Source organism: Oncorhynchus mykiss, chromosome 2 (genome assembly GCF_057628025.1).
Source record: "Oncorhynchus mykiss isolate SJ-2025 chromosome 2, ASM5762802v1, whole genome shotgun sequence".
Lineage (NCBI taxonomy): Eukaryota > Metazoa > Chordata > Actinopteri > Salmoniformes > Salmonidae > Oncorhynchus > Oncorhynchus mykiss.
Window position 1 is genome coordinate 103,624,882 of NC_143023.1, and position 144,179 is coordinate 103,769,060.

Here is a 144,179-nt window from a genome sequence, read left to right on the forward strand (position 1 = left end):
AAAGGTATTGTCTAAGTGAGTTACAGAGATAGAATATGAATGTCATCTGTTACTCCAGACAAAGAGGGTTCCATTGGAGAACTCTATTATAAATCATAATCTGGGTCAGGTGGGCATCATTTAAAAGTTTACTATATTGCCAATATACCCAGCTAAGTTATAAAACATGATATTACAGTGTTAGGCTTTCACAATGCAATTCAGAGAAACAGATGGTAATTCTTATGCGCATAGAAAGCAGTCATGAGGCTTTAAGGCAAATGTTCTTTCACAATAAACAACCATTCTGTCCAGGATAACCCAGGGTATGACGTCATGTCATCTTGTAGCTGTACGTCTAACATAGTGATCATAAACGTTGACACTGAATATGGCAGTTTTTATCCCCAAGCCATATGACTCCTGAACAGGTAACCCGGACTATTTGCATTGTGTCTTTTACGCTGCTGCTTACTCTCTGTTTATCATATATGCATAGTGACTTTAGCTATACATTCATGTACATACTACCTCAATTATCCAGACTAACGGGTGCCCCCGCACATTGGCTACCCGGACTATCTGCATTGTGTCCCACCATCAACCACACGCCAACCCCTTTTACGCTAATGCTACTCTCTGTTTATCATATATGCATAGTCACTTTAACCATATCTACATGTACATACTACTTCAATCAGCCTGACTAACAGGTGTCTGTCTGTATGTAGCCTCACTGCTGTTATAATCTCGCTACTGTATATAGCCTGTCTTTTTACTGTTGTTTTATTTCTTTACCTACCTATTGTTCACCTAATACCTAATACCTTTTTTGCACTATTGGTTAGAGCCTGTAAGTAAGCATGTCACTGTAAGCTCTACACCTGTTGTATTCGGCATTTCACTGTAAGCTCTACTACACCTGTTGTATTCGGCATTTCACTATAAGCTCTACTACACCTGTTGTATTCGGCATTTCACTATAAGCTCTACACCTGTTGTATTCGGCATTTCACTATAAGCTCTACTACACCTGTTGTATTCGGCATTTCACTATAAGCTCTACACCTGTTGTATTCGGCATTTCACTGTAAGCTCTACTACACCTGTTGTATTCGGCATTTCACTATAAGCTCTACTACACCTGTTATATTCGGCATTTCACTATAAGCTCTACTACACCTGTTGTATTCGGCATTTCACTGTAAGGTCTACTACACCTGTTGTATTCGGCATTTCACTATAAGCTCTACTACACCTGTTGTATTCGGCATTTCACTGTAAGGTCTACTACACCTGTTGTATTCGGCATTTCACTGTAAGCTCTACTACACCTGTTGTATTCGGCATTTCACTATAAGCTCTACTACACCTGTTGTATTCGGCATTTCACTATAAGCTCTACTACACCTGTTGTATTCGGCACACGTGACAAATAAACTTTGATTTTATTTGACATGAGTTTTATGATATGATTCACGGGTGTTTGGCTTGCTTGTATGAAAGCGGTATTTATTGTAATCCTTAACATCTCATCTTTAAAAATACATAGAGTCATCTTAATTGACAGAATTTTCCTTACTCAGACAACAAAATATTTGCAAAAGTTGCCTGATTAGACCGGCTGTCAGTCAAAGCCCGTACAGAGCAGAGCCAGAGATCTGACGTCATGTTTTGCATGTTACTGTACAGCCACTATGTTCCAATTTATTATTAATCTATTAGTGCCCGAATCTACCATTGTCAAACCGTATACGGGCACGAGTGTAAAGGGCTACACTAATGAGGAAATATATGTAATTATTGAACAAATCTGTGAGTTTGCTTTCTTTACTATATTTTGCCATATCTAGTTCATTTATATTTAATTTATATTACGCTACTGTCCATGATGTGGGCAGCATATTTCTCATAATAATGGCAGGAACAGAGCAAATAGAATGGCATCCAACACATGGAAACCATGGAAACCAATGTGTTTGATGTATTTGATTCCATTCCACCAATTCTGCCCCAGTTCTTACCACCAGCCCGTCCTCCATCATCCTCCTGCGATGGACAGTACGTGTAACTACATTACAAACTGACGTTTTGACTGCATGGAATTGGGGAGATTTACACATCCCTTTGACCTCAGATTGGTGATGTTGGTAGAAGAGCTTACAGTTAGCATGATGACACAATATTAGTTGCTTTAAACATATCGATATCTTTGGTTTTGTACTGTTGATTTTGTCAGGGGTTGCAGCTATTATTTTCATTCTCAAACGGCAAGGATCATTTCTGGGAGGTCTTTCTATAAGAGTTGCTGACCGCACACCAACACATGGATTTGAGAGTCAAACTGTCAACGAGTACGATTTTTGCAACAATCCAAATTGCAGCTGGCTGTCTTCTACAACTTGCACTCTAACCAGTAATATAAATATTATTCCCAGATTCTGTGCGTTTTTATAGTAAGGTTAGTTTGAACAGGACGTGTTCAAGAGGAGGCTGGTGGGAGGAGCTGTAGGAGGACGGGCTCATTGTAATGCCTGGAATTGAAACGGTATCAAACACAGTGAACTCAGTTCCATTGATTCCATTCCAGCCGTTACAATGAGCCCGCCCTCCTATAGTTCCTCCCACCAGCCTCCTCTGAACCCCTTATTCTATTGAATGCAATGTGATATCAATATGAGTGATTGATAAATAAGTGTTGCGTTTCTCTTTCCGTTTTGACTATGCATCACTCCAATGGAGCTGACTGTCCTCTACATGTTGTCCTCTAACCAGTAATACATATCTCCAGTTGCCATGGTTTTTTGGTTAGTTTCAACAGTGTACAACCTTGATTTCCCCCCTAATCAATATGAGTGATGACTTGCCACTTGTCAAAAGAAGTGTTTTTGGTGTGTGTGCAGTTTAAAAGGTGTTATTTTAAAATATAACAGTAATATGATTACTATTGTTTCACATGTATCGGTAGGCATAACATTTTCTATTTAGGTTTTCAATATATCACTAACTGTTTCTGCATATTGGTTATTGATTTGGACATGTTAAAACTGTGTTTTGACATTGGGACTATTTATCCAAATTGTCTTGTCAACAGGAAGCAGCAACAGCATCATTTTCAACTTAAGTTAACATTTAAAAGGAATATAAATTGAACTTTACAAAATGTATTTCCAATGGTATTGTACTTAATGAGGTAATAAGTGATGAATGAGTCCCAAAACGTGCTGCGGGTGATTGATGTAGATGATACAGCAGAATACTGCTGATACTGCTTAGGGCAATACTACAATACTCTGACTCCTGGAAAATAATGCAAGCCTTTTCGATTTTATTATTTTCTGTGAATCTTTGAACATTTTCCAGACAAATCTGTAAGAGCGTGTGTGTAGGTGGCAGGGAAGTCATGCGCAGGAGAATCCAACTTGGTATAAATGGAGTCATTTAATAAACTATACAAAACTCCATAACCAGAAGTACAAAATAAATAACAGTGGGTACAAGGACCCGTCGCGCACCAACACATTATACACCAACATACAATAAAACAATCTCCAACAAAGACATGAGGGGAAGCAGAGGGTTAAATACACAACATGTAATGAATGGGATTGGAACCAGGTGTGAAGGAAGACAAGACAAAACGAATGGAAAATGAAACATAGATCAGTGATGGCTAGAAGGTCGGTGACGTCGACCTCCGAACACTGCCCAAACAAGGAGAGGGACCGACTTCAGAGGAAGTCGTGACAAAGTCGCTATTGATAAAGTGCAGAATATGTCCAAACTGATGTGTAAAGGTACATAACTTTCTATAAGAATGAGTGAGGCCACTGTCCAATATGATGTACAATACCAAGGATTCTTTGGGCTACTTTCAGATTGACACTTTATTAATTTATGAAGACATAGTATTTATTCCTTTATGAAGACATAGTTGTCACGTTCTGACCCTAGTTATTGTGTTAATTGTTTGTTTTAGTTGGTCAGGACGTGAGTTGGGTGGGCATCCTATGTTTTGTGTGTCTAGGTTGTTTTTCTGTTTTCGGCCTAGTATGGTTCTCAATCAGAGGCAGGTGTCATTAGTTGTCTCTGATTGAGAATCATACTTAGGTAGCCTGGGTTTCACTGTTTGTTTGTGGGTGATTGTTTCCGTGTCTGTGTTTTACACCACACGGTACTGTTTTCGGCTTTCGTTATTCACGTTACGTTTATTGTTTTGTATGGAGTGTTCAGTTTATGTGTTTAATAAACAACCATGGACACTTACCGCGCCGCATATTGGTCCTCCGATCCTTCTCGCCTCTCCTCTTCAGACGAAGAGGAGGAAAACCCTTACAATAGTATTTATTCCTTTATGAAGACATAGTATTTATTCCTTTATGAAGACATAGTATTTATTCCTTTATGAAGACATAGTATTTATTCCTTTATGAAGACATAGTATTTATTCCTTTATGAAGACATAGTATTTATTCCTTTATGAATACATAGTATTTATTCCTTTATGAAGACATAGTATTTATTCCTTTATGAAGACATAGTATTTATTCCTTTATGAAGACATAGTATTTATTCCTTTATGAAGACATAGTATTTATTCCTTTATGAAGACATAGTATTTATTCCTTTATGAAGACATAGCATTTTTTTCTTTATGAAGGGAATAAGGTTCTAATTGTAGTGCACTATGTAGGGAATAAGGTTCTATTTGGGACGTAGACCTCATCCACTCCTGTACGATGACCGGTATTCCACCTCAGAACATTCCTTTTCCTGGTCTTGACGGACGATGACCTGTATTCCACCTCAGAACATTCCTTTTCCTGGTCTTGACGGACGATGACCTGTATTCCACCTCAGAACATTCCTTTTCCTGGTCTTGACGGACGGTGACCTGTATTCCACCTCAGAACATTCCTTTTCCTGGTCTTGACGGACGATGACCTGTATTCCACCTCAGAACATTCCTTTTCCTGGTCTTGACGGACGATGACCTGTATTCCACCTCAGAACATTCCTTTTCATGGTCTTGACGGACGGTGACCTGTATTCCACCTCAGAACATTCCTTTTCCTGGTCTTGACGGACGGTGACCTGTATTCCACCTCAGAACATTCCTTTTCCTGGTCTTGACGGACTGTGACCTGTATTCCACCTCAGAACATTCCTTTTCCTGGTCTTGACGGACGGTGACCTGTATTCCACCTCAGAACATTCCTTTTCCTGGTCTTGACGGACGGTGACCTGTATTCCACCTCAGAACATTCCTTTTCCTGGTCTTGACGGACGGTGACCTGTATTCCACCTCAGAACATTCCTTTTCCTGGTCTTGACGGACGGTGACCTGTATTCCACCTCAGAACATTCCTTTTCCTGGTCTTGACGGACGGTGACCTGTATTCCACCTCAGAACATTCCTTTTCCTGGTCTTGACGGACGGTGACCTGTATTCCACCTCAGAACATTCCTTTTCCTGGTCTTGACGGACGGTGACCTGTATTCCACCTCAGAACATTCCTTTTCCTGGTCTTGACGGAAGGTGACCTGTATTCCACCTCAGAACATTCCTTTTCCTGGTCTTGACGGACGGTGACCTGTATTCCACCTCAGAACATTCCTTTTCCTGGTCTTGACGGACGGTGACCTGTATTCCACCTCAGAACATTCCTTTTCCTGGTCTTGACGGACGGTGACCTGTATTCCACCTCAGAACATTCCTTTTCCTGGTCTTGACGGACGGTGACCTGTATTCCACCTCAGAACATTCCTTTTCCTGGTCTTGACGGACGGTGACCTGTATTCCACCTCAGAACATTCCTTTTCCTGGTCTTGACGGATGGTGACCTGTATTCCACCTCAGAACATTCCTTTTCCTGGTCTTGACGGACGGTCCTTTGAACAGCACGTTTCTCTGATTGTGTTCTCTGCTTTATTGAAATGTGACTTTCTCCTCACATACCATGGGAGGGCTTTTCAAATACCATGGGAGGGCTTTTCACATACCATGGGAGGGCTTTACACATACCATGGGAGGGCTTTACAAATACCATGGGAGGGCTTTTCACATACCATGGGAGGGCTTTACACATACCATGGGAGTGCTTTTTACATACTATGGGAGGGCTTTTCACATAACATGGGAGGGCTTTTCACATACCATGGGAGGGCTTTTCACATACCATCGGAGGGCTTTTCACATACAGCTCCTGGGTAAGCGTTTAAATCACAGCTCCTGCGTAACCGGTTGAATCACAGCTCCTGGGTAACCAGTTAAATCACAGCTCCTGGGTAACCGGTTGAATCACAGCTCCTGGGTAACCGTTTAAATCACAGCTCCTGCGTAACCGGTTGAATCACAGCTCCTGGGTAACCGGTTGAATCACAGCTCCTGGGTAACCGGTTGAATCACAGCTCCTGGGTAACCGGTTGAATCACAGCTCCTGGGTAACCGTTTAAATCACAGCTCCTGGGTAACCGGTTGAATCACAGCTCCTGGGTAACCGGTTGAATCACAGCTCCTGGGTAACCGGTTGAATCACAGCTCCTGGGTAACCGGTTGAATCACAGCTCCTGGGTAACCGGTTAAATCACAGCTCCTGGGTAACCGGTTAAATCACAGCTCCTGGGTAGTGTCTTGGCTTCTAATTACTTCATTGCACCTTTAGTTACCCTTTTAAGTCCCATACACCACCCCATATTCAGGGCTCTGGTCTAAAGTAGTGCACTATATAGGGAATATGGTTCTATAGGGCTCTGGTCTAAAGTAGTGCACTATATAGGGAATAGGGTTCTATAGGGCTCTGGTCTAAAGTAGTGTACTCTATATAGGGAATAGGGTTCTATAGGGCTCTGGTCTAAAATAGTGTACTCTATATAGGGAATAGGGTTCTATAGGGCTCTGGTCTAAAGTAGTGTACTCTATATAGGGAATAAGGTTCTATAGGGCTCTGGTCTAAATTAGTGTACTATATATAGGGAATAGGGTTCTATAGGGCTCTGGTCTAAAGTAGTGTACTCTAAATAGGGAATAAGATTCTATAGGGCTCTGGTCTAAAGTAGTGTACTCTATATAGGGAATAGGGTTCTATAGGGCTCTGGTCTAAAGTAGTGTACTCTATATAGGGAATAGGGTTCTATAGGGCTCTGGTCTAAAGTACTGCACTATATAGGGAATAGGGTTCTATAGGGCTCTGGTCTAAAGCAGTGTACTCTATATAGGGAATAGGGTTCTATAGGGCTCTGGTCTAAAGTAGTGTACTCTATATAGGGAATAGGGTTCTATAGGGCTCTGGTCTAAAGTAGTGTACTCAATATAGGGAATAGGGTTCTATAGGGCTCTGGTCTAAATTAGTGTACTCTATATAGGGAATAGGGTTCTATAGGGCTCTGGTCAAAAGTGGTGTACTCTATATAGGGAATAGGGTTCTATAGGGGCACTGGTCTAAAGTAGTGTACTCTATATAGGGAATAGGGTTCTATAGGGCTCTGGTCTAAAGTAGTGTACTCTATATAGGGAATAGGGTTCTATAGGGCTCTGGTCTAAATTAGTGTACTATATAGGGAATAGGGTTCTATAGGGCTCTGTTCAAAAGTAGTGTACTCTATATAGGGTTCTATAGGGCTCTGGTCTAAAGTAGTGTACTATATAGGGAATAGGGTTCTATAGGGCTCTGGTCAAAAGTAGTGTACTATATATAGGGAATAGGGTTCTATAGGGCTCTGGTCTAAAGTAGTGTACTATATAGTGAATAGGGTTCTATAGGGCTCTGGTCAAAAGTAGTGTACTATATATAGGGAATAGGGTTCTATAGGGCTCTGGTCTAAAGTAGTGTACTATATAGGGAATAGGGTTCTATAGGGCTCTGGTCTAAAGTAGTGTACACTATATAGGGAATAGGGTTCTATAGGGCTCTGGTCTAAAGTAGTGTATTATATAGGGAATAGGGTTCTATAAGGCTCTGGTCAAAAGTAGTGTACTCTATATAGTGTTCTATAGGGCTCTGGTCTAAAGTAGTGTACTATATAGGGAATAGGGTTCTATAGGGCTCTGGTCTAAAGTAGTGTACTCTATATAGGGAATAGAGTTCTATAGGGCTCTGGTCTAAAGTAGTGTACTATATAGGGAATAGGGTTCTATAGGGCTCTGGTCTAAAGTAGTGTACTATATAGGGAATAGGGTTCTATAGGGCTCTGGTCTAAAGTAGTGTACTATATAGGGAATAGGGTTCTATAGGGCTCTGGTCTAAAGTAAAGTACTATATAGGGTATATGGTTCTATAGGGGTCTGGTCTAAAGTAGTGTACTCTATATAGGGAACAGGGTTCTATATGGCTCTGGTCTAAAGTAGTGCACTATATAGGGAATAGGGTTCTATAGGGGTCTGGTTTAAAGTAGTGTACTATATAGGGAATAGGGTTCTATAGGGCTCTGGTCTAAAGTAGTGTACTCTATATAGGGAATAGGGTTCTATAGGGCTCTGGTCTAAAGTAGTGCACTATATAGGGAATAGGGTTCTATAGGGCTCTGGTTAAAAGTAGTGTACTATATACAAGCACATTGAGGTGCTTAATTGTTACTCAGAAGTGTTTTGAGATAAAAACGGCTGCATTGGACCTTTAACGTTGAGCTCATTCTTGTTCTATTGTTTAACTCCGCCTATAGACCCTTTAACCCCGCCTATAGGCTAGATCACAGACCTTCCCTCCCTTGTCTTGTCTGTCGCTTATTGGTTGAATCCTTTCCCTCCGACCCCAGCGGACTTCGAGCAGTTAACAGCACAGATGATGAAAACATATCGGCATACTACAATGTATATACGGCATACAAGGCAATGTAGATCGCGTTCAGGATTCCAATCATTTAACCTGACATTTGAGTGAATGACATCATTTGGTCTGGTAAATCCTCGCCGTGCAATCGGAAGCAGCATGTTTCGAATAGTTTATCTGACTTCTGAGTGTTTCATGGATTCTTTGCGGGAATTTTGTTCAGTAGTCTACTCAGAATAAAGAGGTAAGTTGACGTTTTGTAACTGAAGTTTATTTATTAGTCTGACCGACTTTGCACCGCTAATGATTATTTGAAGATGATTGATCATGTCAATCACGATATTAGAATGTGGATTTATTTTCACAGGTCACGATTGCTTAGAGAATATTTTGTTGAACTTCAGTGACCCATTGGTGCACGCAGCCACGTGAAAAGTAACGCTGATACTTTGTATCGATGGATGCAATCATGAAACTGTCGCAACAACTGCCGCGTTCAAAATAACTGGGAACTCGGAAAACTCCGAATTCAGTTTTTTCAAGACATGAGAAATTGCAAAAAATGAACTCCCACTGGGAAAATTCGTTTTGTACGGTCATCCAACTCGGAATTCCAAGATGGGAACTCGGCATCTTTCTGTGGCTCTGACTTTCCGAACAGAAGATCACTAACGTTAGGATTTTTCCAGCGGTCTTGGAAGCGCCAAACGCCCACTAGAGCACGTTTTGCAATGGCCTGGTTCCCGGGTGGATGGAGATTTCACTTCATGACCAATGGAATGGTCTAAATAATTTTATTCGCCCATCCGGCGCACCGGGCCATGCAAAACTGATCCGCCCATTGTAGCGCGTTGAATCACCTAGCCAGACACTGTGTTCACATGCTAGTTGGAACAACTACAATTGGTTGTAGTTATACACCCGCTGCGTTCAACCAGTTAGCAAGTCAGATACAAAAAATTAAGCAAACATTTGTTACTCAATTGCATTGATATAAATGTATTTCAAGTCCATCTCAGAAAGGCATACTAGTTTCAGATTCCCCGAGCCCTGACACAGTAGGCTTACCCCATTGCCACAATGGTGTTAAAGTTTTCCTGAAAATGTATGGGGGCTCCGAGTCTAATAATGGGCTACAGGAGCCTAACGTTCTTCCTTCTAGTCTAAGGATCTTACATGTTCTAGTTAAAAGAGAATTGGCTCTGGAAACCAAAACAGCTAAATACTCCATCTAAACATGAATCGATTCTCAAATGTGGTGTGGTTTTAGAAACATAACTTCCTCTACTTTCATATCACATCAAAATAATGTCACGAATGCAAAATACATTTACTGCTCACAGTTTTAACAGTTGTAGCCGACAGTATTTGTTCAGTGACAACAGGTTTGGGGTGTCTGTCTCCCCTTTACACACAGGTGTTCAGAGACGCAGATGGCTAATTAGCACAGGTAGTCAGTTCTGTCTTCCGTAAACAAGCGCTGTAAAATGGAAATATGCCCGTGTGGGAACGTTAACCCTATAAAGGTCTGTATCAATGTAACTTTTTTAATGTAGTTTGTATTATTTCTTGCTGTTATGAAAGATAATGTCCGTATGCTTTCAAAACCACAAACTCTGTCTGTTAATGTTTAGGCGGAGCGTCGCGGCTCTTAACAAAACTCCCCTGTACAGAAGACTCCTTCATCCAAACACTCTGTAATGGAATGGAACTCATGATCACGGGCTAGGGAGCTTCAGGATGGCTGCATCAGTTGGTTGAATCTTATAAACCTGTGCATGGTTTTACATAGTGACATTTGCATACTTTCCCTAAGAGGCTATTCATGCAAACAGCTATTAGACTATTCTGTGTCAAAGGTAGCCTACGTATTTGCAAATGCATCAACTTAATTTGCTTTAGAAAGTTGAGCTTCTTTGCAAACCTTTCTTTGTTGCAGCAGGAGGTATGACAATGACATGTCAGAGGCTAGACATGTAAATTCACTATCTAGACTCCATTGGCACGTCTAGCATATACAGTATGTATGTGTGTGTATATATACATATGTACAGTACCAGTCAAAAGTTTGGACACCTACTCATTCAAGGGTTTTCCTTTATTTTTACTATTATCTACATTGTAGAGTAGTGAAGAGTCAAAACTATGAAATAATATACAGTTGAAGTCGGAAGTTTACATACACTTAGGTTGGAGTCATTAAAACTCGTTTTTCAACCACTCCACAAATGTATTGTTAACAGACTATAGTTTTGGCAAGTCGGTTAGGACATCTACTTTGTTCATGACACAAGTCATTTTTCCAACAATTGTTTACAAACAGATTATTTCACTTAGAATTCACTGTATCACAATTCCAGTGGGTCAGAAGTTTACATACACTAAGTTGACTGTGCCTCTTAAACAGCTTGAAAAATTCCAGAAAATGACATCATGGCTTTAGAAGCTTCTGATAGGCTAATAAATAATTCTAAAACATTTAAATTCTTTAAAAAAGTGGTGATCCTAACCGACCTAAAACAGGGATTGTTTACTAGGATTAAATGTCAGGAGTTGTGAAAAACTGAGTTTAAATGTATTTGGCTAAGGTGTATGTAAACTTCTGACTTCAACTGTATATATTAGTCATGAATCAATTGGACATTTTTAATAAGAAAGGAAGATGTTCCTAACCAAATACAGTTTGTTTTGTTTCCTCAGATCTATAAACTGAAGGTAGAAGCCTAAGTGTTATTGTTTATTAGTTTACTCCAATTGGGGGAAGGGTTGTTGGGAGGGTTGTTGGGGAATTTTTTACCCCAAAAATATATGGGGGATTGGAAATGATGCAGACAGTTACATTGTTGCTTCCATCAATCTTTCCTCAATATTAAGCTGATCCACCCCTTAAAATATATATAAAACGATTAACAGCAGAGGGTCCACATCCAATGGACAGCAGTGGAGAAGGTGGAAAGTTAGGTGTACACATCACAGACAAACTGAAATTGTCCACTCACAAAGACTGTGTGGTGAAGAATGCGCAACGGGCACCTCTTCAACCTCAGGAGGCTGAAGAAATTTGGCTTGTCACCCAAAACCCTCACAAACATTTACAGGTGCACAATCGGGCTGTATCACAGCCTGGTACGGCAACTGTACCGCCCTCAACCACAAGGCTCTCCAGAGTGTGGTGTGGTCTGCACAACGCATCACTGGGGGCAAACTACCTGCCCTCCATGACACCTACAGCACCTGATGTCACAGGAAGGCCAAAAAGATCATCAAGGACATCGACCACCAGTGCCACTGCCTGTTCACACTGCTACCATCCAGAAGGATATATATATAAGTAATCATGTATTAATTTGTAGTAATTTGTTAAACAAATCAAAATATATTTTAGATTCTTCAAATTAGCCACCCTGTACCTTGATGACAGCTTTGCACACTCTTGGCATTCTCTCAACCATCTTCACCTGGAATGCTTTTCCAACAGCATTGAAGGAATTCCCACATGCTGAGCACTTGTTGGCTGCTTTTCGTTCACTCTGCGGTCCAAGAACTCACCCCAAACCATCTCAATTGGTTTGATGCCGGGTGATTGTGGAGGCCAGGTCATCTGACGCAGCACTCCATCACTCTCCTTCTTGGTCAAGTAGCCCTTACACAGCCTGGAGGTGTATTGATCATTGTCCTGTTGAAAAACAAATGATATTTCCAGTAAGCGCAAACCAGATGGGATGGCGTATTGCTGCAGAATGCTGTGGTAGCCATGCTGGTTGTGTGCCTTGAATTCGAAATCAATCACAATGTCACCAGCAAAGCACCCCCACACCATCACACAACCTCCTCCATGCTTCACGGTTGGAATCACACATGTTGAGATCATCCATTCACCTACCCTGTGTCTCACAAAGACACAGTGGTTGGAACCAAAAATCTCACATTTGTCCATTACTTGTGTTTCTTGGCCCAAGCAAGTCTCTTATTCTTATTGGTGTCCTTTAGTAGTGGTTTCTTTGCAGTAATCTGACCATGAACGCCTGATTCATGCAGTCTCCTCTGAACAGCTGATGTTGATGTGTCTGTTACTTGAACTCTGAAGCATTTATTTGGGCTGCAATTTCTGAAGCTGGTAACTCTAATGAACTTATCCTCTGCAGCAGAGGTAACTCTGGGTCTTCCTTTCCATGAGAGGCAGTTTCATCATCGCGCTTGATTTTCTAAAAGTAATAATGGACTATTGTTTCTCTTTGCTTATTTGAGCTTTTCTTGCCATAATATGGACTTGGTCTTTTAGCAAACAATATTCTGTATATCACCCCTACCTTGTCACAACACAACTGATTGGCTCAAACGCATTAAGAAGGAAAGAAATTCCACAAATTAACTTTAACATCTACTTGATCCGTGTGTCCCCCCCTCTAACTGCACTGTCCAATTTACAGTGAAAGAATACCATGCTATTGTTTGAGGAGAGTGCACAGTTATGAACTTTAAATGTATTAATAAACCAATTAGGCACATTTGGGCAGTCTTGATACAACATTTTGAAGAGATGTGCAATGGTTGATTGGATCAGTTTAAAACTTTGCACATACACTGCTGCCATCTTGTGGCCAAAACCTAAATTGTGCCTGGGCTGGCATAATTCATTATGTCCTTTCTCTTGCATTTCAAAGATGGTACAAAAAACCTCATGTTTTTTCTTTGTATTATCTTTTTCTCCTACATTAATTTCACATTTCCACAAACTTCAGTGTTTCCTTTTTCAAATGGTATCAAGAATATGCAAATCCTTGTGTCAGGTCCTGAGATATATATATACCTAGCCAGACACTGTGTTCACATGCTAGTTGGAACAACGAAACTCAGACATTTCTTAAGGTGACTACCTCATGAAGCTGGTTGAGATGATGACATCTTTTCGCACTCTTGGCATTAAGGCAAAGGGTGGCTACTTTTTTTTTTTATTTATTTTTTTATTTTACCTTTATTTAACCAGGTAGGCTAGTTGAGAACAAGTTCTCATTTACAATTGCGACCTGGCCAAGATAAAGCATAGCAGTGTGAACAGACAACACAGAGTTACACATGGAGTAAACAATTAACAAGTAAATAACACAGTAGAGAAAAAAATGAAAAAATAGTCTGTGTGTGCAAAAGGCATGAGGAGGTAGGCAAATAATTACAATTATGCAGATTAACACTGGAGTGATAAATGATCAGATGGTCATGTACAGGTAGAGATACTGGTGTGCAAAAGAGCAGAAAAGTAAATAAATAAAAACAGTATGGGGATGAGGTTAGGTAAATTGGGTGGGCTATTTACCGATGGACTATGTACAGCTGCAGCGATCGGTTAGCTGCTCAGATAGCAGATGTTTGAAGTTGGCGAGGGAGATAAAAGTCTCCAACTTCAATGATTTTTGCAATTCGTTCCAGTCACAGGCAGCAGAGAACTGTAAAGAAAGGCGGCCAAATGAGGTGTTGGCTTTAGAAGAATCTCAAATATAAAATATATTTAGATTTCTTTAACTTTTTGTTGTTGTTGCTTACTACATGATTCCTTATGTTTTGTTTCGTAGTTTGGACGTCTTCGCTATTAATCTAAATAAAGAAAAACCCTGGAATGAGTAGATGTGTCCAAACTTTTGACTGGTAGTGTGTGTGTTTTGTATGTATCCACACACTGAGTATAACAAACATCAGGAACACCTTCCTAATATTGAGTTGCACCCCCTTTTGCCCTCGGAACAGCCTCAATTGCCGGGGCATGGATTCTACAAGGTGTCAAACATTCCACAGGTATGCTGGCCCATGTTGACTCTGATGCGTCACAGTTGTGTTAAGTTGGCTGAATGTCCTTTGGGTGGTGGACCATTCTTGATACACACGGGAAAACTTTTGAGTGTAAAAAACCCAGCAGCGTTGCAGTTTTTGCATCTACTACCAGGGGTGGTCAAAGGCATTTAAATATTTTGTCTTGCCCATTCACCCTCTGAATGGCACACATACACAATCTATGTCTCAAGGCTGAAGAATCCTTCTTTAACCCGTCTCTTCCCCTTCATCTACACTGATTTGAAGCCGACTCCAGACGTGGGTGGGGTGGGGCCGACTCCAGGCGTGTGTGGGTTGGGGCCGACTCCAGGCGTGTGTGGGTTGGGGCCGACTCCAGGGGTGCGTGGGGTGGGGTGGGGTGGGGCCGACTCCAGGGGTGCGTGGGGTGGGGCCGACTCCAGGCGTGGGTGAGGTGGGTTGGGGCCGACTCCAGGCGTGGGTGGGGTGGGTTGGGGCCGACTCCAGGCGTGGGTGGGTTTGGGCCGACTCCAGGCGTGGGTGGGGTGGGGTGGGGCCGACTCCAGTGGTGCGTGGGGTGGGGCCGACTCCAGTGGTGCGTGGGGTGGGGCCGACTCCAGTGGTGGGTTGGGGCCGACTCCAGTGGTGGGTTGGGGCCGACTCCAGTGGTGCGTGGGGTGGGGCCGACTCCAGGGGTGGGTGGGGTGGGTTGGGGCCGACTCCAGGCGTGGGTGGGGTGGGTTGGGGCCGACTCCAGGCGTGGGTGGGGTGGGTTGGGGCCGACTCCAGGCGTGGTTGGGGTGGGTTGGGGCCGACTCCAGGCGTGGTTGGGGTGGGTTGGGGCCGACTCCAGGCGTGGTTGGGGTGGGTTGGGGCCGACTCCAGGCGTGGTTGGGGTGGGTTGGGGCCGACTCCAGGGGTGCGTGGGGTGGGTTGGGGCCGACTCCAGGGGTGCGTGGGGTGGGGCCGACTCCAGGGGTGCGTGGGGTGGGGTGGGGCCGACTCCAGGGGTGGGTGGGGTGGGGTGGGGTGGGGCCGACTCCAGTGGTGCGTGGGGTGGGGCCGACTCCAGGGGTGGGTGGGGTGGGGCCGACTCCAGGGGTGGGTGGGTTGGGTTGGGTTGGGGCCGACTCCAGTGGTGCGTGGGGTGGGGCCGACTCCAGGGGTGGGTGGGTTGGGTTGGGGCCGACTCCAGGGGTGGGTTGGGGCCGACTCCATGGGGTGGATTGGGGCCGACTCTAGGGGTGAAAAAGCTGTGTGACTCAGAGTTGGCGTTTGTGTCACCAGGCTTTTTGTTTCAGGGGAAAATATGTCCTCTGGTCACTCAATATATAATTAGTCATAATGATGGGTAGCAACATTGTTTATATAGCTCTGGTCATGTCTAGTTTATCTAGACTCTATTCATTCCATGGTAGCTAGATATAATAGCTAAAGGGCTAACCAAGAAAACATCCAAAAAGGACTAATTTGAGGCAAACAGGAGACACTTTACTTCTGACGCTAAGGCTTTATTCCATTGTCTAAATATTCTATTATTGTGACTAATGACACTACGGTGCATTCGGAAAGTATTCAGACCCCTTCCATTTTTCCACGTTTTGTTACATTACTGCATTTTTCTAAAATTGATTAAATTAGTTGTTTTCTACACACAATACCCCATATTGGCAAAGTGAAAACAGGTGTTTGCAAATAAAATCCAATAAAAAAGAAACATACCTTATTTCCGTAATTATTCAGACCCTTTGCTATGAGACTCGAAATTGAGCTCAGGTGCATCCTGTTTCCATTGATCATCAATTGATTGGACATGATTTTGGGAAAGGCACACGTCTGTCTATATAAAGGTCTCACATTTGACGGAATTTTCCTTAGAGCTCTGAGACAGGATTGTGTCGAGGCACAGATCTGGGGAAGGGTACCAACAAGTGTCTGCCACATTGAAGGTCCTCAAGAACACAGTGGCCGCCCTCATTCTTAAATGGAAGAAGTTTGGATCCACCAACACTTTTCCTAGAGCTGGCCGCCCAGCCAAACTGAACAATTGGGGGAGCAGGGCCTTGGTCAGGGAAGTGACCAAGAACCCGATGGTCACACTGACAGAGCTCCAGAGTTCCTCTGTGGAGATGGGAGAACCTTCCAGCAGGACAAACATCTCTGCAGCACTCCACCAATCAGGCCTTTATGGTAGAGAGGCCAGACGGAAGCCACTCCTCAGTAAAAGCCATTTGACAGCCCGCTTGGAGTTTGCCAAAAGCATCTAAAGGACCCTCAGACTATCCCTACGGTGAAGCATAGTGGTGGCAGCATCACACTGTGGGGATGTTTTTCAGCGGCAGAGACTGGCAGACCAGTCAGGATCGAGGCAAAGATGAACGGAGCAAAGTACAGAGAGATCCTTGATGAAAACCTGCTCCAGAGCGCTCAGGACCTCAGACTGGGGCGAAGGTTCACCTTCCAAAAGGACAACGACCCTAAACACACAGCCAAGACAATGCAGGAGTGGCTTCAGGACAAGTCTCTGAATGTCCTTGAGTGGCCCAGCCAGAGCCCAGACTTGAACCCAATCAAACATCGCTGGAGAGACCTGAAAATAGCTGTGCATCGACGCTCCTCATCCAACCTGACTTGAGAGGATCTGCAGAGAAGAATGGGAGAAACTCTCCAAATACAGGTGTGCCGAGCTTGTAGCGTCATACACAAGAAGACTCGAGGCTGTAATCGCTGCCAAAGGTGCTTTAATAAAGTACTGAGTAAACTGTCTGAATACTTATGTAAATGTTATTTTTCAGATTTTTATCATGCAGTATTGTGTGTAGATTGAGGGACAAATAACAATTGAATCAATTTTAGAATAAGGCTGTAATAATCTGGAAAAATTCAAAGGCTCTGGATACTTTCCGAATGCACTGCGTGTGCATATATATATAAAAGTATGTGAACACCCCTTCATATTATTGGATTCGGCTATTTCAGCCACACCCGTTGCTGGCAGGTGTATAAAATCGAGCGCACCGCCATGCAATCTCCATAGACAAACATTGGCAGTAGAATGACCTTTCCAACAAGTCAGTTCATCAAATTTCTGCCTTGCTAGAGCTGCCCCAGTCAACTGTAAGTACTATTATTGTGAACTGGAAACATCTAGGAGCAACAACGGCCCAGCCATGAAGTGGTAGGTCACACAAGCTCACAGAATGGGACCGCTGAAGCGCGTAACGTGTAAAAATCATCTGTCCTTGGTTGCAACACCCAGGAGAAAGCTACCTGCCCGAATGCAGTGCCAACTGTAAAGTTTGGTGGAGGAGGAATAATAGATTGGGGCTGTTTTTCATGGTTCGGGCCCCTTAGTTCCAGTGAAGGGAAATCCTAACACTACAGCATACCATGCCATTCAAGATGATTCTGTGCTTCTAACATTGTTGCAACAGTTTGGGGAAGACCCTTTCCTAGTTCAACATGACAATGCCCCGTGCACCAAGCAAGGTCCATACAGAAATAGTTTGTCGATAGTTGTGGAAGAACTTGACTGGCCTGCACAGAGCCCTGACCTCAACCCCATCAAACACCTTTGGGATGAATTGGAACGCAGACTGCGAGCCAGACCTAATCACCATAAATCAGTGCGTGACCTCACTAATTATCTAACATCAAGTGGAAAGCCTTCCCAGAAGTGTGGAGGCTGTTTTATAGCGGCAAAGGGGAAACAACTCAATATTAATGCCGATGATTTTGGAATGAGATGTTTGACGAGCAAGTGTCCACATACTTTTGGTCGTGTAGTGTATGTAACCTCACAATGTACTGTGGATAATAGACTTACTGCTTTCCTTGGTATCGGTCAATCAATGTGCCCGTTTTCCTCCTGCGTTGTTTCACTGATAATGTAATGTTGTATTGAAGAGAATGTAATGTTGTTGTGTGACAGCAGAATGTTGTATTGAAGAGAATGTAATGTTGTGTTGTGTGACAGCAGAATGTTGTATTGAAGAGAATGTAATGTTGTGTTGTGTGACAGCAGAATGTTGTATTGAAGAGAATGTAATGTTGTGTTGTGTGACAGCAGAATGTTGTATTGAAGAGAATGTAGTGTTGTGTGACAGCAGAATGTTGTATTGAAGAGAATGTAGTGTTGTGTGACAGCAGAATGTTGTATTGAAGAGAATGTAATGTTGTGTGACAGCAGAATGTTGTATTGAAGAGAATGTAATGTTGTGTCGTGTGACAGCAGAATGTTGTATTGAAGAGAATGTAATGTTGTGTCGTGTGACAGCAGAATGTTGTATTGAAGAGAATGTAATGTTGTGTTGTGTGACAGCAGAATGTTGTATTGAAGAGAATGTAATGTCGTGTGACAGCAGAATGTTGTATTGAAGAGAATGTAATGTTGTGTTGTGTGACAGCAGAATGTTGTATTGAAGAGAATGTAATGTTGTGTTGTGTGACAGCAGAATGTTGTATTGAAGAGAATGTAATGTTGTGTGACAGCAGAATGTTGTATTGAAGAGAATGTAATGTGTCGTGTGACAGCAGAATGTTGTATTGAAGAGAATGTAATGTTGTGTGACAGCAGAATGTTGTATTGAAGAGAATAATGTGTCGTGTGACAGCAGAATGTTGTATTGAAGAGAATGTAATGTGTCGTGTGACAGTAGAATGTTGTATTGAAGAGAATGTAATGTTGTGTGACAGTAGAATGTTGTATTGAAGAGAATGTAATGTGTCGTGTGACAGCAGAATGTTGTATTGAAGAGAATGTAATGTGTCGTGTGACAGCAGAATGTTGTATTGAAGAGAATGTAATGTTGTGTGACAGTAGAATGTTGTATTGAAGAGAATGTAATGTTGTGTGACAGCAGAATGTTGTATTGAAGAGAATGTAATGTTGTGTGACAGCAGAATGTTGTATTGAAGAGAATGTAATGTTGTGTTGTGTGACAGCAGAATGTTGTATTGAAGAGAATGTAATGTTGTGTGACAGCAGAATGTTGTATTGAAGAGAATGTAATGTTGTGTGACAGCAGAATGTTGTATTGAAGAGAATGTAATGTTGTGTGACAGCAGAATGTTGTGTGACAGCAGAATGTTGTATTGAAGAGAATGTAATGTTGTGTTGTGTGACAGCAGAATGTTGTATTGAAGAGAATGTAGTGTTGTGTGACAGCAGAATGTTGTGTGACAGCAGAATGTTGTATTGAAGAGAATGTAATGTTGTGTTGTGTGACAGCAGAATGTTGTGTGACAGCAGAATGTTGTATTGAAGAGAATGTAATGTTGTGTGACAGCAGAATGTTGTATTGAAGAGAATGTAATGTTGTGTTGTGTGACAGCAGAATGTTGTGTGACAGCAGAATGTTGTATTGAAGAGAATGTAATGTTGTGTGACAGCAGAATGTTGTATTGAAGAGAATGTAATGTTGTGTCGTGTGACAGCAGAATGTTGTATTGAAGAGAATGTAATGTTGTGTTGTGTGACAGCAGAATGTTGTATTGAAGAGAATGTAATGTTGTGTTGTGTGACAGCAGAATGTTGTATTGAAGAGAATGTAATGTGTCGTGTGACAGCAGAATGTTGTATTGAAGAGAATGTAGTGTTGTGTGACAGCAGAATGTTGTATTGAAGAGAATGTAATGTTGTGTTGTGTGACAGCAGAATGTTGTATTGAAGAGAATGTAATGTTGTGTGACAGCAGAATGTTGTATTGAAGAGAATGTAGTGTTGTGTTGTGTGACAGCAGAATGTTGTATTGAAGAGAATGTAATGTTGTGTGACAGCAGAATGTTGTATTGAAGAGAATGTTGTGTTGTGTGACAGCAGAATGTTGTATTGAAGAGAATGTAATGTTGTGTGACAGCAGAATGTTGTATTGAAGAGAATGTAATGTTGTGTGACAGCAGAATGTTGTATTGAAGAGAATGTTGTGTTGTGTGACAGCAGAATGTTGTATTGAAGAGAATGTTGTGTTGTGTGACAGCAGAATGTTGTATTGAAGAGAATGTAATGTGTCGTGTGACAGCAGAATGTTGTATTGAAGAGAATGTAATGTTGTGTTGTGTGACAGCAGAATGTTGTATTGAAGAGAATGTAATGTTGTGTGACAGCAGAATGTTATATTGAAGAGAATGTAATGTTGTGTTGTGTGACAGCAGAATGTTGTATTGAAGAGAATGTAATGTTGTGTGACAGCAGAATGTTGTATTGAAGAGAATGTTGTGTTGTGTGATGGCATAATGTTGTATTGAAGAGAATGTTGTGTTGTGTGACAGCAGAATGTTGTATTGAAGAGAATGTAATGTTGTGTTGTGTGACAGCAGAATGTTGTATTGAAGAGAATGTAATGTTGTGTTGTGTGACAGCAGAATGTTGTATTGAAGAGAATGTAATGTCGTGTTGTGTGACAGCAGAATGTTGTATTGAAGAGAATGTAATGTTGTGTGACAGCAGAATGTTGTATTGAAGAGAATGTAATGTTGTGTTGTGTGACAGCAGAATATTGTATTGAAGAGAATGTTGTGTTGTGTGACAGCAGAATGTTGTATTGAAGAGAATGTAATGTTGTGTTGTGTGACAGCAGAATGTTGTATTGAAGAGAATGTAATGTTGTGTTGTGTGACAGCAGAATGTTGTATTGAAGAGAATGTAATGTTGTGTTGTGTGACAGCAGAATGTTGTATTGAAGAGAATGTAATGTTGTGTTGTGTGACAGCAGAATGTTGTATTGAAGAGAATGTTGTGTTGTGTGACAGCAGAATGTTGTATTGAAGAGAATGTTGTGTTGTGTGACAGCAGAATGTTGTATTGAAGAGAATGTAATGTTGTGTGACAGCAGAATGTTGTATTGAAGAGAATGTAATGTTGTGTTGTGTGACAGCAGAATGTTGTATTGAAGAGAATGTAATGTTGTGTGACAGCAGAATGTTGTATTGAAGAGAATGTACTGTTGTGTTGTGTGACAGCAGAATGTTGTATTGAAGAGAATGTAATGTTGTGTTGTGTGACAGCAGAATGTTGTATTGAAGAGAATGTAATGTTGTGTGACAGCAGAATGTTGTATTGAAGAGAATGTAATGTTGTGTTGTGTGACAGCAGAATGTTGTATTGAAGAGAATGTAATGTTGTGTGACAGCAGAATGTTGTATTGAAGAGAATGTAATGTTGTGTTGTGTGACAGCAGAATGTTGTATTGAAGAGAATGTAGTGTTGTGTGACAGCAGAATGTTGTATTGAAGAGAATGTAATGTTGTGTTGTGTGACAGCAGAATGTTGTATTGAAGAGAATGTAATGTTGTGTTGTGTGACAGCAGAATGTTGTATTGAAGAGAATGTAATGTTGTGTGACAGCAGAATGTTGTATTGAAGAGAATGTAATGTTGTGTTGTGTGACAGCAGAATATTGTATTGAAGAGAATGTTGTGTTGTGTGACAGCAGAATGTTGTATTGAAGAGAATGTAATGTTGTGTTGTGTGACAGCAGAATGTTGTATTGAAGAGAATGTAATGTTGTGTTGTGTGACAGCAGAATGTTGTATTGAAGAGAATGTAATGTGTCGTGTGACAGCAGAATGTTGTATTGAAGAGAATGTAGTGTTGTGTGACAGCAGAATGTTGTATTGAAGAGAATGTAATGTTGTGTTGTGTGACAGCAGAATGTTGTATTGAAGAGAATGTAATGTTGTGTGACAGCAGAATGTTGTATTGAAGAGAATGTAGTGTTGTGTTGTGTGACAGCAGAATGTTGTATTGAAGAGAATGTAATGTTGTGTGACAGCAGAATGTTGTATTGAAGAGAATGTTGTGTTGTGTGACAGCAGAATGTTGTATTGAAGAGAATGTAATGTTGTGTGACAGCAGAATGTTGTATTGAAGAGAATGTAATGTTGTGTGACAGCAGAATGTTGTATTGAAGAGAATGTTGTGTTGTGTGACAGCAGAATGTTGTATTGAAGAGAATGTTGTGTTGTGTGACAGCAGAATGTTGTATTGAAGAGAATGTAATGTGTCGTGTGACAGCAGAATGTTGTATTGAAGAGAATGTAATGTTGTGTTGTGTGACAGCAGAATGTTGTATTGAAGAGAATGTAATGTTGTGTGACAGCAGAATGTTATATTGAAGAGAATGTAATGTTGTGTTGTGTGACAGCAGAATGTTGTATTGAAGAGAATGTAATGTTGTGTGACAGCAGAATGTTGTATTGAAGAGAATGTTGTGTTGTGTGATGGCATAATGTTGTATTGAAGAGAATGTTGTGTTGTGTGACAGCAGAATGTTGTATTGAAGAGAATGTAATGTTGTGTTGTGTGACAGCAGAATGTTGTATTGAAGAGAATGTAATGTTGTGTTGTGTGACAGCAGAATGTTGTATTGAAGAGAATGTAATGTCGTGTTGTGTGACAGCAGAATGTTGTATTGAAGAGAATGTAATGTTGTGTGACAGCAGAATGTTGTATTGAAGAGAATGTAATGTTGTGTTGTGTGACAGCAGAATATTGTATTGAAGAGAATGTTGTGTTGTGTGACAGCAGAATGTTGTATTGAAGAGAATGTAATGTTGTGTTGTGTGACAGCAGAATGTTGTATTGAAGAGAATGTAATGTTGTGTTGTGTGACAGCAGAATGTTGTATTGAAGAGAATGTAATGTTGTGTTGTGTGACAGCAGAATGTTGTATTGAAGAGAATGTAATGTTGTGTTGTGTGACAGCAGAATGTTGTATTGAAGAGAATGTTGTGTTGTGTGACAGCAGAATGTTGTATTGAAGAGAATGTTGTGTTGTGTGACAGCAGAATGTTGTATTGAAGAGAATGTAATGTTGTGTGACAGCAGAATGTTGTATTGAAGAGAATGTAATGTTGTGTTGTGTGACAGCAGAATGTTGTATTGAAGAGAATGTAATGTTGTGTGACAGCAGAATGTTGTATTGAAGAGAATGTACTGTTGTGTTGTGTGACAGCAGAATGTTGTATTGAAGAGAATGTAATGTTGTGTTGTGTGACAGCAGAATGTTGTATTGAAGAGAATGTAATGTTGTGTGACAGCAGAATGTTGTATTGAAGAGAATGTAATGTTGTGTTGTGTGACAGCAGAATGTTGTATTGAAGAGAATGTAATGTTGTGTGACAGCAGAATGTTGTATTGAAGAGAATGTAATGTTGTGTTGTGTGACAGCAGAATGTTGTATTGAAGAGAATGTAGTGTTGTGTGACAGCAGAATGTTGTATTGAAGAGAATGTAGTGTTGTGTGACAGCAGAATGTTGTATTGAAGAGAATGTAATGTTGTGTTGTGTGACAGCAGAATGTTGTATTGAAGAGAATGTAATGTTGTGTTGTGTGACAGCAGAATGTTGTATTGAAGAGAATGTAATGTTGTGTTGTGTGACAGCAGAATGTTGTATTGAAGAGAATGTAATGTTGTGTGACAGCAGAATGTTGTATTGAAGAGAATGTAATGTTGTGTTGTGTGACAGCAGAATGTTGTATTGAAGAGAATGTAATGTTGTGTGACAGCAGAATGTTGTATTGAAGAGAATGTAATGTTGTGTTGTGTGACAGCAGAATGTTGTATTGAAGAGAATGTAATGTTGTGTGACAGCAGAATGTTGTATTGAAGAGAATGTAGTGTTGTGTTGTGTGACAGCAGAATGTTGTATTGAAGAGAATGTAATGTTGTGTTGTGTGACAGCAGAATATTGTGTGACAGCAGAACGTTGTATGACAGCAGACACAGTGAACTCTAAGGTCCACCCCTGAACTCACTGCAGGAAGGATAATTATTAATTGGTCACGCTGGTCAGACTGACCTCGTACCAGAACCTGCTTTTCTACATGTCAATAAGTAATATGTCATGAATCATAAGCCAACATCCCTCTTCAGTTGTGTGTGTGTGTGTGTGTGTGTGTGTGTGTGTGTGTACACCTCTGCTCTATCCTCCTGACGTGTGGCTAGGTAACCACCAGTCCCTCCTACCTGAGGTGTTGGAGAGATGAGACTGTAGAGCGCCTCGGCGTGGGCTGTAGAGCGCGTGGTATGTAGAGCGCCTCGGCGTGGGCTGTAGAGCGCCTCGGCGTGGGCTGTAGAGCGCCTCGGCGTGGGCTGTAGAGCGCCTCGGCGTGGGCTGTAGAGCGCCTCGGCGAGGGCTGTAGAGCGGGTGGTATGTAGAGCGCCTCGGCGTGGGCTGTAGAGCGCTTCGGCTTGGGCTGTAGAGCGCCTCGGCGTGGGCTGTAGAGCGGGTGGTATGTAGAGCGCCTCGGCGTGGGCTGTAGAGCGCCTCGGCGTGGGCTGTAGAGCGCCTCGGCCTGGGCTGTAGAGCGCCTCGGCGTGGGCTGTAGAGCGCCTCGGCGTGGGCTGTAGAGCGCGTGGGCTGTAGAGCGCCTCGGCGTGGGCTGTAGAGCGCGTGGTATGTAGAGCGCCTCGGCGTGGTATGTAGAGCGCCTCGACGTGGGCTGTAGAGCGGGTGGGCTGTAGAGCGCCTCGGCGTGGGCTGTAGAGCGCCTAGGCTTGGGTTGTAGAGCGCCTCGGCGTGGGCTGTAGAGCGCCTCGGCGTGGGCTGTAGAGCGCGTGGTATGTAGAGCGCCTCGGCGTGGTATGTAGAGCGCCTCGACGTGGGCTGTAGAGCGGGTGGGCTGTAGAGCGCCTCGGCGTGGGCTGTAGAGCGCCTAGGCTTGGGCTGTAGAGCGCCTCGGCGTGGGCTGTAGAGCGCCTCGGCGTGGGCTGTAGAGCGCCTCGCCGTGGGCTGTAGAGCGCCTCGGCCTGGGCTGTAGAGCGCCTCGGCGTGGGCTGTAGAGCGCGTGGTATGTAGAGCGCCTCGGCGTGGGCTGTAGAGCGCCATGGCGTGGGCTGTAGAGCGGGTGGGCTGTAGAGCGCCTCGGCTTGGGCTGTAGAGCGCCTCGGCTTGGGCTGTAGAGCGCCTCGGCTTGGGCTTGTAGAGCGCCTCGGCGTGGGCTGTAGAATGCCTCCGCGTGGGCTGTAGAATACCCCTGTGCGCTAGATGAGGCGACCTGTCTACGTCTGTGGTTAGGTTGTGGCCCACATGAGTTAAATGTAGGTGACTGTTTACTTCACCATGATGAAGTGATCCTCTGCAAAGAGGATGATAAATCATCTCAGTATTACTGACAAAGCATCGGTGGTGTTTCCTTGAGAAGGTTTGAAATACATTCTTCAGTTTACTCCCCCTCAATATGTTCTGAAGTTACAGTTCTGTGGTGAAGGGGGATTTAATCACGTTTGTGTGAAGCAGAGATGAGAGGGCAGAACACATGTGGAGTCTCCATTCCAACCTCACCACAGTAAATGGCATGAGTCATACGTGTTGCCTATTGCCTTATATAGCAAAACACAAGACAGGAATGGGCTGGAGACTTACAGCACTGTTTGGAGATGTAGAAGGTGGTACTTTAAACAGAGGCTGCTTTAAACTACTGTACTTTACTTCTTGTCCAGCTATTTTGGAACAAATGCTATTTTATCGTGATCTGTTTTTTTTCTTCCTCACAAGCTCCCAAGGCCTTGTGATGTTGTACTTGTCTTCTCTCTGAACAGGAAGAGGTGGATGCTTGTATTTTCAACAGATGTACTTATTCTTGTTTTGGTATTTGACTGTGAGTTGAGATGTTTTGTTGTTGCTCGTAAGTGAACAGAGGTAGCCTGGTTCCTAGTCTGTTTGTGATAATATTCCACTCCTGTTTGACATATGACAAGGAGTGTAATATTAGCACAAAACAGGTCTGGATTTCAGGCTAGATCAGAAGAACTAAAACGTTGAACTTTTGACTTGAGTGACCTAATGTCTGAGACCTCTTTTTAACAGAAACACTCTATATTATTGTGTTTTTTGCTTGTATTTGAAAGACATGAACATTGATATTCATCATATTTGTAACCATAGAGTTGATCAAATGGGGACAGAGGAGCTAGTAACTCACTAGAACTTCAACTTTTGAAATCATTTGAACCGAACGACCTCATATCTGTTAAGCACTTTGAACAGCATTTGTAGTGAGAAATGTGATGTATAAACATCTATTCTCTCCTGTGTCTCAGATCCTGGTCTATTATCGGACCACCACAGAGTCAACACATGATGAGCAACAGCAGTAAACGAGTCCAGCCAAGCTTCACTGTCGCCCCGGTGGTCCAGAGCAAGATGCCCCGGCTGGAAGGGTCCATCATTGGTAGTGTGGCGTCTACAGAGGCAGGAGGGCTCTCTAAACCAGCCAGCCTGGCTCACTACCCCTCTGCCCCCCACCACACACCCCAGACCCAGGCTCTGCAGAACAGGCCCTACTTCACCTATGACCTCGGGGGTCACGACCTCTCTGACCCTGACCTCCGACCTTCCTGGAGCCCCTCTGAGGGGTTGCTGCTGAACAGGAGGAATGTGGGGGTTTCCCCTCAGAGCGTGGAGGAGGGGTCGTTACGAAACCACATAGTTTACAGCAGGGCAGAGACTTTTTCTACTGAGAGTAGTAGTGTTAGTGGTAGTAACTCTGTCTCTGCTACTGCTCAGGACACTCCAGCTAAGCAGGGTTTTACCTACTACACCAGGAGCCCAGGTGGGCTGAGGAGTCCCACCAGCGGGCCTGGGACCATCGCTATGCCCATTGCTGTGAGGAAACAGCCCCCTGTTGGAGGAGTTAGCCTCTCCCCTCAGTCTGAGAACTCTGTCTGTCTGAGTCTGGCTGTTCCCAAACCGCTCTACGGACACCCCTCCCCCTGCTGTTCTGAGCTGGGCTGTACTGTAGGACAGAGGCACAGTCTGGAGCAGAGGGGGGGAGTACACAGGATCCATCCCCATCTTAATGTGTATGAGGGGTGGATGTATAGTCCTAGCTCCCACCACCACCCCAGGGCTCTGCAGCCGGAGCACGGTGTTGAGACAGAGAGACTATCAGACAGACTGCCTCTAAAAGATGGCAAGGACCACCAACACCACCCCAATGGAATCCCCAACAGAGCAGCATCGGCACAAAGATTTCCTGTCTTCATGGAACCAACCTACAGCATTGGTTACCCATGTGCCCCGGCCCGTGCCGTACGAAGCCCCTCCTCATTTACATGTGACCCCCTCTCTTCACAGTTAGGCGCCTCCCCCTATGGGGCTGATCAATGCCAACGTTTACAAATCCCTTCTAAACGTCCAACCTATCACAGCTTGGTCTCTTCCCACCCCTCCTGCTCTTCCTCTCACCCCTCCTGCTCTTCCTCTCACCCCTCCTGCTCTTCCTCTCACCCCTCCTGCTCTTCCTCTCACCCCTCCTGCTCTTCCTCTCACCCCTCCTCCCATCCCTCTCACCCCTCCTACCATCCCTCCCATCCCTCTCATCCCTCCTGCCATCCCTCCCATCCCTCTCCTCCCTCTCACCCCTTCCACCCTACAACATACAAACCCATGACCCCTTTGCACCATGGCGTTCCGGTAACATCACAAGTTTATCAGGGCCGCTCTTCTCCCAATGTGGCCAAATACAGCCAGCTCCCAGTCACACAGCCCATTTTTTACTACCATCCTCAGGCAAATGTGGAGGGAGAGAGTGAGAGTTGTGGAGCAGGTTTTAAAGATGCAGGAGGAGGAATGCACAGAGACAGAGACTGGGAGGATGTTATGGTCTCTAAAGGTTCTAAAAGACCCCTACCTCCCAGTCCCACCCAGACAGGACCCCACCTAGCTTCTCATCTTCCCAGCACAGCAACCCCCACCCACTACCATGTCACCCAGTCTATGTACAGTACTGATGTCCCCATGTCTAGCCACATGGCTCCTAGTAGCCACCCATACCTCAGGAGTTTTGACCAGCCCTCCTATCATCAATTGTACAGGATGCCCCTGAATGCAGCAGGTCAGATGAGAGCCCCTGCTATAGCCCCAGAGAGACCCTGTGCCTCTCCATCTCCCCCCAGCAGCCTACAGCGGACTGAGAGACCCCTGGACTACTCCCTGCCTCAGTACAGATCTCCAGTCACCTCTCCTCAGGTCTCCTCCCCCAGGAGACACCACCTATCTCGGGGACACTCTGACTCCACACTCCCTGGAGCCCCACTGACTGTCTCCACCACACTGTCACGGGCTGACTATGGCCATCACAACCACCCAGCCAACCACCACCACCACCACAGCAACAACCATGCTACTACAGCCATGTGTACAACTGCTGTAAACTATGGCAACCACAACCACCACACAACTACAGCCAACCAGAACAACCACCAACACACAACTACACGTAACCATCACAACGCCACGTGTCGGGGAATGACTGGTTCTACTGTAGTGAGGCTTCGAGACAGTCCTGTCCCTCAGTCTAATGTGCATGGAGACATGATCACTACTGGTACAGAAATGCTGAAGAGATGGGTCTCGGACTCAGACCGACCCATCAACATAGACTCTCCCTCACCAAAACACACACAGGACAATGGGGATGACGTCATTGATGTGGAACTATATCAGAAACGACAGAAGATGAAGACGAACGGAGAGGGAGATATAGCAGAGGGAGATATAGCAGAGGGAGATCATGCAGAGGGAGATCATGCAGAGGGAGATCATGCAGAGGGAGATCATGCAGAGGGAGATCATGCAGAGGGAGATATAGCAGAGGGAGGGAGAGCAGAGGGAGATATAGCAGAGGGAGGGAGAGCAGAGGTGAACGGAGAGGGAGGCGGACTCGATAGCTGTCTGTCTCCCTCTCCTCCCATGCCAGTCATCAACAATGTTTTCAGCCTGGCTCCATACAAGGCTTACCTAGAGGCTGCTGGCATGCTGTCTCTACCTGTTAGAGGATCTCAGAGAACTGACCGCCATCCTTCTGGACACTGTGTGCTCAAACCTGAGACCCAATCAGACCCTCACAGACGTCATCAACACAGACAGGAAACAGGCCCTACATCTGACCCACACAGGCCTGAGAGAGACCCTGAACGAGAGGAAGGGAAGCCTGTATCAATCAATCACAGGATTGGTAACAATGTAGTCCGACCAGCCTCAGAACAGCAGAGGCCTGTAGTCCAGCAGAGGATTCTGGGTATTGTAGTCAGATCAGACACTACACAGAAGACACCCGTAGTGCCTGTTTTCAGTGAACCACCGCAGGAACCAGAGAGGGAGGTGGAAGTGAAGCCCGCCGATTTGCAGATTAAAGTGGTTAAGGAAGAGGAGGAGGAACCACAGCAAGAACCAGAGAGGGAGGTGGAAGTGAAGACTGATGACGACATGCAGACTAAAGTGGTTATTAAGGAAGAGGAAGAGGAAGAGATGGAGGTGGCAGCAGCAACAACAGAGCCGGGTGTGTTTGTACATGATCTCACCGTGGGTGTTATTAAGAAATGTGAATCTGATCAACTGGACAGTAAATTGTCAATAGCGTCAGATAAATATATTTCTATTATGTCGGCTACAGATAGACGTGTGATGGAGGGATCTTTTACTTACAACGAGCACCACCATCAGTCCCAAACTCAGCACCACCATCAGTCCCAAACTCAGCACCACCATCAGTCCCAAACTCAGCACCACCAGCCCCTGTCCAACCACCATCCATCCCAGCCCCTGTCCAACCACCATCCATCCCAGTCCAACCACCATCCATCCCATCCCCTGTCCAACCACCATCCATCCCAGCCCCAGTCCAACCACCATCCATCCCAGCCCCTGTCCAACCACCATCCATCCCAGTCCAACCACCATCCATCCCAGCCCCTGTCCAACCACTATCCACCCAATCCGCCGCAGCCCCACCTACGTCCCAAATCAACAACTCCACCCCAACCCCTCTCAATAAGGCATAGGATAGTTGGCGCGTTCACCCATAACGTGCACCACCCTCCCCAGGCCCATCAGAAGCCCTATGACCAGACTGCTACACCACACCCTAAATCATCCAGCTCTCCCCAATCCACCAACCCAGCCACCACCAAACTGAACCTTCAAAACATCCCTCCTCAATGTCTCAAACTATCCACTTATAAGATCGTCCTGCCAGATAACATGCTCCGGGCTGTTGCTCCCCCTCCCTGCTCTACAGAGGTCCCACAGTCACCCACTGACCCTACAGCTGTAGCCAAATCCAGCCGCAGCCCTCATGCCCTTTCAGACAGCAACAACAGCTCCCGACCAGCCAGACAGCACTTCCTAGAGCTGCACCTCTTACTTTGTAACCTGGTTTCCAGCTGTGTGTCCCACACCCCACCCACAGAGCTCCAAACCTGGCTGTCCCAGCTGGACATCTCCCTTACCTCCACCACCATTTCCCCACCCAAGGCCCAGAAGGTGACCTCTCTGCTGGGTTCTGAGGCCAGGGAGGTGTGGCTGAGGGGACCAGAGACCCAGGCTGCCCTCCAGAATGTGCTCCAGAGACTGGGGCAGTATGTAGCCCAGAAGCAGTGTCCCTTCCCCCATGTGATGAGGGCAGGCGCGGTGTTTGTTCCCATGCTGGTGGTCAAGGAGCTGCTCTTCCCTCAGGTCCAGGGGGTCTACATCGACCAGGTTCTCCAGGTACAGTTGTGACGTACTGGATCTCGATCTAATCTTAAATCAATACATTTTAGCACCACATATAATACATAACGTCACTCATTTCATTACACATGACAGGTCACTCATTTCATCATACACGTGACAGGTCACTCATTTCATTATACACGTGACAGGTCACTCATTTCATTACACGTGACAGGTCACTCATTTCATTATACACGTGACAGGTCACTCATTTCATTACACGTGACAGGTCACTCATTTCATTACACGTGACAGGTCACTCATTTCATTATACACGTGAGCTGGTCACTCATTTCATTACACATGACAGGTCACTCATTTCATTATACACGTGACAGGTCACTCATTTCATTATACACGTGACAGGTCACTCATTTCATTATACACGTGACAGGTCACTCATTTCATTACACGTGACAGGTCACTCATTTCATTACACGTGACAGGTCACTCATTTCATTATACACGTGACAGGTCACTCATTTCATTACACGTGACAGGTCACTCATTTCATTATACACGTGACAGGTCACTCATTTCATTATACACGTGACAGGTCACTCATTTCATTATACACGTGACAGGTCACTCATTTCATTATACACGTGACAGGTCACTCATTTCATTATACACGTGACAGGTCACTCATTTCATTATACACGTGACAGGTCACTCATTTCATTATACACGTGGCAGGTCACTCATTTCATTATACACGTGGCAGGTCACTCATTTCATTATACACGTGGCAGGTCACTCATTTCATTATACACGTGACAGGTCACTCATTTCATTATACACGTGACAGGTCACTCATTTCATTATACACGTGACAGGTCACTCATTTCATTATACACGTGACAGGTCACTCATTTCATTATACACGTGACAGGTCACTCATTTCATTACACGTGACAGGTCACTCATTTCATTACACGTGACAGGTCACTCATTTCATTACACGTGACAGGTCACTCATTTCATTACACGTGACAGGTCACTCATTTCATTACACGTGACAGGTCACTCATTTCATTACACGTGACAGGTCACTCATTTCATTACACGTGACAGGTCACTCATTTCATTATACTGTACACGTGACAGGTCACTCATTTCATTATACTGTACACGTGACAGGTCACTCATTTCATTATACTGTACACGTGACAGGTCACTCATTTCATTACACGTGACAGGTCACTCATTTCATTACACGTGAGCAGGTCACTCATTTCATTACACGTGACAGGTCACTCATTTCATTACACGTGACAGGTCACTCATTTCATTATACACGTGACAGGTCACTCATTTCATTATACACGTGACAGGTCACTCATTTCATTACACGTGACAGGTCACTCATTTCATTACACGTGACAGGTCACTCATTTCATTATACACGTGACAGGTCACTCATTTCATTACACGTGACAGGTCACTCATTTCATTATACACGTGACAGGTCACTCATTTCATTATACACGTGACAGGTCACTCATTTCATTATACACGTGACAGGTCACTCATTTCATTATACACGTGACAGGTCACTCATTTCATTATACACGTGACAGGTCACTCATTTCATTATACACGTGACAGGTCACTCATTTCATTATACACGTGGCAGGTCACTCATTTCATTATACACGTGGCAGGTCACTCATTTCATTATACACGTGGCAGGTCACTCATTTCATTATACACGTGACAGGTCACTCATTTCATTATACACGTGACAGGTCACTCATTTCATTATACACGTGACAGGTCACTCATTTCATTATACACGTGACAGGTCACTCATTTCATTATACACGTGACAGGTCACTCATTTCATTACACGTGACAGGTCACTCATTTCATTACACGTGACAGGTCACTCATTTCATTACACGTGACAGGTCACTCATTTCATTACACGTGACAGGTCACTCATTTCATTACACGTGACAGGTCACTCATTTCATTACACGTGACAGGTCACTCATTTCATTACACGTGACAGGTCACTCATTTCATTATACTGTACACGTGACAGGTCACTCATTTCATTATACTGTACACGTGACAGGTCACTCATTTCATTATACTGTACACGTGACAGGTCACTCATTTCATTACACGTGACAGGTCACTCATTTCATTACACGTGAGCAGGTCACTCATTTCATTACACGTGACAGGTCACTCATTTCATTACACGTGACAGGTCACTCATTCCATTGCAGTGCATTCGGAAAGTATTCAGACCCCTAGACTTTTTCCACGTTACGTTACGTTTTTTTCCTCATCAATCTACACACAATACCCCATAATGACATCACAATACCCCATAATGACAACACAATACCCCATAATGACAACACAATACCCCATAATGACAAAGCAAAAACAGGTTTAGATATTTTTGCAAATGTATAAAAAAATATAAAACTGAAATATACCATTTACATAGTACTGAGTAAATGGTCTGAATACTTTTGTTGAAGTACCTTTGACAGCGATTACAGCCTCATGTTTTCTTGGGTATGACGCTACAAGCTTGGCACACCTGTATTTGAGGAGTTTCTCCCATTCTTCTCTGCAGATCCTCTCAAGCTCTGTCAGGTTGGATGGGGAGCGTCACTACACAGCTATTTTCAGGTCTCTCCAGCGATGTTTGATCATGTTCAAGTCCGGGCTCTGGCTGTGCCACTCAAGGACATTTAGAGACTTGTCCCGAAACCACTCCTGTGTTGTCTTGGCTGTGTGCTTAGGGTCCTATTAGTCTGGGGGGCGAAGATTCACCTTCCCGAGCTCCTGAGCGCTCTGGAGCAGGTTTTCATAAGGATCTCTCTGTACTTTGCTCTGTTCCTCTTTCCCTCGATCCTGACTAGTCTCCCAGTCCCTACTGCTGAAAAACATTCCCACAACATGATGCCACCATGCTTCACCGTAGGGATGGTGCCTGGTTTCCTCCAGATGTGATGCTTGGCATTCAGGCCAAAGAGTTCAATCTTGATTTCATCAGACCAGAGAATCTTGTTTTGCATCATCTGAAAGTCCTTTAGGTACTTTTTAGCAAACTGATCCGCTTTTTACTGAGGAGTGGATTCAGTCTAGCCACTCTACCATAAGGTCTGATTGGTGGAGTGCTGCAGAGATTGTTGTCCTGCTGGAAGGTTATCCCATCTCCACAGAGGAACTCTGGAGCTCTGTCAGAGTGACCATCGGGTTCTTGGTCATCTCCATGACCAAGGCTCTATTCCCCCAATTGTTCAGTTTGGCTGGGCGGCCAGCTCTAGGAAGAGTCTTGGTGGTTCTAAACTTCTTCCATTTAAGAAAGAGGGAGGCCACTGTGTTCTTGGGGACCTTCAATGCTGCAGACATTTTTTGGTACCCTTCCCCCAATCTGTGCCTCGACACAATCCTGTCTCTGAACTCTACGGACAGTTCCTTCCTCATGGCTTGGTTTTTGTTCTGACATGCACTGTCGACTGTAGGACCTTATATAGACAGGTGTGTGCCTTTCCAAATCATGTCCAATCAATTCAATTTACCACAGGTGGACTCCAATCAAGTTGGAGAACTCAATTCTGAGTCTCATAGCAAAGGGTCTGAATACTTATGTAATTAAGGTATTTCTGTTATTTTTTTTATACATTTGCAGAAATATATAAAAACCTGTTTTCGATTTGTCATTTTGGGGTATTGTGTGTAGATCGATTACATTTTTTAAATTTTCTTTACCCATTATAGAATAAGCCCATAACGTAACAAAATGTGGAAAAAGTCAAGGGTCTGAATACTTTTTGAATGCACTGTATACAAAAGTATGTGGACACCCCTTCAAATTATTGTATTCTGCTATTTTAGCCACACCCATTGCTGAAGTGCGTAGCACATAAAACTCGTCTGTCCTCGGTTGCCAGACTCACTACCAAAACTGCCTCTGGAAGCAACGTCAGAACTGTTTGTCTGGTGCTTAATGAAATGGGTTTTCATGGCTGAGCAGCCGCACACAAGCCTAAGATCACCATGCGCAATGCCAAGCGTTGGCTGGAGTGGTGTAAAGCTCACCACCATTAGACTCTGGAGCAGTGAAAACGCATTCTCTGGAGTGATGAATCACGCTTCACCATCTGGCAGTCCGACTGACGAATCTGGGTTTGGCGGATGCCAGGAGAATGCTGCCTGCCCGAATGCGTAGTTCCAATTTGACTGGCCTGCACAGAGCCCTGACCTTAACCCCATTGAACACCTTTGCGATGAATTGGAACGCTTACTGCGAGCCAGGCCTAATCTCTCAACATCAGTGCCCGACCTCACTAATGTTCTTGTGGCTGTAAGGAAGCAAGTCCCCGCTGCAATGTTCCAACATCTAGTGGAAAGCCTTCCCAGAAAAGTGGAGGCTGTTATAGCAGCAATGTTCCAACATCTAGTGGAAAGCCTTCCCAGAAGAGTGGAGTCTGTTATAGCAGCAATGTTCCAACATCTAGTGGAAAGCCTTCCCAGAAGAGTGGAGGCTGTTATAGCAGCAATGTTCCTACATCTAGTGGAAAGCCTTCCCAGAAGAGTGGAGGCTGTTATAGCAGCAATGTTCCAACATCTAGTGGAAAGCCTTCCCAGAAGAGTGGAGGCTGTTATAGCAGCAATGTTCCTACATCTAGTGGAAAGCCTTCCCAGAAGAGTGGAGTCTGTTATAACAGCAATGTTCCTACATCTAGTGGAAAGCCTTCCCAGAAGAGTGGAGGCTGTTATAGCAGCAATGTTCCAACATCTAGTGGAAAGCCTTCCCAGAAGAGTGGAGTCTGTTATAACAGCAATGTTCCTACATCTAGTGGAAAGCCTTCCCAGAAGAGTGGAGGCTGTTATAGCAGCCATGTTCCAACATCTAGTGGAAAGCCTTCCCAGAAGAGTGGCTGTTATAGCAGCAATGTTCCAACATCTAGTGGAAAGCCTTCCCAGAAGAGTGGAGGCTGTTATAGCAGCGAAGGGGGGAGAAACTCAAAATGAATGCCCATGATTTTGGAATGAGATGTTGGATGAGCAGTTGTCCACATACTTTTGGTCATGTTGTGTATCACATTTCATTTGCTGTTTGTGTCTGATGAATTACCCATGTCAAGTCTCTGCTTTTTCTGTACGTAAAGCACATTTCTGTCAAGACTACAAAGTAGCCTGGGTACCAGTTTGTTTTGTGCTAACATTCCACTCCATCTACTTGTTGGCATATGACACATAGTATGAGGAGTGGAATGTTAGCACAAAACAGTTCTGTATTTCAGGCTTACAATAAAGTTGATCTAATGTAATGACAGGAGCACAAGGTGGAGTTGAGACCTACCACCCTGTCTGAGGAGAGACACCTGGTGACGCTGCAGAAACGACCGTGTTCCTCCAAGCTCCGCAGGCTCCTGTCACTCAAACACCTGCCTAACATCTACCCTGACGTTCTCAACCTCTACTATCACAGCTGTGTCTGCAAGAGCCTGGGTGAGTTAGCCGTTAGCCTGCTAGCCTGGCCCTTGATAGAGCCTGGGTGAGTTAGCCGTTAGCCTGGCCCCTGAAAAAGCCTGGGTGAGTTAGCCCTTAGCCTGCTAGCCTGGCCCTTGATAGAGCCTGGGTGAGTTAGCTGTTAGCCAGGCCCCAGAGGGTTAGATCACAGTTGGTCAGAGAGGTATACTACAAAGCAGGATCAATGAGTTAGCTAACTTTGATAAATAAACGGAAATAGCTGTTGAGTGTCTGGTTCATTTAGAAAGCTAAACTTCTATCTGTGTTTGGTTGTTGAGCCCATTTTAAGATTATCAACAACAACAAAAATGTGTTATTTCAGAATATTTAGATAAGTTAGCTGGCTAATTCATTGAATCTAATTTGTAGTATACCACTCGGATGCTTGTATCGCAATCACTGGTGTACATACACATTAGTAAAGATACATTTTCTAGATAGTGGAAATCTAATTTACTTATCATTGACATTGGCCATATCCTTGACATCCGTCACAATGTCGGCCAGTCATTCATTTATTTATTTTGGTTCCCATTAGCTGTTAGAATCAGCTTTTCCTGGGGTCATGCCAAGCAATATTGTTATGTTTAGACCATAATGGACTGTCTCTTTAGCAGAAAACTGCACTGTTGGCTCTTATTTTTCTGATAACAAAAGTATAAATAATTTCAAATTCTGTATAATAAGCAAACTGACTGCACACTGTAACGTTACTGCATGATTGTAGCTGGTTTACTAACCCATTAGTTCTATTAGCTATGTTGACTAGGACGTTACTTTAGCTAATACGGGGACAACGATCTAGGCTGTGTGTAGCGGTTTGGCTTGGAAAGATTTTTTTTGCCTGGTCACATACCGCTGATGTGTTGCTCATTTGAAGTCCACAGACAAAGGGAAAAGGTGAGAGGAGGAGAGTGCATAGAGGTTAGAATGAATACAACATGGCTGCTATGAAAGTGAACTGTGTTTTATGCGTGATCAGGGGTGTATTCATTCCGCCAATTCTGTTGAAAATTTTTTTTTTCAACCATCAGTCAATCAAATGTATTTATAAAGCCCCTCTTACATCAGCTGATGTCACAAAGTGCTGTACAGAAACCCAGCCTAAAACCCCAAACAGCAAGCAATGCAGGTGTAGAGGCACGGTGGCTAGGAAAAACTCCCTAGAAAGGCCAAAACCTAGGAAGAAACCTAGAGAGGAACCAGGCTATGAGGGGTGGCCAGTCCTCTTCTGGCTGTGCCGGGTGGAGATTATAACAGAACATGGCCAAGATGTTCATAAATGACCAGCAGGGTCAAAAACATTATAATCACAGTAGTTGTCGAGGGTGCAACAGGTCAGCACCTCAGGAGTAAATGTCAGTTGGCTTTTCATAGCCGATCATTGAGAGTATCTCTACCACTCCTGCTGTCTCTAGAGAGTTGAAAACAGCAGGTCTGGGACAGGTAGCACATCCGGTGAACAGGTCAGGGTTCCATAGTCGCAGGCAGAACAGTTGAAACTGGAGCAGCAGCACAGCCAGGTGGACTGGGGACAGCAAGGAGTCATCAGGCCAGGTAGTCCTGAGGCATGGTCCTAGGGCTCAGGTCCTCCAAGAGAGAGGGAGAGAGAGAAAGAGAGAGAGCATATAAACGGAAGTAAATGAAACGGGGATAAAAACACCAGAATTTGTCCAATAGAAACTCTCGTTTGAAACTGTTGGATTAATGGTTACACCCTAGATAAGTTAGATGCAGGCAAGAGTGTGCAATGTGGTATTGTGTAATTTTCTGTCATCTCAAATTTTTCTCTCGACATTGTAAACTTTCATTCATAGGCTAGGTTGTTGCAACCTCATGATGGGTACAGGAAAAATAGCCTATTTTTGGGTGAATGGAATATGAATGAGAGTCATCCAATATGCTGTAATAGAAATAAGGCCATCTTCATGAAAAAGAAAATCATCCTCCCTCATCATAAACTGCACGTGTGTGTGTGTGTGTGTGTGCGAGTGTGTGTGTGTGTGTGTGCGAGTGTGTGTGTCTCTCCATTGTGGCCGGACTGACGGCTGCCTGGCGTTTCAGTTTGGAATCTGGGTGAAAGCAGAAGCAAATGTCTTACATTGAGTATTACTGAGAGGCTGAACAGAAACAGTCACATGCCTGCTATCTGTGTGAACTGGAGATGTTGCATGGGGACCTGGATAAAATGGGGACCTTGAAGGGGACCTGGATAAAATGGGGACCTTGATAAAATGGGGACCTGGATAAAATGGGGACCTTGAAGGGGACCTGGATAAAATGGGGACCTTGAAGGGGACCTGGGTAAAATGGGGACCTGGATAAAATGGGGACCTGGATAAAATGGGGACCTGGGATAAAATGGGGACCTGGATAAAATGGGGACCTGGGATAAAATGGGGACCTGGGATAAAATGGGGACCTGGGTAAAATGGGGACCTGGGTAAAATGGGGACCTGGATAAAATGGGGACCTTGAAAGGGACCTGGATAAAATGGGGACCTTGAAAGGGACCTGGATAAAATGGGGACCTTGAAGGGGACCTGGATAAAATGGGGACCTTGAAGGGGACCTGGATAAAATAGGGACCTGGATAAAATGGGGACCTGGATAAAATGGGGACCTTGAAGGGGAACTGGATGCAATGAAAGTAATCACAAAAGTAAAAACAATATGGGCCAGTTTCCCAGGTCTGTTTTTTAAATGGGCCAGTTTCCCAGGTCTGGTTTTTATATGGGCCAGTTTCCCAGGTCTGGTTTTTATATGGTCTGGTTTTTATATGGGCCAGTTTCCCAGGTCTGGTTTTTATATGGGCCAGTTTCCCAGGTCTGGTTTTTATATGGGCCAGTTTCCCAGGTCTGGTTTTTATATGGGCCAGTTTCCCAGGTCTGGTTGGTGGTGTTCTGGAGATTCCCCAGACATAGGAAGCTTACTTAGCCTGGACTGAAAAGTTGTTTCAATGGAGTTGAGACTCCTCTGTTATTCATTTGGTCTCCTTTTTGTTATTGGCACACACACTGAGCTTTGTTGTTTTTATTACCCTTTACTCACTTAATTACTTTCCTATTGTCGAGAGGTGAACCTGCAAGTAAACATTTCATTGCACTGTGTGCTCAACATGCTGTATATCATGTGTATATGCCAAATAAGCAACCGTGAACCCCCCCCCAACCCTAACCCCCTCACACACTGTCATGTTTGGTGATGAAAAAGTATGTGTTTGCAGAGGAAGGTACTGTGTGTTCAGTATGTCTCCAGTAATCAGTCTGTGATTGATCGAAATCACTGATGATGTCATGTCTGTTTTTGTCACACAAACCCTTCTTTTAACCAGATCCAGGTTGGTTTAGAAAATAACATTTGGATTTAGCGAGGGACTGGATCTGGTTAAATCGTATGATCCTATTGGCTTGTTTGATTTGGGAGTCCATTCATTACTAAACCCAGAATGGCAGTATTAAATGCAGAAAGAATGCCAACAACTTCAAGGCTTGCATGGTGTTAAATGTGTGCTGTTGCTACAGTATTATATTTCCCATTTCCCATATATAGGGCCCTACTGTTGACCAGGGTCCATATATAGGGCCCTACTGTTGACCAGGGTCCATATATAGGGCCCTACTGTTGACCAGGGTCCATATATAGGGCCCTACTGTTGACCAGGGTAGGGTCCATATATAGGGCCCTACTGTTGACCAGGGTCCATATATAGGGCCCTACTGTTGACCAGGGTCCATATATAGGGCCCTACTGTTGACCAGGGTTGGGTCAATTTTTAGGGCTCTACTGTTGACCAGGGTAGGGTCCATATATAGGGCCCTACTGTTGACCAGAGTCCATATATAGGGCCCTACTGTTGACCAGGGTCCATATATAGGGCCCTACTGTTGACCAGGGTCCATATATAGGGCCCTACTGTTGACCAGGGTCCATATATAGGGCTCTACTGTTGACCAGGGTCATATAGAATAGGGGGCCATTTCAGATGCTTCCTGGGTTTTTTTTTACCATCCCATAATACTAGTGCTTCACTCCCAGCAGGTCACCGTGGTAACAGGCTGGTTCTGGAAATCCCCCTCTACTGCGCTGTTATTTCCTTCCTTTAACAATGAGAGCTGAGTCTGTACTGAGTCGGTCCTCTATATGCATAGTCACACTACTGTACTGAGTTGTTCCTCCGTATGCATAGTCACACTACTGTACTGAGTTGTATAGTCCCGCCACTGTACTGAGTTGTTCCTCTATATGCATAGTCACACTACTGTACTGAGTTGTTCCTCTATATGCATAGTCACACTACTGTACTGAGTCGTTCCTCTATATGCATAGTCACACTACTGTACCGAGTTGTTCCTCTATATGCATAGTCACACTACTGTACTGAGTCGTTCCTCTATATGCATAGTCACACTACTGCACTGAGTCGGATAGTCACGCTACTGCACTGAGTCGGATAGTCACGCTACTGCACTGAGTCGGATAGTCACGCTACTGCACTGAGTCGTATAGTCACGCTACTGCACTGAGTCGTATAGTCACGCTACTGCACTGAGTCGTATAGTCACGCTACTGCACTGAGTCGTATAGTCGGGGCAAATCATATTTTCACTTGCATTGATCTCAATGGGAGACTGAACTTTCATGGAAGTTAGGATTCACTCCTTCATTCTTTATAAAATGTTTAGTAGGCAAAAACGGTTCTCAGGTTTTATAAATGTGATTTCAGGTTCTTGAATATAATTTCTAGTAATGGGAGAGATACTACTATAATTGTATTAATAAGCATGTTTTCCATTCCCTCTCCATTTTCGAACTGTTAACATTTTAATTTCATTTCAAATCCATTCCATTTATTGTTTTGCAGAGTCGCCGTCACCTGATGCTCCCCAAAAGACAGCCCAGGTATCTGCTGCTTTCTGCTCTGTTACCCCTCCGTTTACTACATCACTGGCTACGTTTCCATGCACACTAACAATCTGATATTAAACTGATTTATGGCAGTAGGCCGAGTACGACATTAGTCACCTTTTCTCTGCTTATCTTCAATCGGCATACGACGATGCTAAAAAAGTTTTTTTCAATCTTTTATTTATTTAAACAGGAAGGGCTCATTGAGATACAGACAAACAACATGAAAAACTACAAGTAATCTAGTAAAAACCGTAGAATTCACAAGAGTATAACAAAAACATTGACAGGTCAGGAAATCAGTCTCAAGATCATTCATCAGTGATTTAAAAACACCAATCGGGACAAGTTCTTCCAGTTTAAAAGTATTTTGTAAGGTGTTCCAAGACGATGGCGCAGAGGACATAAAAGCCCTTTTACCAAATTCAGTTCGGACATTTGGAACAGTTAGCAGGATAAAGTCCAGCGAACGAAGAGTATCCACCACATTTCTGAACAATACAAATGCCCAAATAAAAAGGTAGTAAACCCAAAATGGCTTTGTAAATAAAAGTATACCAGTGACTGAGCTTACAAGTGACTAGAGAAGGCCAGCCAACCCTGGTATACAAAGTGCAGTGGTGCGTAAGGGTTTTGCAGTTTAAAATAAGTCTCAAAGTGCCACGGTAAAGGGTGTTAATTGATCTCAAACACTGAGCATTCAAATAATGATGCAATTTTTAGGACATGTAAACAGCTTCATCAGAGTTACAGTGGCGTGTTTGATCTGAGCATGTGCCAGCAGAGCCTCCCCCTCACTAGTTCTAACCAACTCAAGTTGGTAGAGTGGTCTGGTTGGTGGTGGAGTGGTCTGGTTGGTGGTGGAGTGGTCTGGTTGGTGGTGGAGTGGTCTGGTTGGTGGTGGAGTGGTCTGGTTGGTGGTGGAGTGGTCTGGTTGGTGGTGGAGTGGTCTGGTTGGTGGTGGAGTGGTCTGGTTGGTGGTGGAGTGGTCTGGTTGGTGGTGGAGTGGTCTGGTTGGTGTTTGATCTGAGCATGTGCCAGCAGAGCCTCCCCCTCACTAGTTCTAACCACACAACTCAAGTTGTAGAGTGGTCTGGTTGGTGTTTGATCTGAGCATGTGCCAGCAGAGCCTCCCCCTCACTAGTTTTTTCTGCATGTATCATAGTCCTATCATGTAGCCTGATTTCAGATGTCGTGTTAACAAGATTATTAGGGAACCGTTCTTCTTGCAACGCATGTAAACGTTTACAAACTATATCAATCTGACTTCACAATAATCATATTGTTGTGTGCATGTAACAATACTCGCAAACAATCCAGTATCACACTAGTTCTAACCACACAACTCAAGTTGAAATGTCAACTAACTCTACCTATGATTATTGAACTAATAACCCTTAGAGTTAATAACACTGTGATAACTGCTGTTAATATTCGACCGTATTAACAACATGACTACCTTCTTCCTGTACATGCATCTTTATGTGCATTTTATATCATCATGGTGTGGCTGGTGACACTTCTGCTTCTTGAAAGTCCAATATCTTGAAAACTTGACTGCTGACATGCAAAACATTTCTAATGAAAACAATGGATTTTTCCCTTCTGTAGGATTACTCATAGAACAGCTAGCCTGGTCCCAGATCGTGTTTTGCATGACCATGGGAGTTGGCTTTTACAGCCCAAACAGATCTGGGATCAGGGTATAGAACAGCACCATGTGATACAGTGCAACTAAAACTCAGACGTTTGTTGTAAGGAAGGAAGTGGTGGACCATTTAGGGACCTGTATTCTGTCCTCTTGGTTAGTGACTGGATGGAGGAGTTAAACGTGTCCATAATCAAGCTACCCCCCTCTCTCTCCTTTTCACATCTTTCTTTTGTCTGTTTCATTTCAAATGTCAATTTTGCCTTTTTATTTTTAACCAAATCTCCCCCCCAATTTTTTTTTTTTTTTTTATAATTTTAAATTCACCTTTCACCCTTTCATCTCAAACCTCCATTTGTCCCCTACAGAAATGTGTTGGAAAAAACAACACTGACATCATATCACTAGCATCTCTAACTTTTTTTTTATGAAGTAGATTTTAAACTTGATATTTATTTGGTAAAGTTTGGTTAAAAACACACACTAGTCTTTGACATTACCTCAACAGTTGTGACTGATTTAATCTTTTGACCTCTGTCAACATAACTGATTTCACTAACTGAATCATCTAATCTAGCCAGATAGTTGGTTATTTCCTGTTCTCTGCTGAGTGCTGACTTTGTTAGTGTTCACATGTGGGTCACATGGGAACTTGACTTCTATCTGACCCTTTTCTTCCTGTATTAGCAAAAAATAAATATTCAGACCTGGGTTCAAATACTTCCACTAGGCTGGATTGTGCTTTGCCTTGCACAAAGGAACCAATGGAAGTTACAATTTACTAACCCTGCCCAAATGGAACTGTAGGCAGGCTAAAGCAAACGCAAAGTATTTGAAAGATGTTGAAACCCAGGTGTGTTGGTTTATTCATGTTGATCTTCTGTAGCAGCAGACTGTGTTGTCATGTAGCCTGTATACTGCAGCACTTTTAGTATTCTCACCTTTCACTCGGAGGCTGAGGTCAACACTGTTCAGTCATTGGGTGCCTGCCAAATGAGTCCTGGTCAAAAGTAGTCCACTATTTCAGGAATAGGGTGCCATTTGGGACTCATTGTTTTCTGATTTTAATAGATGAACACTGTTTTAGTCTGTCAGCTAAATATGAATTGGGTGGAGGGGCCTGGTTGGTGGTGTGGTGGAGGGGCCTGGTGGAGGGGCCTGGTTGGTGGAGTGGTCTGGTTGGCGGTGTGGTGGAGTGGTCTGGTTGGCGGTGAGGTGGAGTGGTCTGGTGGGCGGTGTGGTGGGCGGTGTGGTGGAGTGGTCTGGTTGGCGGTGAGGTGGAGTGGTCTGGTGGGCGGTGTGGTAGAGTGGTCTGGTTAGCGATGTGGTGGAGTGTGGTCTGGTGGAGTGGTCTGGTGGGCGGTGAGGTGGAGTGGTCTGGTCTGGTTGGCGGTGAGGTGGAGTGGTCTGGTTGGCGATGTGGTGGAGTGTGGTCTGGTGGAGTGGTCTGGTGGGCGGTGTGGTGGAGTGGTCTGGTGGGCGGTGTGGTGGAGTGGTCTGGTTGGCGGTGAGGTGGAGTGGTCTGGTGGGCGGTGTGGTGGGCGGTGAGGTGGAGTGGTCTGGTTGGCGGTGAGGTGGAGTGGTCTGGTGGGCGGTGTGGTAGAGTGGTCTGGTTAGCGATGTGGTGGAGTGTGGTCTGGTGGAGTGGTCTGGTGGGCGGTGAGGTGGAGTGGTCTGGTTGGCGGTGAGGTGGAGTGGTCTGGTTGGCGATGTGGTGGAGTGTGGTCTGGTGGAGTGGTCTGGTGGGCGGTGTGGTGGAGTGGTCTGGTGGGCGGAGTGGTCTGGTGGGCGGTGTGGTGGAGTGGTCTGGTGGGCGGTGTGGTGGAGTGGTCTGGTGGGCGGTGTGGTAGAGTGGTCTGGTTGGCGATGTGGTGGAGTGTGGTCTGGTGGAGTGGTCTGGTGGGCGGTGTGGTAGAGTGGTCTGGTTGGCGATGTGGTGGAGTGTGGTCTGGTGGAGTGGTCTGGTGGGCGGTGTGGTGGAGTGGTCTGGTGGGCGGTGTGGTGGAGTGGTCTGGTTGGCGGTCTGGTGGAGTGGTCTGGTTGGTGGAGTGGTCTGGTTGGCGGTGTGGTGGAGTGGTCTGGTGGAGTGGTCTGGTTGGCGGTGTGGTGGAGTGGTCTCGTGGGGTGGTCTGGTTGGCGGTGTGGTGGAGTGGTCTGGTTGGCGGTATGGTGGAGTGGTCTCGTGGTCTGGTTGGCAGTGTGGTGGAGTGGTCTGGTTGGCGGTGTGGTGGAGTGGTCTGGTTGGCGGTGGGATGGAGTGGTCTGGTTGGCGGTGTGGTGGAGTGGTCTGGTTGGTGGAGTGGTCTGGTTGGTGGAGTGGTCTAGTTGGCGGTGTGGTGGAGTGGTCTGGTTGGTGGAGTGGTCTGGTTGGCGGTGTGGTGGAGTGGCCTGGTTGATGGAGTGGTCTGGTTGGCGATGTGGTGGAGTGTGGTCTGGTGGAGTGGTCTGGTGGGCGGTGTGGTGGAGTGGTCTGGTGGGCGGTGTGGTGGAGTGGTCTGGTTGGCGGTGAGGTGGAGTGGTCTGGTGGGCGGTGTGGTGGGCGGTGAGGTGGAGTGGTCTGGTTGGCGGTGAGGTGGAGTGGTCTGGTGGGCGGTGTGGTAGAGTGGTCTGGTTAGCGATGTGGTGGAGTGTGGTCTGGTGGAGTGGTCTGGTGGGCGGTGAGGTGGAGTGGTCTGGTTGGCGGTGAGGTGGAGTGGTCTGGTTGGCGATGTGGTGGAGTGTGGTCTGGTGGAGTGGTCTGGTGGGCGGTGTGGTGGAGTGGTCTGGTGGGCGGAGTGGTCTGGTGGGCGGTGTGGTGGAGTGGTCTGGTGGGCGGTGTGGTGGAGTGGTCTGGTGGGCGGTGTGGTAGAGTGGTCTGGTTGGCGATGTGGTGGAGTGTGGTCTGGTGGAGTGGTCTGGTGGGCGGTGTGGTGGAGTGGTCTGGTTGGCGATGTGGTGGAGTGTGGTCTGGTGGTGTGGTCTGGTGGGCGGTGTGGTAGAGTGGTCTGGTTGGCGATGTGGTGGAGTGTGGTCTGGTGGAGTGGTCTGGTGGGCGGTGTGGTAGAGTGGTCTGGTTGGCGATGTGGTGGAGTGTGGTCTGGTGGAGTGGTCTGGTGGGCGGTGTGGTGGAGTGGTCTGGTGGGCGGTGTGGTGGAGTGGTCTGGTTGGCGGTCTGGTGGAGTGGTCTGGTTGGTGGAGTGGTCTGGTTGGCGGTGTGGTGGAGTGGTCTGGTGGAGTGGTCTGGTTGGCGGTGTGGTGGAGTGGTCTCGTGGGGTGGTCTGGTTGGCGGTGTGGTGGAGTGGCCTGGTTGGCGGTGTGGTGGAGTGGCCTGGTTGGCGGTGTGGTGGAGTGGCCTGGTTGGCGGTGTGGTGGAGTGGTCTGTTTGGCAGTGTGGTGGAGTGGTCTGGTGGAGCGGTCTGGTGGAGTGGTCTGGTTAGCGGTTTGGTGGAGTGGTCTGGTTGGTGGAGTGGTCTGGTTGGCGTTGTGGTGAAGTGGTCTGGTGGAGTGGTCTGGTTGGCGGTGTGGTGGAGTGGCCTGGTTGATGGAGTGGTCTGGTTGGCGGTGTGGTGGAGTGGTCTGGTTGGCGGTGTGGTGGAGTGGCCTGGTTGGCGGTGTGGTGGAGTGGCCTGGTTGGCGGTGTGGTGGAGTGGCCTGGTTGGCGGTGTGGTGGAGTGGCCTGGTTGGCGGTGTGGTGGAGTGGTCTGGTTGGCAGTGTGGTGGAGTGGTCTGGTGGAGCGGTCTGGTCTGGTTGGCGGTCTGGTGGAGTGGTCTGGTTGGTGGTGTGGTGGAGTGGTCTGGTGGAGTGGTCTGGTTGGCGGTATGGTGGAGTGGTCTCGTGGGGTGGTCTGGTTGGCGGTGTGGTGGAGTGGTCTGGTTGGCGGTATGGTGTAGTGGTCTCGTGGTCTGGTTGGCGGTGTGGTGGAGTGGTCTGGTTGGCGGTGTGGTGGAGTGGGCTTGTTTGGCGGTGTGGTCGAGTGGTCTGGTTGGCGGTGTGGTGGAGTGGTCTGGTTGGCGGTGTGGTGGAGTGGTCTGGTTGGCGGTGTGGTGGAGTGGTCTGGTTGGTGGAGTGGTCTGGTTGGTGGAGTGGTCTAGTTGGCGGTGTGGTGGAGTGGAGTGGTCTGGTTGGCGGTGTGGTGGAGTGGCCTGGTTGATGGAGTGGTCTGGTTGGCGGTGTGGTGGACTGGTCTGGTTGGCGGTGTGGTGGAGTGGCCTGGTTGGCGGTGTGGTGGAGTGGCCTGGTTGGCGGTGTGGTGGAGTGGCCTGGTTGGCGGTGTGGTGGAGTGGCCTGGTTGGCGGTGTGGTGGAGTGGTCTGGTTGGCGGTGTGGTGGAGTGGCCTGGTTGGCGGTCTGGTGGAGTGGTCTGGTGGAGTAGTCTGGTTGGTGGTGTGGTCTGGTGGAGGAGCCTGGTGGAGTGGTGTGGTGGAGCGGTCTGGTTGGCAGTGTGGTGGAGTGGTCTGGTGGAGCGGTCTGGTGGAGTGGTCTGGTTAGCGGTTTGGTGGAGTGGTCTGGTGGGCGGTCTGGTGGAGTGGTCTGGTTGGCGGTGTGGTCTGGAGGAGTGGTGTGGTGGAGTGGTCTGGTGAGCGGTCTGGTGGAGTGGTCTGGTGAGCGGTCTGGTGGAGTGGTCTGGTGGAGTGGTCTGGTGGAGTGGTGTGGTGGGGTGGTCTGGTGGAGTGGAGTGGTCTGGTTGGCGGTGTGGTCTGGTTGGCGGTGTGGTCTGGTGGAGTGGTCTGGTTGGCGGCCTGGTGGAGCGGCCTGGTGGAGCGGCCTGGAGGAGCGGTGTGGTTGGCGGTCTGGTGGAGTGGTCTGGTTGGCGGTGTGGTGGAGTGGTCTGGTGGAGGGAACTAGTGGAGTGGTCTGTCTGGTTGGCGGTGTGGTGGAGTGGTCTGGTTGGCGGTGTGGTGGAGTGGTCTGGTTGGCGGTGTGGTGGAGTGGTCTGGTTGGCGGTGTGGTGGAGTGGTCTGGTTGGTGGAGTGGCCTGGTTGGCGGTGTGGTGGAGTGGCCTGGTTGGCGGTGTGGTGGAGTGGTCTGGTTGGCGGTGTGGTGGAGTGGTCTGGTTGGCGGTGTGGTGGAGTGGCCTGGTTGGCGGTGTGGTGGAGTGGCCTGGTTGGCGGTGTGGTGGAGTGGTCTGGTTGGCGGTGTGGTGGAGTGGCCTGGTTGGCGGTCTGGTGGAGTGGTCTGGTGGAGTAGTCTGGTTGGTGGTGTGGTCTGGTGGAGGAGCCTGGTGGAGTGGTGTGGTGGAGCGGTCTGGTTGGCAGTGTGGTGGAGTGGTCTGGTGGAGCGGTCTGGTGGAGTGGTCTGGTTAGCGGTTTGGTGGAGTGGTCTGGTGGGCGGTCTGGTGGAGTGGTCTGGTTGGCGGTGTGGTCTGGAGGAGTGGTGTGGTGGAGTGGTCTGGTGAGCGGTCTGGTGGAGTGGTCTGGTGAGCGGTCTGGTGGAGTGGTCTGGTGGAGTGGTCTGGTGGAGTGGTGTGGTGGGGTGGTCTGGTGGAGTGGAGTGGTCTGGTTGGCGGTGTGGTCTGGTTGGCGGTGTGGTCTGGTGGAGTGGTCTGGTTGGCGGCCTGGTGGAGCGGCCTGGTGGAGCGGCCTGGAGGAGCGGTGTGGTTGGCGGTCTGGTGGAGTGGTCTGGTTGGCGGTGTGGTGGAGTGGTCTGGTGGAGGGAACTAGTGGAGTGGTCTGTCTGGTTGGCGGTGTGGTGGAGTGGTCTGGTTGGCGGTGTGGTGGAGTGGTCTGGTTGGCGGTGTGGTGGAGTGGTCTGGTTGGCGGTGTGGTGGAGTGGTCTGGTTGGTGGAGTGGCCTGGTTGGCGGTGTGGTGGAGTGGCCTGGTTGGCGGTGTGGTGGAGTGGTCTGGTTGGCGGTGTGGTGGAGTGGTCTGGTTGGCGGTGTGGTGGAGTGGTCTGGTGGAGTGGTCTGGTTGGTGGAGTGGTCTGGTGGAGGGAACTAGTGGAGTGGTCTGGTTGGTGGTGTGGTGGAGTGGTCTGGTTGGCGGTGTGGTGGAGTGGTCTGGTTGGCAGTGTGGTGGAGTGGTCTGGTTGGCAGTGTGGTGGAGTGGTCTGGTTGGTGGTGTGGTGTGGTGGAGTGGTCTGGTTGGTGGTGTGGTGTGGTGGAGCGGTGTGTTTGGCGGTCTGGTGGAGTGGTCTGGTTGGCGGTGTGGTGGAGTGGTCTGGTGGAGGGAACTAGTGGAGTGGTCTGGTTGGTGGTGTGGTGGAGTGGTCTGGTTGGTGGTGTGGTGTGGTGGAGTGGTCTGGTTGGCGGTGTGGTGGAGTGGTCTGGTGGGGAGGGAAGTAGTGGAGTGGTCTGGTTGGTGGTGTGGTGTGGTGGAGTGGTCTGGTTGGCAGTGTGGTGGAGTGGTCTGGTTGGCAGTGTGGTGGAGTGGTCTGGTTGGTGGTGTGGTGGAGTGGTCTGGTTGGCGGTGTGGTGGAGTGGTCTGGTTGGCGGTGTGGTGGAGTGGTCTGGTTGAGTGGTCTTGTTGGCAGTGTGGTGGAGTGGTCTGGTTGGCGGTGTGGTGGAGTGGTCTGGTTGGCGGTGTGGTGGAGTGGTCTGGTTTGCAGTGTGGTGGAGTGGTCTGGTTGGCAGTGTGGTGGAGTGGTCTGGTTGGTGGTGTGGTGTGGTGGAGTGGTCTGGTTGGTGGTGTGGTGTGGTGGAGTGGTCTGGTTGGTGGAGTGGACTGGTGGAGTGGTCTGGTTGGTGGTGTGGTGTGGTGGAGTGGTCAGGTTGGTGGAGTGGACTGGTGGAGTGGACTGGTCTGGTGGAGTTGTATGGTTGGCGGTGTGGTGGAGTGGTCTGGTTGGAGTGGTCTGGTGGAGGGGCCTGGTGGAGGGAACTAGTGGAGTGGTCTGGTTGGCGGAATGGCCTGGTGGAGTGGTCTGGTTGGCGGAGTGGTGTGGTGGAGTGGTCTGGCGGAGTGGTCTGGCAGAGTGGTCTGGTGGAGTGGTCTGGTTGGCGGATTGGTGGAGTTGTCTGGTTGGCGGTGTGGTGGAGTTGTCTGGTTGGCGGTGTGGTGGAGTGGTCTGGTTGGCGGTGTGGTGGAGTGGTCTGGTTGGCGGTGTGGTGGAGTGGTCTGGTTGGCGGTGTGGTGGTGTGGTCTGGTTGGCGGTGTGGTGGTGTGGTCTGGTTGGCGGTGTGGTGGAGTGGTCTGGTTGGCGGGGCCAGGTGGAGTGGTCTGGTGAAGTGATCTGGTTGACGGTGTGGTGGAGTGGTCTGGTTGGTGGAGTGGTCTGGTTGGCGGGGCTTGGTGGATTGGTCTGGTTGGTGGGGTCTGGTGGAGTGGTCTGGTTGGCGGTGGATTGGTCTGGTTGGTGGAGTGGTCTGGTTGGCGGTGTGGTGGAGTGGTCTGCTTGGTGGTGTGGTGAAGGGGCCTGGTGGAGTGGTCTGGTTGGTGGAGTGGTCTGGTTGGCGGTGTGGTAGAGTGGTCTGGTTGGTGGAGTGGTCTGGTGGAGTGGTCTGGTGGAGTGGTCTGGTGGAGTGGTCTGGTGGAGTGGTCTAGTGAAGTGGTCTGGTTGGTGGTGGAGTGGTTTGGTTGGTGGTGGAGTGGTTTGGTTGGTGGTGGAGTGGTTTGGTTGGTGGTGGAGTGGTTTGGTTGGTGGTGGAGTGGTTTGGTTGGTGGTGGAGTGGTCTGGTTGGTGGTGGAGTGGTCTGGTTGGTGGTGGAGGGGCCTGGTTGGTTGTCTGGTTGGTGGTGGAGGGGTCTGGTTGGTGGTGGAGTGGTCTGGTTGGTGGTGGAGTGCAGTTATCTCGTCAGTTGCAGTTCTGTGTCTAGTCACTGTGGCAGTTTTGACTGGACGTGGGACTTTGTCTGCTCTCCTTCTCCTTTCTCCAGGGAAATGTTCAACTTTTATTTACTTCGTCTTTCTGTCATCCCCGTTAACGTCTTTCTGTCCTCGCGTTAACGTCTTTCACTCTTTTCTTCTTCATATCTCTTGATTATTTTTGGTGAACTGCAATCAAAGAACAATGTGATTTATCCTCCTGTCATTTCAAGTTGACACATTAGGCTAATGTAAAGACATTCTAACGGCCATGTTGCCTGTGTTTCAGGTGTAGAGCCATGTGACACGGCCAGGACACCAGAAGGAATGCTGTGTTCAGAGGATCGTTGGAATAGCTCTGCCAGTGGGCTATGTTCACTGGCCACCAACCGCTGTGACATTGGAACACAGACCACCACCTCACCACAACACCTGGAGGAATGTATCAGTCTGTCTCCATCTCAGACCCCGAGCTGCAGAGCCACAGCTAGCCTCTCCTCTCATAGACCGAGAGAGGACCCGAAGAGAGGATCATCATCATCCTCACACTTTAAGATGCACAAGAGGAAAGAGGGGAAAGGCAAGAAGAAGAAGAAGAAGAGCTTCCCCAAACCTCTGTTTGTAGGGACGAGGGTTCGCACGGTGTTGGAGGGTGGTGGGAACACAGAGCAGGGTGGAGACTGGAGCATTCTAAAGAACACTGTTAATCAGGAGGAGGAGGAAAGGAATGGCCGGCTGGTGTGGAGCAGTGACAATGCAGGCAGTGACTCTGACAGGAGGGATGGAAAGAGTGATGGAGAGAAAAGGGGAAAGGGGGATGGAGAGCGGAATGGAGGCAATAAGCTGGAGGAAGAGGAGGAGCCACCAGCCACACCCCTGCTGGAGGAGGAGGAGGAGGAGTCTAACTCCTGGACGTGCCCTTTGACCTCAGACGAGCTGTCTTCGTCTCCTAGCAACAGGGATCGAGCCTCCACACTATTGTCCGTGCCGTCCTACAAGACCCCATCCTCAGGTTCAGCCTGGTCCCAGGGCCTCAGGACGAAGAGCCAGTCAGGGATGATCCTCAAGTTGAGGAAGGTGTTGTTTCCTGAGGGACGTAAAGGACAACAGACGCGATACCAGGCTGTCTCTGTCTCAGACACTGAACTGCGCCGACACAGTCAGCCTCCTCTCTCAGACAGCCAGCCTCTCCTCTCAGAGACAGAGGATGGGGAGTCCAGGAGAAAGAGGGACAGGGAGGGGGACAGAGGAGAGGCCAGGGAAAGAACCAGGGATGGATGTCTTTCCAGGAGGATGTCCTCCAAGCTCCCCCAGCGAGGGCTGCATTTCGGGGGCTTCTCTTCTACCCTGCGCCACCTCACCACCTTCTCATCCTTCAGCCGACTGCCCTCCTCTCTGTCCTCCTCCCTGCGCCGCTCCGTCATGAAGATCAAGTACTGCCCCTTCTTGTCTGCCTGCCACAGCTCTGACCACCGTCGGCGCCGCTGGATCCTTCGCTCCGCCGTGCAGCGCGCCCGCTCCGTCATGAAGATCTACTACCCAGACCTGGTGGGGAGACGGATACAACACCTCTACGAGGAGGGGGACGGGACGGAGGTGTGGTACAGGGGTCTGGTGGTGCAGGTACATGAGCCACACCCTAACCCCCTGAAGACTGTGTTCCAGGTGAAATATGACTCTGAACCAGAGTGGCAGTACTACTTGGAGCTGCTCATAGACTATAAGAAGGGTTGGCTAAAAATAGAGGACTGAGACAGGACTGAAGGCTAACTGGGCGTTTTGTCTTGTTTGGTTTTTGAAGAATGGCTGGCTTGAAGAAGAGTGAATCCTGGTGAAACACAATTTTTCCTGTGTGTGTGTGTGTGTTTTCACTGGTTTGTGTGTTTTGACTGTGTTGTTTTTCAACAGTTTGATATGTGTATCGGTGCTTTTCTCTGGGCCACTTTGTTTTTGCATCGCCTGGTGCCCCGGGTGGGTGGAGATTTCACTTTAGGACCAATGGAATGGTCTACAATATGCAACTTCCACCCCACCCTGTTCACCGGACGACGCAAAACAAACTCGTCCAATGATCCTCAAGTTGGTCTTTGCTAGTTTGTTGTTAAACTGTCAGCTGCCGGCTGCCTCCCAAAGGAATGCTGTTGGACAGGATGGAGATTATTTTTTACTTAAGACAGACCGATTGGTTAAACTGTGCTCCTTGCAACATGGAAACATAAATCTACCACCCATTATGTTAAATTGTTTGTATTTATTCATCCTATCAGTTAACTGTAATTGTCTCCGGTTCACAAAATAATATTGTTAGACAAGATTTAGGCAGTTTTAATGAATCTTTCCTCCGGAAAAATGTCTAACAGTCTTAATTTATGTTAAGCTAGTAAGGCCATCACAGATGGCATCTCAAATGGCACCCTATTCCTTATATAGTGCACTAATTTAGACCCAAACGGCACCCTATTCCCTATATAGTGCACTATTTTAGACCCAAATGGCACCCTATTCCCTATATAGTGCACTAATTTAGACCCAAATGGCACCCTATTCCCTATATAGTGCACTAATTTAGACCCAAATGGCACCCTATTCCCTATATAGTGCACTATTTTGGACCCAAATGGCACCCTATTCCCTATATAGTGCACTGTTTTAGACCCAAATGGCACCCTATTACAAACAAAAAACTACATTAAGTTTTAAAAGGCGTTGGTCTAAATCCAAAAAAGAAAGGAAGTTGACATGAGCACCACCATGCCTAACCCCGTACCTAACACCATCCCTAACCCCGTACCTAACACCACCCCTAACCCCGTACCTAACCCCGTACCTAACCCCGTACCTATCCCCCCTACCTAACACCACCCCTAACCCCTAACCCCGTACCTAACACCATCCCTAACCCCTAACCCCGTACCTATCCCCCGTACCTATCCCCCGTACCTAACACCATCCCTAACCCCGTACCTAACACCATCCCTAACACCATCCCTAACCCCGTACCTAACACCATGCCTAACCCCGTACCTAACACCATCCCTAACACCATCCCTAACCCCGTACCTAACACCATGCCTAACCCCGTACCTAACACCATCCCTAACCCCGTACCTAACACCATCCCTAACCCCGTACCTAACACCATGCCTAACCCCGTACCTAACACCATCCCTAACCCCGTACCTAACACCATGCCTAACACCATCCCTAACCCCGTACCTAACACCATCCCTAACCCCTAACCTATCCCCCGTACCTATCCCCCGTACCTAACACCATCCTTAACCCCGTACCTAACACCATCCCTAACCCCGTACCTATCCCCCCTACCTAACACCATTCCTAACCTCGTACCTATCCCCCGTACCTATCCCCCCTACCTAACACCATCCCTAACCCCTAACCCCGTACCTATCCCCCCTACCTAACACCATCCCTAACCCCTAACCCCGTACCTATCCCCCGTACCTATCCCCCCTACCTAACACCATCCCTAACCTCGTACCTATCCCCCCTACCTAACACCATCCCTAACCCCTAACCCCGTACCTATCCCCCCTACCTAACACCATCCCTAACCCCGTACCTATCCCCCCTACCTAACACCATCCCTGACCCCTAACCCCGTACCTATCCCCCCTACCTAACACCATCCCTAACCCCTAACCCCGTACCTATCCCCGTACCTATCCCCCCCTACCTAACACCATCCCTAACCCCGTACCTATCCCCCGCTACCTAACACCACCCCTAACCCCGTACCTATCCCCGTACCTATCCCCCCTACCTAACACCATCCCTAACCCCGTACCTTTCCCCCCTACCTAACACCATCCCTAAACCCGTACCTATCCCCCCTACCTAACACCATCCCTAACCCCGTACCTATCCCCCGTAACTATCCCCCCTACCTAACACCACCCCTAACCCCGTACCTAACACCACCCCTAACCCCATACCTAACACCACCCCTAACCCCGTACCTAACACCACCCCTAACCCCGTACCTATCCACCCTACCTATCACCATCCCTAACCCCGTACCTATCCCCCCTACCTAACACCACCCCTAACCCCGTACCTAACACCACCCCTAACCCCGTACCTAACACCACCCCTAACCCTGTACCTAACACCACCCCTAACCCCGTACCTATCCCCCCCTACCTAACACCGTACCTATCCCCCCTACCTAACACCATCCCTAACCCCCTACCTATCCCCCCCTATCCCCCGTACCTAACACCATCCCTAACCCCGTACCTAACACCATCCCTAACCCCCTACCTAACACCATCCCTAACCCCCTACCTAACACCATCCCTATCCCCCTACCCCCGTACCTATCCCCCCTACCTAACACCATCCCTAACCCCGTACCTAACCCCGTACCTAACCCCGTACCTAACACCATCCCTAACACCATCCCTAACCCCCTACCTAATGTAACATTATAACTTTAAACCGCCCCCTCGCCCATACCCGGGTGCGAACCAGGGACCCTCTGCACACATCAACAACAGTCACCCACAAAGCATCATTACCCATCACTCCACAAAAGCCGCGGCCCTTGCAGAGCAAGGGGAACCACTACTTCAAGGTCTCAAAGTAAGTGACGTCACCGATTGAAACGCTGTTTAGCGCGCACCACCGCTAACTAGCTAGCCGTTTCACATCCGTTACACTAACACCATCCCTAACCCCGTACCTAACACCACCCCTAACCCCGTACCTATCCCCCGTCCCCACCATGCCTATTCCCCCACCATGCCTATTCCCCCACCATGCCTATTCCCCCACCATGCCTATTCCCCCACCATGCCTATTCCCCCACCATGCCTATTCCCCCACCATGCCTATTCCCCCACCATGCCTATTTCCCCACCATGCCTATTCCCCCACCATGCCTATTCCCCCACCATGCCTATTTCCCCCACCATGCCTATTCCCCCACCATGCCTATTCCCCCAACATGCCTATTCCCCCACCATGCCTATTCCCCCAACATGCCTATTCCCCCACCATGCCTATTCCTCCACCATGCCTATTTCCCCAACATGCCTATTCCCCCACCATGCCTATTCCCCCACCATGCCTATTCCCCCACCATGCTCTACCAGGGTTTCCAGCACCCAGCTTTGACCTACTACTGGAGCTATGTTGGTATTGTACTTCAGACTATGTGTAGGCAGGTTGCTAGGGATTCAAACCTTCTCAAACAGCCTCATTCATACTGTTAGAGGGGCTTCCGCAATAATGTGATTTGTACCACATACAAGGTAAAGTATTGGGTTCTTCACACACCACAGTAAGACATCATCCCATTACGAAAACTTTTCAAGGTGTTTTATTAAATGAAATCCAGCTTTGCTTTTATATTTACAAGACCATCAGACTTGATGTTTTGTCTTGTAGTAATGTGTTTGGCTGCCTGTATTTTAGGAAAACATGAATCATAAGATCCTTTGTTGGTCAGTACGTACCAACATAACAGCAGGTGGGGGTGGGTTGGGACACAGCAGCTCCGAGCCCGTCTGCATTCATGATTTCTATAACTGGTAGCCAACCGGTGAAATATTGAATTAAACTCAGAACCACTTGTGTTTCAAACATGGTCCTGTTTTATCAATTGCTGTGCTGATCAATGGACAGTTATTGACTTCCTGTCAAAATAATGTGTAGCTTAAAGTTAAGTTTGTACATGTACTGACATGTTTTTTTTTGCAATGAAGATGTTGACGTACCAATATTACACATTTACAAATGATTTATTTACATAATTTTAATAGCAGGACACTGTACAATCTATTATTCCTCTAAAGAGTATGAATCCAGCTGTTTGAGAAGGTTTGAATCCTAAGCAACCTGCCTACACATAGTTTGAAGAACAATACCAACATCATACTTTCGGAATGCACGGTATAGTTTAAAACCCCTTGACTTTTTCCACATGTAGGTATGTTACAGCCTTATTCTAAAATGGATTCAATAAAACATGTTCCTCATCAATCTACACACAATAAATACCCTGTAAACCAGTCAGGATTGAGGGGGAGATGAATGGAGCAAAGTACAGAGAGCTCCTTGATGAAAACCTGCTCCAAAGCGCTCAGGACCTCAAACTGGGGGCGAAGGTTCACCTTCCAACAGCACAACGACCCTAAGCACACAGCCAAGACAATGCAGGAGTGGCTTCGGGACAAGTCTCTGAATGTCCTTGAGTGGCACAGCCAGATTACGGATTCTCTGGAGAGACCTGAAAATAGCTGTACAGTGACGCTCCACATCCAACCTGACAAGAGATTGGGAGAAACTCCCCAAATACAGATGTGTCAAGCTTGTAGCATCATACCCAAGAAGACTCAAGGCTGTAATTGCAGCCAAAGGTGCTTCAACAAAGTTCTGAGTAAAGGGTCTGAATACTTATGTAAATGTGATTTTTTTTTTTCTTTGCAAACATTTCTCAAAACCTGTTTTTGCTTTGTCATTATAGGGTATTGTGTGTAGATTGAGGAATACAAATAATTTAATCAATTTTAGAATAAGGTTGTAACAAAATGTGGAAAAAGTCAAGGGGTCTGAATACTTCCCGAATTCACTTTATATACAAAAGTACGTGGACACCCCTTCAAATTAGTGGATCTGGCTATTTCAGCCACATCAGTTGCTGACAGGTGTATAAAATCGAGCACACCGCCATGCAATCTCCATAGACAAACATTGGCAGTATAATGGCCTTACTGGAGAGATCCGTGACTCCGTGACAATGCCCCTGTGCACCAAACGAAGTTCATACAGAAATGTTTTGTCGAGATCGGTGTGGAAGAACTTGACTGGCCTGCACAGTCAACCCCATCGAACACCTTTGGGATGAATTGAAAAGCTGAACACGAGCCAGGCCTACTCGCCCAACATTAGTACCCGACCTCACTAATGCTCTTGTGGCTGAATGGAAGCAAGTCACCGCAGCAATAATCCAACATCTAGTGGAAAGCCTTCCCAGAAGAGTGGAGGCTGTTATAGCAGCAATGTTCCTACATCTAGTGGAAAGCCTTCCCAGAAGAGTGGGGGCTGTTATAGCAGCAATGTTCCTACATCTAGTGGAAAGCCTTCCCAGAAGAGTGGGGGCTGTTATAGCAGCAATGTTCCTACATCTAGTGGAAAGCCTTCCCAGAAGAGTGGGGGCTGTTATAGCAGCAATGTTCCTACATCTAGTGGAAAGCCTTCCCAGAAGAGTGGAGGCTGTTATAGCAGCAATGTTCCTACATCTAGTGGAAAGCCTTCCCAGAAGAATGGAGGCTGTTATAGCAGCAAAGGGAGGACCAACTCCATATGAATGAGTTTGGAATGAGATGTAGTGTAGCTAACCTAACATTACCTAAAAATGAAACGAAAGCAATCCAATGTTATTTGTTGCCTAGACTTTACTGCAAATGAGAAAGAACAATACACTAACATTGCAGTTAGCCATGATAGTCTTTATAATAGAACGCTTGTGACCACATAAATATTGCATTTGGGGAAAAAAACATCTTAAAGTAGAAATATAATTAAACAAACAGGCATTCTATTGTTGCTCTATTATAGTGGCCACTATAGTAGACATCAATCAAGTGCACAAGGCTACATGTGTGCAAAAATAACGTTCACTGAGTTAAAATATATATATATATATATAATCCCCCCCTCAATCACACACACAGGTGTTACTGTCAAGTTCAACACAACAAAAACTATCTTTGGGCTACACTGCACATAATACACTTTCTGCCTGTGGACATCTGTTCTACAATGTGCCAGCAAAAGTGAGAAAGAGGGAAAGTGTGTGGTGTTTCTTTCACCTCTATAGTGGCATCCAGTTTAAACCAGGTCCAGCTACAGCTACACTTGATCCCTGAATCCACTTGTTTAACAAGCAACGCCTCATTTTCACCTCATTCTATCATTCTGAAAATTAACCACATACTGTAGAGGGGGACATATAGTGGTTAGTTTGTTAGCTAGTTAACATTTCACACAGGTCCAGTAAGCAACTAACTCGTTATAACTTGAACGGCAAGGAGTCGTATACCAGTTAATACTATAGCGAATTGGTTAGGTTACTAATGTTAGCTAGCTAACGTTACAACATCAGATGAGCTAACGTTAACTCTGACTTTATTAGCCAGCTAATTTTCACACCATAAACTCAATTATGTGATCAGATGAGTAGGCTAATGTTGCTCAACATTACTCTGGCTAGCTAACGGAGAATCCGATCCAGCTAGCAAGATACTTAACAATGCTAATACTTGTTCCACCACACTTTCTCCCGCAGCTCAAACTTTCCAAATGCCAGTTGTTTTTCGATTACAGCTCATGAAGTACGCTTCATCACCTTCACCTTCTCACCACCGTCTCCGTGGTCAGGCTTCTCACCTAACGTCACCTCTTCATTATCGTTCAGGGGACGCGCTGCTGTAACTGCCTTTCCAGTCTTTCCAGAACGCGCAATGATGCTGTGACTAGCACATTGATTGTCTCTTCTCTCTTCAGTCACTTGCTGCGTTGCACTCTGCCTACAGCCAGTAGTGATCTTTTCTCATCGGATCCACACGAATCACGTAGGTCACCTATTTTGGATTCAAAATGGCAAATTTCTCCGAAAGGTGACTAGTTTGCATCCCTGAACAGGATAATGACCCAGCACACCTCCATGCTGTGTAAGGGCTATATGACCAAGAAGGAGAGTGATGGAGTGCTGCATCAGATGATTTGGCCACAATCACCCGACCTCAACCCAATTGAGATGGTTTGGTTTGAGTTGGACTCCTTCAAGACTGTTGGAAAAGCATTCCAGGTGAAGCTGGTTGAGAGAATGCCAAGCGTGTGCAAAGCTGTCATCAAGGCAAATGGAGGCTACATTGAATAATCTCAAATTTATTTTGATTTGTTTAACACTTTTTTGGTTACTACATGATTCCATATGTGGTATTTCATAGTTTGATGTCTTCACTATTATTCTACAATGTAGAAAATAGTAAAAAATAATTAAAAACCCTTGAATGAGTAGGTACGTCCAAACTTTTGACTGGTTCTGTAAGTATTCGACCCGTTACTCAATATTTTGTTGATGCGCCTTTCGCAGCGATTACAGCCTTCTTGGGTATGACGGTACAAGCTTGGCCCAAGTCCTGCCACAAGCAACCAAACTTGTCCACATTATATACTATGTAAATAAGAAATAAACAATATGTAGAAAACTATTAAAGGGCCAATGTTGTCAAAAATGTGATAATCCTGTGTTTTTATATGTTTTCACACTGAGGATGGAATAATACTGTGAAAATGATAATGCCCCATTGAACAGTAAGGTTCAATTGTTACCCAGAAAACCACTGCATTGGACCTTTTAAATGTTTTTTTTTTGTGTGTGGGGGGGGGGGGGGGGGGGGGTGCTTCAACCACATGAATGTAGCTGCTTTACGGTCACTGAATGTAAAGTTGAAATGTTGACAAGTAGCCAGCATACAGACATGGTTCCCTATCTAGTGCCCTAGCTCTGGTCTAAAGTAGTGCAGCACCCTATTCCCTATCTAGTGCCCTAGCTCTGGTCTAAAGTAGTGCAGCACCCTATTCCCTATCTATGGTCTAAAGTAGTGCACTACATAAGGGATAGGGTTCCATTTGGGAACTAACGCTAACCCTGCTGCTCCAGTTTCAACTGTTCTGCCTGCGGCTATGGAACCCTGACCTGTTCACCGGACGTGCTACCTGTCCCAAACCTGCTGTTTCCAACTCTCTAGAGACAGCAGGAGAGGTAGAGATACTCTCAATGATCGGCTATGAAAAGCCAACTGACATTTACTCCTGAGGTTCTGACTTGCTGCACCCTCAACAACTACTGTGATTATTATTATTTGACCATGCTGGTCATTTATGAACATTTGAACATCTTGGCCATGTTCTGTTATCTCTACCCGGCACAGCCAGAAGAGGACTGGCCACCCCTCATAGCCTGGTTCCTCTCTAGGTTTCTTCCTAGGTTTTGGCCTTTCTAGGGAGTTTTTCCTAGCCACCGTGCTTCTACACCTGCATTGCTTGCTGTTTGGGGTTTTAGGCTGGGTTTCTGTACAGCACTTTGAGATATCAGCTGATGTAAGAGGGGCTATATAAATACATTTCATTTGAAGAGCCTGTAGGCTAGAGCACATTGGCCTTATGATCAGTCTCATAGACAGCTATAGCCACAGACACAGTGCTGCAAGACAGCCTTAACAAAATGGCACTTCTTACTGAAGAGAAATGCATTCAAATCCAAACATCACCAGTTTGCCACATGGGCAGGGGAACAAAAGAAGCCATTGAAAACACCTTACATTCAATTGAAGTCACAACTACACTGAACAAAAATAGAAATTATTGCATGTTGAGTTTTATAAGATTTTACTGAGTTGCAGTTCATATAAGGATATCAGTCAATTTTTTAAAAATCAATTAGGACCTAATCTATAGATTTCGCATAACTGGGAATACAGACATGCATCTGTTGGTCACAAATACCTTGAAAAAAAATAATTGGGGGAGTGGATCAGAAAACCAGTCAGTATCTGGTGTGACCACCATTTGCCTCATGCAGCGTGACACATCTCCTTCGTATAGAGTTGATCAGGCGGTTGATTGTGGCCTGTGGAATGTTGTCCCACTCCTTAATGGCTGTGCGAAGGTGATGGATATTGTCAGGAACTGGAACACGCTATCTTACACATCGATCCAGAGCATTCCAAACATGTCTGGTGAGTATGCAGGCCATGGCAGAATTGGCACATTTTCAGCTTCCAGGAACTTTGTACAGATCTCTGCGATATTATCATGCTGAAACATGAGGTGATGGTGGTGGATGAATGGCACGACAATCAGGATCTTGTCACGGTATCTCTATGCATTCAAATTGCCATAAATAAAACACAGTTGTGTTTGTTGCCCATAGCTTATTCCTGCCCATACCATAACCCCACTGCTTCATGGGGCACTCTGTTCACAAAGTTGACATCAGCAAACCGCCCCCACACAACGCCATACACGTGGTCTGCGGTTGTGAGGCCAGTTGGATGTACTGCCAAATTCTCTAAAATTATGTTTGAGGCGACTTATGGTAATGAAATTAATATTAAATTATCTGGGAACAGCTCTGGTGGACATTCCTACAGTCAGAATGATAATTGCACGCTCCCTCAAAGCTTGAGACATCTGTGGCATTGTGTTGTGTGACAAAACTGCACATTTTAGAGTGCCAATTTATTGTACCAAGCAGAAGGTGCACCTGTGTAATGATCATGCTGATCATACTAACAGGGATGTCAACTAATTAGTGCTCAACACTTGAGAGACAGAAGCTTTTTGTGCGTGTGGATCTTTATTCTAGCTCATGAGACAATCAGGAGCATGTTTCACATCTCCATATGCTAGACTAGTATTCATTCATTTCTTAATTATTTCAACAAATAAGAAGCATTTTGGGTTGAGGTCCTATCAACTCCAACTGTCTGGGGAAAAAATCATCAATTTGGTGTCTTCTGACTCTTGACTGAAGATGTTCTGGCTCTATGTGCAGCAGCTATACCTTATCCAACCTATTAGTTCCACCACCCACACATGCAATGACATCTCCTGGTTTCAATGATGTTTCTAGAGACAATATCTCTCTCTTCATCACTCAATACCTAGGTTTACCTCCACTGTATTCACATCCTACCATACCTTTGTCTGTACATTATACCTTGATGCTATTTTATCGCCCCCAGAAACCTCCTTTTACTCTCTGTTCCAGACGTTCTAGACGACCAATTCTTATTGCTTTTAGCCGCACCCTTATTCTACTCCTCCTATGTTCCTCTGGCGATGTAGAGGTGAATCCAGGCCCTGCAGTGCCTAGCTCCACTCCTATTCCCCAGGCGCTCTCTTTTGACGACTTCTGTAACCGTAATAGCCTTGGTTTCATGCATGTTAACATTAGAAGCCTCCTCCCTAAGTTTGTTCTATTCACTGCTTTAGCACACTCTGCCAACCAGGATGTTCTAGCTGTGTCTGAATCCTGGCTTAGGAAGACCACCAAAAATTCAGACATTTTAATTCCAAACTACAACATTTTCAGACAAGATAGAACTGCCAAAGGGGGCGGTGTTGCAATCTACTGCAAAGATAGCCTGCAGAGTTCTGTCCTACTATCCAGGTCTGTACCCAAACAATTTGAACTTCTACTTTTAAAAATCCACCTCTCTAAAAACAAGTCTCTCACCGTTGCCGCCTGCTATAGACCACCCTCTGCCCCCAGCTGTACTCTGGACACCATATGTGAACTGATTGCCCCCCATCTATCTTCAGAGCTCGTGCTGCTAGGCGACCTAAACTGGAACATGCTTAACACCCCAGCCATCCTACAATCTAAACTTGATGCCCTCAATCTCACACAAATTATCAATGAACCTACCAGGTACCTCCCCAAAGCCTTAAACACGGGCACCCTCATAGATATCATCCTAACCAACTTGCCCTCTAAATACACCTCTGCTGTCTTCAACCAAGATCTCAGCGATCACTGCCTCATTGCCTGCATCCGTAATGGGTCAGCGGTCAAACGACCTCCACTCATCACTGTAAAACGCTCCCTGAAACACTTCAGCGAGCAGGCCTTTCTAATCGACCTGGCCGGGGTATCCTGGAAGGATATTGATCTCATCCCGTCAGTAGAGGATGCCTGGATATTTAAAAAAAATGCCTTCCTAACCATCTTAAATAAACATTCAAGAAATTTAGAACCAGGAACAGATATAGCCCTTGGTTCTCCCCAGACCTGACTGCCCTTAACCAACACAAAAACATCCTATGGCGTTCTGCATTAGCATCGAACAGCCCCCGTGATATGCAGCTGTTCAGGGAAGCTAGAAACCATTATACACAGGCAGTTAGAAAAGCCAAGGCTAGCTTTTTCAAGCAGAAATTTGCTTCCTGCAACACTAACTCAAAAAAGTTCTGGGACACTGTAAAGTCCATGGAGAATAAGAACACCTCCTCCCAGCTGCCCACTGCACTGAAGATAGGAAACACTGTCACCACTGATAAATCCACCATAATTGAGAATTTCAATAAGCATTTTTCTACGGCTGGCCATGCTTTCCACCTGGCTACTCCTACCCCTGTCAACAGCACTGCACCCCCAACAGCAACTCGCCCAAGCCTTCCCCATTTCTCCTTCTCCCAAATCCATTCAGCTGATGTTCTGAAAGAGCTGCAAAATCTGGACCCCTACAAATCAGCTGGGCTAGACAATCTGGACCCTTTCTTTCTAAAATGATCTGCCGAAATTGTTGCCACCCCTATTACTAGCCTGTTCAACCTCTCTTTCGTGTCGTCTGAGATTCCCAAAGATTGGAAAGCAGCTGCGGTCATCCCCCTCTTCAAAGGGGGGGACACTCTTGACCCAAACTGCTACAGACCTATATCTATCCTACCATGCCTTTCTAAGGTCTTCGAAAGCCAAGTCAACAAACAGATTACCGACCATTTCGAATCTCACCATACCTTCTCTGCTATGCAATCTGGTTTCAGAGCTGGTCATGGGTGCACCTCAGCCACGCTCAAGGTCCTAAACGATATCTTAACCGCCATCGATAAGAAACATTACTGTGCAGCCGTATTCATTGATCTGGCCAAGGCTTTCGACTCTGTCAATCACCACATCCTCATCGGCAGACTCGACAGCCTTGGTTTCTCAAATGATTGCCTCGCCTGGTTCACCAACTACTTCTCTGATAGAGTTCAGTGTGTCAAATCGGAGGGTCTGTTGTCCGGACCTCTGGCAGTCTCTATGAGGGTGCCACAGGGTTCAATTCTTGGACCGACTCTCTTCTCTGTATACATCAATGAGGTCGCTCTTGCTGCTGGTGAGTCTCTGATCCACCTCTACGCAGACGACACCATTCTGTATACTTCTGGCCCTTCTTTGGACACTGTGTTAACAACCCTCCAGGCAAGCTTCAATGCCATACAACTCTCCTTCCGTGGCCTCCAATTGCTCTTAAATACAAGTAAAACTAAATGCATGCTCTTCAACCGATCGCTACCTGCACCTACCCGCCTGTCCAACATCACTACTCTGGACGGCTCTGACTTAGAATACGTGGACAACTACAAATACTTAGGTGTCTGGTTAGACTGTAAACTCTCCTTCCAGACCCATATCAAACATCTCCAATCCAAAGTTAAATCTAGAATTGGCCTCCTATTTCGCAACAAAGCATCCTTCACTCATGCTGCCAAACATACCCTTGTAAAACTGACCATCCTACCAATCCTCGACTTTGGCGATGTCATTTACAAAATAGCCTCCAATACCCTACTCAACAAATTGGATGCAGTCTATCACAGTGCAATCCGTTTTGTCACCAAAGCCCCATATACTACCCACCATTGCGACCTGTACGCTCTCGTTGGCTGGCCCTCGCTTCATACTCGTCGCCAAACCCACTGGCTCCATGTCATCTACAAGACCCTGCTAGGTAAAGTCCCCCCTTATCTCAGCTCGCTGGTCACCATAGCATCTCCCACCTGTAGCACACGCTCCAGCAGGTATATCTCTCTAGTCACCCCCAAAACCAGTTCTTTCTTTGGCCGCCTCTCTTTCCAGTTCTCTGCTGCCAATGACTGGAACGAACTACAAAAATCTCTGAAACTGGAAACACTTATCTCCCTCACTAGCTTTAAGCACCAACTGTCAGAGCAGCTCACAGATTACTGCACCTGTACATAGCCCACCTATAATTTAGCCCAAACAACTACCTATTTTCCAACTGTATTTAATTTATTTATTTATTTTGCTCCTTTGCACCCCATTATTTTTATTTTGCACATTCTTCCATTGCAAAACTACCATTCCAGTGTTTTACTTGCTATATTGTATTTACCTTGCCACCATGGCCTTTTTTGCCTTTACCTCCCTTCTCACCTCATATGCTCACATTGTATATAGACTTGTTTATACTGTATTATTGACTGTATGTTTGTTTTACTCCATGTGTAACTCTGTGTCGTTGTATCTGTCGAACTGCTTTGCTTTATCTTGGCCAGGTCGCAATTGTAAATGAGAACTTGTTCTCAACTTGCCTACCTGGTTGAATAAAGGTAAAATAAATAAATAAATAAATACAATTTGGATACTGCTTTAAAGCAAATATCTGCAGCATCAGTAAGTATATGATCAATACATGTTGATGATTTCATTCCTGTGCTGTTTGTAACGACCCTGGTAGGTTGACTGATACCCTGAACCAGGTTGCAGGCTCTGGTTACAGTTTGAAGCGTTTTCTTGAGTGGGCAGCTTGATGAAAGCCAGTCAATATTTAAATGACCCAGAACATATACTTCTCTGTTGATACATACATTATCAAGCATTTCACACATATTATCCAGATACTGACTGTTATCACTTGGTGATCTATAGCAGCTTCCCACCAGAATGGGCTTTAGGTGAGGCAGATGAACCTGTAGCCATATTACTTCAACATTATTTAGCATGAGATCCTCTCTAAGCTTTACAGGAATGTGGCTCAATATAAACAGCAACACTTCCACCATTGGCATTTCTATCTTTTCTGAGAGGTAGACTATGAATATCATCTGTTACTAGCAAATTATTGATTTCATGACCCTTTTTTCTTAAGCTACATGTGTTAACATGTACTTGCTTTACTGGGAAGCCTAGCAGCAGTAGATGTGTTCATGCTATTTATGTTAGTGCAGGGTGAGCTGCTCACAGTGGACTTCCTACTAGGGCACACTGGCTTAGTCCATAGGATGTAGTGATCACAATATAAAAGCAATATCTAGGAAAACCAAAGTTCCAAAGGCTGGGCCTAATATAGTGTATAAGAGGTCATTCAATAAGTTTTGTAGTGAATCATATGTTGATGATGTAAAGAATATCTGTTGGTCCGTGGTGTGTAATGAGGAGCAACCAGATGCTGCTGGTCTGTGGTGTGTAATGAGGAGCAACCAGATGCTGCTGGTCTGTGGTGTGTAATGAGGAGCAACCAGATGCTGCTGGTCTGTGGTGAGTAATGAGGAGCAACCAGATGCTGCTGGTCTGTGGTGTGTAATGAGGAGCAACCAGATGCTGCTGGTCCGTGGTGTGTAATGAGGAGCAACCAGATGCTGCTGGTCTGTGGTATGTAATGAGGAGCAACCAGATGCTGCTGGTCCGTGGTGAGTAATGAGGAGCAACCAGATGCTGCTGGTCTGTGGTGAGTAATGAGGAGCAACCATATGCTGCTGGTCTGTGGTGTGTAATGAGGAGCAACCAGATGCTGCACTTGACACATTTATGAAATTGCATATTCCAGTTGCTAATAAGCATTTACACATTATAAAATGACTAAAAACTGTTAAATCCCCGTGGATAGATGAGGAATTTGGAAGTTGTACAGTTGAGGGGGATGATGCAAAAGGAATGGCAAATAAGTCTGGATGCACAACCGATTGGCAAACTTATTGCAAATTGAGAAATCATGTGACTAAACTTAATAAAAAGATGAAACTACACTATGAAATAAAGAATGATAGTAAAAAGATTTGGAGCACATACAATTAAATTCTGGGAAAAAAGGCAAACTCAGGTCCATCATTCATTGAAACAGATTGCTAATTCATCACAAAACCAACTGATATTGCCAACTACTTTAATGTTTTTTTCATTGGCAAGGTTAGAAAATGTAGGCATAACATGCCAGCAACAAACACAGACACTACACATCCAAGTATATCTGACCAAATTGTGAAAGACAAGCATTGTAATTTTCCGCAAATTATTGTGGAAGAGATTAAAAAATGGTCTATCAGCAATGACAAGCCACCGGGGTCTGACAACTTGGATATAAAATTACTAAGGATAGTAGCGGACGATATTGCCACTCCTATTTGCCACATCTTCAACTTAAGCCTACTAGAAAGTGTGTGCCCTCAGGCTTGGACGGAAGCAGAAGTCATTCTGCTACCTAAGAATAGTAAAGCCCCCTTTACTGGCTCAAATAGCCGACCAACCAGCCTGTTACCAACCCTTAGTAAACTTCTGGAAAACATTGTGTTTGACCAGATACAATGCCATTTTACAGGAAACAAATTGACAAACGTTCAGCATGCATATAGAGGACATTCAACAAGCACAGCACTTACACAGCACTTACACAAATGACTGATGATTGGCTGAGAGAAAATTATAAGATTGTGGGGGCTGTCAAGATATGAAATGCATCATAATTGACTGTAGCGTGCACACACAACAGTTCCATGATGACTGAAAACACAAATGTGGGATGAACTAGTGACAAATTTCCAGGCAAGAGGGGTCCATTTAAAATGAATTCATTCTTCCCTTGCCCTGCAAGTGTCAACTCATCTGACATTATCAAAAGGGAGAGGGTGTGTCTTTTAAGTGTTTGGAATGCAGCCTATGACCCTAGTTTGCAACACAATCTATAGATAACATTGATTTTACTCCCAAGCATATATTGTCATTGTCTGTTTTTGTACTTCCTGTATGTATACTGTTTTTTTTACAATAAAAAATATGTAATTGGATACTTTTTTTTTTTTTCAATACATCATACGCAATTCGACTGACATATGCAATACAATAAAGTGAAAGAATTAAAAATAAAACATTTATTTTAGTGTTGGCAAGTGGGAATGACCCTCAAATTGGCTTAGTCTCGTAGTGAGGTGCTATAAAACGTAGCTAGCGTCATAGCTAAATATATGTTTTGGGTATATTCTGAAATGGAATAGATGATCAAACTATACAACTACCTAGCCAGAGAGGGGTAACGTTACCTGACAGGAGCGCTAGCTAGCTACGTTAGCTTGCTAGGTACATTCATAGTTTTTAGTATGGCTGTTTTTAAGCTCAACTTCAACATTTCCACCAAGGACGTTGCCTCTCAGATCGTCATTCTCCCTTTCTTGGGCAAGGAACATTTTAGAGTAGACTTGGATCTGACGAGGTAAAAACGTCATTTAAGTGCTGGGTGTTTTAGGACTGTTTACTTTGCGTTTGGACCGGAACCCGAAAGTGGGATTCACACCTGATCACGTGATTTGTTTGAGTCTAAAGCGTCTGCCTGTATCACGTGACTCTTTTCCAGTTCAGTCTTCCTCCTTTGAACGCCAGGACCGTCCAGGACAGTACAGCACACTGTACATCCGCAAGAACACCAATTTGACATTCTAGACTCACGTGATACAATGGAAGAGAAAACTATCTCCAACTCCAGGCGTTGTTATAAACAATGGCTTTGGTTCATGGTTTTGTTCATGTCCTTCTCTGTAATCTACGTGGATGCGGTGTGGCCGATGCCTCAAATGATCAGCTCTTCCATGGCCCGATACACACTAAATCCACGGGAGTTTATTTTTCAGTACTCTAGTGGATCATCCGCTCAACCCGGTTGTTCTCTTCTGGACTCGGCTTTCGAGAGATACTTCCCGCTCATCTTCACGGATTATAGGGCAGGTAATAACAAAACATTTTAAATAAATGGATAACAGTTTTAAGTTATGTGAATCAGTCCTCATCATGGTCAGTTGTTGGGAGTATTCTGTTTTTTGAAAACCATGTTGCCAACCATTGTAGAGCAAAACAAAAGGTACCTTTGGTTTGGTACCTATTCATTGTGGCATGTGACTTTTAGTTCAATGAACACTGCAGAGCCCCAGCAACACTGCATAACACCTGTGATTTAAAAGTAATTCATTTAAGAATATGCCTGCTTAATGACCTAACCTTTATTAGAGGCAGAGTTTATTTGGTTATATTTGAGAGTAACGAATTTGCATGACTTGCAAAGTTGTTTTCACATATTTTATGACAACCATTTTAGATTTTTGAGTTGTACAGGTGAGCTATTTCACATAATTCATCATGTTCATTGATGTTTATGTTCATGTGTTTGTGTTTGATTCAGCCAGACCCAGACAGCACGATGAATGGTTTAGGTTCCCTTTCACCGTTGTGGTCCATGTGGAGAGAGCAGAATGTGAGGGCTATCCAGACGCAGACTCCTCAGAAAGCTGTAAGTGATGAAACACTAAAACACACTCTGTCCTGAAACTTCCACTGTGCAGCCCCTGCTGAGTCAATACACGGAGTGGTGAAAGAGTACTGAAATATCCTTCTCCAGTAGAAGTAAAATTACTGGTTTAAAAAATCTAAAGTAAAAAGTAGCTAATGTAAAAAGTATTCAGAGTAAAAGTAATTTGGTTACTTTTAAAGGGTACTTACATAAATCAAATCTAATTTTATTTGTCACATACACATGGTTAGTAAATGTTAATGCGAGTGTAGCGATATGCTTGTACTTCTAGTTCCGACAATGCAGTAATATTTAACAAATAATCTAATAAATTCACAACAACTACCTAATACACACAAATCTAAAGGGTGAATGAGAATATGTACATGTAAGTATATGGATGAGCCGTGGCCGAGCAGCATAGGCAAGGTGCAGAGATGGTATAAAATACAGTATATACAGTGGGGAGAGCAAGTATTTGATACGCTGCCGATTTTGCAGGTTTTCCTACTTACAAAGCATGAAGAGGTCTTCAATCAGGATCTCAGCGATCACTGCCACATTGCCTGTATCCGCTACGGGTCCGCAGTCAAACGACCACCCCTCATGACTGTCAAACGCTTCCTAAAACACTTCTGCGAGCAGGCCTTTCTAATCGACCTGGCCCGGGTATCCTGGAAGGATATTGACCTCATCCCGTCAGTTGAGGATGCCAGGTCAATCTTTAAAAGTAACTTCCTCACCATCTTAGATAAGCATGCTCCGTTCAAAAAATGCAGAACTAAGAACAAATCAGCTGGTCTTGACAATCTGGACCCTCTATTTCTGAAACTATCCGCTGCCATTGTTGCAACCCCTATTACCAGCCTGTTCAACCTCTCTTTCATATCGTATGAGTAAAGCTGCCGCAGTCATCCCCATTTTAAAAGGGGGGGACACCCTGGACCCAAACTGTTACAGACCTATATCCATCCTGCCCTGCCTATCTAAGGTCTTCGAAAGCCTAGTCAACAAACAGATCACTGACCATCTCGAATCCCACCATACCTTCTCCGCTGTGCAATCTGGTTTCCGAGCCGGTCACGGATGCACCTCAGCCACGCTCAAGGTACTAAAGGATATCATAACCGCCATTGGTAAAAGACAGTACTGTGCAGCCGTCTTCATCGACCTGGCCAAGGCTTTCGACTCTGTCAATCACCATATTCTTATCAGCAGACTCAGTAGCCTCGGTTTTTCTAATGACTGCCTTGCCTGGTTCACCAACTACTTTGCAGACAGAGTTCAGTGTGTCAAATCGGAGGGCACGAATTGCAAAAATCATTGAAGTTGGAGACTTTTATCTCCCTCACCAACTTTAAACATCTGCTATCTGAGCAGCTAACCGATCGCTGCAGCTGTACATAGTCCATCGGTAAATAGCCCACCCAATTTACCTACCTCATCCCCATACTGTTTTTATTTATTTACTTTTCTGCACACCAGTATCTCTACCTGTACACGACCATCTGATCATTTATCACTCCAGTGTTAATCTGCAAAATTGTAATTATTCACCTACCTCCTCATGCCTTTTGCACACAATGTATATAGACTATTTTTTTCTACTGTGTTATTGACTTGTTTATTGTTTACTCCATGTGTAACTCTGTGTTGTCTGTTCACACTGCTTTGCTTTATCTTGGCCAGGCCGCAGTTGTAAATGATAACTTGTTCTCAACTAGCCCACCTGGATAAATAAAGGTGAAATAAAAAATATGTAAAAAAAATAAATGTTACACGTAATGATGGATTTGCAATTGTGCAAGTTCTCCCACTTAAAAAGACGAGAGAGGCCTGTAATTTTCATCATAGGTACACTTCAACTATGACAGACAAAATGAGAAAAAAAATCCAGAAAATCATATTGTAGGATTTTTAATGAATTTATTTGCAAATTATCTAATAATTCCCACTTTCCTTTCAATATTTTACCCAGATTTTTGCAGAGAAGTAACAGTCAAAAGTTTGGACACGTACTCATTCCAGGGGTTTTCTTTATTTTTACCTATATTTATCTATATTGCTGAAAAGTTTTGAAGACACAAACTATGAAATAACACATATGGACTCATGTAGTAACCAAAAAAGTGTTAAACAAATTAAAATATTTTTGAGATTCTTCAAAGTAGCCACCCTTTGCCTTGAGGACAGCTGTGCACACTCAACCAGGTAGGCCAGTTGAGAACAAGTTCTCATTTGCAACTGCGACCTGGCCAAGATAAAGCAAAGCAGTACGACAAAAACAACAACACAGAGTTACACATGGAGTAAACAATAAACAAGCCAATAACACAATAAACAAGTCAATGACACAGTAGAAAAAAGAAAGTCTATATACAGTGTGTGCAAAAGGCATGAGGAGGTAGGCAAAACATAGGCCATTGGAGCAAATAATTACAATTTAGCAGATAGTTAGCATTAGCATTAGATAGCATTAGTTTTGATGTCCTCACTATTATTCTACAATGTAGAAAGAGTACAAATAAAGAAACTCATGAATGAGTAGGTGTTCAAAAACCTTTGACTGGTATTGTACCTTAAATTAATCTGCTGATGTTATTACTAATATATCCAACATGCTGTAAACTATTGTTTATAATTCTCATCATCCAACTATGACTCACTATTGTCATTGGTTGCATTCATTGCACTGTACATAACCTGGGTCAAGCATTCATTCACCCTGAAGAAGGCACAGCGATGGATAGTTTGTATACAGTGTCCGACTCTCCTTATTTATTTTCATAACCTACACTTTTACTGCCCTTAGTCAGCACCTACTGTTTTGGGGCGTGTGCGCCAGCTCATGCTTTTTATTAGTTAAAACCATCAGAAATACTATTTCAGACATCCTCCAATTGCTACATTTGCACACAAGCCAGGTGTTCCTCTTGCGTGCTCAACTAAAATATATAACAAAATATATAACAAACATTATGTAACCAAGTTAAAACAATTCACACAATTAAACAATGATGGTGCACAAATTAGCGGGAGACAGAGCGTATTCTGGAGAGAGACGTACCTATACCCCCACACCCCTTCCCTTCTTCTTGTGTCTCCATATGACGTTGAGAAATAGTGCATTGTGGGTAGTGTAGATGATATCCGGATATAAGTTAATAAATATGCACAAAAATAATGTTTAGTTATAGGTAACCAGATTGCTATTACAACTAAGTTACTAACACACACTTACTGTGGTGAGTAAAAACTCATGCTTCTGAAGGATTCAAATTGATTATGGGGGTCTTCTGACGACCCCCTCCATTGATTATGGGGGTCTTCTGAAGACCCCCTCCATTGATTATGTGGGTCTTCTGAAGACCCCCTCCATTGATTATGTTGTTGTTAATTTGCTTACATGCCATTGTACTTATGCTCACCGTATAGCTGAATATTGAGGCCTCTGTCTGTGTCTAGCTCTCTGCCAAAACGTGCAGCCCCGCGTCTGTGAGAAAAGGGACTGAGGGTGATAGAGAGACGGTGTCTGTTTTTCTCTGAAACAAGGGCAGATTTGCATGCCACTGAGACAGGTTCTCAGAAACCTTGTGTTAAGAATAACTTGTTCTTTGAGCTGCACATGCAGGGTTTGACATAGGAGAGCGCACCGTAAGGTGTGACCTCGGGTATATAAGATCCAGTCTTTCTTTTGTTCGGGGCAGAACTCTGGAGAGACATCAGTTGTATGTTTGATCTTTGACTTCTGTCTACAGCTGTATTTTGATTAAGATAGTTCTGATTTATAAGTGCACATTTTGAGTATTCCTTATTTGTTCAGTAAATAACGGAGCCCAGAAAAGTGGAACCAACACGCCCTACCCTTTAAAACAGGGGTGGCAAACTCATTCCATGGAGGGCGGAGTGTTTGCGGGTTTTTGTTTTTTTAGAACCTAGACAACCAGGTGTGGTGAGTTCCTTACTAATTAGTGACCATAATTAATCAATCAAGTACAAGGGTGGAGCGAAAACCCACAGACACTCAGCCCTCTGTGGAATGAGTTTGACACGTTCTTTAAAATAAAATAAAATGTATCTTTGATAATTAGTGAATTGGAATGTCTGAACCTGAACGTCGTTAATCATCACATTGAAAACGGAAGAGAGGAAATTGATGAAGTTCACTCACCCACCCCTTGGCTCACCCACCCCTTGACTCACCCATCCCCTCACTCACCCCCTCACTCAAACTCCCTTTTTCACTGAAATGAATGTAGGAACTAAGTTCATTCACTCACCCCCTCACTCAAAGTCCCTCTCACTCACATTGTTCAGAAAGAGTACTGAAATATCCTACTTCAGTAGAAGTACTTCTACTTTAATTAGATTTTTTTCCAGTAGTAGTAAAAATGACTGACTTTGAAAAATACGAGTACTCTGAAAAGTTACTAAATTATAGTAACGTGAGTATTTGTAATTAGTTACTTTACACCTCTGAATACCCATAAGGCTGATTTGAATCTTTCTTTCTTGTGTTATAGACAAGCTGAGTGTGTGTTCGGGCCAGGCAGCACTGAGGGCTGAGACGGTATGGGGAGCACTCAGAGGTAGAAACACAAGTGTTTAGAAATCAGTGATCAATATGATCAATGATGTCCTTTGATGATGTAACCACATGTCCTCTGGTAAATAACAGGTTTGGAGTCATTCAGTCAGCTGGTCTACCAAGATGACTTTGGGGAGGTAAGTCATAACTGAACAGTCAACATTGTGTGTTTTATTTTATTTTACCTTTATTTAACTGGGCAAGTCGGTTAAGAACAAATTCTTATTTTCAATGACAGCCTAGGAACATTGGGCTAACTACCTTGTTCAGGGGCAGCACTACAGATTTTACCTTGTCAGCTCGGGGATTCGATCTTGCAACCTTTCGGTTACGTCCAACGCACTAACCACTAGGCTACCTGCCGCCCAGGTAGCCTACTGTGTGTGTACTTGTACTACTGAATACCAGAAGTCCTCACAAGTAGGGAAAACAACTCACTAGTGAGGACATTGTGGTCGTTCTTCACTTTTAAAAAGGTTATAATGGTTGGAATTAGGTTTATAATTAGGGTTAATGATTTTGGTGTTAAGGTTAGGGGTTATAGGATTTTCAATCTGAATCAATTTTTACTCACCAAAGTGTGTGTGTGTGTGTGTGTGTGTGTGTGTGTGTGTGTGTGTGTGTGAGAGAACTGAACAGTCAACATGCTGCCAACAATATGATTTGCAAAAATGGATCAAACTTGATCTGATCATTTCTGTTCTCTATCAATCTGATTTATTTCAGTATTTTGTGAATGAGACTAAGATAGAAGACTTTCCCCGCTTCCAGTTCCGAGGGATATTATTGGATACGTCACGTCATTACCTTCCTTTACACGCTATTCTGAAGACCCTGGTAAAGATATATATATTTACACATACAGCACCAGTCAAAAGTTTGGACACATCTACTCCTTCCAGGGTTTTTCTTTATTTTACTCCTTTCTTCATTGTAGAATAATAGTGAAGACATCAAACCTATGAAATAACACATATGGAATCATGTAGTAACCAAAAAAGTGTTAAACAAATCAAAATACATTTTAGATTCCTCAAAGTAGCCACCCTTTGCCTTGATGACAGCTTTGCACACTCTTAGCATTCTCTCAACCAGCTTCATGAGGTAGTGACATGGAATGCATTTCAATTGACAGGTGTGCCTTGTTAAAAGTTAATTTGTGAAATTTCTTTCCTTAATGAGTTTGAGCCAATCAGTTGTGTTGTGACAAGGTAGAGTTGCTCTAGTCGGCTGGCCCTCGCTACATATTCATCGCCAGACCCACGCCATTTGCACACACTGTATATAGACTTTTTTTTTTTATATTGTGTTATTGACTGTATGTTTGTTTATTCCATGTGTAACTCTGTTGTTGTTGTTTGTGTCACACTGCTTTGCTTTATCTTGGCCAGGTCGCAGTTGTAAATGAGAACCTGTTCTCAACTAGCTTACCTAGTAAAGTAAAATAAAATAAAAAAACAGCCCTATTTGGTAAGAGGCCAAGTCCATATTATGGCATGAACAGCTCAAATAAGCAAAGAGAAACGACAGTCCATCATTACTTTCAGACATGAAGTCAGTCATTACAGAACATTTCAAGAACTTTGAAAGTTTCTTTAAGTGCAGTCGCAAAAATCATCAAGCGCTATGATGAAACTGGCTCTCATGAGGACCGCCAAGCAATGGAAGACCCAGAGTTACCTCTGCTGCAGAGGATGAGTTCATTAGAGTTACCAGCCTCAGAAATTGCAGCCCAAATAAATGCTTCACAGAGTTAAAGTAACAGACACATCTTAACATCAACTGTTCAGAGGAGACTGTGTGAATCAGGCCTTCATGGTCAAATTGCTGCAAAGAAACCACTACTAAAGGACACCAATAAGAAGAAGACTTGCTTGGGCCAAGAAACACGAGTAATGGACATTAGACTGGTGGAATTCTGTCCTTTTGGTCTGATGAGATTTTTGGTTCCAACTGCCTTGTCTTTGTGAAACGAAGAGTAGCCGCATGTGTGGTTCCCACCTTGAAGCATGGAGGTGTGATGATGCTTTGCTGGTGACACTGTCTGTGATTTATTTATAATTCAAGACACACTTAATGAGCATGGATACCACATCATTCTGCAGCGATACACCATCCCATCTGGTTTGCGATTAGTGGAACTATAATCTGTTTTTCAACAGGACAATGACCCAACACACTTCCAGGCTGTGTAATGGCTATTTGACCAAGAAGGAGAGTGATGGAGTGCTGCATCAGATGACCTGGCCTCCACAATCACCTGACCTCAACCCAATTGAGATGGTTTGGGATGAGTTGGACCGCAGAGTGAAGGAAAAGCAGCCAACAAGTGCTCAGCATATGTGAGAACTCCTTCCAAACTGTTGGAAAAGCATTCCAGGTGAAGCTGGTTGAGAGAATACCAAGAGCGTTGAAAGCTCTCATCAAGGAAAAGGGTGGCTACTTTGAAGAATCTAAAATCTAAAATCTATTTTGATTTGTTCAACACTTTTTTGGTTACTACATGATTCCATATGTGTTGTTATTTTATAGTTTTGACGTCTTCAATATTATTCTACAATGTATAAAATAGTACAAATAAAGAAAAACCCTTGAATGAGTAGGTGTGCCCAAACTTTTGACTGGTTCTGTATATACATTTGAGTTATAACATTGAGGTCCAGTTTCTCAGCTCACGTTACGCATTCTAGACTACAAAGCACTTTGAATGGTGAATTTCCATTGAATGATTTTTAGTCCTGGACTAGGCTTAATCTGACTCGGACAGGGTATATATAAATGATACTCACTTCAGATCCTTTTCCTTGTTTACTAGGATGCGATGTCCTACAACAAGTTCAATGTGTTCCACTGGCACATCGTGGACGACCCCTCCTTCCCCTACCAGAGTAGCACCTTCCCTGACCTCAGCAGCAAGGTGAGAGGAGAGAACCTGTAATGGAGCTGAACATTTATAATGCCTTATGATGCTATTATAAAACATAAAGCCTTATGACATGTTAAACCAGCAAGGTGAGAGGACTGGAACTGGAGCTCTCTGGCCTGGGATATGGTAAAGCATTAATAATGCATTATGATGTTATAATACAATATAAAGGCACATTATAAACATGCTTATAACCAGTAATAAAGCTGTATAACTGCAGGACTTAAGTCAAGTGTTGAAGGAACATGTAGAGTGCTAAGCTGTCAGGTTCTCTTTTTAAATGTGTTTCATTTCACTTGGAAAGTGGAAGAATCATAATGAGTTGGGTAACATAGATAATTAAGATGTCCTATCTGCATAATATGCTGATGTCAGATACTTATTAGAATGTATCCCTTTGGACTCTGGTGTTGGCAGTTGCACTTCTTCCCTCAGCGGGGGCTCAGTCACCTGGGGCCCAGAGAGGGGAGAGGTCAGGCTTGTCTTTCACATGTTCCTGGTGCTATGCAGAATATCATTCTTAAACCACGTGAAGGGAGGGTGTGATTAATGGGGAACCAATTACTGGATTCCACGATGTCTGTGCGCCAGTCACTCCCTCCTTTAGCCTTGGGGGAGATAAGGTCTGAGACTAGATGTGTGGGGTAGTGTCTGGAGTTGACAATTGATTTATGCCATTGGTCGAGTTGGTGTTTTTGTGCTATGAAGTACCAGGAACAAGATTAGTACCTCTAGCAACCTTTCGCTTTCTGGCCCTTGGCTCTAACCACTAGGCTACCTGCCTCCACTGTAGTTTCCCCTTCCACTTGAGGAAACTGGATAGACACAGGTGGTTCTGATAATGAGTTGCTGAAAAGATGTTCTGCAGCTGAACTGTTAACTGTAAGCCTGGTCCCAATTCTGTTTCACAATTCTATAAGGATTTGGCAGGTGAACAGAAACAGATCGGTTTTGTTCAGCTGATGTTGTGATTGGCTCTTTGTCCCAGGGTGCTTTACCTTACCTGCGTGTGCCTCTCAATGTCTGTGTGTGTAACGTTTGGAGTCAGGAAGCCGGTGCAGAAGGTGAGTTTAATAGACCTGAAACAAGGCAACAAAACAGGAGACGCGTACTGAACGTGAACAAAACCAATACTGCCTGATGACTGAGGCTACTGAGGGATAAATAAAGGGAAGGTAATCAAGGTGATGATGAAGTCCAGGCGTGCGTAATGATTGGAAGCAGAGGTGTGACCAACCGGCTCAAAACTGTCTTACTTAGCAACATTTCAAATTGTGTTTTTTTTATACCTTGGATAAAACTAGAGACTCAGAGCTACAATGGTATATCATACACTGCATTTTTGAGGACCAATGGGAAAGTAGTTCTGCTTTGAAAGTTGATAAACGTGTAAACTCACCTTTGAGAAAATGTCCCTTGAATATTTTTGTAAACCTCCTTTGTCTACACCCATTCAGCATTGTTCACAACCTCTTAAACCAGCCCCACCCATCTCTTTAAGGATCCACATGTGAGGTCATGTGCTAAACAGTGAGTAGTGTTGTAAAGATGAAGACTAAAAGTGGTAGTAGCCTACAATAAGGAAACATTCCAGGTAAACTGAGTGTCCAGATATAAATATGTTATAAATATTAGATGACTCTTAACCAGACACACTTGTCTAAACTGATGGGTCACGTGAAAGAAATGCTGTAACCCCCAGCTACAGAAGGTGTAAGTGGTACAGCCAAATGGCTACCTGCTTAGTAGCAATATAAAGAAAATGATATACAGTATGTACAATATCAGTGATAGATGAGGTAGTTAGGTTCTTATTTTTCATGGTAAATAACCACTAGAGAAGCTTTAACCAAGTTTAATTCTGCCCAAAGGTTCTGTAATTCAGACAACATTTGTCTCATCCAGATATTTATGTCCCACTTAAGACACTTCTCCTTCTCTCCAATCCTTCTTATGATTTAACAGGAAAAGAGTAACAAGATCGCAAACCCTTATTACTCCCTTCAGGTGACCTGTCCTCACCTCCTGACCTCAACCCCTCCTTCACCTAATCCACAGATGTCCATCTGTCTCCCCTGTATCAACACGGTGCTCTGCTCCCGTCCCCCCAACACATTCCACAGCTATCTGTCCTCCCACAGAGACATAAAACCCAGTCTCTTTCATTTCCTATCATTCATTTACTATCTCCATGTTCAAAGTTAAGCCAATTCCAACAATACAATCAGGGTTAAAGTGGCTGAGCAGCAGGATAAAAAAATAAATAGATAGTAGCAGCAACGCATGGCGTGTGTGTTAGCAGAGAGTCATTTGAATAGAGGCACTGCAGATAGTGCTGATGACTGGTCCGTCCGAACCACGCATGAACAAGGGAATCTATATTCGGAGAGTCTGTTTCTGTCCTGCCCTTGACTTTGGTGCAGGGCTTGTGATGTCCATAGCCTCTTCGTCGCAAAACTCCCTGATCTTCTCAAAAATATATGTTTGTCAAGCTGTGTCCAGTCCAGGTTGGTGCCTGTACAGGCAGACCATCTATGGGAGGAAGGATGTCAGCGTTGTGCAGCAGCTGAAACCTGGTCCCTACTGAGTCTGAACGCTCCCTGGTGACAACAACACTAGGCTCCAGAGCATCGAAGCTGTAAAACAGGAAATCACAAAATAATTGAGAAGATATTACAACCTTGCATAACAAGGATAAGAAGAATGACCTCATACAATGCAAGGAAAATTATATTCACCTGAAGTGCTGGTCCTGCTTCATCAGGTGTTGTTGCCAGCCATAGCTTTCCACCAGCACCGTACCATCCTCCAGTCCAACCAGCTGAGGGATGTTGATCCCTGTCACAGTGCTGTCCTTCACAACACCTGCAATTTCAGACACAGTGTTCACTCTGGTCTTTTTGAAGCGCTGCTCGATGAGGCCGAAGCACCAGTAGGGGGCAAACTTGGTGTGGCCTGTGATCAGGAAGTGAAGGTCCAGACTGTGGTGGAGCTTGTGCATGGTCCACCAGGTACAGTACCAGAGCACAAACGTGTTCTGGGTTTGGCCACTGCAGTTGTGAGGAGTTAAAAAGTCGATGGGACCAGGCTACATAGGGTCAGAAGGATAGTAGATGGGACCTGGCTACATAGGGTCAGAAGGATAGTAGATGGGACCTGGCTACATAGGGTCAGAAGGATAGTAGATGGACCTGGCTACATAGGGTCAGAAGGATTGTAGATGGACCTGCCTACATCGGGTCAGGAGGATAGTAGATGGACCTGCCTACATCGGGTCAGGAGGATAGTAGATGGACCTGGCTACATAGGGTCAGGAGGATAGTAGATGGACCTGGGTCAGAAGGATAGTAGATGGACCTGCCTACATAGGGTCAGAAGGATAGTAGATGGACCTGCCTACATAGGGTCAGAAGGATAGTAGATGGGCCTGGCTACATAGGGTCAGAAGGATAGTAGATGGACCTGGCTACATAGGGTCAGAAGGATAGTAGATGGACCTGGCTACATAGGGTCAGAAGGATAGTAGATGGACCTGCCTACATAGGGTCAGGAGGATAGTAGATGGACCTGGCTACATAGGGTCTGGAGGATAGTAGATGGGACCTGGCTACATAGGTTCAAAAGGATAGTAGATGGGAGCTGGCTACATAGGGTCAGAAGGATAGTAGATGGGAGCTGGCTACATCGGGTCAGGAGGATAGTAGATGGACCAGCCTACATCGGGTCAGGAGGATAGTAGATGGACCTGGCTACATAGGGTCAGAAGGATAGTAGATGGGAGCTGGCTACATAGGGTCAGGAGGATAGTAGATGGGACCTGGCTACATAGGGTCAGGAGGATAGTAGATGGACCTGCCTACATCGGGTCAGGAGGATAGTAGATGGCCCTGCCTACATCGGGTCAGGAGGATAGTAGATGGACCTGGCTACATCGGGTCAGGAGGATAGTAGATGGGCCTGCCTACATCGGGTCAGGAGGATAGTAGATGGACCTGCCTACATAGGGTCAGAAGGATAGTAGATGGACCTGCCTACATCGGGTCAGGAGGATAGTAGATGGACCTGCCTACATCGGGTCAGGAGGATAGTAGATGGACCTGGCTACATCGGGTCAGGAGGATAGTAGATGGACCTGCCTACATAGGGTCAGAAGGATAGTAGATGGGACCTGGCTACATAGGGTCAGGAGGATAGTAGATGGACCTGGCTACATAGGGTCAGAAGGATAGTAGATGGACCTGGCTACATAGGGTCAGAAGGATTGTAGATGGACCTGCCTACATCGGGTCAGGAGGATAGTAGATGGTCCTGCCTACATCGGGTCAGGAGGATAGTAGATGGACCTGCCTACATCGGGTCAGGAGGATAGTAGATGGACCTGGCTACATAGGGTCAGGAGGATAGTAGATGGACCTGCCTACATCGGGTCAGGAGGATAGGAGATGGACCTGAGTCAGGAGGATAGTAGATGGACCTGCCTACATAGGGTCAGAAGGATAGTAGATGGACCTGCCTACATAGGGTCAGAAGGATAGTAGATGGGCCTGGCTACATAGGGTCAGAAGGATAGTAGATGGACCTGGCTACATAGGGTCAGAAGGATAGTAGATGGACCTGGCTACATAGGGTCAGAAGGATAGTAGATGGGACCTGGCCTCATAGGGTCAGAAGGATAGTAGATGGACCTGCCTACATAGGGTCAGAAGGATAGTAGATGGACCTGCCTACATAGGGTCAGGAGGATAGTAGATGGACCTGGCTACATAGGGTCTGGAGGATAGTAGATGGGACCTGGCTACATAGGGTCAAAAGGATAGTAGATGGGAGCTGGCTACATCGGGTCAGGAGGATAGTAGATGGACCTGCCTACATCGGGTCAGGAGGATAGTAGATGGACCTGGCTACATAGGGTCAGAAGGATAGTAGATGGGAGCTGGCTACATAGGGTCAGGAGGATAGTAGATGGGACCTGGCTACATAGGGTCAGGAGGATAGTAGATGGACCTGGCTACATAGGGTCAGAAGGATAGTAGATGGGAGCTGGCTACATAGGGTCAGGAGGATAGTAGATGGACCTGGCTACATCGGGTCAGGAGGATAGTAGATGGACCTGCCTACATCGGGTCAGGAGGATAGTAGATGGACCTGCCTACATCGGGTCAGGAGGATAGTAGATGGACCTGAGTCAGGAGGATAGTAGATGGACCTGGCTACATAGGGTCAGAAGGATAGTAGATGGACCTGGCTACATATGGTCAGAAGGATAGTAGATGGACCTGGCTACATAGGGTCAGAAGGATAGTAGATGGACCTGCCTACATCGGGTCAGGAGGATAGTAGATGGACCTGGCTACATAGGGTCAGGAGGATAGTAGATGGACCTGGCTACATAGGGTCAGGAGGATAGTAGATGGACCTGGCTACATAGGGTCAGGAGGATAGTAGATGGACCTGCCTACATAGGGTCAGGAGGATAGTAGATGGACCTGGCTACATAGGGTCAGGAGGATAGTAGATGGACCTGGGTCAGGAGGATAGTAGATGGACCTGGCTACATAGGGTCAGTAGGATAGTAGATGGACCTGGGTCAGGAGGATAGTAGATGGACCTGGCTACATAGGGTCAGTAGGATAGTAGATGGACCTGGGTCAGGAGGATAGTAGATGGACCTGGCTACATAGGGTCAGTAGGATAGTAGATGGACCTGGGTCAGGAGGATAGTAGATGGACCTGGCTACATAGGGTCAGGAGGATAGTAGATGGACCTGGGTCAGGAGGATAGTAGATGGACCTGGCTACATAGGGTCAGGAGGATAGTAGATGGACCTGGGTCAGGAGGATAGTAGATGGACCTGGCTACATAGGGTCAGGAGGATAGTAGATGGACCTGGCTACATAGGGTCAGGAGGATAGTAGATGGACCTGGCTACATAGGGTCAGGAGGATAGTAGATGGACCTGGCTACATAGGGTCAGGAGGATAGTAGATGGACCTGGCTACATAGGGTCAGGAGGATAGTAGATGGACCTGGCTACATAGGGTCAGGAGGATAGTAGATGGACCTGGCTACATAGGGTCAGGAGGATAGTGCACCTGCAAACAGCAAAAGAACATCAAGTTTAAAAAAAATGTAATGGATCATTATCAGGTAAGGTTCACTTACCTACAAATGTGCAGAGCAGCAGCACTGCAAACATAAACAATCTTGGGAGCTGGAAGTTAAAATGATAACACACAGCCCCACTACACGTACCTCTGGAAAATACAGAAATAATGTGAGATCAATGAAAGTAGTGCCAATCATGTTGGAGGTCAATTAAATCATTCAAATGTGTTTACGCTTTACATACCAAGCGTTGTCATCGAGTCCTTGTAGAGACGCCACACTGCTGCCTTTGTCACATGGGATGGCAGCAGCTTTCCTCCAAAGTGTTTGTGTCCTGGTAATACTATTGCATTATCCTCTGCGTAGTTGTTGAAGTTCACCGCTCGCTGCATGTCCTCATGCTTCAGGTGTAACCTGTTCTTGTTTGGGCCAGCTCTCTTTCTGATGGGAGGTATTAGACCATTCTCCTTGTATGAGGAGAGACAGGTGTGTTCTACAGGTCTTTCTGATGGGAGGCATTAGACCATTCTCCTTGTATGAGGAGAGTCAGGTGTGTTCTACAGGTCTTTCTGATGGGAGGCATTAGACCATTCTCCTTGTATGAGGAGAGTCAGGTGTGTTCTACAGGTCTTTCTGATGGGAGGCATTAGACCATTCTCCTTGTATGAGGAGAGTCAGGTGTGTTCTACAGGTCTTTCTGATGGGAGGCATTAGACCATTCTCCTTGTATGACTGGTGAGGAGAGTCAGGTGTGTTCTACAGGTCTTTCTGATGGGAGGTATTAGACCATTCTCCTTGTATGAGGAGAGTCAGGTGTGTTCTACAGGTCTTTCTGATGGGAGGCATTAGACCATTCTCCTTGTATGAGGAGAGTCAGGTGTGTTCTACAGGTCTTTCTGATGGGAGGCATTAGACCATTCTCCTTGTATGAGGAGAGTCAGGTGTGTTCTACAGGTCTTTCTGATGGGAGGCATTAGACCATTCTCCTTGTATGACTGGTGAGGAGAGTCAGGTGTGTTCTACAGGTCTTTCTGATGGGAGGCATTAGACCATTCTCCTTGTATGACTGGTGAGGAGAGTCAGGTGTGTTCTACAGGTCTTTCTGATGGGAGGCATTAGACCATTCTCCTTGTGTGACTGGTGAAGGGGAGTCAGGCGTGTTCTACTGATGCTGATAGACACAATCCAGATACAAATATTTTGGCTTATTATACAGTAGATAGCCGTAATCACCGTCAGACACACTTGGCTAACTTGATGAGTCGTGTAATCATCTGTTCAGACATACTACCTAAACAGTGAACCTTAATCCTAATCGATAGAGTACTAGCAATTCAAACCGATTGTCATAGCTAGTTAAAGTTAGTCTACATTAGGCTATAACTAGCAATGTGAAATGGCATTCTGAGATAACATTACTACACACAGATCATAAACGTATTGTTAGCTAGCAAGCCAGCCAACAGTAAACTTTAATTTGCGATAAAAACAACTTTGGCAAAATTAGAAATGCATAATATCTGAAACTATAGCTAGACTCTTACCCGTATACAGTTGAAGTCGGAAGTTTACATACACTTGTTAACAAACTATAGTTTTGGCAAGTCGGTTAGGACATCTACTTCGTGCATGACACAAGTCATTTTTCAAACAATTGTTTACAGACAGATTATTTCACTTATAATTCACTGTATCACAATTCCAGTGGGTCAGAAGTTTACATACACTAAGTTGGCTGTGCCTTTAAACAGCTTGGAAAATTCCAGAAAATGTCATGGCTTTAGAAGCTTCTGATAGGCGAATTAACATCATTTGAGTCATTTGGAGGTGTACCTGTGGATGTATTTCAAGGCCTACCTTCAAACTCAGTGCCACTTTGCTTGACATCATGGGAAAATCAAAATAAATCTGCCAAGACCTCAGAATAGAAATTGTAGACCTCCACGAGTCTGATTCATCCTTGGGATCAATTTCCAAACGCCTGAAGTTCCCACGTTCATCTGTATAAACAATAGTACGCAAGTATAAACACCATGGGACCACGCAGCCGTCATACCGCTCAGGAAGGAGACGCATTCTGTCTCCTAGCAATGAACGTACCTTGGTGCGAAAAGTGCAAATCAATCTCAGAACAACAGCAAAGGACCTTGGAAACAGTACAAGAGTATCTATATCCACAGTAAAATGAGTCCTATATCAACATAACCTGAAAGGCCGCTCAGCAAGGAAGAAGCCACTACTCCAACAATATCCTCTGGTCTGATGAAACAAAAATAGAACTGTTTGGCCATAATGACCATTGTTATGTTTGGAGGAAAAAGGGGGAGGCTTGCAAAACGAAGAACACCATCCCAACTGTGAAGCACGGGGGTGGCAGCATCATGTTGTGGGGGTGCTTTGCTGCAGGAGGGTCTGGTGCACTTCACGAAATAGATGGCATCATGAGGCGGGAAAATGATGTGGATATATTGAAGCAACATCTCAAGACATCAGTCTTGCTTAAGTTAATGCTTGGTCGCAAATGGGTCTCCAAATGGAAAATGACCCCAAGCATACTTCCAAAGTTGTGGCAAAATGGCTTAAGGACCAGAAAGTCAAGGTATTGGAGTGGCCATCACAAAGCCCTGACCTTTAAATCCTATAGAAAATGTGTGGGCAGAACTGAAATAGCGTGTGCGAGCGAGGAGGACAACATACCTGACTCAGTTACACCAATCCAAACTCATCGCTTGGCATGTTCAGCCCACTCATTGTCTCAGCTAATCATGGCTAGTGGGAAGGTTACTGACTTTTTCTGTGGCTTAACCAACTAAGCTCGTAATTTATCATTTTATTAATATTTACAGATGGCATAAACCATTATTAAGGCACATGAAAGTTCACATGTTCGAGAAGGAAAACTTTTATACAAAAATAAAATACTTCCACGTTCAAACCGCCCTCCTACCGCTAGGCTACCTGCCTCCCTCTTCCCGCTAGGCTACCTGCCTCCCTCTTCCCGCTAGGCTACCTGCTTCCCGCTTACCGCTAGGCTACCTGCCTTCCTCTTCCCGCTAGGCTACCTTCCTTCCTCTTCCCGCTAGGCTACCTGCCTCCCTCTTCCCGCTAGGCTACCTGCTTCCCGCTTACCGCTAGGCTACCTGCCTCCCTCTTCCCGCTAGGCTACCTGCCTCCAGCTTACCGCTAGGCTACCTGCCTCCCTCTTCCCGCTAGGCTACCTGCCTCCCTCTTCCCGCTAGGCTACCTGCTTCCCTCTTCCCGCTAGGCTACCTGCCTCCAGCTTACCGCTAGGCTACCTGCCTCCCTCTTCCCGCTAGGCTACCTGCCTCCCTCTTCCCACTAGGCTACCTACCTCCCGCTTACCGCTAGGCTACCTGCCGCCCTCTTACCGCTAGGCTACCTGCCTCCCGCTTACCGCTAGGCTACCTGCCTCCCTCTTACCGCTAGGCTACCTGCCTCCCTCCTACCGCTAGGCTACCTGCCTCCCTCTTCCCGCTAGGCTACCTGCCGCCCTCCTACCGCTAGGCTACCTGCCGCCCTCAACAATGTTCTATTACCGCTAGGCTACCTGCCTCCCTCTTACCTCTAGGCTACCTGCCTCCCGCTTACCGCTAGGCTACCTGCCGCCCTCCTACCGCTAGGCTACCTGCCGCCCTCAACAATATTCTATTACCGCTAGGCTACCTGCTTACCGCTAGGCTACCTGCCGCCCTCCTACCGCTAGGCTACCTGCCGCCCTCAACAATGTTCTATTACCGCTAGGCTACCTGCCTCCCTCTTATCGCTAGGCTACCTGCCGCCCTCTTACCGCTAGGCTACCTGCCGCCCTCTTACCGCTAGGCTACCTGCCGCCCTCTTACCGCTATGCTACCTGCCGCCCTCTTACCGCTAGGCTACCTGCCTCCCTCTTACCGCTAGGCTACCTGCCGCCCTCTCACCGCTAGGCTACCTGCTGCCCTCTTACCTCTAGGCTACCTGCTTCCCTCTTACCGCTAGGCTACCTGCCTCCCTCTTACCGCTAGGCTACCTGCCTCCCTCTTACCGCTAGGCTACCTGCCTCCCTCTTACCTCTAGGCTACCTGCTTACCTCTAGGCTACCTGCTTACCGCTAGGCTACCTGCTTACCGCTAGGCTACCTGCCTCCCTCTTACCACTAGGCTACCTGCCGCCATCTTACCGCTAGGCTACCTGCCGCCCTCCTACCGCTAGGCTACCTGCCGCCCTCTTACTGCTAGGCTACCTGCCGCCCTCCTACCGCTAGGCTACCTGCCGCCCTCAACAATATTCTATTACTGCTAGGCTACCTGCCTCCTTCAATATTCTATTGTCATCTGATGTTGTGCTTGGCTGATATTCTGCTCGGCTCTGTGTGTCCTAGGGGGCGTTCCATCCGTCGACCCATGTGTACACCCAGATAGACGTGAAGAGGGTTATCGCCCACGCCAGACTCAGAGGCATTAGGGTCCTGGCTGAATTTGACTCCCCGGGACACACCCAGTCATGGGGCAAAGGTAACACACACACCCACAGTCATGGGGCAAAGGTAGCACACACACCCTCAGTCATGGGGCAAAGGTAACACACACACCCACAGTCATGGGGCAAAGGTAGCACACACACCCTCAGTCATGGGGCAAAGGTCACACACACACACACACACCCTCAGTCATGGGGCAAAGGTCACACACACACACCCTCAGTCATGGGGCAAAGGTCACACACACACACCCTCAGTCATGGGGCAAAGGAAAATCGCACACACCCTCAGTCATGGGGCAAAGGTAACACACACACACCCTCAGTCATAGGGCAAAGGTAACGCACACACAAACAGTCATGGGGCAAAGGTAACACACACACACACAGTCATGGGGCAAAAGTAACACACACACACCCTCAGTCATGGGGCAAAGGTAACACACACACATCCTCAGTCATGGGGCAAAGGTAACACACACACACACAGTCATGGGGCAAAGGTAACACACACACGCACATTAATGGGGCAAAGGTAACACACACAGTCATGGGGCAACGGTAACACACACGTGCACACACACAGTCATGGGGCAAAGGTAACACACATGCATACACCCAGTCATGGGGCAAAGGTAACACACGCATACACCCAGTCATGGGGCAAAGGTAACACACACATACACAGTCATGGGGCAAAGATAACACACACACACACATTAATGGGGCAAAGGTAACACACACAGTCATGGGGCAACGGTAACACACACGTGCACACACACAGTCATGGGGCAAAGGTAACACACACACATCCTCAGTCATGGGGCAAAGGTAACACACACACACACAGTCATGGGGCAAAGGTAACACACACACGCACATTAATGGGGCAAAGGTAACACACACAGTCATGGGGCAACGGTAACACACACGTGCACACACACAGTCATGGGGCAAAGGTAACACACATGCATACACCCAGTCATGGGGCAAAGGTAACACACGCATACACCCAGTCATGGGGCAAAGGTAACACACACATACACAGTCATGGGGCAAAGGTAACACACACACGCACATTAATGGGGCAAAGGTAACACACACAGTCATGGGGCAACGGTAACACACACGTGCACACACACAGTCATGGGGCAAAGGTAACACACATGCATACACCCAGTCATGGGGCAAAGGTAACACACATGCATACACCCAGTCATGGGGCAAAGGTAACACACGCATACACCCAGTCATGGGGCAAAGGTAACACACACATACACAGTCATGGGGCAAAGATAACACACACACACACCCTCAGTCATGGGCAAAGGTACACACACACACACACACACTTAGTCATGGGCAAAGGTAACACACACACGCGCGCGCACGCACACACACACACACACAGTCATGGGGCAAAGGTAACACACACCCAGTCATGGGGCAAAGGTAACACACACCCAGTCATGGACTCTGCTTCTTTTTAAATGTTTTGTTTATTTATTTTACCTTTATTTAACCAGGTAGACTAGTTGAGAACAAGTTCTCATTTACAACTGTGACCTGGCTAAGATAAAGCAAAGCAGTGTGACACAGACAACACAGAGTTACACATGGAGTAAACAATTAACAAGTCAATAACACAGTAGAAAAATAACAAATAAAAAAGAGTCTATATACATTGTGTGCAAAAGGCATGAGGAGGTAGGCGAATAATTACAATTTAGAAGATTAACACTGGAGTGATAAATTATCAGATGGTCATGTACAGGTAGAGATACTGGTGTGCAAAAGAGCAGAAAAGTAAATAAATAAAAACAGTATGGTGATGAGGTAGGTAAATTGGGTGGGCTATTTACCGATGGACTATGAATTGCTAACTAGATTCATAACATCTTAGGTTCTATGACAGAGGTTATAATGTCTTATATAGCCGTTATAAAGGTTTTATAAGCGCACTCCCCAGGACAGCCCAGTCTCCTGACCCATCTCTCCCCACCCATAACCCCCTGACCCCTCTCTCCTCAGGACAGCCCGGTCTCCTGACCCATCTCTCCCCACCCATAACACCCTGACCCCTCTCTCCACAGGACAGCCCGGTCTCCTGACACATCTCTCCCCACCCATAACCCCCTGACCCCTCTCTCCTCAGGACAGCCCGGTCTCCTGACCCATCTCTCCCCACCCATAACCCCCTGACCCCTCTCTCCTCAGGACAGCCCGGTCTCCTGACCCCCTGCTATAAGGGCACAGTTCCCTCTGGGACGTTCGGTCCAGTGAACCCAGCCAACTCCTCCAGCTACCAGTTCATGACCCGCCTGTTTAAAGAGGTCACCTCAGTGTTTCCTGACTCTTACGTCCATCTGGGAGGGGACGAGGTAGACTTCACCTGCTGGTAGGTTGATAAGGCTATACAAACTTGATTAACTGTTGACATTTTTTTGAATAGTGAAAGTGTGTATATATATAAAAAAGTAGTGTATCTCTTGATGCTGTGAGGACATAATTGTTGCTACTGTTCCGTTTGTTTTGTCGAGAGATGTGAAGAGGGTTGTCCGTTACAGTACATCTACTTTGTATGGTCTAACTTCCAATGTGTCAATACACACTGACTATACGAAACATTTGTATTGGTATTTATCAGGGATCACCATTAGTTCATGCCAATGCAGCAGCTACTCTTCCTGTGGTCCAAACACATTGAGGCACTTTCTTTACACATAACACAAAATATAAAACAGTACATCATGTAACAATATTACACCACTACATTATCAGAATGTACAGTACAGTACGTGTGTGTGTGTGCTAGCACTTAAGAGCCCTGCTCTTTCCATGACAGACTGACCAGGTGAAAGCTATGATCCCTTATTGATGTCACTTGTTAAATCCACTTCAATCAGTGTAGATGAAGGGGAGGAGACGGGTTAAAGAAGGATTTTTAAGGCTTGAGACAATTGAGACATGGATTGTATATTTGTGCCATTCAGAGGGTGAATGGGCAAGACTAGATATTTCAGTGCCTTTGAACAGGGTATGGTAGTAGGTACCTTTGAACAGGGTATGGTAGTAGGTGCCTTTGAACGGGGTATGGTAGTAGGTACCTTTGAACAGGGTATGGTAGTAGGTACCTTTGAACAGGGTATGGTAGTAGGTGCCTTTGAACAGGGTATGGTAGTAGGTACCTTTGAACAGGGTATGGTAGTAGGTACCTTTGAACAGGGTATGGTAGTAGGTGTCTTTGAACGGGGTATGGTAGTAGGTGCCTTTGAACGGGGTATGGTAGTAGGCGCCTTTGAACGGGGTACGGTAGTAGGTGTCTTTGAACGGGGTTTGGTAGTAGGTGCCTTTGAACGGGGTATGGTAGTAGGTGCCTTTGAACGGGGTATGGTAGTAGGTGCCTTTGAACGGGGTATGGTAGTAGGTGCCTTTGAACAGGGGTATGGTAGTAGGTGCCTTTGAACGGGGTATGGTAGTAGGTGCCTTTGAACGGGGTGTGATAGTAGGTGCCTTTGAACAGGGGTATGGTAGTAGGTGCCTTTGAACAGGGTATGGTAGTAGGTACCTTTGAATGGGGTATGGTAGTAGGTACCTTTGAACAGGGTATGGTAGTAGGTACCTTTGAACGGGGTATGGTAGTAGGTGTCTTTGAACAGGGGTATGGTAGTAGGTGTCTTTGAACGGGGTATGGTAGTAGGTGTCTTTGAACAGGGTATGGTAGTAGGTGCCTTTGAATGGGGTATGGTAGTGCCAGGCGCACCGGTTTGAGTATCTCAGAACTTGATTTGCTGGGTTTTTCATGCTCAACAGTTTCCCATGTGTATTCATTTTAAGAATCGTCCACCACCTAAAAGAACACCCAGCCAACTTGAGAACAACTGTGAGAAGCATTGGAGTCAGCATGGGCCTACATCCCTTTCGAATGCTTTTGACACCTTGCTGAGTCCATGCCCCGACACATTGAGGCTGTTCTGAGGGCGGGGGGGGGCTTGAATACATATAGCTTGAATACATAACCGTCAGATGTACTATAGCCTGAATACATAACCGTCAGATGTATTGTACTATAGCTTGAATACATAACCGTCAGATGTACTATAGCTTGAATACATAACCGTCAGATGTATTGTACTATAGCTTGAATACATAACCGTCAGATGTACTATAGCTTGAATACATAACCGTCAGATGTACTATAGCTTGAATACATTACCGTCAGATGTACTATAGCTTGAATACATAAGTCAGATGTACTATAGCCTGAATACATAACCGTCAGATGTACTATAGCTTGAATACATAACCATCAGATGTACTATAGCTTGAATACATAACCGTCAGATGTATTGTACTATAGCTTGAATACATAACCGTCAGATGTATTGTACTATAGCTTAAATACATAACCATCAGATGTACTATAGCTTGAATACATAACCATCAGATGTACTATAGCTTGAATACATAACCGTCAGATGTATTGTACTATAGCTTGAATACATAACCGTCAGATGTACTATAGCTTGAATACATAACCGTCAGATGTACTATAGCTTGAATACATAACCGTCAGATGTACTATAGCTTGAATACATAACCGTCAGATGTACTATAGCCTGAATACATAACCGTCAGATGTACTATAGCTTGAATACATAACCATCAGATGTACTATAGCTTGAATACATAACCGTCAGATGTATTGTACTATAGCTTGAATACATAACCATCAGATGTACTATAGCCTGAATACATAACCGTCAGATGTACTATAGCCTGAATACATAACCGTCAGATGTACTATAGCGTGAATACATAACCATCAGATGTACTATAGCTTGAATACATAACCGTCAGATGTACTATAGCTTGAATACATAACCGTCAGATGTACTATAGCCTGAATACATAACCGTCAGATGTACTATAGCTTGAATACATTACCGTCAGATGTACTATAGCTTGAATACATAACCATCAGATGTACTATAGCCTGAATACATAACCGTCAGATGTACTATAGCTTGAATACATAACCGTCAGATGTATTGTACTATAGCTTGAATACATAACCATCAGATGTATTGTACTATAGCTTGAATACATAACCGTCAGATGTACTATAGCTTGAATACATAACCGTCAGATGTACTATAGCTTGAATACATAACCGTCAGATGTACTATAGCTTGAATACATAACCGTCAGATGTACTATAGCTTGAATACATTACCGTCAGATGTACTATAGCTTGAATACATAACCATCAGATGTACTATAGCCTGAATACATAACCGTCAGATGTACTATAGCTTGAATACATAACCGTCAGATGTATTGTACTATAGCTTGAATACATAACCATCAGATGTATTGTACTATAGCTTGAATACATAACCGTCAGATGTACTATAGCCTGAATACATAACCGTCAGATGTACTATAGCTTGAATACATAACCGTCAGATGTACTATAGCTTGAATACATAACCGTCAGATGTACTATAGCTTGAATACATAACCATCAGATGTACTATAGCTTGAATACATAACCGTCAGATGTACTATAGCCTGAATACATAACCGTCAGATGTACTATAGCTTGAATACATAACCATCAGATGTATTGTACTATAGCTTGAATACATTACCGTCAGATGTACTATAGCTTGAATACATAACCATCAGATGTACTATAGCTTGAATACATAACCGTCAGATGTACTATAGCTTGAATACATAACCATCAGATGTATTGTACTATAGCTTGAATACATAACCGTCAGATGTACTATAGCTTGAATACATAACCATCAGATGTATTGTACTATAGCTTGAATACATAACCGTCAGATGTACTATAGCTTGAATACATAACCGTCAGATGTACTATAGCTTGAATACATAACCGTCAGATGTACTATAGCTTGAATACATAACCATCAGATGTACTATAGCTTGAATACATAACCATCAGATGTACTATAGCTTGAATACATAACCATCAGATGTACTATAGCTTGAATACATAACCGTCAGATGTACTATAGCTTGAATACATAACCATCAGATGTATTGTACTATAGCTTGAATACATAACCGTCAGATGTACTATAGCCTGAATACATAACCGTCAGATGTATTGTGCTATAGCTTGAATACATAACCGTCAGATGTACTATAGCTTGAATACATAACCGTCAGATGTACTATAGCTTGAATACATAACCATCAGATGTATTGTACTATAGCTTGAATACATAACCGTCAGATGTACTATAGCCTGAATACATAACCGTCAGATGTACTATAGCTTGAATACATAACTGTCAGATGTACTATAGCTTGAATACATAACCGTCAGATGTACTATAGCTTGAATACATAACCGTCAGATGTACTATAGCTTGAATACATAACCATCAGATGTATTGTACTATAGCTTGAATACATAACCGTCAGATGTACTATAGCGTGAATACATAACCGTCAGATGTACTATAGCTTGAATACATAACCGTCAGATGTACTATAGCTTGAATACATAACCATCAGATGTATTGTACTATAGCTTGAATACATAACCATCAGATGTACTATAGCTTGAATACATAACCGTCAGATGTATTGTACTATAGCTTGAATACATAACTGTCAGATGTACTATAGCTTGAATACATAACCATCAGATGTACTATAGCTTGAATTCATAACCGTCAGATGTGCTATAGCTTGAATACATAACCGTCAGATGTACTATAGCTTGAATACATAACCGTCAGATGTACTATAGCTTGAATACATAACCGTCAGATGTATTGTACTATAGCTTGAATACATAACCATCAGATGTATTGTACTATAGCTTGAATACATAACCGTCAGATGTACTATAGCTTGAATACATAACCGTCAGATGTACTATAGCTTGAATACATAACCGTCAGATGTACTATAGCTTGAATACATAACTGTCAGATGTACTATAGCTTGAATACATAACCGTCAGATGTACTATAGCTTGAATACATAACCGTCAGATGTGCTATAGCTTGAATACATAACCGTCAGATGTACTATAGCTTGAATACATAACCGTCAGATGTACTATAGCTTGAATACATTACCGTCAGATGTACTATAGCTTGAATACATAAGTCAGATGTACTATAGCTTGAATACATAACCGTCAGATGTACTATAGCTTGAATACATAACTGTCAGATGTACTATAGCTTGAATACATAACAGTCAGATGTATTGTACTATAGCTTGAATACATATAGCTTGAATACATAACCGTCAGATGTACTATAGCTTGAATACATAACCATCAGATGTATTGTACTATAGCTTGAATACATATAGCTTGAATACATAACCGTCAGATGTACTATAGCGTGAATACATAACCGTCAGATGTACTATAGCTTGAATACATAACCGTCAGATGTACTATAGCCTGAATACATAACCGTCAGATGTATTGTACTATAGCGTGAATACATAACCGTCAGATGTACTATAGCTTGAATACATAACCGTCAGATGTACTATAGCTTGAATACATAACCGTCAGATGTATTGTACTATAGCTTGAATACATAACCGTCAGATGTACTATAGCTTGAATACATAACCGTCAGATGTACTATAGCCTGAATACATAACCGTCAGATGTACTATAGCGTGAATACATAACCGTCAGATGTACTATAGCTTGAATACATAACCGTCAGATGTACTATAGCTTGAATACATAACCGTCAGATGTATTGTACTATAGCTTGAATACATAACTGTCAGATGTACTATAGCCTGAATACATAACCGTCAGATGTACTATAGCCTGAATACATAACCATCAGATGTATTGTACTATAGCTTGAATACATAACCGTCAGATGTACTATAGCCTGAATACATAACCGTCAGATGTACTATAGCGTGAATACATAACCGTCAGATGTACTATAGCGTGAATACATAACTGTCAGATGTACTATAGCTTGAATACATAACCGTCAGATGTACTATAGCTTGAATACATAACCGTCAGATGTACTATAGCTTGAATACATAACCGTCAGATGTACTATAGCTTGAATACATTACCGTCAGATGTACTATAGCGTGAATACATAACCGTCAGATGTACTATAGCCTGAATACATAACCGTCAGATGTACTATAGCCTGAATACATAACCATCAGATGTATTGTACTATAGCTTGAATACATATAGCGTGAATACATAACCGTCAGATGTACTATAGCTTGAATACATAACTGTCAGATGTACTATAGCTTGAATACATAACAGTCAGATGTATTGTACTATAGCTTGAATACATATAGCTTGAATACATAACCATCAGATGTATTGTACTATAGCTTGAATACATATAGCTTGAATACATAACCGTCAGATGTATTGTACTATAGCTTGAATACATAACCGTCAGATGTATTGTACTATAGCTTGAATACATATAGCTTGAATACATAACCATCAGATGTATTGTACTATAGCTTGAATACATATAGCCTGAATACATAACCGTCAGATGTACTATAGCTTGAATACATAACCGTCAGATGTACTATAGCTTGAATACATAACCATCAGATGTACTATAGCTTGAATACATAACCATCAGATGTACTATAGCTTGAATACATAACCATCAGATGTACTATAGCTTGAATACATAACCGTCAGATGTACTATAGCTTGAATACATAACCATCAGATGTACTATAGCTTGAATACATTACCGTCAGATGTACTATAGCTTGAATACATAACCGTCAGATGTACTATAGCTTGAATACATAACTGTCAGATGTACTATAGCTTGAATACATAACCGTCAGATGTACTATAGCTTGAATACATAACCGTCAGATGTACTATAGCTTGAATACATAACCATCAGATGTACTATAGCTTGAATACATTACCGTCAGATGTACTATAGCTTGAATACATAACCGTCAGATGTACTATAGCTTGAATACATAACTGTCAGATGTACTATAGCTTGAATACATAACCGTCAGATGTACTATAGCTTGAATACATAACCGTCAGATGTACTATAGCTTGAATACATAACCGTCAGATGTACTATAGCTTGAATACATAACCATCAGATGTATTGTACTATAGCTTGAATACATAACCGTCAGATGTACTATAGCTTGAATACATAACCGTCAGATGTACTATAGCTTGAATACATAACCATCAGATGTACTATAGCTTGAATACATTACCGTCAGATGTACTATAGCTTGAATTCATAACCGTCAGATGTGCTATAGCTTGAATACATAACCATCAGATGTACTATAGCTTGAATACATAACCATCAGATGTGTTGTACTATAGCTTGAATACATAACCGTCAGATGTACTATAGCTTGAATACATAACCATCAGATGTACTATAGCTTGAATACATTACCGTCAGATGTACTATAGCTTGAATTCATAACCGTCAGATGTACTATAGCTTGAATACATAACCATCAGATGTGTTGTACTATAGCTTGAATACATAACCGTCAGATGTACTATAGCTTGAATACATAACCATCAGATGTACTATAGCTTGAATACATAACCGTCAGATGTACTATAGCTTGAATACATAACCATCAGATGTACTATAGCTTGAATACATAACCGTCAGATGTACCATAGCTTGAATACATAACCATCAGATGTATTGTACTATAGCTTGAATACATAACCGTCAGATGTACTATAGCTTGAATACATAACCGTCAGATGTACTATAGCTTGAATACATAACCGTCAGATGTGCTATAGCTTGAATACATAACCATCAGATGTATTGTACTATAGCTTGAATACATAACCGTCAGATGTACTATAGCTTGAATACATAACCATCAGATGTATTGTACTATAGCCTGAATACATAACCGTCAGATGTACTATAGCTTGAATACATAACCATCAGATGTACTATAGCTTGAATACATAACCATCAGATGTACTATAGCTTGAATACATAACCGTCAGATGTACTATAGCTTGAATACATAACCATCAGATGTACTATAGCTTGAATACATAACAGTCAGATGTACTATAGCTTGAATACATAACCGTCAGATGTACTATAGCTTGAATACATAACCGTCAGATGTACTATAGCTTGAATACATAACTGTCAGATGTACTATAGCTTGAATACATTACCGTCAGATGTATTGTACTATAGCTTGAATACATAACCGTCAGATGTACTATAGCTTGAATACATTACTGTCAGATGTACTATAGCTTGAATACATAACCATCAGATGTATTGTACTATAGCCTGAATACATAACCGTCAGATGTATTGTACTATAGCTTGGATACATAACCGTCAGATGTACTATAGCTTGAATACATAACCATCAGATGTACTATAGCTTGAATACATAACCATCAGATGTATTGTACTATAGCTTGAATACATAACCGTCAGATGTACTATAGCTTGAATACATTACCGTCAGATGTATTGTACTATAGCTTGAATACATAACCGTCAGATGTACTATAGCTTGAATACATTACCGTCAGATGTACTATAGCTTGAATACATAACCATCAGATGTATTGTACTATAGCCTGAATACATAACCGTCAGATGTATTGTACTATAGCTTGAATACATAACCGTCAGATGTACTATAGCTTGAATACATAACCATCAGATGTACTATAGCTTGAATACATTACCGTCAGATGTACTATAGCTTGAATACATAACCATCAGATGTACTATAGCTTGAATACATTACCGTCAGATGTACTATAGCTTGAATACATAACCATCAGATGTATTGTACTATAGCCTGAATACATAACCGTCAGATGTACTATAGCTTGAATACATAACCATCAGATGTATTGTACTATAGCTTGAATACATAACCGTCAGATGTACTATAGCTTGAATACATAACCGTCAGATGTACTATAGCTTGAATACATAACCATCAGATGTACTATAGCTTGAATACATTACCGTCAGATGTACTATAGCTTGAATACATAACCGTCAGATGTACTATAGCTTGAATACATAACCATCAGATGTACTATAGCTTGAATACATTACCGTCAGATGTACTATAGCTTGAATACATAACCATCAGATGTATTGTACTATAGCTTGAATACATAACCATCAGATGTATTGTACTATAGCTTGAATACATAACCATCAGATGTATTGTACTTTAGCTTGATTACATAACCGTCAGATGTATTGTACTATAGCTTGAATACATAACCGTCAGATGTACTATAGCTTGAATACATAACCGTCAGATGTACTATAGCTTGAATACATAACCGTCAGATGTACTATAGCTTGAATACATAACCATCAGATGTACTATAGCTTGAATACATAACTGTCAGATGTACTATAGCTTGAATACATAACTGTCAGATGTACTATAGCCTGAATACATAACCATCAGATGTACTATAGCTTGAATACATAACCATCAGATGTACTATAGCTTGAATACATTACCGTCAGATGTATTGTACTATAGCCTGAATACATAACCGTCAGATGTACTATAGCTTGAATACATAACCATCAGATGTACTATAGCTTGAATACATTACCGTCAGATGTACTATAGCTTGAATACATAACCATCAGATGTATTGTACTATAGCCTGAATACATAACCGTCAGATGTACTATAGCTTGAATACATAACCATCAGATGTATTGTACTATAGCCTGAATACATAACCGTCAGATGTACTATAGCTTGAATACATAACCGTCAGATGTACTATAGCTTGAATACATAACCGTCAGATGTACTATAGCTTGAATACATAACCGTCAGATGTACTATAGCTTGAATACATAACCGTCAGATGTACTATAGCTTGAATACATAACCGTCAGATGTACTATAGCTTGAATACATAACTGTCAGATGTACTATAGCTTGAATACATAACCGTCAGATGTACTATAGCTTGAATACATAACCGTCAGATGTACTATAGCTTGAATACATAACCGTCAGATGTACTATAGCTTGAATACATAACCATCAGATGTACTATAGCTTGAATACATAACCATCAGATGTACTATAGCTTGAATACATAACCATCAGATGTACTATAGCTTGAATACATAACCATCAGATGTATTGTACTATAGCTTGAATACATAACCATCAGATGTATTGTACTATAGCTTGAATACATAACCATCAGATGTATTGTACTATAGCTTGAATACATAACCGTCAGATGTACTATAGCTTGAATACATAACCGTCAGATGTACTATAGCTTGAATACATAACCGTCAGATGTACTATAGCTTGAATACATAACCGTCAGATGTACTATAGCTTGAATACATAACCGTCAGATGTACTATAGCTTGAATACATAACCATCAGATGTACTATAGCTTGAATACATAACCGTCAGATGTACTATAGCTTGAATACATAACCGTCAGATGTACTATAGCTTGAATACATAACCGTCAGATGTACTATAGCTTGAATACATAACCGTCAGATGTACTATAGCTTGAATACATAACCGTCAGATGTATTGTACTATAGCTTGAATACATAACCGTCAGATGTACTATAGCCTGAATACATAACCGTCAGATGTATTGTACTATAGCTTGAATACATAACCGTCAGATGTACTATAGCTTGAATACATAACCATCAGATGTACTATAGCTTGAATACATAACTGTCAGATGTACTATAGCTTGAATACATAACCGTCAGATGTACTATAGCTTGAATACATAACCATCAGATGTACTATAGCTTGAATACATAACTGTCAGATGTACTATAGCTTGAATACATAACCATCAGATGTATTGTACTATAGCTTGAATACATAACCATCAGATGTATTGTACTATAGCCTGAATACATAACTGTCAGATGTACTATAGCTTGAATACATAACCATCAGATGTATTGTACTATAGCTTGAATACATATAGCTTGAATACATAACCATCAGATGTACTATGGCCTGAATACATAACCGTCAGATGTACTATAGCTTGAATACATAACCATCAGATGTACTATAGCCTGAATACATAACCGTCAGATGTACTATAGCTTGAATACATAACCATCAGATGTACTATAGCTTGAATACATAACTGTCAGATGTACTATAGCTTGAATACATAACCGTCAGATGTACTATAGCCTGAATACATAACCGTCAGATGTACTATACCTTGAATACATAACCGTCAGATGTACTATAGCTTGAATACATAACCATCAGATGTGTTGTACTATAGCTTGAATACATAACCGTCAGATGTACTATAGCTTGAATACATAACCGTCAGATGTACTATAGCTTGAATACATAACCATCAGATGTACTATAGCTTGAATACATAACCATCAGATGTACTATAGCTTGAATACATAACCATCAGATGTACTATAGCTTGAATACATAACCATCAGATGTATTGTACTTTAGCTTGAATACATAACCGTCAGATGTACTATAGCTTGAATACATAACCATCAGATGTACTATAGCTTGAATACATAACCGTCAGATGTACTATAGCTTGAATACATAACCATCAGATGTATTGTACTTTAGCTTGAATACATAACCGTCAGATGTACTATAGCTTGAATACATAACCGTCAGATGTATTGTACTTTAGCTTGCACAAACTTCCAAGGGTGTATTCATTCTGCCGTGTCTGTTGCAAATGTTTTGTGAAAAGGCAAACGGAAAAAAACAGGGAGGGACTTACCTGAATTTGTCCAATAGAAACTCTTGTTTTAGTTCCTTTTTTGCAACAGAATCGGCAGAATAAATACACCCCAGTACTTGACCCGAGAATGATCATATTGTAATGTGTTGTTTCTCACAGGAAGTCCAACCCTGATGTCCGAGGCTTCATGCTGAAGATGGGGTTTGGAACTGACTACACAAAACTGGAATCCTACTACATGGAAAAGTTAGTGGACAAAAAAGGACCAAAATGGAGACCTGTATGGTGCAGAAATACACCTAAAAAATGGACACAATTTATTTCCAAGATAATGAAATGAAAATAGGACGTAGTGGTGGGCTGCTCTGGGACTGGCTCGGTTTAAGTTGGGGATGCTACAGAGGTCTGTGTGTTTGTATCTTCCAGTATGGTGAACATTACTAAGGGACTCAACAAGACAGCCATAGTCTGGCAGGACGTGTTTGACTACCATGAAAAAGTAAGTATAATGTAAACACCCAGATCATATGGTCTGTACCTGTATCACCCTAATGTAAACACCCAGACACTTTCCAATTACACATGATTTGACTAGGGACCTCTGTGCCGGGTCCTCTCACTGTGATATTACCTAGATCCTTCTATTTTGATAAAACATCAGAGGCTGTCTCTAGACTGAGGGTGGTCTTCATGCAGTAGGCTGTTTCTCCTGCTGCGCCAGAGCAGGGTTCTCCAGATTGGTTGTGTTTCAGCTGTGTTGCAGCTCTCTGTCAGTGGTGGAGGTGTGGAAGGGAGGGTGCTACCTGTGTGAGGTCCGCAGGGTGACCAAGGCAGGCCTCAGGGTCGTCCTGGCCTCTCCTTGGTACCTAGACCAGCCTGGACCTACTCATGACTGGGCTAGATACTATACTGTCTGGCCCCTTGCTTTCAAGGGTTAGAACCGCTTAACTAGTGTGGAGTAAAACAGAGTGGAGTGGCCAGTGCGGTATGAATAGTGTGGGGTGGGTGGAGTGGATAGAGTGGGGTGAATAGAGTGGGGTGGGTGGGGTGAATAGAGTGGGGTGGGTGGAGTGGATAGAGTGGGGTGAATAGAGTGGGGTGAATAGAGTGGGGTGAATAGAGTGGGGTGAATAGGGAATAGAGTGGGGTGAATAGGGAATAGAGTGGGGTGAATAGGGAATAGAGTGGGGTGAATAGGGAATAGAGTGGGGTGAATAGAGTGGGGTGGGTGGAGTGGATAGAGTGGGGTGGATAGAGTGGGGTGAATAGAGTGGGGTGGAGTGGGACAGTGTGGAGTGGAGTGGGACAGTGTGGAGTGGAGTGGGACAGTGTGGAGTGGAGTGGGACAGTGTGGAGTGGAGTGGAGTGGGACAGTGTGGAGTGGGACAGTTTGCAGTGAAGAAAAGTGCTATGTGCAGTTAACTATTAGATGTCTGTGATCATATGTTTTTCATAGTAATAATAATCATTGTCATCCACTCAGACCTAAGGGGTGAAATGAAATAAACATACAAGGATCAGAAAAACAGCATGTCACCGTGTTTTAGCGGCAAGAAGCCATCTGCACAATCAGTTAACTTTGCAGTGAATAGTGTGTCTAGTTGGAATATGTATAGGGGAGAGTGGGGAAACCTGAGCCTTAGGGGTAAGTTGAGCCACCCTTGTTTCTAGGAAACCATACACAAAATTAATTATTTTAGGTAATATTTAAGAATTGGTGATCATTTCATGGAGTCTGAAGGAAGAAACCACATGGTAAAAGTGGTAAACAAGTTAGGTCCAAAAAACGGATTTTCAACAAGTCAAATTAATTTACCAAATCAATTGTGTTACAGGTTTCAAGATGCTTGTATCTAAAGTAAATAATTGTAAGATTGTTTTATACATCAGTTGGTGTCTCTATCAGCTTCAATATGTGGTCCTAAACCTAGAATGAAGAGGCATCCTTCTAGCCGTGGGCTAATATAGTCAACATGTTTGCCTTGGGGTAAGTTGAGCCAATGGCCTTGGGGTAAGTTGAGCCAATGACAAGTTGAGCAAATTGACCAAGCGTGTTGTAGGCATTATCGCTGGGATATGAGGTAACAGGGCCTGGCCTATGTTAAAAGTGTTTTAAAAAAGTGTTTGGGAAATAAAGATAGACATGGTTTAAAGGTGGCAGTAGTAATATTTAATTCAATACAGAAATGTTTAGGCAGCTCAACGTACCCTGTACAACGTACCGTGTTGTACCAAGAGACCACTTTTTTTTGGACAAGGTATGTTTTCAAAACTTATGTTTACATTAATTCTGATTTATTTCCAGGGATACACCACATAGGTAGATCTCTTTGTTAGAAAGAATACTATATTTTCCTTGGCAGAGTGATGCTGAATGTAAAAAATGTCTCAACTTACCCCACACTCCCCTACTTGTGGTTGTCAACCATGGACCAGCACTCAGGCTGATGTGGTTATTGTTCCCACCGGTTGGGATTAAATACTTTTGATTTTGTTGTTACAAGTACTTTCAAAACAAAAAAAGAGGAGACCAGTCTCAAGGTCAACAGTGAAGAGGCGACTCTGGGATGCTGGCCTTCTAGGCAGAGTTGCAAAGATAAAACCATATCTCAGACTGCCCATCTAAATCTCTTCTTTTTATTAGCCAAAAGAACACAGACACTGGACAGAGGAACTCTGCCTAGAAGGCCTGCATCCCGGAGTCGCCTCTTCACTGTTGACGTTGAGACTGGTGTTTTGCGGGTACTATTTAATGAAGCTGCCAGTTGAGGACTTGTGAGGTGTCTGTTTCTCAAACTAGACACTCTAATGTACTTGTCCTCTCGCTCAGCTGTGCACCGGGGCCTCCCACTCCCCTTTCTATTCTGATTAGAGACAGTTTGTGCTGTTCTGTGAAGGGAGTAGGACACAATGTTGTACGAGAGCTTCAGTTTCTTGGCAATTTCTCACATGGAATAGCCTTCATTTCTCAGAACAAGAAGAGACTGGCGAGTTTCAGAAGAAGTCTTTGTTGCTGGCCATTTTGAGCCTGTAATCAAATCCACAAATGCTGATGCTCCAGATACCAGTCTAAAGAAGGCCAGTTTTATTGCTTCTTTAATCAGTACAACAGTTTTCAGCTGTACTAAAATATTTGCAAAATGGTTTTCTAATGTTCAATTAGCCTTTTAAAAATATTAAACTTGGATTAGAAAACACGACATGCCATTGGAACACAGGTGTGATCGTTGCTGATAATGAGCCTCTGTACACCTATGCAGATATTCCATTAAAAATCTGCCGTTTCCAGCTACAATAGTCATTTACAACATTAACAATGCCTACACTGTATTTTTGATCAATTTGATGTTATTTTAATGGACAAAAAAAGTGATTTTCTTTAAAACAAACAAGGACATTTCTAAGTGACCCCAAACTTTTGAACGGCGGTGTACATGGCACTTGTTTTCTACCCTGCCTCAGATCCCAGTGGACACGGTGCTCCACATCTGGAAGGGGAGCCCTGGTCAGATACAACAGGAGTTGAGTAGCATCACCCTGGCTGGGTACAGGGTCATACTGGCTGCCCCCTGGTACATCAACCACATCGACTACGGACAGGACTGGGAAAAATACTACACCATACAGCCACTCAACTTCACTGGTGTGTGCAGAAGCTGGTGTCACTTTAAAATTGGTGAACAGGTTTAATGTAATGGTGGGAATGAAATTAATGGAACGGTATCAAATCGATGTGTTCAAAAGGTAGCAAATACAGTAAAACGGAAAACACATTGATACCTTTACCTTTCCAAAAAATCCAGAAAATCACATTGTAGGATTTTTAATGAATTTATTTGCAAATGATGGTGGAAATTAAGTATTTGATCACCTACAAACAAGCAAGATTTCTGTCTCTCACAGACCTGTAACTTCTTCCTCCACTCGTTACCTGTATTAATGGCACCTGTTTGAACTTGTTATCAGTATAAAATACACCTGTCCACAACCTCAAACCGTCAAAGAGCTGTCAAAGGACACCAGAAACAAAATTGTAGACCTGCACCAGGCTGGGAAGACTGAATCTGCAATAGGTAAGCAGCTTGTTTTGAAGAAATCCACTGTGGGAGCAATTATTAGGAAATGGAAGACATACAAGACCACTGATAATCTCCCTCGATCTGGGGCTCCACGCAAGATCTCACCCCTTGGGGTCAAAATGATCACAAGAATGGTGAGCAAAAATCCCAGAACCACACGGACCTAGTGAATGACCTGCAGAGAGCTGGGACCAAAGTAACAAAGCCTACCATCAGTAACACACTACACCGCCAGGGACTCAAATCCTGCAGTGCCAGACGTGTCCCCCTGCTTAAGCCAGTACATGTCCAGGCCCGTCTGAAGTTTGGATCATTTGGATGATCCAGAAGAAGATTGGGAGAATGTCATATGGTCAGATGAAACCAAAATATAACTTTTTGGTAAAAACTCAACTCGTCGTGTTTGGAGGACAAAGAATGCTGAGTTGCATCCAAAGAACACCATACCTACTGTGAAGCATGGGGGTGGAAACATGCTTTGGGGCTGTTTTTCTTCAAAGGGACCAGGACGACTGATCCGTGTAAAGGAAAGAATGAATGGGGCCATGTATCGTGAGAGTTTGAGTGAAAACCTCCTTCCATCAGCAAGGGCATTGAAGATGAAACGTGGCTGGGTCTTTCAGCATGACAATGATCCCAAACACACCGCCAGGGCAACGACGGAGTGGCTTCGTAAGAAGCATTTCAAGGTCCTGGAGTGGCCTAGCCAGTCTCCAGATCACAACCCCATAGAAAGTCTTTGGAGGGAGTTGAAAGTCCGTGTTGCCCAGCAACAGCCCCAAAACATCACTGCTCTAGAGGAGATCTGCATGGAGGAATGGGCCAAAATACCAGCAACAGTGTGTGAAAACCTTGTGAAGACTTACAGAAAACGTTTGACCGCTGTCATTGCCAACAAAGGGTATATAACAAAGTATTGAGATACTTTTTTCCCACCATAATTTGCAAATAAATTCATTAAAAATCCTAATGTGATTATCTGGATTTTTTTTCTCATTTTGTCTGTCATAGTTGAAGTGTACCTATGATGAAAATTACAGGCCTCTCTCATCTTTTTAAATGGGAGAACTTGCACAATTGGTGGCTGGCTAAATACTTTTTTTGTCCCACTGTAATGTGGTTATTATTATAGTAGGAGACTGGTCTAAAGGTCTATGGGTAATATAATATAGCACAAGTACGCTTTTGGTCATGTAGTCTGTGGACACCAGCTGGTCCAACATCTCATTCCAAAATCATGGGCATTAATATTGAGTTGGTCCCCACCCTTTGCTGCTATAACAGCCTCTACTCTTCTGGGAAGGCATTAATATTGAGTTGGTCCCCCTTTGCTGCTATAACAGCCTCCACTCTTCTGGGAAGCCATTAATATTGAGTTTGTCCCCAGCTTTGCTGCTATAACAGCATCCACTCTTCTGGGAAGCCATTAATATTGAGTTGGTCCCCCGCTTTGCTGCTATAACAGCCTCCACTCTTCTGGGAAGGCTTTCCACTAGATGTAGGAACATTGCTGCTATAACAGCCTCCACTCTTCTGGGAAGGCTTTCCACTAGATGTTGGAACATTGCTGCTATAACAGCCTCTACTCTTCTGGGAAGGCTTTCCACTAGATGTAGGAACATTGCTGCTATAACAGCCTCTACTCTTCTGGGAAGGCTTTCCACTAGATTTTGGAACATTGCTGCAGGGACTTGCTTCCATTCAGCCACAAGAGCATTAGTGAGGTCGGGCACTAATGTTGGGCGATTAGGCCTGGCTCGCAGTCGGCATTCCAATTCATCCTAAATGTTTTTGACTGGGTTCTTTCACACCGATCTCGACAAACCATTTCTGTATGGACCTTGCTTTGTGCACGGGGGCATTGTCATGCTGAAACAGGAAAGGACCTTCTCCAACCTGTTACCACGAAGTTGGAAGCACAGAATCGTCTAGAATGTCATTGTATGTTGTAGCATTAACATTTCCCTTCACTGGAACTAAGGGGCCCAGCCTGAACCTCCTCCCAACAAACTTTACAGTTGACTCTATGCATTCCAGCTGGTAATGTTCTCCTGGCATCCGCCGAACCCAGATTCATCTGTCGGACTGCCAGATGGTGAAGCGTGATTCATTACTCCAGAGAACGCATTTCCACTGCTCTCATGGCAGCGAGCTTTACACCACTGAAGTCGATGCTTGGCATTGCGCATGGTGATCTTAGGCTTGTGTGCGGCTGCTCAGCCATGGAAACCCATTTCATGAAGTTCCCGACAAACAGTTCTAATGCTGACGTTGCTTCCAGAGGCAGTTTCTAACTCTGTAGTGAGTCTGGCAACTGAGGACAGACAAGTTTTATGTGCTACGCACTTCAGCACTGGGCGGTCCCGGTCTGTGAGCTTGTGTGGTCTTCCACTTTGCTGCTGAGCCGTTGTTGCTCCTTGACGTTTTTACTTCACAAAAACAACATTTACGTTTTGACCGGGGTAGCTCTAGTAGGTCAGAAATATCATGAACTGCCCCCCGGGTGGCGCAGTGGTTAAGGGCGCTGTACTGCAGCGCCAGCTGTGCCATCAGAGTCCCTGGGTTCGCGCCCAGGCTCTGTCGTAACCGGCAGTGACCGGGAGGTCCGTGGGGCGACGCACAATTGGCCTAGCGTCGTCCGGGTTAGGGATAGGGTTAGGGATTGGTCGGTAGGGATCTCCTTGTCTCATCGCGCACCAGCGACTCCTGTGGCGGGCCGGGCGCAGTGCGCGCTAGCCAAGGTTGCCAGGTGCACGGTGTAGCCTCCGACACATTGGTGCGGCTGGCTTGTCGTGCCATGACCTTTTGTTGCCGTGCCATGACGTTTTGTTGCCGTGCCATGACGTTTTGTTGCCTTGCCATGACGTTTTGTTGCCTTGCCATGACGTTTTGTTGTCTTGCCATGACGTTTTGTTGCCTTGCCATGACGTTTTGTTGCCTTGCCATGACGTTTTGTTGTCTTGCCATGACGTTTTGTTGCCTTGCCATGACGTTTTGTTGCCTTGCCATGACGTTTTGTTGCCTTGCCATGACGTTTTGTTGCCTTGCCATGACGTTTTGTTGCCTTGCCATGACGTTTTGTTGCCTTGCCATGACGTTTTGTTGCCTTGCCATGACGTTTTGTTGCCTTGCCATGACGTTTTGTTGCCTTGCCATGACGTTTTGTTGTCGTGCCATGACGTTTTGTTGTCGTGCCATGATGTTTTGTTGCCTTGCCATGACGTTTTGTTGCCTTGCCATGACGTTTTGTTGTCGTGCCATGACGTGTTGTTGTCGTGCCATGACGTTTTGTTGTCGTGCCATGACGTTTTGTTGTCGTGCCCTGCCGTGTTGTTGTCTTGCCATGACGTTTTGTTGTCGTGCCATGACGTTTTGTTGCCTTGCCATGACGTTTTGTTGCCTTGCCATGACGTTTTGTTGTCGTGCCATGACGTTTTGTTGCCTTGCCATGACGTTTTGTTGCCTTGCCATGACGTTTTGTTGTCGTGCCATGACGTTTTGTTGCCTTGCCATGACGTTTTGTTGCCTTGCCATGACGTTTTGTTGTCTTGCCATGACGTTTTGTTGCCGTGCCATGACGTTTTGTTGCCTTGCCATGACGTTTTGTTGTCGTGCCATGACGTTTTGTTGCCTTGCCATGACGTTTTGTTGTCGTGCCATGACGTTTTGTTGCCTTGCCATGACGTTTTGTTGCCTTGCCATGACGTTTTGTTGTCTTGCCATGACGTTTTGTTGCCTTGCCATGACGTTTTGTTGCCTTGCCATGACGTTTTGTTGCCGTGCCATGACGTTTTGTTGTCGTGCCATGACGTTTTGTTGCCTTGCCATGACGTTTTGTTGCCTTGCCATGACGTTTTGTTGCCGTGCCATGACGTTTTGTTGCCTTGCCATGACGTTTTGTTGCCTTGCCATGACGTTTTGTTGCCTTGCCATGACGTTTTGTTGCCTTGCCATGACGTTTTGTTGCCGTGCCATGACGTTTTGTTGCCTTGCCATGACGTTTTGTTGCCTTGCCATGACGTTTTGTTGCCGTGCCATGACGTTTTGTTGCCTTGCCATGACGTTTTGTTGTCGTGCCATGACGTTTTGTTGCCTTGCCATGACGTGTTGTTGTCGTGCCATGACGTTTTGTTGCCTTGCCATGACGTTTTGTTGCCTTGCCATGACGTTTTGTTGTCGTGCCATGACGTTTTGTTGTCGTGCCATGACGTTTTGTTGCCTTGCCATGACGTTTTGTTGTCGTGCCATGACGTTTTGTTGTCGTGCCATGACGTTTTGTTGTCGTGCCATGACGTTTTGTTGTCGTGCCATGACGTTTTGTTGTCGTGCCATGACGTTTTGTTGTCGTGCCATGACGTTTTGTTGCCTTGCCATGACGTTTTGTTGCCTTGCCATGACGTTTTGTTGCCTTGCCATGACGTTTTGTTGCCTTGCCATGACGTTTTGTTGTCGTGCCATGACGTTTTGTTGTCGTGCCATGACGTTTTGTTGTCGTGCCATGACGTTTTGTTGCCTTGCCATGACGTTTTGTTGCCTTGCCATGACGTTTTGTTGCCTTGCCATGACGTTTTGTTGCCGTGCCATGACGTTTTGTTGTCGTGCCATGACGTTTTGTTGTCGTGCCATGACGTTTTGTTGCCGTGCCATGACGTTTTGTTGCCTTGCCATGACGTTTTGTTGCCTTGCCATGACGTGTTGTTGCCTTGCCATGACGTTTTGTTGTCGTGCCATGACGTTTTGTTGCCTTGCCATGACGTTTTGTTGCCTTGCCATGACGTTTTGTTGCCTTGCCATGACGTTTTGTTGCCGTGCCATGACGTTTTGTTGCCTTGCCATGACGTTTTGTTGTCGTGCCATGACGTTTTGTTGCCTTGCCATGACGTGTTGTTGTCGTGCCATGACGTTTTGTTGCCTTGCCATGACGTTTTGTTGCCTTGCCATGACGTTTTGTTGCCTTGCCATGACGTTTTGTTGTCGTGCCATGACGTTTTGTTGTCGTGCCATGACGTTTTGTTGTCGTGCCATGACGTTTTGTTGCCTTGCCATGACGTTTTGTTGCCTTGCCATGACGTTTTGTTGCCTTGCCATGACGTTTTGTTGCCTTGCCATGACGTTTTGTTGTCGTGCCATGACGTTTTGTTGTCGTGCCATGACGTTTTGTTGTCGTGCCATGACGTTTTGTTGTCGTGCCATGACGTTTTGTTGTCGTGCCATGACGTTTTGTTGTCGTGCCATGACGTTTTGTTGCCTTGCCATGACGTTTTGTTGCCTTGCCATGACGTTTTGTTGCCTTGCCATGACGTTTTGTTGCCTTGCCATGACGTTTTGTTGTCGTGCCATGACGTTTTGTTGTCGTGCCATGACGTTTTGTTGTCGTGCCATGACGTTTTGTTGCCTTGCCATGACGTTTTGTTGCCTTGCCATGACGTTTTGTTGTCGTGCCATGACGTTTTGTTGTCGTGCCATGACGTTTTGTTGCCTTGCCATGACGTTTTGTTGTCGTGCCATGACGTTTTGTTGCCTTGCCATGACGTTTTGTTGTCGTGCCATGACGTTTTGTTGCCTTGCCATGACGTTTTGTTGTCTTGCCATGACGTTTTGTTGCCTTGCCATGACGTTTTGTTGCCTTGCCATGACGTTTTGTTGCCTTGCCATGACGTTTTGTTGCCGTGCCATGACGTTTTGTTGCCGTGCCATGACGTTTTGTTGCCGTGCCATGACGTTTTGTTGCCTTGCCATGACGTGTTGTTGTCGTGCCATGACGTTTTGTTGCCTTGCCATGACGTTTTGTTGCCTTGCCATGACGTGTTGTTGTCGTGCCATGACGTTTTGTTGCCTTGCCATGACGTTTTGTTGCCTTGCCATGACGTTTTGTTGCCTTGCCATGACGTTTTGTTGCCTTGCCATGACGTGTTGTTGTCGTGCCATGACGTTTTGTTGCCTTGCCATGACGTTTTGTTGCCTTGCCATGACGTTTTGTTGTCTTGCCATGACGTGTTGTTGTCGTGCCATGACGTTTTGTTGCCTTGCCATGACGTTTTGTTGCCTTGCCATGACGTTTTGTTGCCTTGCCATGACGTGTTGTTGTCGTGCCATGACGTTTTGTTGCCTTGCCATGACGTTTTGTTGCCTTGCCATGACGTTTTGTTGCCTTGCCATGACGTGTTGTTGTCGTGCCATGACGTTTTGTTGTCTTGCCATGACGTTTTGTTGTCGTGCCATGACGTTTTGTTGCCTTGCCATGACGTTTTGTTGCCTTGCCATGACGTTTTGTTGCCTTGCCATGACGTGTTGTTGTCGTGCCATGACGTTTTGTTGCCTTGCCATGACGTTTTGTTGCCTTGCCATGACGTTTTGTTGTCTTGCCATGACGTTTTGTTGTCGTGCCATGACGTTTTGTTGTCGTGCCATGACGTTTTGTTGTCGTGCCATGACGTTTTGTTGCCTTGCCATGACGTTTTGTTGTCTTGCCATGACGTTTTGTTGCCTTGCCATGACGTTTTGTTGCCGTGCCATGACGTTTTGTTGCCTTGCCATGACGTTTTGTTGTCGTGCCATGACGTGTTGTTGTCGTGCCATGACGTTTTGTTGTCGTGCCATGACGTTTTGTTGCCCTGCCGTGTTGTTGTCTTGCCATGACGTTTTGTTGCCTTGCCATGACGTGTTGTTGTCGTGCCATGACGTTTTGTTGTCGTGCCATGACGTTTTGTTGCCCTGCCGTGTTGTTGTCGTGCCATGACGTTTTGTTGTTGTGCCATGACGTTTTGTTGTCGTGCCATGACGTTTTGTTGTCGTGCCATGACGTTTTGTTGCCCTGCCGTGTTGTCTTGCCATGACGTTTTGTTGTCTTGCCATGACGTTTTGTTGCCCTGCCGTGTTGTCTTGCCATGACATTTTGTTGTCTTGCCATGACGTTTTGTTGTCGTGCCATGACGTTTTGTTGTCTTGCCATGACGTTTTGTTGTCGTGCCATGACGTTTTGTTGTCGTTCCATGACGTTTTGTTGCCCTGCCGTGTTGTTGTCTTGCCATGACGTTTTGTTGTCGTTCCATGACGTTTTGTTGCCCTGCCGTGTTGTTGTCTTGCCATGACGTTTTGTTGTCGTGCCATGACGTTTTGTTGCCTTGCCATGACGTTTTGTTGCCTTGCCATGACGTTTTGTTGCCTTGCCATGACGTTTTGTTGTCGTGCCATGACGTTTTGTTGTCGTGCCATGACGTTTTGTTGTCGTGCCATGACGTTTTGTTGCCTTGCCATGACGTTTTGTTGCCTTGCCATGACGTTTTGTTGCCGTGCCATGACGTGTTGTTGTCGTGCCATGACGTTTTGTTGCCTTGCCATGACGTTTTGTTGCCTTGCCATGACGTTTTGTTGCCGTGCCATGACGTTTTGTTGCCGTGCCATGACGTTTTGTTGCCCTGCCGTGTTGTTGTCGTGCCATGACGTTTTGTTGTCGTGCCATGACGTTTTGTCGTGCCATGACGTTTTGTTGTCTTGCCATGACGTTTTGTTGTCGTGCCATGACGTTTTATTGTCGTGCCATGACGTTTTGTTGTCTTGCACTGACGTTTTGTTGCCCTGCTGTGTTGTTGTCTTGCCATGACGTTTTGTTGCCTTGCCATGACGTTTTGTTGCCTTGCCATGACGTTTTGTTGTCGTGCCATGACGTTTTGTTGTCGTGCCATGACGTTTTGTTGTCTTGCCATGACGTTTTGTTGTCGTGCCATGACGTTTTGTTGTCGTGCCATGACGTGTTGTTGTCGTGCCATGACGTTTTGTTGTCGTGCCATGACGTTTTGTTGTCGTGCCATGACGTTTTGTTGTCGTGCCATGACGTTTTGTTGTCGTGCCATGACGTGTTGTTGTCGTGCCATGACGTTTTGTTGTCGTGCCATGACGTTTTGTTGTCGTGCCATGACGTTTTGTCGTCGTGCCCTGCCGTGTTGTTGTTGTGTTGTTGTGCCATGTTGTTGTGTTGTGCCATGTTGTTGTGTTGTGCCGTTGTGTTGTGCCGTGTTGTTGTTGTGTTGTGGTGTTGTGCCATGTTGTGTTGTGCCGTGTTGTTGTGCCGTGTTGTTGTGTTGTGTTTTGCCGTGTTGTTGTGGTGTTGTGCCATGTTGTTGTGCCGTTGTGTTGTGCCGTGTTGTTGTGCCGTGGTGTTGTGTTGTGTTGTGCCGTTGTGGTGTGTTGTGTTGTGCCGTGTTGTTGTGGTGTTGTGCCATGTTGTGTTGTTGTGTTGTGCCGTGTTGTTGTGCCGTGTTGTTGTGCCGTTGTGTTGTGCCGTGTTGTTGTGCTGTGGTGTTGTGTTGTGTTGTGCCGTGTTGTTGTGCCGTTGTGTTGTGGTGTTGTGATGTGCTGTGTTGTGGGGGTGTTGTGCTGTGTTGTTGTGGGCAGGTGCAGTATGTACTATCCTATGTACTTTACCTCCACAGGTACAGAGCAGCAGAAGAAACTGGTGATTGGTGGAGAGGTGTGCATGTGGGGAGAGTATGTTGATGCTACCAACCTCTCTCCTCGTCTCTGGTAAATAGAAAAGAGTCCCAAATATAACCCTGTTCCCTATAAAGTGCACTACTGTTGACCAGGGCCCTATAGAACCCTATTCCCTATATAGTACACTACTGTAGACCAGGGCCCTATAGAACCCTATTCCCTATATATAGTACACTACTGTTGACCAGGGCCCTATAGAACCCTATTCCCTATATAGTGCACTACTGTTGACCAGGGCCCTATAGAACCCTATTCCCTATATAGAGTGCACTACTGTTGACCAGGGCCCTATAGAACCCTATTCCCTATATAGTGCACTACTTTAGACCAGAGCCCTATAGAACGCTTTTCCCTATATATAGTACACTACTGTTGACCAGGGCCCTATAGAACCCTATTCCCTATATATAGTACACTACTGTTGCCAGGGCCCTATAGAACCCTATTCCCTATATATAGTGCACTACTGTTGACCAGGGCCCTATAGAACCCTATTCCCTATATAGTGCACTACTTTAGACCAGAGCCCTATAGAACCCTATTCCCTATATATAGTACACTACTGTTGACCAGGGCCCTATAGAACCCTATTCCCTATATGCCTTACTGTTAACCAGGGCCCTATAGAACCCTATTCCCTATATATAGTACACTACTTCTGACCAGGGCCCCTAGGGACATTTTTCAAACAGAAATAATAACAGGCAAGAATCTAAATACGGTAACAAGGTGTGTGTGTGTGTGTGTGTGTGTGTGTGTGTGTGTAGGCCGAGGGCGAGTGCTGCTGGAGAGCGATTGTGGAGTGATGAGAGGATGACCTCCAGTGTGATCGACGCCTTCCCTCGCCTCGTGGACTTCCGCTGCAGGCTACTGAGGTACAGGGTTATGTTAATATGATGACTCTCCTCTCTAGCCCAGATAGCCTGTATACGTTTCCCTATTAGACAGCTCTGCAAGCGTTATAATGTCAAACTACTTTGGTTGCACACCAAATGTAGAGTATATTTATTTACTGCTGTTACTTTAAAGAAATCAAAATGAAAATCTACACTGAACAAAAATATAAACGCAACATGTGAAGTGTTGGTCTCATGTTTCATGAGTTGAAATAAAAGATCCCAGAAATGTTCCATACGTTCTAAAAGCTGATTTCTCTCAATTGTTTTGCACAAATTAGTTATATCCCTGTTAGTGAGCATTTCTCCTTTGCCAAGAGAATCAATCCACCTGACTGGTGGCATTTCAAGGAGCTGATTAAACAGCATGCTCATTTACACAGGGGCACCTTGTGCTGGGGACAATAAAAGGTCAGTCTAAAATGTGCAGTTTTGTCACACAACACAATGCCACAGATGTCTCAAGTTTTGAGGGAGTGTGATTGCTGATTGCAGGAATGTCCACCAGAGCTGTTGCTATATAAATGAATGTTACTTTCTCTACCGTTACCCGCCTCCAACGTCATTTTAGAGAATTTGGCAGTATGCCCAACCGACCTCACAGACCACGTGTAACCACGCCAGCCCAGGACCTCCTGCATTCGGCTTTTTCACCTGTGGGATAGTCTGTAATTAAGCTCTTTTTTGGGGGAATTGGCTGGGCCTGGCTGCCCAATAGATAGGCCTGGCACCCAAGTGGGTAGGCCCACCCATGGCTGCGCCCCTGCCCACTCATGTAAAATCCATGCTCCAAATCCTCTTAGACACCTCCAGAGGCATCATTCCTATAGGGGGCACGTGCCTCCTCATTTGTCATGTTTAAAAATGTATTTCAATGTGTTTCTCTGTGATACCACTATCCACCTAGCAATTTTACAAAGTTGTCTTTAGCCCAGTTAGCTAGTGTAACAATATAACTTCCGTCCCTCTCCTCGCCCCAACCTGGGCTCGAACCAGGGACCCTCTGCATACATCAACAACTGACACCCACGAAGCATCGTTACCCATCGCTCCACAAAAGCCACAGCCCTTGCAGAGCAAAGGGGAACAACTACTTCAAGGTCTCAGAGCGAGTGACGTCACTGATTGAAACGCTATTAGCTAGCCATTTCACATAGGTTCCCAATCTGGGCTAGTGTAACCGATCTCCCATCCTCATAACTAGATACCAAGAAACCATGTCAGGCTATCAATCAAGTTAGAGTAGCAAGGTTGGTAGACTTTACAAAAGCAAGCAATAACTAATGCACTGAATAAGACTTCTATTCCTTTACACATATTTTAGCATAGATGACGAGAAGCATATTTAATTTATTTTCAAAAGAACCACCAGTCGGGAGGATACAGTCAGCTCAAGAGCTATGGTTAGAGATATATATATATATTTTTTTTACATTGGATTAAGCATAATGATTATGGCTATAGATTTCTGGAAAAAGCTGTTCAGGTGTTTGAAAATGCTACATTCTCCGATTTATGGTTGAGTGGCCTTGCACCCCTGTAGACCACCCCTCAGCCATCCTCACGTTGTGTCCCCTGATATGTTTGGGTACATGATGTCCCTGGGACGTCCAATAAAACTCACTCATTACTGCCACTGCCAGGTACAGAAGAGGTGGATTTGGCGCATGCGCACTTATTCAAAAACAATACATTATTTCCAAACAAATTTTTGGGGTTGTTTGTCCATTTTTATTTAGACCTTTTTTGGAAGTATATACCTGGCGTGACGGCATTAAATAGGTATTTGCTATAGGTATTACATTTGTATTTTGACAATATAATCCTTGCAGAGCTGTGAATTGGGGAAATGCATGCTAGCTACCTGGGCTAGAGAGAAGAGGCGTTATTCATCATGCTAGCTAATTGGGCTAGAGAGGAGAGGCGTTATTCATCATGCTAGCTAATTGGGCTAGAGAGGAGAGGCGTTATTCATCATGCTAGCTAATTGGGCTAGAGAGGAGAGGCGTTATTCATCATGCTAGCTACCTGGGCTAGAGAGGAGAGGCGTTATTCATCATGCTAGAGAGGAGAGTGGTTATTCATCATGCTAGCTACCTGGGCTAGAGAGGAGAGGCGTTATTCATCATGCTAGCTACCTGGGCTAGAGAGGAGAGGCGTTATTCATCATGCTAGAGAGGAGAGTGGTTATTCATCATGCTAGCTAACTGGGCTAGAGAGGAGAGTGGTTATTCATCATGCTAGCTAACCGGGCTAGCGAGGAGAGTTGTTATTCATCATGCTAGCTACCTGGGCTAGAGAGGAGAGTTGTTATTCATCATGCTAGCTACCTGGGCTAGAGAGGAGAGTTGTTATTCATCATGCTAGCTACCTGGGCTAGAGAGGAGAGTTGTTATTCATCATGCTAGAGAGGAGAGTGGTTATTCATCATGCTAGCTACCTGGGCTAGAGAGGAGAGTTGTTATTCATCATGCTAGCTACCTGGGCTAGAGAGGAGAGTTGTTATTCATCATGCTAGAGAGGAGAGTTGTTATTCATCATGCTAGCTACCTGGGCTAGAGAGGAGAGTTGTTATTCATCATGCTAGCTACCTGGGCTAGAGAGGAGAGTCGTTATTCATCCTTTGTCACATGCACCGAATACAACAGCTGTAGACCTTACAGTGAAATGCTTACTTACAAGCCCTTAACCAACAATGCAGTTTTAAGAAAATATCCCCCAAAAAAGTAAGAGATAAGAAAAGCAAATAATTAAAGAGCAGCAGTAAATAACAATAGCGGAGCTATATACAGAGGGTACTGGTACAGATTCAATGTGTAATGTGGAGGCTATATACAGGGGGTACCAGTACAGAGTCAATGTTCGGGGGCATCGGTTAGTCGAGGTAATATGTACATGTAGGTAGAGTTATTAAAGTGACTATGCATAGAGGGGGGGGGGGGGGGGGGGTGCAAATAGTCTGGGTAGCCATTTGATTAGATGTTCTGGAGTTTTATGGCTTGGGGGGTAGAAGCTGTTTAGAAGCCTCTAGGACCTAGACTTGGTGCTCCGGTACCGCTTGCCGTGCAGTAGCAGAGAGAACAGTCTATGACTAGGGTGGCTGGAGTCTGACAATTTTTAGGGCCTTCCTCTGACACATCCTGGTATAGAGGTCCTGGATGGCAGGAAGCTTGGCCCCGGTGATATACTGGGCCGTATGCACTACCCTCTGTAGTGCCTTGCAGGCCGAGCAGTTGCCATACCAGGCAGTGATGCAACCCATCAGGATGCTCTTGATGGTGAAGCTGTAGAACCTTTAGAGGATCTGAGGACCCATGCCAAATCTTTTCAGTCTCCTGAGGGGGAAGAGGTTTTTGTCGTGCCCTCTTCACGACTGTCTTGGTGTTCTTGGACCATGTTAGTTTGTTGATTATGTGGACACCAAGGAACTTGAAGCTCTCAACCTGTTCCACTACAGCCCCGTCGATGAGAATGGGGGTGTGCTTGGTCCTCCTTTTCCTGTAGTCCACAATCAACTCCTTAGTCTTGATCACGTTGAGGGAGAGGTTGTTGTCCTTGCACCACACGTCTCTGACCTCCTCCCTATAGACTGTCTCGTCGTTGTTGGTGATCAGGCCTACCACTGTTGTGTCATCAGCAAACTTAATGATGGTGTTGGAGTCATGCCTGGCCGTGCAGTTATGAGTGAACAGTGAGTACAGGAGCAGACTGAGCACGCACCCATGAGGGGCCCCCGTTTTGAGGATCAGTGTGGCAGATGCGTTGTTACCTACCCTTACCACCTGGGGGCGGCCCGTCAGGAAGTCCAGGATCCAGTTGCAGAGGGAGGTGTTTAGTCCCAGGGCACTATGGTGTTGAACGCTGAGCTGTTGTCAATGAATAGCATTCTCACATAGGTGTTCCTTTTGTCCAGGTGAGAAAGGGCAGTGTGGAGTGCGATTTGAGATTGCATCATCTGTGGATCTGTTGGTGCGGTATGCAAATTGGAGTGGGTCTAGGGTTTCTGGGATGATGGTATTGATGTGAGCCATGACCAGTGTTTCAAAGCTTTTCATGGCTACAGACGTGAGTGCTACGGGTCGGTAGTCATTTTAGGCAGGTTACCTTAGTGTTCTTGGGCACAGTACTAGGGCGGTCTGCTTGAAACATGTTGGTATTACAGACTCAGACAGGGAGAGGTTGAAAATGTCAGTGAAGACACTGCCAGTTGGTCAGCGCATACTGAGTACACGTCCTGGTAATCCGTCTGGCCCAGCGGCCTTGTGAATGTTTACCTGTTTAAAGATTACTCACATCGGCTGCAGAGAGTGTGATCAGAGTTGTCCAGAACAGCTGATGCTCTCATGCATGTTTCAGTGTTACTTACCCCCTCGGGCCTCACTCTAGCCACTTTCCCTATCAAAACTGGATGCAGTTTGATTGCTATCTTAAGTGGAGATCTAATTCATTAACGTTGCCGCTGCAGGCCCTCGATTTAGCTTGAGGGAGCGAGTGAATAACTTTGATCACTTGTGGGTTCAATGCAAACTGTAGTCACGTGTCGAACTCTGGTGGTGTCAAATTTAATCAACATGGCTACATTTTCGATATGTGAGTCAAAATTATATATTGACTCACATATCACATATTTTTAGCAAATTTATATGCTAAAAAATATATATAGAGGACATTGATTTTAGCATTGTCAAATGGGAATCACACTCAAATTGGCTTAGTCTCGTATTGAGGTGTCATTAAAACATAGCTAGCTTCATAAACATATTTTGGGGAATTCTGAAATGTATTGGAATAAGTGACCTAATTGTAAAACTAGCTAGCCAGCTATAGGTAACTGTATCTAGCTACCCGACAGGAGTGCTAGCTAGCTACATTAGCCTGCTAGGTACATCAATAGCTTTAGGTTGCTTGTTTTTAAGCTCAACTTCAATATTTTTGCATCTCTGATCAGCATTCTCCCTAGCTTGGGAAATGGCCATTTTAAGGTACACTCAGATGGGATGATTTAAAAAGTAATTCAAGGGCTGAGGGTTTAGGGCTGTCTACTTTGAGTTGACTGCAGCCGTAGTCTCTTCTGCCCAGACACTGTTTCGGGGTTACGTTACTTTGAGTAAAGTAAGATGTTAATCAAAGTAGGCTACACAAGATGTTTATCAAATGTGTTTAGCCATACAGACACAATACAGTACTAGCTGTTTTGTAATAGTCATTAAGGCAACTAAATCTCCCTTTCCATCTCTTCTCTCCCTTTCCATATCTTCTCCCCCTCTCTCCTCTCCCTTTCCATCTCTTCTCCTCCCTCTCTCCCTTTCCATCTCTTCTCCTCCCTCTCTCCCTTTCCATATCTTCTCCCTCTCTCTCCAGGCGCGGTATCCAGGCAGAGCCTCTGTTTGTGGGTCACTGCAGACATGAGTATCAGGGTATCTGAAACATGGCTGGTTGTGTGTCACCATCTTCATTGGTACCACAGAAAGTAAAGAGCACAAGACAGAATTTTGGGAGCACCAGATTATATATATTTTTTTTACTGTGGTAATGAATAACAGTTTTGCAGTTGTATTTTTAAATATAATAAGGGTTGTTTTTAATCACCTGTATAATTATGTTTGCTGTTGCAATTTTGAATACAATCAATGTTCTGTTTATCACATTTGTTTGTCCAAAACAAATTACCTATATAAATACTGTATGTTTGCCGTTGCACTTTCGAATACAATTATTAAAAGTTGTTTTTATTTTAATGTCTGGCCCACTCTCTAGTTATGTGTTCTACATCATCAAGGAAACAACTGATGATAATTAACAATGATAGGACAGCCATTTGCATTCAGCTGACAGACAATAATAATGTAACCAGGCAACATGATGATAATTAACAATGATAGGACAGCCATTTGCATTCAGCTGACAGACAATAATAATGTAACCAGGCAACATGATGACAATTAACAATGATAGGACAGTCATCAGCTAACAGACAATAGGAATGTTGTAACCAGGCAACATGCTGACAATTAACAATGATAGGACAGTCATCAGCTAACAGACAATAGGAATGTTGTAACCAGGCAACATGATGATAATTAACAATGATAGGACAGTCATCAGCTAACAGACAATAGGAATGTTGTAACCAGGCAACATGATGATGACAGTCATCAGCTAACAGACAATAGGAATGTTGTAACATGCTGCCTGTCAACTGATACATGGATTATGTAATACATGTTTAGTCTCCTCTCACAACTAATAATCAATTTCTTAATCTACAATCTAGCTAATTAATCAACTCGCTTTTAGGGTAGAGACATTCCAGGGACCCGTTATAGCACTGTCTTCCTGATACTGTCCGTGATGGTGCCAATAAGGTTTGCACAGGACACAACATTTCCATATGTCAGGTTTATTTGTAATCCATTATTTTTCTGGATGTGTAAAATGGGTGTGAATTTGGTTGGCAGTAAGTGGTGTTGGATTTCATCAGTAGCTCAGTTAGCTATGCCTGTTGACCGGCTGGGGCTGCCACCTGTTGTCTGTCTAATACGTCTGGTAGTCAGTAGGCCTAGTGGTGTTGCTGTAGTCAGTAGGCCTAGTGGTGTTGCTGTAGTCAGTAGGTCTAGTGGTGTTGCTGTAGTCAGTAGGCCTAGTGGTGTTGCTGTAGTCAGTAGGTCTAGTGGTGTTTCTGTAGTCAGTAGGTCTAAATCAAAATCAAATCAAATTTATTTATATAGCCCTTCGTACATCAGCTGATATCTCAAAGTGCTGTACAGAAACCCAGCCTAAAACCCCAAACAGCAAGCAATGCAGGTGTAGAAGCACGGTGGCTAGGAAAAACTCCCTAGAAAGGCCAAAACCTAGGAAGAAACCTAGAGAGGAACCGGCTATGTGGGGTGGCCAGTCCTCTTCTGGCTGTGCCGGGTGGAGATTATAACAAAACATGGTCAAGATGTTCAAATGTTCATAAATGACCAGCATGGTCGAATAATAATAAGGCAGAACAGTTGAAACTGGAGCAGCAGCACAGTCAGGTGGACTGGGGACAGCAAGGAGTCATCATGTCAGGTATTCCTGGGGCATGGTCCTAGGGCTCAGGTCCTCTGAGAGAGAGAGAGAAAGAAAGAGAGAATTAGAGAGAGCATATGTGGGATGGCCAGTCCTCTTCTGGCTGTGCCGGGTGGAGATTATAACAGAACATGGCCAAGATGTTCAAATGTTCATAAATGACCAGCATGGTCAAATAATATTAAGGCAGAACAGTTGAAACTGGAGCAGCAGCACAGCCAGGTGGACTGGGGACAGCAAGGAGTCATCATGTCAGGTAGTCCTGGGGCATGGTCCTAGGGCTCAGGTCCTCCGAGAGAGAGAAGGAGAGAATTAGAGAACGCACACCTAGATTCACACAGGACACCGAATAGGACAGGAGAAGTACTCCAGATATAACAAACTCAAATCAAATCAAATTTTATTTGTCACATACACATGGTTAGCAGATGTTAATGCGAGTGTAGCGAAATGCTTGTGCTTCTAGTTCCGACAATGCAGTAATAACCAACAAGTAATCTAACTAACAATTCCAAAACTACTGTCTTGTACACAGTGTAAGGGGATAAAGAATATGTACATAAGGATATATGAATGAGTGATGGTACAGAGCAGCATAGGCAAGATACAGTAGATGGTATCGTGTACAGTATGTACAAATGAGATGAGTATGTAAACAAAGTGGCATAGTTTAAAGTGGCTAGTGATACATGTATTACATAAGGATACAGTCGATGATATAGAGTACAGTATATACGTATGCATATGAGATGAATAATGTAGGGTAAGTAACATTATATAAGGTAGAATTGTTTAAAGTGGCTAGTGATATATTTACATCATTTCCCATCAATTCCCATTATTAAAGTGGCTGGAGTTGAGTCAGTGTCAGTGTGTTGGCAGCAGCCACTCAATGTTAGTGGTGGCTGTTTAACAGTCTGATGGCCTTGAGATAGAAGCTGTTTTTCAGTCTCTCGGTCCCAGCTTTGATGCACCTGTACTGACCTCGCCTTCTGGATGATAGCGGGGTGAACAGGCAGTGGCTCGGGTGGTTGATGTCCTTGATGATCTTTATGGCCTTCCTGTGACATCGGGTGGTGTAGGTGTCCTGGAGGGCAGGTAGTTTGCCCCCGGTGATGCGTTGTGCAGACCTCACCACCCTCTGGAGAGCCTTACGGTTGAGGGCGGAGCAGTTGCCGTACCAGGCGGTGATACAGCCCGCCAGGATGCTCTCGATTGTGCATCTGTAGAAGTTTGTGAGTGCTTTTGGTGACAAGCCAAATTTCTTCAGCCTCCTGAGGTTGAAGAGGCGCTGCTGCGCCTTCTTCACAATGCTGTCTGTGTGAGTGGACCAATTCAGTTTGTCTGTGATGTGTATGCCGAGGAACTTAAAACTTGCTACCCTCTCCACTACTGTTCCATCGATGTGGATAGGGGGGTGTTCCCTCTGCTGTTTCCTGAAGTCCACAATCATCTCCTTAGTTTTGTTGACGTTGAGTGTGAGGTTATTTTCCTGACACCACGCTCCGAGGGCCCTCACCTCCTCCCTGTAGGCCGTCTCGTCGTTGTTGGTAATCAAGCCTACCACTGTTGTGTCGTCCGCAAACTTGATGATTGAGTTGGAGGCGTGCGTGGCCACGCAGTCGTGGGTGAACAGGGAGTACAGGAGAGGGCTCAGAACGCACCCTTGTGGGGCCCCAGTGTTGAGGATCAGCGGGGAGGAGATGTTGTTGCCTACCCTCACCACCTGGGGGCGGCCCGTCAGGAAGTCCAGTACCCAGTTGCACCCAGTTGCTTGATGACGAGCTTGGAGGGTACTATGGTGTTGAATGCCGAGCTGTAGTCAATGAACAGCATTCTCACATAGGTATTCCTCTTGTCCAGATGGGTTAGGGCGGTGTGCAGTGTGGTTGAGATTGCATCGTCTGTGGACCTATTTGGGCGGTAAGCAAATTGGAGTGGGTCTAGGGTGTCAGGTAGGGTGGAGGTGATATGGTCCTTGACTAGTCTCTCAAAGCACTTCATGATGACGGAAGTGAGTGCTACGGGGCGGTAGTCGTTTAGCTCAGTTACCTTAGCTTTCTTGGGAACAGGAACAATGGTGGCCCTCTTGAAGCATGTGGGAATAGCAGACTGGTATATGGATTGATTGAGTATGTCCATAAACACACCGGCCAGCTGGTCTGCGCATGCTCTGAGGGCGCGGCTGGGGATGCCGTCTGGGCCTGCAGCCTTGCGAGGGTTAACACGTTTAAATGTCTTACTCACCTCAGCTGCAGTGAAGGAGAGACCGCATGTTTTTGTTGCAGGCCGTGTCAGTGGCACTGTATTGTCCTCAAAGCGGGCAAAAAAGTTATTTAGTCTGCCTGGGAGCAGGACATCCTGGTCCGTGACTGGGCTGGATTTCTTCCTGTAGTCCGTGATTGACTGTAGACCCTGCCACATGCCTCTTGTGTCTGAGCCGTTGAATTGAGATTCTACTTTGTCTCTGTACTGACGCTTAGCTTGTTTGATAGCCTTGCGGAGGGAATAGCTGCACTGTTTGTATTCGGTCATGTTACCAGACACCTTGCCCTGATTAAAAGCAGTGGTTTGCGCTTTCAGTTTCACGCGAATGCTGCCATCAATCCACGGTTTCTGGTTAGGGAATGTTTTAATCGTTGCTATGGGAACGACATCTTCAACGCACGTTCTAATGAACTCACACACCGAATCAGCGTATTCGTCAATGTTGTTGTCTGACGCAATACGAAACATGTCCCAGTCCACGTGGTGGAAGCAGTCTTGGAGTGTGGAGTCAGCATGGTCGGACCAGCGTTGGACAGACCTCAGCGTGGGAGCCTCTTGTTTTAGTTTCTGTCTGTAGGCAGGGATCAACAAAATGGAGTCGTGGTCAGCTTTTCCGAAAGGGGGGCGGGGTAGGGCCTTATATGCGTCGCGGAAGTTAGAGTAACAATGATCCAAGGTCTTTCCACCCCTGGTTGCGCAATCGATATGCTGATAAAATTTAGGGAGTCTTGTTTTCAGATTAGCCTTGTTAAAATCCCCAGCTACAATGAATGCAGCCTCCGGATGAATGGTTTCCAGTTTGCAAAGAGTTAAATAAAGTTCGTTCAGAGCCATAGATGTGTCTGCTTGGGGGGGGATATATACGGCTGTGATTATAATCGAAGAGAATTCTCTTGGTAGATAATGCGGTCTACATTTGATTGTGAGGAATTCTAAATCAGGTGAACAGAAGGATTTGAGTTCCTGTATGTTTCTTTCATCACACCATGTCACGTTAGTCATAAGGCATACGCCCCCGCCCCTCTTCTTACCAGAAAGATGTTTGTTTCTGTCTGCACGATGTGTGGAGAAACCCGTTGGCTGCACCGCTTCGGATAGAGTCTCTCCAGTGAGCCACGTTTCCGTGAAGCAAAGAACGTTACAGTCTCTGATGTCCCTCTGGAATGCTACCCTTGCTCGGATTTCATCAACCTTGTTGTCAAGAGACTGGACATTGGCAAGAAGAATGCTAGGGAGTGGTGCACGGTGTGCCCGTCTCCGGAGTCTGACCAGAAGACCGCCTCGTTTCCCTCTTTTTCTGAGTTGTTTTTTTTTTGGGGTCGCTGCATGGAATCCACTCAGTTGTCCTGTTTGTAAGGCAGAACACAGGATCCGCGTCGCGAAAAACATTCTTGGTAGTACTGATGGTGAGTTGATGCTGATCTTATATTCAGTAGTTCTTCTCGACTGTATGTAATGAAACCTAAGATGACCTGGGGTACTAATGTAAGAAATAACACGTAAAAAAACAAAAAACTGCATAGTTTCCTAGGAACGCGAAGCGAGGCGGCCATCTCTGTCGGCGCCGGAAGTTGTGAACCGGGTAAGTGGGTAACCGGGAACTGGGTAAGGAGACAAACTGACCCTAGCCCCCCGACACATAAACTACTACTGCAGCATAAATACTGGAGGCTGAGACAGGAGGGGTCAGGAGACACTGTGGCCCATTCCGTCTAGTGGTGTTGCTGTAGTCAGTAGGTCTAGTGGTGTTGCTGTAGTCAGTAGGTCTAGTGGTGTTGCTGTAGTCAGTAGGCCTAGCAACATGTTTCGTCACATGTGCTTTAGAGCCCTGGTAAAGGACGCCCACCATGAGCTGGGACCTAAGGGGACAAGGGACAAGGGACAGGGTAAGGAGACAAGGGACAGGGTAAGGAGACAAGGGACAGGGTAAGGAGACAAGAGACAGGGTAAGGGGACAGGGTAAGGGGACAAGGGACAGGGTAAGGGGGGACTGGGTAAGGAGACAGGGACAAGGGACAGTAAGGGGACAGGGTAAGGGAGGACAAGGTAAAAAGGCAGGGTAAGGGGACAAGGGACAGGGAGGACAAGGTAAGGGGACAAGGGACAGGGTAAGGGGGAACTGGGTAAGGAGACAAGGGTAAGGGGGAACTGGGTAAAGGGACAAGGGACAGGGTAATGGGACAAGTGACAGGGTAAGGAGACAAGGGACAGGGTAATGAGACAAGGGACAGGGTAAGGGGACAGGGTAAGGAGACAAGGGTAAGGGGACAGGGTAAGGAGACATGGTAAGGGGACAGGGTAAGGGGACAAGGGACAGGGTAAGGGGACAAGGGACAGTGTAAGGGGATAAGGGACAGGGTAAGGGGGGACTGGGTAAAGAGACAGGGACAAGGAACAGTGTAAGGGGACAGGGTAAGGGAGGACAAGGTAAAGAGGCAGGGTAAGGGGACAAGGGACAGGGAGGACAAGGTAAGGAGGCAGGGTAAGAGGACAAGGGACAGGGTAAGGGGGAACTGGGTAAGGAGACAAGGGTAAGGGGGAACTGGGTAAGGAGACAAGGGACAGGGTAAGGGGACAAGGGACAGGGTAAGGAGACAAGGGACAGGGTAAGGGGACAAGGGTAAGGGGACAGGGTAAGGAGACAAGGGTAAGGGGACAGGGTAAGGAGACATGGTAAGGGGACAAGGGACAAGGGACAGGGTAAGGGGACAAGGGGATAAGGGACAGGTTAAGGGGGGACTGGGTAAGGAGACAGGGACAAGGGACAGTGTAAGGGGACAGGGTAAGGGAGGACAAGGTAAAGAGGCAGGGTAAGGGGACAAGGGACAGGGAGGACAAGGTAAGGAGGCAGGGTAAGGGGACAAGGGACAGGGTAAGGGGGAACTGGGTAAGGAGACAAGGGTAAGGGGGAACTGGGTAAGGAGACAAGGGACAGGGTAAGGGGACAAGGGACAGGGTAAGGGGGAACTGGGTAAGGAGACAAGGGTAAGGGGGAACTGGGTAATGGGACAAGGGACAGGGTAATGGGACAAGGGACAGGGTAAGGAGACAAGGGACAGGGTAAGGGGACAGGGTAAGGAGACAAGGGTAAGGGGACAGGGTAAGGAGACATGGTAAGGGGACAGGGTAAGGGGACAAGGGACAGGGTAAGGGGACAAGGGACAGGGTAAGGGGATAAGGGACAGGGTAAGGGGGGACTGGGTAAGGAGACAGGGACAAGGAACAGTGTAAGGGGACAGGGTAAGGGAGGACAAGGTAAAGAGGCAGGGTAAGGGGACAAGGGACAGGGAGGACAAGGTAAGGAGGCAGGGTAAGAGGACAAGGGACAGGGTAAGGGGGAACTGGGTAAGGAGACAAGGGTAAGGGGGAAATGGGTAAGGAGACAAGGGACAGGGTAAGGGGACAAGGGACAGGGTAAGGAGACAAGGGACAGGGTAAGGGGACAAGGGTAAGGGGACAGGGTAAGGAGACAAGGGTAAGGAGACATGGTAAGGGGACAAGGGACAAGGGACAGGGTAAGGGGACAAGGGGATAAGGGACAGGTTAAGGGGGGACTGGGTAAGGAGACAGGGACAAGGGACAGTGTAAGGGGACAGGGTAAGGGAGGACAAGGTAAAGAGGCAGGGTAAGGGGACAAGGGACAGGGAGGACAAGGTAAGGAGGCAGGGTAAGGGAACAAGGGACAGGGTAAGGGGGAACTGGGTAAGGAGACAAGGGTAAGGGGGAACTGGGTAAGGAGACAAGGGACAGGGTAAGGGGACAAGGGACAGGGTAAGGGGGAACTGGGTAAGGAGACAAGGGTAAGGGGGAACTGGGTAATGGGACAAGGGACAGGGTAATGGGACAAGGGACAGGGTAAGGAGACAGGGGACAGGGTAAGGGGACAGGGTAAGGAGACAAGGGTAAGGGGACAGGGTAAGGAGACATGGTAAGGGGACAGGGTAAGGGGACAAGGGACAGGGTAAGGGGACAAGGGACAGGGTAAGGGGATAAGGGACAGGGTAAGGGGGGACTGGGTAAGGAGACAGGGACAAGGAACAGTGTAAGGGGACAGGGTAAGGGAGGACAAGGTAAAGAGGCAGGGTAAGGGGACAAGGGACAGGGAGGACAAGGTAAGGAGGCAGGGTAAGAGGACAAGGGACAGGGTAAGGGGGAACTGGGTAAGGAGACAAGGGTAAGGGGGAACTGGGTAAGGAGACAAGGGACAGGGTAAGGGGACAAGGGACAGGGTAAGGAGACAAGGGACAGGGTAAGGGGACAAGGGTAAGGGGACAGGGTAAGGAGACAAGGGTAAGGGGACAGGGTAAGGAGACATGGTAAGGGGACAAGGGACAGGGTAAGGGGACAAGGGGATAAGGGACAGGTTAAGGGGGGACTGGGTAAGGAGACAGGGACAAGGGACAGTGTAAGGGGACAGGGTAAGGGAGGACAAGGTAAAGAGGCAGGGTAAGAGGACAAGGGACAGGGAGGACAAGGTAAGGAGGCAGGGTAAGGGGACAAGGGACAGGGTAAGGGGGAACTGGGTAAGGAGACAAGGGTAAGGGGGAACTGGGTAAGGAGACAAGGGACAGGGTAAGGGGACAAGGGACAGGGTAAGGAGACAAGGGACAGGGTAAGGGGACAAGGGTAAGGGGACAAGGGACAGGGTAAGGGGGGACTGGGTAAGGAGACAGGGACAAGGGACAGGGTAAGGAGACAAGGGACAGGGTAAGGGGACAGGGTAAGGAGACAAGGGTAAGGGGACAGGGTAAGGAGACATGGTAAGGGGACAGGGTAAGGGGACAAGGGACAGGGTAAGGGGACAAGGGACAGGGTAAGGGGATAAGGGACAGGGTAAGGGGGGACTGGGTAAGGAGACAGGGACAAGGAACAGTGTAAGGGGACAGGGTAAGGGAGGACAAGGTAAAGAGGCAGGGTAAGGGGACAGGGAGGACAAGGTAAGGAGGCAGGGTAAGAGGACAAGGGACAGGGTAAGGGGGAACTGGGTAAGGAGACAAGGGTAAGGGGGAACTGGGTAAGGAGACAAGGGACAGGGTAAGGGGACAAGGGACAGGGTAAGGAGACAAGGGACAGGGTAAGGGGACAAGGGTAAGGGGACAGGGTAAGGAGACAAGGGTAAGGGGACAGGGTAAGGAGACATGGTAAGGGGACAAGGGACAAGGGACAGGGTAAGGGGACAAGGGGATAAGGGACAGGTTAAGGGGGGACTGGGTAAGGAGACAGGGACAAGGGACAGTGTAAGGGGACAGGGTAAGGGAGGACAAGGTAAAGAGGCAGGGTAAGGGGACAAGGGACTGGGAGGACAAGGTAAGGAGGCAGGGTAAGGGGACAAGGGACAGGGTAAGGGGGAACTGGGTAAGGAGACAAGGGACAGGGTAAGGGGACAAGGGACAGGGTAAGGAGACAAGGGACAGGGTAAGGGGACAAGGGTAAGGGGACAAGGGACAGGGTAAGGGGGGACTGGGTAAGGAGACAGGGACAATGGACAGTGTAAGGGGACAGGGTAAGGGAGGACAAGGTAAAGAGGCAGGGTAAGGGGACAAGGGACAGGGAGGACAAGGTAAGGAGGCAGGGTAAGGGGACAAGGGACAGGGTAAGGGGGAACTGGGTAAGGGGGAACTGGGTAAGGAGACAAGGGGCAGGGTAAGGGGGGACTGGGTAAGGAGACAAGGGACAGGGTAAGGGGGGACAGGGTAAGGAGACAAGGGACAGGGTAAGGAGACAGGAGCAGGGTAAGGGGACAAGGACAGGGTAAGGGGGATACCTACCGTAGTCAATTGTATAACTGAATGTATTCATTTTTTGCATCTTCACTGCAAGCCATCATGACTCTCAAAAGCTGCGACAGCCGCTGTTTACTTCTGATGATAACAGGGTAAGGGGACAATGTAAACCAATCAGGGTTTAGTCCTGGACATAGTACAATTACAGAACCACTACAGTCAGGGTTTAGTCCTGAACAACAACCACTACAGTCAGGGTTTAGTCCTGAACAACAACCACTACAGTCAGGGTTTAGTCCTGGACAACAACCACTACAGTCAGGGTTTAGTCCTGGACAACAACCACTACAGTCAGGGTTTAGTCCTGGACAACAACCACTACAGTCAGGGTTTAGTCCTGGACAACAACCACTACAGTCAGGGTTTAGTCCTGGACAACAACCACTACATTCAGGGTTTAGTCTTGGACAACAACCACTACAGTCAGGGTTTAGTCCTGGACAACAACCACTACAGTCAGGGTTTAGTCCTGGACAACAACCACTACAGTCAGGGTTTAGTCCTCAACAACAACCACTACAGTCAGGGTTTAGTCCTGAACAACAACCACTACAGTCAGGGTTTAGTCTTGGACAACAACCACTACAGTCAGGGTTTAGTCCTGGACAACAACCACTACAGTCAGGGTTTAGACATGAACAACAACCACTACAGTCAGGGTTTAGACATGAACAACAACCACTAGAGTCAGGGTTTAGTCCTGGACAACAACCACTCGAGTCAGGGTTTAGTCCTGAACAACAACTACCACAGTCAGGGTTTAGTCCTGAACAACAACCACTACAGTCAGGGTTTAGTCTCCAGATATAACAAACTGACCCCAGCCCCCTGACACATAAACTACTGCAGCATAAATACTGGAGGCTGAGACATCATCACGTCATCTACCTACGTTATACAGGTATGCACGTCATCTACCTACGTTATACAGGTATGCATGTCATCTACCTACGTTATACAGGTATGCACATCATCTACCTACGTTATACAGGTATAAACGTCAGCTTTGACATCGGTTTTGCACATCAGGCCGATGCCGATATGCATCCCTAAAAACTACATTAATTTTACTGGACCCAATGAAGAGAAGCTGCTGCTAATGGGGATCCATAATAAATACAAATACTCATATATTAAATTTGTGTTCAATTAAGACCTAGACAACCAGGTGAGGGGAGATCCTGGCTACCAATTAAGACCTTGACAACCAGGTGAGGGGAGTTCCTGGCTACCAATTAAGACCTTGACAACCAGGTGAGGGGAGTTCCTAACTAATCAGTGACCTTAATAATTCAATCAAGTAAAAGGGAGGAGCGAAAACCCGCAGACACTCGGGATGCAAGGCCAAGCTCATCCTACCTTCCATAAACACGGGATGCAAGGCCAAGCTCATCCTGCCTTCCATAAAGACGGGATGCAAGGCCAAGCTCATCCTGCCTTCCATAAACACAGGATGCAAGGCCAAGCTCATCCTGCCTTCCATTAACACGGGATGCAAGGCCAAGCTCATCCTGCCTTCCATAAACACGGGATGCAAGGCCAAGCTCATCCTGCCTTCCATAAACACAGGATGCAAGGCCAAGCTCACCCTGCCTTCCATTAACACGGGATGGAAGGCCAAGCTCATCCTGCCTTCCATAAACACGGGATGCAAGGCCAAGCTCATCCTGCCTTCCATAAACACGGGATGCAAGGCCAAGCTCATCCTGCCTTCCATTAACACGTGATGCAAGGCCAAGCTCATCCTGCCTTCCATAAAGACGGGATGCAAGGCCAAGCTCATCATGCCTTCCATAAACACAGGATGCAAGGCCAAGCTCATCCTACCTTCCATTAACACGGGATGCAAGGCCAAGCTCATCCTGCCTTACATTAACACAGGATGAAAGGCCAGGCTCATCCTACCTTCCATTAACACGGGATAAAAGGCCAAGCTCATCCTGCCTTCCATAAACACGGGATGCAAGGCCAAGCTCATCCTGCCTTCCATAAAAACGGGATGCAAGGCCAAGATCATCCTGCCTTCCAAGGCCAAGCTCATCCTGCTTTCCATTAACACGTGATGCAAGGCCAAGCTCATCCTGCCTTCCACTAACACGGGATGCAAGGCCAAGCTCATCCTGACTTCCATTAACACAGGATGCAAGGCCAAGCTCATCCTGCCTTCCATTAACATGTGATGCAAGGCCAAGCTCATCCTGCCTTCCATAAACACAGGATGCAAGGCCAAGCTCATCCTGCCTTACATTAACACAGGATGAAAGGCCAGGCTCATCCTACCTTCCATTAACACGGGATGCAAGGCCAAGCTCATCCTGCCTTCCATAAACACGGGATGCAAGGCCAAGCTCATCCTGCCTTCCATAAAAACGGGATGCAAGGCCAAGATCATCCTGCCTTCCAAGGCCAAGCTCATCCTGCTTTCCATTAACACGTGATGCAAGGCCAAGCTCATCCTGCCTTCCACTAACACGGGATGCAAGGCCAAGCTCATCCTGACTTCCATTAACACAGGATGCAAGGCCAAGCTCATCCTGCCTTCCATTAACATGTGATGCAAGGCCAAGCTCATCCTGCCTTCCATAAACACGGGATGCAAGGCCAAGCTCATCCTGCCTTCCATAAAGACTGGATGCAAGGCCAACCCCATCCTGCCTTCCATAAACACAGGATGCAAGGCCAAGCTCATCCTGCCTTCCATTAACACGGGATGCAAGGCCAAGCTCATCCTGCCTTCCAAGGCCAAGCTCATCCTGCCTTCCATTAACACGTGATGCAAGGCCAAGCTCATCCTGCCTTCCAAGGCCAAGCTCATCCTGCCTTCAAAGGCCAAGCTCATCCTGCCTTCCATTAACACGGGATGCAAGGCCAAGCTCATCCTGTCTTCCGTTAACACGGGATGCAAGGCCAAGCTCATCCTGCCTTCCAAGGCCAAGCTCATCCTGCTTTCCATTAACACGTGATGCAAGGCCAAGCTCATCCTGCCTTCCAAGGCCAAGCTCATCCTGCCTTCCATTAACACGGGATGCAAGGCCAAGCTCATCCTGCCTTCCAAGGCCAAGCTCATCCTGCCTTCCAAGGCCAAGCTCATCCTGCCTTCCAAGGCCAAGCTCATCCTGCCTTCCAAGGCCAAGCTCATCCTGCCTTCAAAGGCCAAGCTCATCCTGCCTTCCATTAACACGGGATGCAAGGCCAAGCTCATCCTGTCTTCCGTTAACACGGGATGCAAGGCCAAGCTCATCCTGCCTTCCAAGGCCAAGCTCATCCTGCTTTCCATTAACACGTGATGCAAGGCCAAGCTCATCCTGCCTTCCATTAACACGGGATGCAAGGCCAAGCTCATCCTGCCTTCCAAGGCCAAGCTCATCCTGCCTTCCGTTAACACGGGATGCAAGGCCAAGCTCATCCTGTCTTCCGTTAACATGGGATGCAAGGCCAAGCTCATCCTGCCTTCCAAGGCCAAGCTCATCCTGCCTTCCATTAACACGTGATGCAAGGCCAAGCTCATCCTGCCTTCCAAGGCCAAGCTCATTCTGCCTTCCATTAACACGGGATGCAAGGCCAAGCTCATCCTGCCTTCCATAAAGACGGGATGCAAGGCCAAGTTCATCCTGCCTTCCATAAACACAGGATGCAAGGCCAAGCTCATCCTGCCTTCCATTAACACGGGATGCAAGGCCAAGCTCATCCTGCGTTCCATTAACACAGGATGAAAGGCCAAGCTCATCCTGCCTTCCATTAACACAGGATGCAAGGCCAAGCTCATCCTGCCTTCCATTAACACGTGATGCAAGGCCAAGCTCATCCTGCCTTCCATAAACACAGGATGCAAGGCCAAGCTCATCCTGCCTTCCATTAACACGTGATGCAAGGCCAAGCTCATCCTGCTTTCCATAAAGATGGGATGCAAGGCCAAGCTCATCCTGCCTTCCATAAACACAGGATGCAAGGCCAAGCTCATCCTGCCTTCCATTAACACGGGATGCAAGGCCAAGCTCATCCTGCCTTCCATTAACACGGGATGCAAGGCCAAGCTCATCCTGCCTTCCATAAACACGGGATGCAAGGCAAAGCTCATCCTGCCTTCCATAAACACGGGATGCAGGGCAAGCTCATCCTGCCTTCCATAAAAACAGGATGCAAGGCCAAGCTCATCCTGCCTTCCAAGGCCAAGCTCATCCTGCTTTCCATTAACACGTGATGCAAGGCCAAGCTCATCCTGCCTTCCATTAACACGTGATGCAAGGCCAAGCTCATCCTGCCTTCCATAAACACGGGATGCAAGGCCAAGCTCATCCTGCCTTCCAAGGCCAAGCTCATCCTGCTTTCCATTAACACGTGATGCAAGGCCAAGCTCATCCTGCCTTCCATTAACACGGGATGCAAGGCCAAGCTCATCCTGCCTTCCGTTAACACAGGATGCAAGGCCAAGCTCATCCTGCCTTCCATTAACACGGGATGCAAGGCCAAGCTCATCCTGCCTTCCATTAACACGGGATGCAAGGCCAAGCTCATCCTGCCTTCCAAGGCCAAGCTCATCCTGCCTTCCAAGGCCAAGCTCATCCTGCCTTCCATTAACACGGGATGCAAGGCCAAGCTCATCCTGTCTTCCGTTAACACGGGATGCAAGGCCAAGCTCATCCTGCCTTCCAAGGCCAAGCTCATCCTGCCTTCCAAGGCCAAGCTTATCCTGCCTTCCATTAACACGGGATGCAAGGCCAAGCTCATCCTGCCTTCTATAAAGATGGGATGCAAGGCCAAGCTCATCCTGCCTTCCATAAACACAGGATGCAAGGCCAAGCTCATCCTGCCTTCCATTAACACGGGATGCAAGGCCAAGCTCATCCTGCCTTCCATTAACACGTGGTTCTAGGCCAAGCTCATCCTGCCTTCCATTAACACAGGATGAAAGGCCAGGCTCATCCTACCTTCCATTAACACGGGATGCAAGGCCAAGCTCATCCTGCCTTCCATAAACACGGGATGCAAGGCAAAGCTCATCCTGCCTTCCATAAATACGGGATGCAAGGCCAAGCTCATCCTGCCTTCCATAAAAACGGGATGCAAGGCCAAGCTCATCCTGCATTCCAAGGCCAAGCTCATCCTGCTTTCCATTAACACGTGATGCAAGGCCAAGCTCATCCTTCCTTCCATTAACACGGGATGCAAGGCCAAGCTCATCCTGCCTTCCATTAACACAGGATGCAAGGCCAAGCTCATCCTGCCTTCCATTAACACAGGATGCAAGGCCAAGCTCATCCTGCCTTCCATTAACACGTGATGCAAGGCCAAGCTCATCCTGCCTTCCATAAACACGGGATGCAAGGCCAAGCTCATCCTGCCTTCCATAAACATGGGATGCAAGGCCAAGCTCATCCTGCCTTCCATAAACACGGGATGAAAGGCCAAGCTCATCCTGCTTTCCATTAACACGTGATGCAAGGCCAAGCTCATCCTTCCTTCCATTAACACGGGATGCAAGGCCAAGCTCATCCTGCCTTCCATTAACACAGGATGCAAGGCCAAGCTCATCCTGCCTTCCATTAACACAGGATGCAAGGCCAAGCTCATCCTGCCTTCCATAAACACAGGATGCAAGGCCAAGCTCATCCTGCCTTCCATTAACACGGGATGCAAGGCAAAGCTCATTCTGCCTTCCATTAACACGAGATGCAAGGCCAAGCTCATCCTGCCTTCCATTAACACGGGATGCAAGGCCAATCTCATCCTGCCTTCCATTAACACGGGATGCAAGGCCAAGCTCATCCTGCCTTCCAAGGCCAAGCTCATCCTGCCTTCCAAGGCCAAGCTCATCCTGCCTTCCAAGGCCAAGCTCATCCTGCCTTCCAAGGCCAAGCTCATCCTGCCTTCCATTAACACGTGATGCAAGGCAAAGCTCATCCTGTCTTCCGTTAACACGGGATGAAAGGCCAAGCTCATCCTGCCTTCCAAGGCCAAGCTCATCCTGCCTTCCATTAACACGTGATGCAAGGCCAAGCTCATCCTGCCTTCCAAGGCCAAGCTCATCCTGCCTTCCATTAACACGGGATGCAAGGCCAAGCTCATCCTGCCTTCCATAAAGACGGGATGCAAGGCCAAGCTCATCCTGCCTTCCATAAACACAGGATGCAAGGCCAAGCTCATCCTGCCTTCCATTAACACGGGATGCAAGGCCAAGCTCATCCTGCCTTCCATTAACACGTGATGCAAGGCCAAGCTCATCCTGCCTTCCATAAAGACGGGATGCAAGGCCAAGCTCATCCTGCCTTCCATTAACAAGGGATGCAAGGCCAAGCTCATCCTGCCTTCCATTAACACAGGATGCAAGGCCAAGCTCATCCTGCCTTCCATAAAGACGGGATGCATGGCCAAGCTCATCCTGCCTTCCATTAACAAGGGATGCAAGGCCAAGCTCATCCTGCCTTCCATTAACACAGGATGCAAGGCAAAGCTCATCCTGCCTTCCATTAACACAGGATGAAAGGCCAGGCTCATCCTACCTTCCATTAACACGGGATGCAAGGCCAAGCTCATCCTGCCTTCCATAAACACGGGATGCAAGGTAAAGCTCATCCTGCCTTCCATAAACACGGGATGCAAGGCCAAGCTCATCCTGCCTTCCATAAAAACGGGATGCAAGGCCAAGCTCATCCTGCCTTCCAAGGCCAAGCTCATCCTGCCTTCCATTAACTAGGGATGCAAGGCCAAGCTCATCCTGCCTTCCATTAACACAGGATGCAAGGCCAAGCTCATCCTGCCTTCCATTAACACAGGATGAAAGGCCAGGCTCATCCTACCTTCCATTAACACGGGATGCAAGGCCAAGCTCATCCTGCCTTCCATAAACACGGGATGCAAGGTAAAGCTCATCCTGCCTTCCATAAACACGGGATGCAAGGCCAAGCTCATCCTGCCTTCCATAAAAACGGGATGCAAGGCCAAGCTCATCCTGCCTTCCAAGGCCAAGCTCATCCTGCTTTCCATTAACACGTGATGCAAGGCCAAGCTCATCCTGCCTTCCATTAACACGGGATGCAAGGCCAAGCTCATCCTGCCTTCCATAAAGACGGGATGCAAGGCCAAGCTCATCCTGCCTTCCATAAACTCAGGATGCAAGGCCAAGCTCATCCTGCCTTCCATAAACACAGGATGCAAGGCCAAGCTCATCCTGCCTTCCATTAACACGGGATGCAAGGCCAAGCTCATCCTGCCTTCCATTAACACGTGATGCAAGGCCAAGCTCATCCTGCCTTCCATAAAGACGGGATGCAAGGCCAAGCTCATCCTGCCTTCCATTAACAAGGGATGCAAGGCCAAGCTCATCCTGCCTTCCATTAACACAGGATGCAAGGCCAAGCTCATCCTGCCTTCCATAAAGACGGGATGCATGGCCAAGCTCATCCTGCCTTCCATTAACAAGGGATGCAAGGCCAAGCTCATCCTGCCTTCCATTAACACAGGATGCAAGGCAAAGCTCATCCTGCCTTCCATTAACACAGGATGAAAGGCCAGGCTCATCCTACCTTCCATTAACACGGGATGCAAGGCCAAGCTCATCCTGCCTTCCATAAACACGGGATGCAAGGTAAAGCTCATCCTGCCTTCCATAAACACGGGATGCAAGGCCAAGCTCATCCTGCCTTCCATAAAAACGGGATGCAAGGCCAAGCTCATCCTGCCTTCCAAGGCCAAGCTCATCCTGCCTTCCATAAAGACGGGATGCAAGGCCAAGCTCATCCTGCCTTCCATTAACAAGGGATGCAAGGCCAAGCTCATCCTGCCTTCCATTAACACAGGATGCAAGGCCAAGCTCATCCTGCCTTCCATTAACACAGGATGAAAGGCCAGGCTCATCCTACCTTCCATTAACACGGGATGCAAGGCCAAGCTCATCCTGCCTTCCATTAACACAGGATGAAAGGCCAGGCTCATCCTACCTTCCATTAACACGGGATGCAAGGCCAAGCTCATCCTGCCTTCCATAAACACGGGATGCAAGGTAAAGCTCATCCTGCCTTCCATAAACAAGGGATGCAAGGCCAAGCTCATCCTGCCTTCCATAAAAACGGGATGCAAGGCCAAGCTCATCCTGCCTTCCAAGGCCAAGCTCATCCTGCTTTCCATTAACACGTGATGCAAGGCCAAGCTCATCCTGCCTTCCATTAACACGTGATGCAAGGCCAAGCTCATCCTGCCTTCCATAAACACAGGATGCAAGGCCAAGCTCATCCTGCCTTCCATTAACACAGGATGAAAGGCCAGGCTCATCCTACCTTCCATTAACACGGGATGAAAGGCCAAGCTCATCCTGCCTTCCATAAACACGGGATGCAAGGCCAAGCTCATCCTGCCTTCCATAAAAACGGGATGCAAGGCCAAGCTCATCCTGCCTTCCAAGGCCAAGCTCATCCTGCTTTCCATTAACACGTGATGCAAGGCCAAGCTCATCCTGCCTTCCACTAACACGGGATGCAAGGCCAAGCTCATCCTGCCTTCCATTAACACAGGATGCAAGGCCAAGCTCATCCTGCCTTCCATTAACATGTGATGCAAGGCCAAGCTCATCCTGCCTTCCATAAACACGGGATGCAAGGCCAAGCCCATCCTGCCTTCCATAAACACAGGATGGAAGGCCAAGCTCATCCTGCCTTCCATTAACACGGGATGCAAGGCCAAGCTCATCCTGCCTTCCAAGGCCAAGCTCATCCTGCCTTCCAAGGCCAAGCTCTTCCTGCCTTCAAAGGCCAAGCTCATCCTGCCTTCCATTAACACGTGATGCAAGGCCAAGCTCATCCTGCCTTCCAAGGCCAAGCTCATCCTGCCTTCAAAGGCCAAGCTCATCCTGCCTTCCATTAACACGGGATGCAAGGCCAAGCTCATCCTGTCTTCCATTAACACGGGATGCAAGGCCAAGCTCATCCTGCCTTCCAAGGCCAAGCTCATCCTGATTTCCATTAACACGTGATGCAAGGCCAAGCTCATCCTGCCTTCCATTAACACGGGATGCAAGGCCAAGCTCATCCTGCCTTCCATTAACACAGGATGCAAGGCCAACTCATCCTGCCTTCCATTAACACAGGATGCAAGGCCAAGCTCATCCTGCCTTCCATTAACACGTGATGCAAGGCCAAGCTCATCCTGCCTTCCATAAACACGGGATGCAAGGCCAAGCTCATCCTGCCTTCCATAAAGACTGGATGCAAGGCCAACCCCATCCTGCCTTCCATAAACACATGATGCAAGGCCAAGCTCATCCTGCCTTCCATTAACACGGGATGCAAGGCCAAGCTCATCCTGCCTTCCATTAACACGGGATGAAAGGCCAAGCTCATCCTGCTTTCCATTAACACGTGATGCAAGGCAAAGCTCATCCTGCCTTCCATTAACACGGGATGCAAGGCCAACCCCATCCTGCCTTCCATAAACACAGGATGCAAGGCCAAGCTCATCCTGCCTTCCATTAACACATGATGCAATGCCAAGCTCATCCTGCCTTCCATTAACACGTGATGCAAGGCCAAGCTCATCCTGCCTTCCATAAAGACGGGATGCAAGGCCAAACTCATCCTGCCTTCCATTAACACAGGATGCAAAGCCAAGCTCATCCTGCCTTCCATTAACACATGATGCAAGGCCAAGCTCATCCTACCTTCCATTAACACGGGATGCAAGGCCAAGCTCATTCTGCCTTCCATAAACACGGGATGCGAGGCCAAGCTCATCCTGCCTTCCATAAACACGGGATGCAAGGCCAAGCTCATCCTGCCTTCCATAAACACGGGATGCAAGGCCAAGCTCATCCTGCCTTCCATAAACACGGGATGCAAGGCCAAGCTCATCCTGCCTTCCATTAACACGTGATGCAAGGCCAAGCTCATCCTGCCTTCCATAAACACGGGATGCAAGGCCAAGCTCATCCTGCCTTCCATAAACACGGGATGCAAGGCCAAGCTCATCCTGCCTTCCATAAACACGGGATGCAAGGCCAAGCTCATCCTGCCTTCCATTAACACGTGATGCAAGGCCAAGCTCATCCTGCCTTCCATTAACACGGGATGCAAGGCCAAGCTCATCCTGCTTTCCATTAACACGTGATGCAAGGCCAAGCTCATCCTGCCTTCCATTAACACAGGATGCAAGGCCAAGCTCATCCTGCCTTCCATTAACACAGGATGCAAGGCCAAGCTCATCCTGCCTTCCATTAACACAGGATGCAAGGCCAAGCTCATCCTGCCTTCCATTAACACAGGATGCAAGGCCAAGCTCATCCTGCCTTCCATTAACACGTGATGCAAGGCCAAGCTCATCCTGCCTTCCATAAACACAGGATGCAAGGCCAAGCTCATCCTGCCTTCCATTAACACAGGATGAAAGGCCAGGCTCATCCTACCTTCCATTAACACGGGATGCAAGGCCAAGCTCATCCTGCCTTCCATAAACACGGGATGCAAGGCCAAGCTCATCCTGCCTTCCATAAAAACGGGATGCAAGGCCAAGCTCATCCTGCCTTCCAAGGCCAAGCTCATCCTGCCTTCCATTAACACAGGATGAAAGGCCAGGCTCATCCTGCCTTCCATTAACACGGGATGCAAGGCCAAGCTCATCCTGCCTTCCATTAACACAGGATGCAAGGCCAACTCATCCTGCCTTCCATTAACACAGGATGCAAGGCCAAGCTCATCCTGCCTTCCATTAACACGTGATGCAAGGCCAAGCTCATCCTGCCTTCCATAAACACGGGATGCAAGGCCAAGCTCATCCTGCCTTCCATAAAGACTGGATGCAAGGCCAACCCCATCCTGCCTTCCATAAACACATGATGCAAGGCCAAGCTCATCCTGCCTTCCATTAACACGGGATGCAAGGCCAAGCTCATCCTGCCTTCCATTAACACGGGATGAAAGGCCAAGCTCATCCTGCTTTCCATTAACACGTGATGCAAGGCAAAGCTCATCCTGCCTTCCATTAACACGGGATGCAAGGCCAACCCCATCCTGCCTTCCATAAACACAGGATGCAAGGCCAAGCTCATCCTGCCTTCCATTAACACATGATGCAATGCCAAGCTCATCCTGCCTTCCATTAACACGTGATGCAAGGCCAAGCTCATCCTGCCTTCCATAAAGACGGGATGCAAGGCCAAACTCATCCTGCCTTCCATTAACACAGGATGCAAAGCCAAGCTCATCCTGCCTTCCATTAACACATGATGCAAGGCCAAGCTCATCCTACCTTCCATTAACACGGGATGCAAGGCCAAGCTCATTCTGCCTTCCATAAACACGGGATGCGAGGCCAAGCTCATCCTGCCTTCCATAAACACGGGATGCAAGGCCAAGCTCATCCTGCCTTCCATAAACACGGGATGCAAGGCCAAGCTCATCCTGCCTTCCATAAACACGGGATGCAAGGCCAAGCTCATCCTGCCTTCCATTAACACGTGATGCAAGGCCAAGCTCATCCTGCCTTCCATAAACACGGGATGCAAGGCCAAGCTCATCCTGCCTTCCATAAACACGGGATGCAAGGCCAAGCTCATCCTGCCTTCCATAAACACGGGATGCAAGGCCAAGCTCATCCTGCCTTCCATTAACACGTGATGCAAGGCCAAGCTCATCCTGCCTTCCATTAACACGGGATGCAAGGCCAAGCTCATCCTGCTTTCCATTAACACGTGATGCAAGGCCAAGCTCATCCTGCCTTCCATTAACACAGGATGCAAGGCCAAGCTCATCCTGCCTTCCATTAACACAGGATGCAAGGCCAAGCTCATCCTGCCTTCCATTAACACAGGATGCAAGGCCAAGCTCATCCTGCCTTCCATTAACACAGGATGCAAGGCCAAGCTCATCCTGCCTTCCATTAACACGTGATGCAAGGCCAAGCTCATCCTGCCTTCCATAAACACAGGATGCAAGGCCAAGCTCATCCTGCCTTCCATTAACACAGGATGAAAGGCCAGGCTCATCCTACCTTCCATTAACACGGGATGCAAGGCCAAGCTCATCCTGCCTTCCATAAAGACTGGATGCAAGGCCAAGCTCATCCTGCCTTCCATAAAAACGGGATGCAAGGCCAAGCTCATCCTGCCTTCCAAGGCCAAGCTCATCCTGCCTTCCATTAACACAGGATGAAAGGCCAGGCTCATCCTACCTTCCATTAACACGGGATGAAAGGCCAAGCTCATCCTGCCTTCCATAAACACGGGATGCAAGGCCAAGCTCATCCTGCCTTCCATAAAAACGGGATGCAAGGCCAAGCTCATCCTGCCTTCCAAGGCCAAGCTCATCCTGCTTTCCATTAACACGTGATGCAAGGCCAAGCTCATCCTGCCTTCCACTAACACGGGATGCAAGGCCAAGCTCATCCTGCCTTCCATTAACACAGGATGCAAGGCCAAGCTCATCCTGCCTTCCATTAACATGTGATGCAAGGCCAAGCTCATCCTGCCTTCCATAAACACGGGATGCAAGGCCAAGCCCATCCTGCCTTCCATAAACACAGGATGGAAGGCCAAGCTCATCCTGCCTTCCATTAACACGGGATGCAAGGCCAAGCTCATCCTGCCTTCCAAGGCCAAGCTCATCCTGCCTTCCAAGGCCAAGCTCTTCCTGCCTTCAAAGGCCAAGCTCATCCTGCCTTCCATTAACACATGATGCAAGGCCAAGCTCATCCTGCCTTCCAAGGCCAAGCTCATCCTGCCTTCAAAGGCCAAGCTCATCCTGCCTTCCATTAACACGGGATGCAAGGCCAAGCTCATCCTGTCTTCCATTAACACGGGATGCAAGGCCAAGCTCATCCTGCCTTCCAAGGCCAAGCTCATCCTGATTTCCATTAACACGTGATGCAAGGACAAGCTCATCCTGCCTTCCATTAACACGGGATGCAAGGCCAAGCTCATCCTGCCTTCCATTAACACAGGATGCAAGGCCAACTCATCCTGCCTTCCATTAACACAGGATGCAAGGCCAAGCTCATCCTGCCTTCCATTAACACGTGATGCAAGGCCAAGCTCATCCTGCCTTCCATAAACACGGGATGCAAGGCCAAGCTCATCCTGCCTTCCATAAAGACTGGATGCAAGGCCAACCCCATCCTGCCTTCCATAAACACATGATGCAAGGCCAAGTTCATCCTGCCTTCCATTAACACGGGATGCAAGGCCAAGCTCATCCTGCCTTCCATTAACACGGGATGAAAGGCCAAGCTCATCCTGCTTTCCATTAACACGTGATGCAAGGCAAAGCTCATCCTGCCTTCCATTAACACGGGATGCAAGGCCAACCCCGTCCTGCCTTCCATAAACACAGGATGCAAGGCCAAGCTCATCCTGCCTTCCATTAACACATGATGCAATGCCAAGCTCATCCTGCCTTCCATTAACACGTGATGCAAGGCCAAGCTCATCCTGCCTTCCATAAAGACGGGATGCAAGGCCAAACTCATCCTGCCTTCCATTAACACAGGATGCAAAGCCAAGCTCATCCTGCCTTCCATTAACACATGATGCAAGGCCAAGCTCATCCTACCTTCCATTAACACGGGATGCAAGGCCAAGCTCATTCTGCCTTCCATAAACACGGGATGCGAGGCCAAGCTCATCCTGCCTTCCATAAACACGGGATGCAAGGCCAAGCTCATCCTGCCTTCCATAAACACGGGATGCAAGGCCAAGCTCATCCTGCCTTCCATAAACACGGGATGCAAGGCCAAGCTCATCCTGCCTTCCATTAACACGTGATGCAAGGCCAAGCTCATCCTGCCTTCCATAAACACGGGATGCAA

The 144,179-nt window shown here is 45.8% G+C and overlaps 2 protein-coding genes across 9 annotated transcripts; both read left to right on the forward strand.

Annotated features, from left to right (window-relative positions):
- Nucleotides 1-8,699: 8,699 nt before the first annotated feature.
- Nucleotides 8,700-53,162, forward strand: prmt2ip (PRMT2 interacting protein). Of its 4 annotated transcripts, none has more exons than XM_090214763.1 (5): nt 8,700-8,991; nt 26,577-31,026; nt 36,342-36,516; nt 41,402-41,439; nt 51,102-53,046. In XM_090214763.1, exons 2-5 carry the CDS (start codon nt 26,614-26,616, stop codon nt 51,105-51,107), a joined length of 4,632 nt encoding a protein of 1,543 aa, XP_090070889.1. In that variant the 5' UTR covers nt 8,700-8,991; nt 26,577-26,613; the 3' UTR covers nt 51,108-53,046. The 4 variants fall into 4 exon arrangements, with proteins under 4 accessions (XP_090070889.1, XP_036790462.2, XP_090070888.1 ...); XM_090214762.1 differs by lacking the exon at nt 8,700-8,991 and adding an exon at nt 14,430-14,537; XM_036934567.2 differs by lacking the exon at nt 41,402-41,439 and having other exon boundaries at nt 51,102-53,162.
- A 13,001-nt stretch (nt 53,163-66,163) lies between these two features.
- Nucleotides 66,164-121,022, forward strand: hexa (hexosaminidase subunit alpha). Of its 5 annotated transcripts, none has more exons than XR_016490358.1 (14): nt 66,164-69,350; nt 69,802-69,909; nt 74,433-74,498; nt 74,588-74,634; nt 75,224-75,334; nt 77,313-77,414; nt 87,908-88,040; nt 90,223-90,403; nt 101,976-102,062; nt 102,243-102,315; nt 104,789-105,459; nt 114,328-114,418; nt 115,156-115,263; nt 120,646-121,022. XR_016490358.1 is itself a non-coding variant. In XM_036961273.2 (14 exons), exons 1-14 carry the CDS (start codon nt 69,083-69,085, stop codon nt 120,707-120,709), a joined length of 1,620 nt encoding a protein of 539 aa, XP_036817168.1. In that variant the 5' UTR covers nt 66,164-69,082; the 3' UTR covers nt 120,710-121,022. The 5 variants fall into 5 exon arrangements, 3 of the variants coding, with proteins under 3 accessions (XP_036817168.1, XP_090070898.1, XP_090070902.1); XM_036961273.2 differs by having other exon boundaries at nt 105,279-105,459; XR_016490360.1 differs by lacking the exon at nt 104,789-105,459.
- Nucleotides 121,023-144,179: the final 23,157 nt, after the last annotated feature.

Bases quoted from the DNA above. Each gene is read 5' to 3' on its own strand.
- prmt2ip (XM_090214757.1), top strand. From the start codon at position 14,506: ATGGATTCTACAAGGTGTCAAACATTCCACAG. The intron at 14,538-26,576 runs GTATGCTGGCCC...CCTGTGTCTCAG, and splicing joins AGGTGTCAAACATTCCACAG to ATCCTGGTCTATTATCGGAC. The intron at 36,517-51,101 runs GTGAGTTAGCCG...CCTGTGTTTCAG, and splicing joins CTGTGTCTGCAAGAGCCTGG to GTGTAGAGCCATGTGACACG.
- hexa (XM_036961273.2), top strand. From the start codon at position 69,083: ATGGAAGAGAAAACTATCTCCAACTCCAGGCGTTGTTATAAACAATGG. The intron at 102,063-102,242 runs GTTAGTGGACAA...TGTATCTTCCAG, and splicing joins GAATCCTACTACATGGAAAA to TATGGTGAACATTACTAAGG. The intron at 114,419-115,155 runs GTAAATAGAAAA...GTGTGTGTGTAG, and splicing joins AACCTCTCTCCTCGTCTCTG to GCCGAGGGCGAGTGCTGCTG.